Raw genomic sequence first — 140,355 nt, forward strand, 5'->3', positions numbered from 1 at the left:
CCACCCCCTGAACCATCCAGCTCCACCCCCTGATCCAGCCACATAGCTCCACCCCCTGAACCATCCAGCTCCACCCCTGAATCCAGCCAATAGCTCCACCCCCTGATCCAGCCACATAGCTCCACCCCCTGAACCAATCCAGCTCCACCCCTGATCCAGCCACATAGCTCCACCCCCTGAACCGCCAGCTCCACCCCCTCGAACCATCCAGCTCCACCCAATGAATCCAGCCACATAGCTCCACCCCCTGAACCATCCAGCTCACCACCCTGACCATCACTAGCTCCACCCCCTGAAGCACATCCGCTCCACCCCTGAACCATCCAGCTCCACCCCCTGATCCAGCCACATAGCTCCACCCCTGAACCATCCAAGCTCCACCCCCTGGATACCATGCCAGCTCCACCCCCTGATCCAGCCACATAGCTCCACCCCCGGACCCATCCAGCTCCACCCCCTGATCCAGCCACATAGCTCCACCCCTGAACCATCCAGCTCCACCCCCTGAACCATCCACCCATAGCTCCACCCACCTGATCCAGCCACATAGCTCCACCCCTGAACCATCCATGCTCCACCCCACTGATCCAGCCACATAGCTCCACCCCTGAACCATCCAGCTCCACCCCCTGATCCAGCCACATAGCTCCACCCCCTGAACCATCCAGCTCCACCCCCTGACCAGCCCATCTAAGCTCCACCCCCCTGATCCAGCCACATAGCTCCACCCCCTGAACCATCCAGCTCCACCCCCTGATCCAGCCACATAGCTCCACCCCCTGAACCTTCCAGCTCCACCCCCTGAACCATCCAGCTCCACCCCCTGATCCAGCCACATAGCTCCACCCCCTGAACCATCCAGCTCCACCCCCTGATCCAGCCACATAGCTCCACCCCCTGATCCAGCCACATAGCTCCACCCCCTGAACCATCCAGCTCCACCCCCTGATCCAGCCACATAGCTCCACCCCCTGATCCATCCAGCTCCACCCACTGATCCAGCCACATAGCTCCACCCACTGAACCAGCCACATAGCTCCACCCCCTGAACCATCCAGCTCCACCCCCTGATCCAGCCACATAGCTCCACCCCCTGATCCATCCAGCTCCACCCCCTGATCCAGCCACATAGCTCCACCCACTGAACCATCCAGCTCCACCCCCTGAACCATCCAGCTCCACCCACTGAACCAGCCACATAGCTCCACCCCCTGAACCATCCAGCTCCACCCCTGATCCAGCCACATAGCTCCACCCCCTGAACCATCCAGCTCCACCCCCTGATCCAGCCACATAGCTCCACCCACTGAACCATCCAGCTCCACCCCCTGATCCAGCCACATAGCTCCACCCCTGATCCAGCCACATAGCTCCACCCCCTGAACCATCCAGCTCCACCCCCTGATCCAGCCACATAGCTCCACCCCCTGAACCATCAGCTCCAACCACCCTGACCCGCCCACCCCTGAACCATCCAGCTCCACCCTGAACCAGCCACATAGCTCCACCCCCTGAACCATCCAGCTCCACCCCCTGAACCATCCAGCTCCACCCCCTGATCCAGCCACATAGCTCCACCCCCTGAACCATCCAGCTCCACCCCCTGAACCATCCAGCTCCACCCCCTGATCCAGCCACATAGCTCCACCCCCTGAACCATCCAGCTCCACCCCCTGATCCATCCAGCTCCACCCACTGATCCAGCCACATAGCTCCACCCCCTGAACCATCCAGCTCCACCCCCTGATCCAGCCACATAGCTCCACCCCTGAACCATCCAGCTCCACCCCCTGATCCAGCCACATAGCTCCACCCACTGAACCTTCCAGCTCCACCCCCTGAACCATCCAGCTCCACCCCCTGATCCAGCCACATAGCTCCACCCCCTGAACCATCCAGCACCCCCCTGATCCAGCCACATAGCTCCACCCCCTGAACCATCCAGCTGCCACCCACTGATCCAGCCACATAGCTCCACCCCCTGAAACCATCAGCTCTTACCCCCTGATCCAGCCACATAGCTCCACCCACTGATCCACCCCATCAGCTCCACCCCCTGAACCATCCAAGCTCCACCCTCCTGAACCATTCCAGCTCACCACCCCCTGAACCATCCAGCTCCACCCCCTGATCCATCCACATAGCTCCACCCCTGATCCATCCACATAGCTCCACCCCCTGACCCATCACAGCTCCACCCCCTGACCATCCAGCTCCACCCCTGAACCAGCCACATAGCTCCACCCCTGAACCATCCAGCTCCACCCGCCTGAACCATCCAGCTCCACCCCCTGAACCATCCAGCTCCACCCCCTGATCCAGCCACATAGCTCCACCCCCTGAACCATCCAGCTCCACCCCCTGATCCAGCCACATAGCTCCACCCCCTGATCCAGCCACATAGCTCCACCCCCTGAACCATCCAGCTCCACCCCCTGAACCATCCAGCTCCACCCACTGATCCAGCCACATAGCTCCACCCCTTGATCCAGCCACATAGCTCCACCCCCTGAACCATCCAGCTCCACCCCCTGATCCAGCCACATAGCTCCACCCCCTGAACCATCCAGCTCCACCCCTGAACCAGCCACATAGCTCCACCCCCTGAACCATCCAGCTCCACCCCCTGATCCAGCCACATAGCTCCACCCACTGAACCTTCCAGCTCCACCCCCTGATCCAGCCACATAGCTCCACCCCCTGAACCATCCAGCTCCACCCCCTGAACCATCGAGCTCCACCCACTGATCCAGCCACATAGCTCCACCCCCTGAACCATCCAGCTCCACCCCCTGAACCATCCAGCTCCACCCCCTGATCCAGCCACATAGCTCCACCCCCTGAACCATCCAGCTCCACCCACTGATCCAGCCACATAGCTCCACCCCCTGAACCATCCAGCTCCACCCCCTGATCCAGCCACATAGCTCCACCCCCTGATCCAGCCACATAGCTCCACCCCCTGAACCATCCAGCTCCACCCCCTGAACCATCCAGCTCCACCCCCTGAACCATCCAGCTCCACCCCCTGATCCAGCCACATAGCTCCACCCCCTGATCCAGCCACATAGCTCCACCCCCTGAACCATCCAGCTCCACCCCCTGAACCATCCAGCTCCACCCCCTGAACCAGCCACATAGCTCCACCCCCTGAACCATCCAGCTCCACCCCCTGAACCATCCAGCTCCACCCCCTGAACCATCCAGCTCCACCCCCTGATCCAGCCACATAGCTCCACCCCCTGAACCATCCAGCTCCACCCCCTGATCCAGCCACATAGCTCCACCCCCTGATCCAGCCACATAGCTCCACCCCCTGAACCATCCAGCTCCACCCCCTGAACCATCCAGCTCCACCCACTGATCCAGCCACATAGCTCCACCCCTTGATCCAGCCACATAGCTCCACCCCCTGAACCATCCAGCTCCACCCCCTGATCCAGCCACATAGCTCCACCCCCTGAACCATCCAGCTCCACCCCCTGAACCATCCAGCTCCACCCACTGATCCAGCCACATAGCTCCACCCCTTGATCCAGCCACATAGCTCCACCCCCTGAACCATCCAGCTCCACCCCCTGGTCCAGCCACATAGCTCCACCCCCTGAACCATCCAGCTCCACCCACTGACCCATCCATCCAATAGTATCTATCTATCTATCTATCTACAGATAAGGAGATGTCAGCACCTGCATCCAACCATACAAATATTGCAAGCTCCGTGGGGCAGGGGCCGTCTTTGCCCTGTGGCTGTACAGTGCCTATCACAGTGGGGTCCTGGCCCATGGCTGGGGTTACTAGGCCCTACAATAATACAGCTAATAATAACATTGCTTTCTCCTGCCTGTGGATTTTCCAGAATCTACTGGGGCTGCTTTTACTTCTTCCCTTGGCTCCGGATGTGGAGGAGAGGGAAGCGGGTGCAGCCGTGAAGGGGTACGTAGTGACTGCCTGGCCCTGCACCCTCCGCCCCCGACACACAGGTGACTCCCTGCTGGGGAGGGGAGGGGAGGGGACGCAGGGAACAAGGGGAAGCCTCGACCCTTCCGGACCCAGGCAGAGCCCTGTGTCCAGGCTGTCCCCAAGTGCCAGCTGGGAAGCGAGACCCCAGAGGAGCCCTGCTGGAGGGCTGGACAGCCGCTGCCTGTTTCCCACAGCAGCTACCAAGAGGGCACCCTGCTGGGAGGGGGCTGCCGCCCTGGGGGGCAGGGGCAACCTGCTCCCACTCCCCACAGGGGCACGCTGCCCTGTCTTGTCTTGTGACCCCGGTGTGAAGTAAGTCGCCCAGGGGCTTTGCAGGAGTGACCTGATTGCGCTGGCTCTGCCAATAACTAGCCAGGCCTCCATCCCCGAAGGGGGGCCACGGGGCACACGGCTGGGAGCGGCTCCCCAGAGATGGCCGCACTCCCGCAACGTGCGGTTTAATACACTCCGTGTAAACAAACAAAGACCCTCAGCCACACGTACAGGAAGGGGGCTCACTCGGGGAAGCAGCGACTCCGATAAAGATTTGGGGGGGTGGACAATCAGCTGAACAGGAGTTCCCAGTGTGACGCTGTGGCCATAAACCGGGGATCTCCAGTGGGAGCAGGGAGGTGATTTTCCCTCTGTACCTGGCACTGGTGCGGCCGCTGCTGGGATCCTGGCTCCAGGTCTGCGGCCCACAGTTCCAGAAGGACGTTGAGAAATTAGAGGGGTCAGAGAAGAGCCACGAGAATGATTAAAGGACTGGAAACCTGCCTTACAGTGGGAGACTCGCAGAGCTCAGGCTGGTTAGCTGAGCACGGAGAAGGGTCCGGGGTGACTTGATCCCCGTCTGAGCGCACCCACGTGGGGACTGTTTATTAACGAGCTCTTCAGTCTAGCCGAGGCAGGTCTCACCCCGACAGGTTCAAGCTGGAGACGAGGTGTACATTTCTGAAAGTGAGAATTACCCACTGGAGCAAGAGCGAGGGCCGTGGGGGCTTCTCCTTCGCTGGCCATTTATAGCTCGATTGGCTGGCTGGCGAAGACGGGGGTTGGCGCCGTGGCAGGGGCCTAGAGGGGTCGCAAGCTGGGCTGGCATTAGGGGAGTAGGAGGCAGGGCAATTGCCTGGGCCCACATGCCACAGCCCCATCCCCCAAGCTAATTTACGGGTTTCAGCCCCACACTGGGCTGAAGCCCCAAGCCCTGTACCCCGAGGGGGGCTGAAGGTGGTGGTGGTGGGGGGGGTCGTCACCATTTTTCTAGTGGGGGGGGCATGATTTTTCTTAAGTCCAAAGCGGGTCGCCAGCCCCAAAGGCTGTGAACACTGGGGTAGAAGCTCGGCTGAAGGGATTCTCCCGGCCAGGTCGGGGGGTGCTAGGCCGGAGGGCAGCCTGGCTGGCCACAACGGGCCGCTCTGGCCTGGGGGGTCTATGAAGCTATGACTCCAAGAGTGGGGCAGGATCCTGCCGGACAGCAAGCTCTGAAGTTCTCTGTGTGTGTGTGTGTGTGGGGGGGGGGTTAAGGCAGCCCCCCCATCCCAGCTGGGGCATGCCTTTGCACTAGCCTCCCCAGTGCACGGGGAGTGGTGTGTGTCCCACAAGAAGGGGGATGTGGAGGTCTCGGGGTGCTGGGAACGGGCCCAAGGCAGGGCCTGGGGAAGGGGGGATGCTGGGGACAGGGGGAGGTCAGAACTGGGGCTGCTTTAATGGGCTCTTCCCGTTCTTTACAGCTCGCTGTGACCGGGGGCGAGCCATGGGATCCGGGTCCACAGCTCCAGGCCCCAGCCCCTCCCCCAGATTTATACGCAGACCCGTGCGGCTGCACTTGGCCCAGCCGTCTCTATTTGCATCTCCACCGACCCTGATGAGCGCAGCTTCCGCCCCTCGGCCCACCTTGAGCCACCGTCCCGCAGCCTGAGCAACGGGGATTCTCCGGCCCGCAGCACCCCCAGGATTAAAGCACCTGACACCACAGCTCGTGCAAGGCTTCTCCGCCCGGAATCGGGCTCTGTTTCTGACCCGTCCCATGCAGGGCTTGCCTGCTGCAGTACCTGCCTGCTCCTGGAGGGGGAGGCGTTGTGCCAGGGGCATCAGCCGCTGTTCGGGTCCTTGACATTATTCTGGGTGCAGGGTAAAGCGCCCCGTCTCTGGGCCGATACCCCGCTGCCCACGGGGCTTGCTCAGGTCTCTCCTCCTCTTGTCCCTTACGAAGGGGACGTTTCCAAAGCGCCCTGACCGTATATATACCAGGAGAGTCCGTGCCCCTCTCACCTGCGTGCCGGGGGAGTTCCCCACCACAGGCTCTCTCTCTGCCAGGCCGATGGTCAGGCCTGGAGCCCGGCTGTGTTCCAGCCGCCTCCAGGGAGATGCTGTGCCCCCTGCCATCGCCGGCCCCCCTCCCACGCCCGGCCGGCTCACCCAGACACCCATCAGCCTCCGGGGCAGGAGGGGGTGTGTGTCTCACCAGTGCTGTCCTTCACAAGACAAGGATCCAGGGAGGCCCTTAGCAGCCCTGCGGGGTGGGTGGGCGTAGCACAAACTGGCTGAGCAGCTGGGCACCCATGGGAGGGCGGAGGGCACAGGTTTGTGAGGTGGAATCCCAGCGGCTGCCTAAACAGCTTAAAGCAAACCGGAGTTGGCTAAGGCCCTGGGCCAGGGCTGGTGCGGTCCTGGGCAGGGCAGAGGAATAATCCCCAGGAGCAAATGCACAATCCCTGCCCCGGTGCCGCTGTGAGCTAGCTGCCAGGGGAGGGCCGAGCTCCTGTGCATGGGAGGATGGGCGGCTGGGGGGTGTTGGCCAGAGAGGCTGTCTGGTGTGAGTCCTGCCCACGTGGCCCCGGCTCTGGGCTTCTAGTGGCCTGAGGGGATGAGCTGGGGGGGGGCTCAGCCCAGTTCTCCCCAGCGAGCCCTGCAGGTTCTCAGGAGGGTTCTTGTGCCAGTCTGCCCAGCGCGCTCACACCGGGTGCAGCTGGGAGCTGACACCTGGGAGCTGTCCCGGCTGAAAAGCTGGCCAGACCGTGCTGGGGGCAGGGCGTGCACAGGAGTCGCTGGGCAGAACCGGCCCCCTTTGGGGCTCCAGAACAGCTTGCCGAACCGTCCGACCCAGGTGTTCGTGGCGCATCCCAAACCAAGAGCACGGACCTCGGCTCTGAGATGCCCAGTTCAGGGGCAGAGTCTCAGCTGGCCCAAAGTGGCACGCCTCTGTCGTGCTTGGAGCCAGGCGGCCCACCCCAGCGCCGAGCAGCCCATGCGCTGCGGGCGGGTGCTGTGTACGGCACGGCTGCACGAGATCGTTCCTCCCCCGGGCTGAGGGCTGCTTTCACTTTGCAGCGCTGCCAGGCGGGCGCCCCGTGTGCCAGACTCCGCGGGGGTCCCATTGGGCCACTGCCTGCTGCCAAGCCCTTTCCGTCACAGCCATATAGCACTGTAAAAAACGTACACGTGGCTCAGGCAGACGGGGGCTGGTGGGCCTCACGCTACGTGTTTATAAGCCAAGCAGCTTGGCCTCCAGGAAGGGGTGTCAGGCTCCAAGCCAGCACCAGCTGCATGGAAACAAGGCTCAGCTGCTGGTGTTTGAGCAGGGGCCAGCATGGCTACTAGGGTGGAGTTGCAGCACCCCCAGGTGTGCCCGGGGCTCTACAGAGCCTTCAAAGCCAAGGCCCCGGCCCTGGAGAACTGGCAGGCTGGAGCATGGCCGTGCCATGAGTGAGGGGGATAAACACGAGCTGGGGGGAATGTGCCCCAGCCAGGACCTGCCTCTCATGGTGCAGGTGTGGGGAGCATATCGGCCGGAGGGCCGTGGCTGCGGAGGGGGTTTAGGGAGGGTTTCCACACATGCGGGGGGCATGGCTGGTGATGGGGCGGCCAAGGGAGCACTGAGGGAGGAGGCACCAGCAGCCCGGGGGGCAGGAGGAAAGGCCAGCGCTGTGGGGCAGGCTCTGGGCACATGACTTCGCCCTGCCTGAGCCCATGAGAGCTGGTCTCGCCTTACAGCTCGCCGGCCGAGCTCTGTGCATGGGTAGGGAGGGCCCCGCCCTGCGCCCGCTGGAGTCAGCAGCCCGCGCCAGCCCAGCCCGCCGCCCCGGCCTGGCGGGAGCAGGAATTCGCACGTGGAGGCAGCCTGCTGGGTGTTCTGGAGCCCGCGCCAAGGCCCCGCACGTGTGCACACCAACGTCCCCAGCCTCACAGCACGTGCACGGCAGAGGGCGCTGGCTGCACAAAGCCTGGCTGCAGCCACGTGGCATGTGGCTCCCCCCTAAGACCTGCAGCCTTTAAAGGACGGAGTCAATCCTAGTGCGAGAGCACGGCCTGGCCCCCATGTGCTGTAACACGCACGCGTGCACACACACGGGACAGACTCCCCACCTCCCGCCCAAGGGGACTGTTAGGGGTGCAAAGGGCCCCTGGCTCAGTGTCCCCCGGCCCCTGACCGAGAAGCACTGGCCCCAGCCCAGGGAGGGCCCCGCTGAGCCCTGCTTTGGAAGAAGCCCTGTTGAAGTGCTTGGCTGGGGCTGGCCACAGGCCCGTCAGCTGTCGCTCTGTTGGGTCCCAGCTGGGCCTGCCTTGGTCTGCGCCCCCCAGGCCACTCCGCAGGGCACCGGCTGGGCTAAGGTGAACGGCCCAAGCGATGCTCTTCATACGCCAGCCTCATCCCTCCAGGTGCCCCTTAGTCCCCTCCCCCAGTTCTCCTAGCGCTGCCCTTTGGGGCTCCAGGACCAGCTCCCCTGTTGAGTGGCTCTGACTTGCCACCTCTCGCGTCACCAGGTCCAGTCACTGGCTTACCCGGGCTTTGCCCCCTGCCCAGAAGGCGGCAGGCCCCTGTGCCAGTCACTGCTCCCCTCTGAGCGCCCCCAGCTTGGCGAGGGCCCTCTGGCACCCAGCCCCAGGTGACGCCCCATTGCCGGGGGCTGCCCCCAGGGCTCCCTCTAACTTTTCCCACCCCTGGGCGGAATGAATGTTACGTGCAGCAACACGGAGGGGAGGTGTGACCCGACCCTGCATGACCCATCCCCTCCCTATGCATGGGGTTGGGCCGAGGGATTTGGAGGGGCGGAGGGGGCTCAGGGCTGGGGCAGAGGTTTGGGGTGCAGGGCTCTGAGGGCTCCGGGATGGGGATGAGGGGCTCCGGGCAGGGCCAGAAGATTGGGGTGCAGGGAGTGAGGGGTGCTGGCTCTGGGGTGGGGCCAGGGATGCGGGGTTTGGGGTGCAGGCTGCCCCAGGGCTCCGGCGGGGAGAAAGGATCTCCCTCAGCCCTCTCTCGCTGCAGCAGCCCTGGACCGAGGAGGGAGAGGAGCATCTCCCCGCTGCAGCACCTCTCCCCCGGCTGTGGTGGAACCAGGGCTAGGGGAGAGGAGTCTCTCTGGGCCGCAGCCCTGAGCGCCTGCGGGGCACTGAATAGGCTTCTGCGTGGCGGCATGGCCACGCAGCTTAGAGGGCACTTAGGGTGCCCCGACTGTGAGCGCTGAGCCGGCAGCCCAGGGCCAGCTGGGTGCTGGAGGGCATTGCCCGGGCTTTGCCCTGGGAGGACGACCCTGTGGGTGGCACTCCTGGCGCTCCGGTGAGCAGATGCCCCAGCCGCCCTGCGTGCAGAGGGACCCAGCCAGGGGCTCATATTCGAGTGACAAGCGAGAGCCCAGGAGCCAGCCTGCTGGGGACGTGGTCCTGGATCCACACCCATCAGCATGGCACTGAGGGATGGCACACCTGCTGGTACGGGCTGCCCTGGCCTGCTCAGCGGCCCCACCACGGGACTCAGAGCCCCGTTTGTTCAGGCAAGAGGCAGCAAGCTGCTGGCTTGGAGCTGTGGGCTGGCAGTCTGGGCCCCTGGGAGCCCCTCCCACCCCAGCACCACTGCTGGGTACTCTGGGCACTTTCTGCCCAGTGGGTGCAGTCGCTCGGTGCCACCCACTAGCAGGAGACCTTTATGAACATCGCCAGGGGGCCGAGGGACGGAGTGCGTGAGCCCTCGTGCAGGGGGTGTCTCTGCCCCTGCCCTGCCCCCAGAGCCAGGGCTAGCCCGTGCAAATGCTGGTGCCGGCTGGGGAAGGCGTTTGCGCAGGGCTTTGCATGCCTGGGGAGAAGGCACCGAGGGAAGGGAGAGCGGCTGTTGGTTCACTGCTCGCACTGAAGGATTTTCTCTTAGCACAATTCTTCCTCAGCGTCGGGGGCCTCACACACGGAGCTCGCTAGTGCTCTGGAGATCTAAGGAACTCTTCTCTAATGCAGCTACACCCCTGGGAAGTGAGGCAGGGCTGTAAGCCCCATGGTACAGATGGGGAAACTGAGGCACAGAGCGACTATGTCCCGGATCCTCAAAGGGAGTCAGGTGCCGTCACCTGCCAGACACTCACGGGGCTGAACTGGCGCCGGGAACAGGACGAGGTTGTTTTCCATTCCCAGCAGCCTGGGTGCCCCCTGCCCTGCCAGGGCTGTAACAGGGCGTGGCTCCGCCTGGTCACAGGCAGGCCAGCCCTGCAAGCGGCCAAGGGGGCACTCCCCTGGTATCCGGGCGCCTGCCAAGGAAAGGCCGGAGAGCTCAGAGCCGAGGCAATGGCTCAGGCAAGGTCTAAGTGCCCCATCACCACCCGTCTGACCCCAGCCGCTCTGTCCCGCTGGCCCCTTCCCCACCCCACGCCAGCAGCCGCAGGCACCCAGAGCTGGTCCCTGTATTCACACATGGGGTGTGCAGAGCTGCAGCCTGCGCTAGCTCGGACATCGGCTCACTGCCCCCCCGGGCACCAGGCTGACGCCCAGTGGCTACCAGAGCCGGGGCGTCTCCAACCAGGACCAGAGACCCCCAAGCTTCGAGGGAACAGCCCGAGATTCCCACTCCCAGCACCCCGTGGGGCTGGGGCACTGGGCCAGGCTGCACGAGGGCGATGCAGCATCCAGCAGAGAGGGCAGCGCAGCCTTGGATGGGGCGTTGTGGGGAGCAGGGGGCACGTGGCACTGCAGAGCCGGGCCCCCGGGGGGCTGGGCTGGCCAGGCACAAGGGGTGACTTGGGGTGTCGTGCTCAGAGCTGGCGCCCAGCTGCTGGCTGAGAGGGGCCCCGGGGAGCTCTCCAAGGAGCCATTGGCACCTGAGAGCACCTCCATGCGTGCCCCAGCCGATGCCCATGCCCATTGCTTCTCTGCTCAGCGCTTCCTTGGCTGCAGCGAGGCGAGGGGCCTAGACGAGCCCCCCAGTGAGGCAGGGCAGAGGCGGCCTGGGGAACAGTCAGCACTGGGACCCCTGCCCGTGAGCATTCAAGGGGCTCTAAGGTTGACCCAGCAGCATGGAGCAGAGTCCTGCCCTTCCCCACCAAACGCACCTGGATGCCCTGCACTCACAGAAGATCAGGGGAGGAAGGGACCTCAGGAGCTACCTAGTCCCACCCCCTGCTCCAAGCAGGACCAACCCCAACTATATCATCCCCGCCAGGGCTTTGTCAGGACCGACCCTTGGGGCACTCTGCTTGATACCAGCTGCCAACTAGACGTGGAGCCCTTGATCACTACCCGTTGAGCCCGACGATCATTCATCCAGCCCAGACTTCTTTAACTTGCTGGCAAGAATACTGTGGGAGACCGTGTCAAAAGCTTTGCTAAAGTCAAGGAATAAGTCAAGGAAAGTCCACTGCTTTCCCCTCATCCACAGAGCCAGTTATCTCGTCATAGAAGGCGATTAGATTCGTCAGGCATGACTTGCCCTTGGTGAATCCATGCTGACTGTTCCTGATCACTTTCCTCTCCCTTAAGTGCTTCAGAATTGATTCCTTGAGGACCTGCTCCATGATTTTTCCAGGGACTGAGGTGAGGCTGACTGGCCTCTAGTTCCCCGGATCCTCCTCCTTCCCTTTTTTAAAGATGGGCACTACATTAGCCTTTTTCCAGTCATCCGGGACTTCCCCCGATCGCCATGAGTGTTCAAAGATAATGGCCAATGGCTCTGCAGTCACATCCGCCAATTCCTTTAGCACTCTCGGATGCAGTGTATCCGGCCCCATGGACTTGTGCTCGTCCAGCTTTTCTAAATAGCCCCAAACCACTTCTTTCTCCACAGAGGGCTGGTCACCTCCTCCCCATGCTGTGCTGCCCAGTGCAGCAGTCTGGGAGCTGACCTTGTCTGAGAAGCCAGGGCTGCCCACTTGTGAGCCAGGGCTTCTGCAGTTCCCTGTCCCCAGTGCCCCCTGCCAGGTGCCCGTGGTAGGCCCTGCCTGTAACATGACAGCAAAGCAGCCTCCTGGAGCCAGGGCCTGCAGCAGAGACCCCTGCCCCAGCCCCTCCTCCCGGAGGGGTGGCAATCTGGGTGCAGCTCCGGAGCCTGGCCAGAGCCTGTGCCCGCGGTGGGATGGGGAGAGCAGGGAGGCCAGCTTTCGGGATAGCCATGGCCTGCATCCCTCGCCCGGCTGGGGCAGCGGGCACGCGGCCAGGACCGTGTTAGCCTGTGAAATGCCACCGCAGAGCCATCGGGGGAGCCAGCATGCTGGCTCTGGTCCTGGCTTTGCCCCAATTAGCTGGGGTGTGTTAACGAGTTGTAGAGCCTGAGGGTGCCCAACCCAAGGTGGCACCTAGGCACAGAGTCCCTTTAAGCACCGTGCGGATACCCTCCAGCAGTGCTGCATGCCCACTCCCAGGGTGTGCCCCAGGACGCCTCCCTGAGCATACACCCCGGCCTTCCTGGGGCGCCCACCCGCCCTGCCAGGCACTGCACCCAGCCCAGTCCTCTGGTCTCAGCAGGGCCGGGCAGCCCGGACCTCTTCCAAGCTCAGCAGGTGCTGGGCCAGCCAGAAACTGTGCCCAGAGCCCGCACCAGGGCCCCCCCGTACCCCTGAGCAGAGGGGCCCCCGAATGTGGCTTGGCACCTGGAGCGGCTGCCACCACGCACAGGGCGCGAGGCGTTGCCAGACCCACATTGGGCCTACGCTGAGGCAGAGGAGCCAGGGGCTTGGGCCGGGGGGATTCAGGAGCCCCCATGTCCCCCTTCCTGCCCCCCAGGATAACCCCACTGGAGCCCCACAATCCACAGCTCCCTCCCACCCCTTCCTCCTGTCTGCCTCAGGCCTCGCTGGGGTGACCCTGCCCCACCCCTGGTCCCGCTGCCTGGATGGATCTGTTTATGGCTGCCAGCTGCCTCTGCCCCACCTCCCCCTCAGCTCCCCCCAGCCCAGGGCCACCGCCTCCTCCTCCCTCCCCCCCAGCCCAGGGCCAGCGCCCCTCCCGCTTCACCCCCCAGCCCAGGGCCAGCGCCCCCTCCCCCAGCTCCCCCCAGCCCAGGGCCACTGCCTCCTCCTCCCTCCCCCCCAGCCCAGGGCCAGCGACCCTCACCCCTGCTGCCCCCCTGCCCTGAGCCCCTCTGGCTGGCAAGGGCAGCCCCATCAAACCTCCCCTGGAGGGGCCCCTGGGCTGCTCCCACTGTGCCGGGGCCCAGCTGTCAGGGCAAAGCAACCCCCCATGGCGCCAGGGACTCAGAGCCCCCCTCAGCCCCATGGCACCTGGAACAAGCAGAGGCAGGGCTGGCGGGGGGGCCTGAAAGCTGGCGGCCCCCCCTCAGGCCTCTCTTCCGGGGGGTGAGCAATAACCAGCCCATCCCCCACTGGCTCTGACCCCCAGCGGAGCTGCCCCCTGGCGCTGTGCAGAGAGAGCCGGCCTGGACCCTGCTGTCACAACCCCCTTTATTGGGATCCCAGGGCACTGCCCCGAGGGGCCGGAGAAGCCCCAGGGGAGGGGGGGGCGGGAGAGTCCTCCCAGCCACTGGAGGGGGGGTTCAGGGTGGGGAGGGGTCAGTGTCACCCTCACACGCCCACCGGCACCCCCAGCCCGGCCTCCCAATGTCCACGGATCCGCCAGGACCCCGGCCACGCGCCTGGGTTGGGGTCCCCGGGTCCCCTGTCCATGAGCCCGGGCTCCTCAGCTCTGCGGACGCCCCAGGGATGCCCCCGCCTCGCCCCCCTTGGGCGCGGATCCGGCTCAGGTCCACACGCTGGCGCCAACGGCAGGACCCGGGCGCAGGGCCGGACCATGGCACCGACCCCGTCGCCTGCCCCTGCTGCTGCCGGGGAGCTGGCAGTGCCCGCCGAGAGCCGGGCCCGTCTCCCTCGGGCGCCCGCGAGAGTCTGTCCTGGGGTCCGGGTGAAGCGCTGGCGGGGCAGGCCGCACAGTCCTGGGCGGGTGGTGTCTGCAGGTCCTGCTACAAGATCTGGGCCTCTGCGGAGAGGGAGAGAGAGCAGGTTGCAGGGGGAGGGGCTCAGGGACCCCCCCACCCACTGGTCAGCATTGCCCCACGCCCATTGTCAGCCAGAACCGCCCTGCCCACGGGGCAGTGCCCGGCCGCTCGTCCCCCATCTCAGTGCAGACGCTGCCCCCCGGCCTCGCCCCAGCTCTTATCCACCAACCCGCTGCCCCCCGGCCGTCTGAGCCGTCGCGGGGGGTGGCCCCACAGCCTCCCTCTCGGCCCTGTCTCCCTGCCCTCCCGTTCCATCCCCCGTGCCACCGCATGCCCTCCTCACCCGCACCGTCCTGACGTCCCGCACCCGGCCGTACAGGGCCCACATACTGCCCTGTCCCCATGGCCTGGTAGCCCATTGCCACCCTCTGCTAGCCTGTGCCAGTCCATGCCATGGCACGCAGCGCCAATCCGTACCCACGCCCTGAGCCGTGGGGTCCCATAGCACCCCGTGCAGCCCCACGCCACGCCAGCCAGTACGCTGCCCCACACCCTCCCCTTGTGCAGCCCTACGTCAGCCAGCACGCTGCCTCACGCTGCCCCCCTCCTCCCCGGACCCCAGGTCACTCACTGGGCAGGGCCCTCATGTGCACGGCAGCTGCCAGGAAGTCGTGCTTCTTGGTCTCATCTTTGCTGGGTTTTCTCAGACGGAGCCTGGGGGCAGAGCAGAGGGTTTGGTGGTGCTCTGCAGTCTCCACGCGTTGGTCATAGCTTCAGCCAGTTCCCCCACAGCCCGGCAGGACAGATCCCCAGAGGGGACCCGGCCAGCTGGTGCAGCCCCTTACACCATAACCTCTTAGCAAAGATTGGTACTTGGTGCCCGGGAACGTCCCAGCTCCCCCCAGGCCCTGGGATCACTAATGAATCCAGGCCCCCCCCACCCCTGGGAGTTGGGTCTAGGTGACTCTGGGGCATGGGATGACCCTGCGGCAAATGTGGGGGGTTCCCTTGCATGTGGGGTGACTCTGGGTGTGGGATGACTCTGAGGCACATGGGGGGAGGGTTCCCTGGTGTGTGGGGTGAACTTGGGGCATGGGAGGGTTTCCCTGGGGTGTGGGGTGACTCTGGGGCATGTGGGGGGTTCCCTGCGGTGTGGGGCAACCCTAGGTTGAGGGGTGACTAGCAAGCAGGGGTGGCTGGAAGGAGGAGAACAGCCAGATCCCCGGGCGGGGGCTGCACAGGCAGAGCCATGGGACCCTGGGGCAGAGGGGTCCCACAGCCTGGACGGGATCCAGACCCATTGCCAGCTCTCATTGCGGCCCGGAGACAATTCTCCCGGCCAGGCCCTGCTCTACTCACTCCAGGCTTGGCCCTGCCGAGCGCAGCAGGCCGGGGGAACGGCAGGACCCAGGCTGGGGGCGCCAGGATGCAGCCGGCTGGCAGTGGGGTGGCGACAGACATGCCCACGGGATGACTGGGAAATGGGTGCCAGGAGCGCGGCTGGGCAGTGCCAGCTCAGGCTGCGTCCCCGTGATGCCTGGCAGGCTCTGGCTTGAGGGGTTCCTTAGCGGTGCCGCCCTCCCTTGCCATATGCCCGGGGCCTGGCATGAGTCAGTGCAAAGCCGAGAGCTCCAGCCGGAGCCCTCTGTCCGCAGCCAGCATCCTGCGCCCGGTTCCCACATGAGGTGACTGACTGAGCTCAGAGGGTGAGCCCAGCACCCCGGCCCTTGCCCGCCCTGTGCTGCCAAAGGGCCTGTCCCAGCCGCGGGCGTGGGGCACCTACCAGACTGCGATGGTGATGCCCAGAACCACAGCCAGGATGAAGAAAGAGAAGATCCCGAGTGAGATCAGGATGGCGACCTTCTCCATGGGGTCGCTGCGATCTGCGGGGACGGACAGACGGATGTCACTGCCAGGGGATGCCCACAGCTCTCAGGGCACCCCCCCGGCTCCACCACACCACGCAGTGAGGACTAGGCAGGTAGGTTAGTGCCACCCCCTCCTGCCCCTGACATGTTCATCAGAGACCCCGGAGCACCCAGTTGCCTGGCCTTTGGTAAAGGGGCAGGTGCCCCATTCATGGGGACAGCGTCTGGGCAGCTCTTTCCGTGCCGTGCTGACTGGCATTCATTCCTCCAAGCCCAGCTTCCCCATTGCAAACCTCGCCTCCTCGCAGCTCCCCCTGCTCTGGGCAGCTCCTCACCCAGAGAAGGGGGCCAGTCTGTACGTTGACTCGCTGGGCCCGGGCACCTCAATCCGTGCGGGTTGGGTGTGGGCACGGTGCCCGGCCAGGCACAGGGAGGCCTTGCTCCCACCCACCAGGTGCTGCCTGCTGCACTGGCTAGGCCAGGACCTCGCCCTCGCAGCCCCCCGCCTCCACCACGGGCCCCAGTCGCCCTCCCTGGCTCCCCTGCCAGTGCTACGAAGGGGCCGCTCACCGATGGGCTCAGGGTTGGGGGCCAGCGAGGGCATCTCGGCCGGGCTCTCCAGGCCGGCGTCAGTGGTGGCTTCGTCGCCTGGCGTCACGGTCAGGCCTGCAATCGACGGCAGGAGAGAGGCTGGTTACTTGGGGCAGGGGCCACATCCAGTGCCACAGGGCGGGGGCTGTGCCAGGCCACGGGAGAGCCGGGCGGGGCCCGTGCCAGGCCCAGGGGAGAGCCGGGCAGGAGTCATAGAATCATAGACTATCAGGGTTGGAAGAGACCTCAGGAGGTCACCTCGTCCAACCCCCTGCTCAAAGCAGGACCGACCCCAACGCAATCATCCCAGGGTAAATCATCCCGCACCAGGCTGGGGGGAGAGCAGGGCGGGGGTTGCAAAACCTTCACAGTGAGAAGCGCTGGCCCAGGAGACGCTCAGGAGACTGACCCCCGGCAGAGTCCCCAGAGATGCCTTCCTGCCCCGTCCCCACAGCCCTGGCCCTGGGCGCCCCGGCTGCCCCTCCTCACCTGGCCCGGGCGTGGCCCGCGCCTCGGCACTCCACTCGCTCCAGTTGCCGGCGTCCAGGAAGTCCTTGGCGCCAACCTGCACCACGTGCTCCAGGCCGGAGAAGGCGTCGGTGATGACTTCAGAGAGGTTCACGGTCTCCACCATGGACCAGGAGCCGTGCGCGACGGGCCGGTACTGGAGCCGGAACTTCAGCTGGAAGTGCGGCTGCTTGGGCCAGGAGGCCGGGTACTGCCAGCGAACCCGCAGCCGCCGCGGGGCCGACGGGACCGGCTCCACCACCAGGCCTTCCGGAGGATCCGGCTTAACTGGATGGGGACAGACATGGGCAGCACCGTGAGCCCACCCCGCTGGGCCGCTGCCTCCCAAGGGCTCCCCTGGGGGCTCTACCCAGGGTGGGGAGCGGCTCAGCCGTAGGGCAGGGGAGGACCCCAGAGCCCTCAGCCCGGTTCGCCACAGCCCCCAGGCTTGGCCTGAATTGGCCCCTTGCTGGCAGCCGCAGCCCAGGGCTGGCTGGGCCATGGGGAAGGAGCGGCCTGCCCGTGGGGGCCGCCTGCCAGGCAGGGCCCTGCTCGGTGCCCATGCGGTGGGGGCTGGCACTCACTGATGGCCTGCATGGTGACATCGAGCAGCCGGAAGCTGGAGCCCAGCGGGTTCACCTCGGTGACGTTCAGCCGGTAGGAGCTCCAGAACTCACACTTGTGCACGCTGCAGGTGTGCGGGTGCCCGGGGTCCTGCACGCACGGCCCCACCTGGCTGGGCTGGGTCCTGCTGACGAGAGCACAGGGCAGTCGGTGCCAGGCTGCCGAGCCACAGCTGTTTTGCGGGCTGAAAAGCTCTCGCCCACACAGCAAACACAGCCGGGGCGGGGCGCCAAGGCACCTGACCCATGGCCCCCAAGTGCCACGCAGCTGCGACCTTGGCCAGGCCGGTCCTTCAGCGCAGGCTGGGACAGGGTCTGAACGGCAAACCAGGAAAGCTGGGGGTGTCTGTGTCCCAACTGCCCCCAAAGAGCGGGCACAGGGGGCCCCTTTGTACTAAAGCACTGTGCCAGCCAGTCTAGATGGGCATGCGCCAGGTAACCCCCTGCCCTGCCCTGCCATGCCCTGCTACACACACAGACTTTTGCTCACCATGTGATCCCCAAGCCCCTCGTGCAAAGCCGTGCTGGGAGTCACGCAGGCACCCGGGTGCGGGCGCACCCCTGTGAGGGGCTGGCCCGTGCATGCAGGCCCGTGCATTGCACACTCACAGGCAGGTCTGTGCAAATCCTGCGTCAGGCCCCGCATGCATACGGCCCGTGCACTGGCAGCCGCAGCCTGGGCATGGTCTAGGGCCCGAATACACCAGCCCTGCGGAGCAGCTGGCCCGGGAGCTGCAGCTGGTGAGGAGCAGCAAAGGGAAGGCAGGGTGCCGAGGCCATGGGATGGGGCAGGGGCCATGGCGCGGAGAGCCCCGGGGCAGCGGGGAGCCTCTGGGCTGGCGCCAGGCCCCTTTTCTTCCTGTGGCAGGAAGATGGGGCGCCAGGGCCGGGTGGGGATTCCCCACGGCGTTGTTCTCGCACGCTGGCACGACAGGAAACGGGCCAGGATGTTTATCGGGCTGGAAACTCCTGCGGGGGCTGCAGGATGACGCGTGGGGGCCAGATCGGGGGCACTGGGCCTTGGGCAGCGTGCGTACGGGCTCCGGCTGTAAGGCAGGAACCCGGCTCCGCAGGCTGGACACGACGGGCCGGGGGTGAGCGGCTGGGGCGGGGCTGGCTCAATGCCTGGGAGAGGCTGTCGGCTGTGGGCAGAGCCGGGGCCCCTGGCAAGGGGCTGGCCAGGCTGCCATGGGTCCAGGACTGGGGGCAGGTCTCGGAGTCCCTGGCCAGGGGCTGGGGCGGAGGGGAGGGGGAAACTGGCCCCGGTAGGTGCTGCTCGGACAGCTCCGGAGACTCCAGCCACTTCTCCCCCCAGAGTGGGCAGTGCCAGGCAAGCTCCCCCGCCCAGCCACGTGCCTCGCCTGCCCCTGCGGGACGGGGGTTCGGGCCCGGCCTCACTGCGGACCAGCCGGCTAATTCTGCTTGTGCCATGCCAGGCTGGGCACTGGGCATCACGGGTACGGTGGGTGCTGTGAGGTGGATTCTGGGGGCCCCGGCACAGTGCCAGCCATCCCGGGGCCCGGGCACCCTCGGGCAGGCAGGGTCCGGGACTGGGCTGTAGCGGGTAGGGGAGGAGCTGAGTCCTACCTCCATTTCTCACCGTCCATCAGCAATTTCTTCCTGGTCGTGGAGAGAAACGGGAAGGCAGCCAGTGAGTCTCGGGGCCCAGGACGGGGCTTTGGAAACGTGCCAGCAAACCCGGCCGGGGGGCCGGGCCCGGGGGCAGAGGCGGGGAGGGGGAGGGCACGCTGGCTCCCCGGCACGCTTCCAAACCCAGCTTGAGAGACACGTTGGGGGTCGCAGGCAGGGGCTGGAGAGACGCCCCGGGCACTGCAGGGAGGCCGAATGGATTCAGCAGGGGGCGCTCCCCGCTCGGAGCCAACGCAGGTGCCCGCGCCGCAGTGCGGCACTAGGGGGCGCTGTGCCGCTGGCCGCATCCCTCGCACGCCCGGGGGGCGAGCGCAGCGCATCACGCGATTTACGAAGTGCCGGGCCGTCGGGTCTGTGCCAGGGTTAGGCCGCAGGTTCCTCGGGCAGGGCCGCAGCAGCAATTCGAGCACGGGGGGCAGAGCTGTCAGCCCCAGGATCCCAGGCGGGACCCAGCGGGGGGAGAGGATCCCGCTCGGTCTCTCGTCCGTTCCTGGGAACAGGCCGCAGTTTGTCACTTCCTGGCCTAACCGGCGGCGTGGAGCTGCCCCGTGCTGACAACAGCGGCTGTGCTCCACCCCAGAGGTGGCTGCATGCCTGTGCTGAGGGAAGCACACAGGTGACACTTTGCAAAGTGCCCGGGCGTGAAGAGGAACGACTGTCCCAAACGCAGCCAGCTGGCGCCTCCTCGCCCCCTCGTCAGCCGACAGCCCTGCCCCGGCCCCAACCCAGAGTCACGTAACACGTCCACACGCCCCGGTGCAAGTCTGGGAATCCTGGGAGCGTCCCCACCGGGGGTAGACCCTGCCGTGCATGGCCCCCGTGCAGTGCACTGGCCCGGGCTGTCTGGCTGCTAGGGGTGGCGGCTGGTGACGTCCCACGAAGGGTCTAACAGGGGCTTGTGCTTCCCAGGGTGAGCCCCGGCCATGCTCCGTGTCCGTCTGCAGCCTACAGAAGTCAGCCTGCAGGATCCGCCCCCCGAGGGGGATTCTGCCCCTGCCTGGGGATGGGGTTGGGTGATTTCACCTTCCTCTGGGCGCCCGTGGAACCCCCTCTCCGCCCGGAGCTAGGCACTGACCCTGTGCCCAAAGGGGGGCCTGGAGGGGAGAGGGAGGGGCCGGATTCCTGCACCAGCTCTCCCCAGCTTCAAAGGGACCCGCAGCTTCCTTCCTCCCGCGGCAGCATGGGGAGCCGAGCCCAGCCTCGCTTCCGAGGGCAAATCCTCCCTCCCAGAGCACTGGACACGGCCCTGGGGCAGGAGCAGCTGGAAGATCCGGCTGGGAGACTCTTCCCATCACAGGCCGCCCACAGGGAAGGACGGGACGGCAGCTTCCCCAGCCAGGCGGCTCGGACACCGGGTCCAGCTCTCCTCTCTGTGGTGGGGATCGGCTCCCCCGGGGCGGAATCAGGCCCCTGCAGCAGCGTGGGGACAAGGGCCCTGATTTTGCTCTGGGGTAACTTGAGAGCCGCTCCCCTGACCCCAGTGCCGGGCCCCTGTCGAGCCCCCGAATTCTCTGTCCCTACTGGGCCCCAACACCTCCCCACAGAGGCGACAGGCCCCTGGCTGAGGCAGCCGCTCTATTCCCCTGGGGGCTCAGCTGTGTCCCTCACACAGCCCGGAGGATCTCCCCACCCCGGCTGAGACCCTGCTCCCGGCCTCCCAGGGCGGCTGCTCTTCGGGAACCTGCCCGGGGCCCTGTTCCTCCCTCAATCTGCTCCGGGGCGGCATTTCCCGCCCCCGCCAGGTGTGGGAGCAAACGGCTCCGAGCCGGTCCCCAGCCCCCGGATACACACACAGCATCCTGCTCTCCTGCGCCCTGCCTCGCATTACATACCCTGGGCGGGTCAGCGGACAGGGGTTCTAGTCCTGCTCTGCCTCCAACACCCTGTGCCACCCAGTGTGCCTCAGTTTCCCCCTCCGCAGAATGGGGCTAATGCGCTCGACCTTCCTGTGGCCAGTGCATTGAAAATGAGGGAGGGATGCACGCGGCGGGAGGGATGCACGCTGCGGGAGGGAAGCACTGCGACCATTCACTCCCCTTCTCGCGCTGCCTGGAGCGGGGCCCTGCTCGCCTTGGCCCCTGAGTGCAGAGCCAGGCCCACGAGGAAAGCGATCAGCACGACTGCACTGCGCAGGCCCCCGAAGGCCCCAGGCAGGATCGGGCCCTGGCTGTGCTGGGGGCTGCCCGTAGCCAAGGCTCAGCCCGGCCCCGGGGAGCTCCCACCCTGCGGGTGGCTACGCGGTGAGCTGGGGGCAGTTCCCAGGCGAGCAGATGTATCCCTGCTAAATCTGACTGGGCCAGGGCGCTAATCACATGGCATGGCTGCACAGCCAGGGTGCTGGGCGGGGGCGAGGTGCCCCCAATACGTGCCCCTCGGAGGCTCTAGGCACACGCCCGGCGGTGGGGCAAGCAATGTGCTTAGTGCCCTGGCCCACTCTCGGCTAGCGCGGGTACGGCTCCTCGAGCCAGGGACCTCCCACCCCGCTCACAGCACGACGGAGCGTCCCTGGGCAGGCGGGGCCGGAGGAGGCCGGGAACCGACCCCACAAGTCAGTGACTCCAGGCCAGAGGCAGGCCGAAGCTCACTGGTGGGTGCAGAGAGACGGGCTCCGAACACGGGGGGCCTGGCAGCCGAACATGGACACCAATCAACGGCTGGGCACGTTCTCTGTTCCAGAAACAGACGCCGGGTCCCCACGTCTTACAGGGGGGCAGGAAGGTGCCCCAGACAGCAACAGGTAATCACCCGGGAAAACGGCCTCCCCCATTTCTGCACAGCTCTGCTAGGGACTCCTCAGGGCTTATGTCCCACACAGACCCATCTCTCCAGCCCTCCATCCACCCCCCAACTCTCTCCATCCATCTCTCCACCCATCCATCCCGACACACGCCCATCTACCTAGCTATCCATCCATCCATCCACCATCCCATCTCTCTCCACCCACACAGTCACCCACCCGTCCCCAGCCACACCCATCTATCTACAGTGGACGAGAAGCTGGATATGAGTCGGCAGGGTGCCCTTGTTGCCAAGAAGGCTAATGGCATTTTGGGATGTATAAGTCAAGGGACGTGATCGTTCCCCTCTATTCGACATTGGTGAGGCTTCACCTGGAGTACTGTGTCCAGTTTTGGGCTCCACACTACTGGGGCTGGGACACATGACTTACAAGGAGAGGCTGAGGGAACTGGGATTGTTTAGTCTGCAGAAGAGAAGAGTGAGGGGGATTTGATAGCTGCTTTCAACTACCTGAAGGGGGGTTCCAAAGAGGATGGATCTAGGCTGTTCTCAGTGGCAGCAGATGACAAAACAAGGAGCAATGGTCTCAGGTTGCAGTGGGGGAGGTCTAGGTTGGATATTAGGAAAAACTTTTTCACTAGGAGGGTGGTGAAGCACTGGAATGGGTTCCCTAGGGAGGTGGTGGAATCTCCTTCCCTAAAAGTTTTTAAGGTCCGGCTTGACAAAGCCCTGGCTGGGATGATTTAGTTGGGGATTGGTCCTGCTCTGGGCAGGGGGTTGGACAAGATACCTCCTGAGGGCCCTTCCAACCTTTATATTCTATGATTCTATCTGATCCGTTTCTATCGAATGACTTCATTCTCACACGAGCAGACAGAGGCACTCGGCCACTCCCTGGCAGCTGGCTTTGCCTTTTCCAACACTCCTGGTGCTTTCCATCCTCGCTTCCAAACCGATCCCTGTGCAGATTTCACCCCCGCCCCCGGCGGTTTGCCCGGGGAGTGCGCTGCTCGCCCGGCCAGCATTCCATGGGGTGGGGTGATGGCGCTGGGCCGTGGACAGGGCCTTCCCAGCTCCGACTTCCACCGCCGCCAGCAGCCGCCCCAGGCCGGATTTCTGCCTCGTTAAAGCCGGGCTCCGGGCACGGGACTGAAGCGGCTCCAGGGCACCTGGCCACGAACCCCCAGCTCTGGGGTTGTTTTAACTGAAGGAAAACGGGTTCCTCAAGCATGCGCCCCGCAGCAAGCCAGCGGCAGCCCCCAGAAAACGCCGCTCGGCCTGTTTTAATAAGCAGGGCTGGGTTCAAAGACCCACTGTCGGATAACTGAGAGCTCTGTGATAATGAAAAACACGGTTCTCTTATTTCTCCAATGCCTTTCATCCGAGCAGACCCCAAAGCGCTTCCTGAGGCTGCGACAGGCAGCAAACTTCAGTCACTCTGATCCCCGCCCACCTGCAAACCCAGCCCACCCTCCCGGGGATGAGAAGCCTCCAGCCAAACCCAGAGTCATTCATCAACAGTACTTTTATGGCCCCATCTCATTTTCATAAACAAGGTTGGACTCTCCATCTCCCCTGAAATGCAGCCAAGTCTGGGGTGGAACGCAGTGCGTAGGAATGCTACGCAGCGCTTGAGGCCAGGACGTGACAGGGAATCCCGTCTGCAGGGAGAACCGAAGGTGTTCCCCGAGCTGAGGCCACCGTGGCTAACACCCCAACGTGAGTGGCATCCCCCCCCGCACACATGGCCAAGCCCTACCGGTAGGTGGTGATGTATCTGGTGGGGAGGAACGTCTCCACGCTGGGTGTCCAGGAACAGGAGAAATTCTCGTAGTCAGAAGCTCGGCAGGTGACGGACGGGATCCCGGGCAGGTCTGGTGCCGGAAGGGAGGAGATGTTTAGGGGACTCTCCAGGGGCCCCCAGCAAACCAGAGCCTCCCGCCCCGACACCCTGGGCTTTCGGCTGCTAGGGGGCACTGGGCTGGGTACCAAAGTCCCCGATGGAGCCACGGGCACCCATGGGGGGCTGTGTGAAGGGATGGGGGGGGCTGCCCGCTGAGGCCTATCCCCTGGCTAGCCCACGCCCGGCACAGCTGGCCTCCCGGCAGCGTGGAAAGCAGCACGTTCACCCCAGTGACAAGCGGGTCCAGTCAGGTCCCAGAAGGGGCATCCCCGTGCCCAGCCTGGCCCCCCGGCGCCCCGCGTGGGAGCTGACTTACAGCCCAGCCGGAGGGAGACGGAGCGGAGGAGCTGCCCGGTCCCGTCATGGCAGCTGTAGTCTCCTCCCGCAGCAAGCTCGGCCTCTGGCAGCAGCAGGTCGCCGTCCCGCAGGATGCAGCCCTCCGGGAGCGCGGCCGCCCCGTCCCGCCGCCACTCCACCCCCGAGCTGGGGACAAGAGGCCGGGCACTCGGTTAGCAGAGAGAGAGGGCCTGGCTCCTGGCACTGCCACGTCCAGACCCAGCACGGGGGGTGTGTGAGCACAGGAATAGCAGGGGCTGCGGGTCAGGAGTGAGGGGCACCGGCAGAGCTGTGGGGCGGGGACCCAGGGCTGGGACAGCAGGGGGCTGCGGGTCGGGAGTGAGGGGCAGCGCAGGGCTGTGGGGTGGGGACCGAGGGCTGGCAGGGGGCTGCGGGTCAGGAGTGAGGGGCACCGGCAGAGCTGTGGGGGTGGGGGCCCAGTGCTGGGACAGCAGGGGGCTGCGGGTTGGGAGTGAGGGGCACTAGCAGAGCTGTGGGGGTGGGGGGCCCAGTGCTGGGTTCGCAGGGGGCTGGGGGTCGGGAGTGAGGGGCACTAGCAGAGCTGTGGGGGTGGGGGGCCCAGTGCTGGGGTCGCAGGGGGCTGCGGGTCAGGAGTGAGGGGCAGCGCAGGGCTGTGGGGTGGGGATCCAGGGCTGGGGCAGCAGGGGGCTGCAGGTCGGGAGTGAGGGGCAGCGCAGGGCTGTGGGGCAGGGACAACAGGGGGCTGCGGGTCGGGAGTGAGGGGCACCAGCAGAGCTGTGGGGGTGGGGGGCCCAGTGCTGGGGTCGCAGGGGGCTGCGGGTCAGGAGTGAGGGGCAGCGCAGGGCTGTGGGGTGGGGATCCAGGGCTGGGGCAGCAGGGGGCTGCAGGTCGGGAGTGAGGGGCAGCGCAGGGCTGTGGGGTGGGGACGGGACCCAGGGCGGGCTAGCAGGGGGCTGCAGGTCGGGAGTGAGGGGCACTGGCAGAGCTGTGGGGTCGGGGTCTCCCCCTCCATCCCTCCTGCTCGGAGCTGGGTCCGTTCCAGCCCTGGTGTGAGCAGAACCAGAACCGAAACCGGGCACCCTCCCCCGCCCAGTGGGGACCTACCGTCCGGGGGCGCCGGCGCACGACAGGACGACGTCCGCTCCCACCTGGCCGTACTGCACTCCTGGAACGGGCACAGAGCAGGCGCGTGAGCAGGTGCCGCGGGGGCAGGGGCTTCGGTTCCTGGGGCTGAGCACCGCAAAGGGCCCGCGGACACGGGGTCCAGGCCCAGCATCCGGCATCTCCGGGGTACCCGGGAGCAGCCCCCTGGGTGTGTGACCCGCCGGGGTGAGCAGGGGGCCCAGCAGGGACGACACCCTGGAGACCAGGGCCGCGGGGCCTCCAGAGCCTGTGCTGGGCACGGGGAGCCCCAGGGCAGCCAGGGTTCTCTTTGCCCCCGGCACAGGGCACGGGAGGAGCCGGGGGTGGGGGTTTGCTCCAAACCTTTGGAGCTGCCCCCAGGATCCCTTCCCAACCCCCCCGCCCCCGCTCAGAGCACAGCTCCCCACCTGGGGATCCCCTGCCCCAGGAACCCTTCACAGCCCCCCCAGAGCACAGTCCCCTGCCTGGGCATCCCCTGCCCCGGGACAGGTCTCCTCTCCCACAGCCCACCCCCACCCCAACACGGCTACTTACAAACGTGGAAGTGAAGGGGCCCCAAAAGCAAATGACACCGGCCAGAGCTGGCAGCCTCCGCGGGAGGGGCCTGGCCCAGGAGAGCCAAGCAGGGGGGCTGGGGATCAGCGGAGCTGGGTGGGGAGAGGGACTGTGCTTGGAACAGCAGGGGCTGCGGGTCGGGATTGAGGGGCACCGGCAGAGCTGGGACAGAAGAGTCGGGTTATTTAACCTGAAAACAGGATCAGGCTGCGCCCCCCGGCGCTGGGAGGTTCACAAGGGTGGATGCCCTGAGTAGATTTCTCATCCTGGCTCTGATCCTGACTCGTTCCAGAGCCGGGGGGAAATGCACCGTGCCTCAGTTTCCCCACGTGTAAACTGGGGATGGTCCTACTGAGCCCCCACCCAGGGGGCTGGGAGGGCCAGTGCCGTGCTGTGCTTGGCTTGCATGGCTGGTACAAGCCACAGGGTGGCGCGGGGCCGGGCACGCGGGGCCCAGCGGCTGAGCCTTCCTCCCCTCACCTTCCTCGGGCCAGCCTTCCCCCGCAGCGACAGAGGCGGACGCCAGGGCTGCAGCCAGAAGCACCATCACCCTTCTGAGGCCTGGGATGGGAGGGCACATCTGGGGGGAGAGAAAACACCCCGTTACCCCCCCGCGCAGAGTCCCCTGTGCCCAGCCACTCCCACGCTGGGCTCCAGCAATCACTGGCCAAGAACGGGGCTGGGCTGGCCAAGGCTGCCTTGCCCAGAGCCCCCTCCCCGCAGGAAACATAGCCCCATGCTGAGCCAGGGGCCCCGGGGCTTCCCTGTGTATCAGATCAGTCCTGGGGAAATCAAACAGAGGGCAGCAGGCAGAGATGGGCGCGCACACACACACACAACGCAACGCAACACACACACACACACACCCCCGAGCCAGCCAGGACGGCTCCCTCACCAGTGGCTGGCCAGGCCCGGCTGGCTCCGAGTGGCAGGGTCGCCCCTTGTGCCTGCCCCATGCTGGCCGGGGCTCCAGGGGCAGGGGGCAGAGCAGGAGCCGGGGCGACAAGGGGGGCCGACCGGCAGAGTGGCCAGCAAGTCGCAAGGCAGGCATGCCGGGGAGGAGGAGACGCTGGAGAGGGCTGTGGCTGAAGCAGGCACGTGGATAACGGGTCCCCCACATCTCTCCATCAGCCCCCCGAGGGAGCTGGCTTATGGAGCCGCGACTGGAAAGGGTAACGACAGGTCTCTGGGCTGGCACCCTTGGTGCCCCCATCCCTGGCGGGACACTGCGCCGGTCCCAGCAAGGGTCCCGCAGGCAGAGGCGGGGAGGGTGACACGGCACCAGGGGGTGCCTGAGCCGGTGGGGATGGGGACACGGTCCTGAAGGATGCCGGGGAGAGGAGAGTGGGGGGGTGGGCCCGGCACGGGGGCCGTGCTCATGCCCTGCCTTCCTGCACTCTGGAGTCACCCCGCCACCGGGGCTGGGTCCAACACACTTGGGCCACCAAGAAGCAGCCGGCCCTGAGCTCAGCCTCTGCCCCGGACAGGGGCCTGAGGAGGGGAGACTTACTGCCCGGCCGTGGGACCTTGCGGGAGTCGCTCCTGAGGCGAGGGTCCCGTCACCAGCCCGCGGCTCGCTCCAGGGAAGGGGTCGGTGCGAGGGGTCCCGGTTCCCTACAGAGCCGCGATGGAGGGACAGAGCGAGCGGGGCCTCCGGCTCCCGCAGGCGGGGGATGGACTGAGCCACGCAGAGCCCTGGCCACTTGCCCCTCCCTGCCCAGCCGAGCACGGGGAACGCGGCCAGCCGGGCGCCACGGTGGGAGAGCCCTGCAGAGAGGTGCCGTATCTGGGGCCAGAGCAGCCCGGGCACAGACGCCATGGCCGTCCCTGCTGCCTGGCTTCCTCCCGTGCCCCTGTGCCGCACCCCCAGCCAGGAGCGCGGCATGCCACAGACTCCCACCGTGGCTCTGGCCAATGCCACCCATGTGCCATGGAGCCACTCGGCTCGCGGCCCGGCCCCCCGCCAGCCCCTCTTTCAGGACACAGTATCTCTGCGGAGCACTGGGGGGGGGGGGGAAACAGGGCTCGGGGAGGCCCCCCGTCTCCCTGGGGAGGGGACTGAGCTATCTGGGTCAGCTCAGCTCCAGGGACAAGCCACCCAGCATGGGCCTTCTTGGCACCGTGTCTGAGGACAAGGAGGTGCCGCCCAGCTCCTAACTCCCTTGGGCTTCAGGGACAGTTTGGAGCCTAAACCCCTCTGAGGATCCAGGCCTGAGTGTCCAGCTGCTGTGGGCAATATAGACAATAGGGGCCCAGCCATGGAAATGCCCCCAGCCTGGGGTTAGTCTGGCCCAGCTCCCCAAGGCAGAGCTCATGGCTCCCCGCCCCAAGGGACAGAGCACCCAGCTGCCTCCTCCGCAGCCGGTCGCCTCTCCCCCCAGTCTCCTGGGTGAACCCCCCCGCAGAGGGCCGGGACAAGCCCCCCCCGCAGCACACATCCTGTGCCGCGGCCCCTTGCCCCGGGAAGAATTCCCCCGGTGCCACCTGCATGCCAGGGCCAAACCCCGGGACAGGCACATCGGGGCAGATGCCGGGGGCACGTGGTCAGGCTGGCAGCGGAGACCCTATGAGACCAAAGCGGCCCCTGGGCCGGGGCCCGTAAGGACGTTGTTCGGTAACCATGTGAAATAACCGGCGGAGGTGCCCGTCTCGCCACAGGCCGGGGCCTGGAGGGTGCTGGCACCCGGCAGGGGCGCTGCACCTGGCCCGGAGAAGAGGGTCTAGTTCACACGGCCGGGCAAGGAGATGTGACTCCGACCACAAAGGCCACGGCCACAACGCCAGGCCTGTGCTAGGATCCCGAGCCCAGAAACCGAAGACCCAAACCTGGTGCATTGGGAACCAGGCCTAATGGGGGACCAAACTAACGGCACCCCCCACGCCCCTCGGGGTCCTCGAAAAGAGATGGGCGGAGCCGGCTGAAAGACGAGAGAAGGGGTAGGAGCGAGGTTCACCATCCCAGCTCCCACCCCAGCTGTCTCAGGGACCAGGCCCCTTCTTCGCCCTAGTTGTGACCGGAGCGGGCCAGAGCAAGGGACCCAGCGCCATCCCCACCTCCGGCTAAATCCAACGTGCGCCCTCTCCTTGTGTGTCCATTCTTCCCCCCCTCATTTCTTGCTCCGATCCCTGGTCTGCCTTGGGCTAACGAGTGTCTGGCTTAGCCGGCCACGGCTGTGTCGGTGAACCAGTGAGCAGAGAGGCCACCGAAGGCCAGGCCCTAGGCAGGCTGTGCCGGTACGCGTTGCCGGGTCTCGGTGTGGCTCGTCAGACCGTGCGCTGGGCCCGTGTCCAGCAGTGGGGTCACAAGGCCAGAGATGGACGCTGCAGGCTCTCTCTGGGCTGTTCTTTTCTCTCCCCTTTTGGGTGTGTTTGTCTGGGTCCAGAAAACGGGATCCAGCCCATCTCAACTAACTTCTCCATTGCCCTGAAGGGCAGCTAGCACCATCAGATACCAGCCAAGCACCGGCCAGACCAGGGGCTTTCCTGCTACATGCCCTCCAGCTAGAGGGAAATTAGAGGGAAATTAGAGGGAAATTACGGCTGTTAGAACGAAAGCCAGACTCAATCCTTTACAATTCAGATGCTGTCCCTGCTTTTCCCTCTCTCTGGGAAAAGGTTCAAACAGCGCCTCTCAGACCTCAGGGGTTCAGGAGCCAAATTAGTGATCAGCATTCCCCAAAGCCAGCCTAGCGTGAATTCACTGTTTCATTTCCTCCAGGGCTATAGATTCAGAGTCCCACCGCAAGGTGGGGAAAAGAGAGATTATTCTCACTGCACATAAGGAAGCTAATAACGTAACTGGTTAATAACACAGTACCAGCTTCCTGATCGGCTAATAGCTCAGCTCGGTTAATAATGAAATCGCCCAGCGTTTTAACATCACGTGCTGCAAAGAGCCGCAGGAGACACACTGAAGAGCCACTGGCAGCTCGTGGGCCGCGGCTGGAGCCTCGCCGGGGTAAGCGGCTGTTTCGGGGCGTTTGCCAGGGTGCTCAGCAGGCCGAGCTGGGTTTTCCAAGCCCTGGGCCATGTCTGACACGGTTTGATCCCGGACAGTTTCAGGGTCACGTTACCCCTTTTGACTCTCTGGGCCCACCGACCCCCTACCGCACTAACGGGCCAGCGTCTCCGAGGGCACCGCGATCCAGAGGCTAGCCATCCGCAGCCGGCTGGGCCCTGCCTGACCCACGCGGGGCTGCCGAGGGGAAGTGGTTGGAGCCCCAGGCGGCGGAGGGCTCGGAAGAGACCCTGGCTCGGCTCTGGCCCTGTATGGGTTTCTGGCTCTCCTTGCCACCCGGGCAAGGGCAGAAGGGGAGCAAGGAGCCATGCAGCAATTGGCAGCTCAAGTGTCTTTCCTGGCCCAGCCCCCATCTGCCACGCGTGGAGAGCAGCCCAAATGCATCCCTGTTCACCACACACGGAACATGTGTGTTGGGAATATGTTGTCACGTGAGTTAATCCAAGCCAGGCGAGATGTCCCCGCTTCCCACCGCGAGCCAGGCTGTATGGGGGCTTCTGGCTGCCTCTCCCCCCGCGGGGCGGCTGGGGCTCATGGAGAGGCTCCAGGCAGACACAGCAATGAGCTCCCCACACGGGAGCTGGCTCGGAAGGATGCCTAGTGGGCAGAGCACTGTCCTGGGCGTCAGGAGACTTGGGCTCCATACCTCAGACCTGTCCCCGCCCCCGGGCCTCTGATTGCCCTCCCGCCCTGTCTCTGTCACGTCTGTTTAGACCGGGAGCTGAGCAGGGACTTTCTCGCTCTGTTTCTGTGCCGCACCCAGGCCCGGCTTTCAGCTCCATAATATACAAATATTGCTCCCGCGCCGATCAGCTCAGGGGCGGGAGGAGAGGGCTCCTGGGACACACTGTGCTCCGGTACGGTGAGAAAGTCTGTTTATTGTCAGAGCTGGCGCCGGGGGCAATCCGGCGGGCTGCGAGTTCCCTGCCAGGCCACTCCGGGGTGTGCAAGGGGCAAAGGTCGGTCACCGGGAGGGAGGAGCCGGAGGCTGCCCAGGGTTGGCAAAAGCTGCACTGAATTAAAGTCTCTCTCTGGAACTTGGCCGGCTGCCCTGGCTGGCTGTAACTCCCGGGCCATGAACAATGCAAGCGGCGCAGGGCCCGTGACTCAGGCCGGGAGCCCAGGGAATTGGTGTGCCGGCTGAGTGCAGGAGACACAGCTGACTGTGCATAGGCCACGCCACAGCGCTTACGGGGAAACAGGACCCGTGCGCCAGGAGCCCCGGCTGCCATTAACCCTTTGGCCAGGCCGTTACACAGAAGCGTCTGCGATCCGGGGAGGGAGAGGGCGTTCCCTGAAGCGCGTACAGGACGGGGGGATCTTTTCGGGCAAGAGGGGAGTGCAGATGACACTTCAGTTATGGGGTCTGTAGTTTATTATGGGTGGTGTGGTCCTGCCCTGGACCGCCAGCCACGGACCGGGACCCCAGGGTGCCAGGCGTTGTGCACAGACCAGTATCTAGAACGGTTTGTTCTTACAAGTTGTGCCTTTTGATCCGGGCACCCATCCTGTGCCAGGCAGACAGGCCTGGAGTTCTCAGTGTTAATACGTCCCCTGCAATAGCGGCCAGAGGCGCCGATCTGCCCAAACTCCTCCCTCGGTGCAGGATCCGGACTGGGGCCACCGAAAGGCGGCAACGTGCAAACAGGACTGGAGGACGCAATCCCGCTAGGACCTTGCTCTGCAGTCCTGGCACAGCAGGTTGGCGGGGGCAGCCGGGGGGGGGGGAGGGGAGGGGGAATTAAAAAAAGATGTGACTGGCGTGTTTTGCACTAGTGCGGTTTTGTTTCTCTGGCATCTGTTCTTGCCTGGCTCGTCTGTTTCAGTTTTGAGCTGTGGGGGAAGGGGGGAGGATGGCTGTGTGTTCGTAGGGCGTCTGGCTTGTGTGTATTGTGTGTTTGTACAACACCTGGCTTCACGCCCCATGGGGGCCGATGACTGCGAGGGCAGTACAAGGAATGAGCGTTATAATTAGACAGTCAGGGTCATTTCACGACACTCACACACCTCCTGCGTGCAATGACAGCATTTGTACACAGGAGCAGCTCTGAGCGAAATCAGCCTCCCCACGTGCTAGCGGCTGTACACACACGTAACAGTCCGAACAGTCAAAGGGTGGGAAGAGAAACTGAGGCACGAGTGGGGAAGTGACTCCCAGCATTCGGCGGGATCCCCCCGCAACACAGAGAGCCTCACACTACAGCTGGGCGCAACGCAAGGGTTCCGGCCCACAGGAAATCCCCACCTTTCGGCCCAACTCGGAACGAAACGGGGACATTTCCAAACACAATTCAATTCAGAAACACCAGCCTTGTCCAAGCACATCCACGCGACCGAACGGCCACTGTACGTTCACGTCCCCACTGCCTTCTGCGAAAGTCGTAGACCGCAGAGAAACACGAAGTGTGTTGATCATTTCCCTTCGAAATGCTCCAGAATCGATACCCTCTTGGGGAACATTTCAGTGCTGTCAGATCAGCGCTCGCCGCGGGAAACCCGTGGTGTGGGAAAACTTCCGACTGGTTCCGGTCCCCGCCCGGAGCAGGGAGCAAGCAGCGAGGTCGTGCTCCCTTTGGCCGGCTCCAGCTGGGCGCAGGGCAGAGCACCGAGATGTCTGAAAGAGTTTGACATGGAAAAAGCAACAGGCAGCTCCCATACCAAGGCCAGGAGTGTTTGTTTACACACAGATTCCTGGGCTCAGTGCACGGGGGGGATGGATGGCAGCAGGCAAGCCAGGATCCAGGCACCGGGCACCGAAACATGACTCAGGACCCACATGAAATCCACGATGCCGTTGGCTGGTGGGTCTGACACTTGCCGTCTCAAAGAGGCCAGGGAGGGTGGTGGTGGGAGATTCAGATTTACTTAACGTTGGTGTAAATCCAGAGCAACACCACATGCCTTTTAAAGAGCGCCCCTCTCCCCCCTCACTGGTGGGACCTCGCCTGCACTGTGCGTCCGAGATCATGCTGGTGGGGGTCGGTCACGCCGGCAAGGGCAGGCCCAGGTGACTCCCAGAAGTACCCAAATGGCCGGGAATGTGCGAGCGACCGCCCCATACAGGTCAGCATACGTACAGCCCTCGGCCTGACATCTGCCACAACCTGGAGCCATGCAGAATCACAGAATCTCAGGGTTGGAAGGGACCTCAGGAGGTATCTAGTCCAACCCCCTGCTCAAAGCAGGACCAATCCCCAATTTTTGCCCCAGATCCCAAATGGCCCCCTCAGGGATTGAACTCACAACCCTGGGTTTAGCAGGCCAATGCTCAAACCACTGAGCTATCCCTCCCCCCCCAGGCCTGGCCTGAGTGCCCCTGGATTTACCCCTCCGCCACCGGAGCAGGATCTCGGCGCCAGACACGCCTGGTTTCGAGTTACACCCTGGGGAGCTCGCAGGGACGCGGTGAGAACGGCCTCTGAACCCAGGTCCAGCACCGCGCTAATGGCTCTGGCAGCCAGGATCCCTCCAGGCACACCAGTCCCCGGCTCCGCGCTGGAGGCTTGATCAGGCCAGAGTCTCCTGCAGAAAATCACGCGGCTGGCTCTGCTGTGCCCGTTGGCCCCCTGGCATGGCAGTGCTGGGCTGCTCCCACCCTGGAGCGCAGCAAGGGGCCCCGGGGGCTCAGCTCAGGGCCGAGGTTTACTCGACACTGTTTATTAGAGGCTTGTTTGTTTATTGTCCGCCAAGGCCAGGGTTTTATTTTTCCACATCCTGCTGTGGGATTTATTTGGACAAGCGGTAACCAGCGATGTTTGGATTTCTTTCTCCTAGGGCAGCACCCAGCGTCCTTGACAGTTACAGATTAAACCTGCCTTTGATGCCATGTTTCCACTGTCCAAAGGCCGGACGCTGGGCAAATTCAGAGGGCCTGGAAACCGGGGACTGCTTTAGGTGGAGGAGGCGCCACCAAGTCCGTGTGCACCCGGCTCCAAGATTAGTGTCAAGCGGCATCCCAGCCCCAAGACCTTCCACTCTAGCCCCAGGGTTTTCACTTGCTCTGAACTGCCTAAGAAAGCCATCCCTACCCGGCGCTGCGAAGCTCCCCAGAAGCAATGACACGTCCCTCCGGCTCCTAGCGGAGGCTCTGCCAAGGGGGTTCTGCGCACTGTTCCCACCCTGAGCGCCAGCTCCGCAGCTCCCATTGGCTGGGAACTGTGGCCAATGGGAGCTGTGGGAGCAGTGCCTGTAGGCGTGGGCAGTGTGCAGACCCCCCGGCCACCCCTCCACCTAGGAGCCAAGGGACATGTCACTGCTTCCGGGGAGCCCCCTGAGGTAAGCACCACCTGGAGCCCATTCCCCGAACCCCTCCTGCACCCCAACCCTCTGCCCCAGCCCTGAGCTCACTCTCGCACCCTGACTCCCTCCCAAAGCCCACACCCTGCACCCCAAGCCCCTGCCCCAGCACTGAGCCCCCTCCCGCACCCAACTCCCTCCCAGAGCCCTCACCCCACATCCACTCCCACACCCCAACTCCCTGTCCCAGCCCCGTCCCAGACCCTGCACCAAACTCCCTCCCGGAGCTCACATCCTGCACCCCCTCCCGTGCCCCAACCCCCTATCTCAGCCCAGAGCCCCCTCCTCCACCCCAGAGCCAGCACCCCGAGCTGGAGCCTTCACCCCTCCTGCACCCCAACTCCCTGCCTCAGCCGGGAGCTCCCTCCCGCACCCTGAACCCCTCATTTCTGGCCCCACCTCAAACCCTCACCCCTCCTGCACCCCAATCCTCTGCCCAAGCCTGGTGAAAATGAGCAAGTGAGTGAGGGTGGGGGAGAGCGAGCGACAGAGGGAGGGGGCTGGAGTGAGCAAGGGGTGGGGCCTCGGAGAAGGAGCGGGGCAGGAGCAGGGCCGTGGGGAAGGGCTGGGGCAGGGGACGGGGCTAGGAGGTTCGGTTTTGTATGATTAGAAAGTTAGCAACCCTGCACACGTGGGATCTTCATTTTGCACAGCTCCGCCGCCCACGCAAGGGGCAGGACACGGAGATCTGGCAGGAGAAGGGCCCTGGCTGACTGAGAACTGCCTGGAAAACTCTAGTGAAAACAGCTTTGGATTTGGGTGAATGGCAAGCCTGGAAAAACATACTGCAGGCTTGCGCGGCCATGTGTTAAAGACGGCAGAGTGGCCATTAGAGGCTGGCTGGCCCAGCTCACGCTGTTCGTGTAGTGACAGAGTGAGAAGTGTTTGCAAGTTCAAAAAAGTCTGACTTTCTCCAGCGAGGTTCCCAGACGGCCCTGGCCGCTGGACGTTTCCCCACACAGACCAGAAACGAAAACCCCGGAAAAGCCAAAAACCCCAGATAAAGAAATTAGATCCTCTTTATCAGCTCAGACAAAACCTCCAGCACTTAAAGGCAAAGGCCTGGCTGGGTGGCTGCGGGCATAGACCTTCTCCTGTGCAGATGATAATCATAAACCTGTTATTCCTGCCGCCGCACCGCAGTGCCCATGTCCCCAAACCGCCCAGCGCGTCAGCCGAGATGCTATGCTTCCCTCACTCGCCTCACAGTATACGTGCAACACAAATCCCTCTGCAGCCTCCAGTGCAGGCTCCACGCGTAAAGAATTCGCCTGTAACGCTGGAGACTGGCCCGAGCTTTCCCTGTTAAACCACACGTCCAAACACGCTTCTCTAGGCACAGCAGTTACCAGACCTCGGCCAGAAGCGCTCCAGCGACAGCTGACATGGCAACGGGCGCCAGTTCGCTCAATGAAACAGTTAGATACTGAAATGGGGATTTAAACCCAACAGGACCAGCCCCGAGGCCAGAGCTAAGGTTATTGTGTTGTGACAAAATGGGCATTTGTAGAGTGGTTAAGCACAGGGTGTTTCCTTGGGCAGTATAAAACATAGGATGTCTGGAGCTATTCGTTCTGCTGCCGAGTGCCTGGCTTTTGTAAATGATGTGATGGGAACACACCCGGCTCTCGCGCAGCGAGCCAAGGCGCTTTGCTTTGGGGATAGTCTGTGCATGCACACAGCCTACTGATGGAGTTTTCACCCTCTTCTTAATCCCCTTCCACTGCTCCCTAAGCACCTTGCAGGCCAGTTCAGCAGGGGATTTATGCAGAGAGCTCAGAAGCAGTGTAGCCTGGCTGAGCTCGGAGATTACCTAACTGAGTGAAACCACAATTGCTGGATGGTATTGCTGTGGTTACCCGCCTTAGCAAGAGCTCCACTAAAGGTTAAGATAAAGAAAAACCCTCACGTTAACTCCTTGGTGGCCGAAGGCACTCGCAGCTCCCAGGGGACAGACACAGCAGAAGAGATCACGGGCCCATTCGCCGGACAGCAGCGGGTGCAGGGGGCAGCACCCAAGGTGGGGTTTGCCCCATTACTGGCCTGTCATGTCTCGCTGAGACAGCTAGTTCAGGTCCCCGAGGCAGGCCCAGGCTGGCACTGCTTTGATGGTGCTGGGGTTGTGTGGCAGGAAATATTTTTCATGTGTTTTTGCATGTCACTGGGTGCCAAGGGGCCCTTGGCTTCACCACAAAAGACACTGAAACTTCCCCAGAACCCCGCCCCTGTGGGCCCACCCCCGGCTGGAGACGTGCCATTTTCAGCACAACACAATGTGTGGGTGTGGGTGCAAAAAACAACCCCACTCAGAACTCCGATACAAGGTGAAAGCTACACATAGAAACACATCAGCAAGTCAGAGATTCGACGCGCAGCTGGGACCATTAGATCATCTAGTCTGACCTCCTGCCTAGCCCAGGTCCTCACATTTCACCCAGTTACCCCTGTACTGAGCCCAACCACTTGGGTTTGGCTAAAGCACCCTCCAGAAAAGCCTCCAGCTGGGTCCGAAGCCATCAAGAGCTGGAGAATCTGCCACGCCCCTTGGCAGTCTGTTCCAATAGTTAGTCACCCGCCCAGTTACACATTTGTGCCTTATTTCTAATTTGTCTGGCTTCTGCTTCCAGCCGTTGCTTCTTGTCCAGCCATTCTCTGCGAGATCCGAGTGCCTTCGGTCCCTGGGATTTTCCTCTGGTGAAGGCAGTCATGCACTGACCGAGTCCCATCTCAATCTACTCGTTGATAAACTAGACGAGGTTTAACTCCGCATGGCTGTATTAAACCCCGCTTCGCTTTTCACAGGCCCGGCTTACGCAGCAACCCCGATCACTCGGTGTGGCCTTGTCACTGTTTATAGCTCCGCCAGTCTGTGTGCCCGCCGCACGTTTTACCAGCAGGGATTTTATATTTACTGCCCGAATCGGGGCGGGGGAGATGTTGAAAAGCGTCAGGCCCAGGACGGAGCCCGGCGGCCTCCTGCTAGGACCCCATTCGATGAGGATTCCCCTTTCGAGAGCTCCCGTAGCCAGCCCTGAACCGGCTCCCGTGGGCTCTCGTGATATTGCAGAGCGCTCGCTTTCACTCTCCACGTCTCCGTTCCCGTCTGTCTCCCATCCTCGGGCTGGGCTGGCTGTGGAGACCAGGAGCTCTCGGAGGCAGGGACCGGCTGGGTCTGGGCAGCGCCTGGTGGGACCTGATCAGAGGTGGGGCCTTTGCGAAGGGAACATCCCCATTCCAAGCCCCAGACAAATGCTGAGCCTGCAGAGTCTAGCAGGGAAATCCCACAGGGCAAGGATCTGCGGAGGTGACCCTGACCCCTGCTAGGAGCCAGCCCAGAGAGCGAGGGATCGAAAGAGGCTGCCTGAGAGAGGGATAAAGGGCCTGGGATGGAGCCTGCGGCTAATGCCCGAGCACAGCCAGCCAGCAGAGCGTTCTTGCCAGGAGGAGCCCAGAGAGGGGGGCAGAGAGACGGAGCGTGGGAAGCCTTGGGCCGGCATCTGAGCGCGGCGCCCTGCCCTGCTGTCTGCATGCCAGCCGCTCTGCCCCTGTCGCTGCGGAAAGGGGGGAGGGCTTCTTTCTCCTCTTTCAGTCCCCCCCCCCCCCCCCAGCGGGCAGCGGAGTGGAGCGGCTAAGGGCTGGCAAACGCCATGGGACAGGCAGCCCCGGTGCCAGCGCATACTTAGCCGGGCACGGCTGTGAAAGCCTGGAGTGCGGGCCCACATGCGGAGCCAGAGCGGCTCAGAACAGCCAGCGCTCTGTGCTCTGTGCCCCGCCCGGCTCCTCGGCACGGCCCGGCAGCGAGGGGGGAGAGGGCTTTGTGCTCCCATCCCCCTGGAGAGCCCTGGGGAGGGGCCGAAGGGCAGGGCGGCCGCAGAGGGGCCTGCGTGAAATGAGTTGGTGGGGTCTCAGTGCCGTGCCCTAGGCGCCCAGACCATGGAAACGAAGCCAAAAGGCACCTGTCCTGGTACCGGCCTGAAGCGCCCGACATCACCAGCGTTCGCCAGGCGTCGGGACACCGCACGATTCCAGGCACCCGCAGGGAAGGGAGCGGGGCAGAGACGGAAGCGAATGCTACAACCCGACGTAGCTCTGCGCAGCGCCCCCATCAGACAGCCCAGGGCAGCTGCTGCCAGCTCAGAACAGGCTGCCACCCTCGAGGCAGCGCCCGGCCCTGGGGCCCTGCTCACAGGTCACGAGGCCGAGAGCTGCTGGATCGAAAAGATCTTGCCCCGCTGCAAGGACGGGAGCCCAGAGCTCACCAGGAGCTGGACGCGGCAACACACTGGCACTGGCTGCGCTGCACCTTCACCCCGAGAGCCTGCAGGGCCAGGGCTGACCGAGGGCTCCGCGCAGACGCGGCAGGCAGCTCTAAACCCGGCTGAATGGCCGCGTGACCCAGGCAAGGACACCCAGCTTCTCTGACAGAGGCTCGTTGTCACGGAGTCCCCGGGCGATGGTGTGGAACTGCTCCCTGCAAAGCCAGGCAGGACTCTGGGGCAGTCTCCTTTCTGGGAGCAGCCTGTCTGCAGGACACACAGCTCACACAGCTTCCACCTTCCTGGGTCTGACCTCGGAGCATTCAGCCTCCTCTGCCCCTCCGTGCGCTTCCCACAGCGAGTCCACCCAGGCGGGGTCCTGGGGCAGCCAGAGGGTCCTGCCCCCCAACTCCGCAGTCAGACGGGACTCTCAGCCAGCCAGTAAAACAGAGGTTTATTAGACGACAGGAACATGGTCTAACACAGAGCTTGCAGGTGCAGAGAACAGGACCCCTCAGCTGGGTCCATTTTGGGGGGCAGTGAGCCAGACAACCACGTCTGCACTTCACTCCATGTCCCAGCCAGCCCCAAACTGAAACTCCCTCCAGCCCCTCCTCCTCTGGGCTTTGTCCCTTTCCCAGGCCAGGAGGTCACCTGAGTCCTTTGTTCTCCAACCCTTTAGCTCTCACCTTGCAGCGGGGAAGGGCCCAGGCCATCAGTTGCCAGGAAACAGGGTGTCGGCCATTCTCTGTGTCCAGACCCCTGCACACACCTGCCCTCTAGGGCTCTACAATGAGCATACACCCTTATCCCACCCCCTAGATACTTAAGAACTGCCTAGGGGAAACTGAGGCACCCCCACACTATTCAGAGGAAACATTAAGAACAGCCCCACTTCGTCACACTTGCCCTCTGGCTTCTCACAGAGCTTTGCCAGGGAGGTCAGCGCTGTAAGCCTGCATCCCAGGGGGCTCCCAGCCTGGGCGAGACACCCTACCTATCTCTGGTACGGATGAGCCCTACCCAATACTTTGAACCCTACGGACGAGCACCCAGGGCCTGCCCACGCAGAGCCTTCCTGCAGAGCAGGGACTGGGAGGAGCGGGCAGGTGCCTTCTGGTCTATCCCGCGTCTGGGGGACCAGGCAAATCATTAGAATGAAGACACAGTTAACGCCATTCATTACAAATAACTGGCATAAAATGCCACCCGCGAGGCTGCACAAAACTTGGCAGCCACGAATCTACATACAAACGACTTCATCAACTCTCCCCGAACGCCCCCCACAATTCCAACACCCCGTCCACCAGCCAAAGGAACATCGGTGAGCAAAGCAAAACCCACAAGCCTTCCCCAGGCAGAATCACTCCCCAAAAGAGGAGAAAGACAGACCCCCACTGGAGCTCACAAGGGATCCACTGTGGAGTTTAATGTGGATGGTGCCTAGATACTATGGTGATGGGTGGCAGGATAAAACAGACTAGATAGACAGAGAGAGCTCCACAGAGCAGAGCTGGGGCAGCAGAGGGGGGTCTGGAGAGAGGAAGCCGGCAGGAGACAGACGCCCCCCTTCTATATTTGCTCCAGCGATGACCTAAGCCCCAGCACAGGGAGTCCCCAGCCCGGCAGCCGCAGAGCCAGGCCTCAGCAGGGGAAACAATGGGACACTTTCTTCCTCCGCTCGGTGGATTCCTCTGCTGCTAATTACAGAGCAAGAGCGTCTGCTGCCCACGGCCTGGTGCAGCCGGGGACCTCTCCAGGCCATGACCGGCCTCACCCCAGCCCAGCCCGGCAGGCGGGGCTGGCTCGGAGCTGAAATGCAGCAGCCGCTTCCAGCCCTCCCAGGCCATGGGAAGCCGAGCTCAGCTGCGCACTCGGAATCAACGTGGTGCCTTGGGAGGGTCAGAGGAGGGGGGTCCCCATCTTCCATCACACGGCGCCGGGGTGGTGGCCTGAGCCAGCTGCCCCTCCCATCCCAACACCCTCCATGCAGCAGGAGTCTGGCGCCCGTCCAAGGAGCTTCCTCCCCCCTCCCCCCGCAATCCAGCCAGCCAAGGGGTGGCCTTGGGACCCCAGCCGGGGCAAGCCGCCAGGCTGCTGCTGGCCAGGGGCGACTGGAGCCTCGAGGCACCAGCCTATCCGGTCCTTCTGCCCCCCACTGCTCCGCGGCCCCTTGCTTTGCTCTGAAGGAAGGACTGGGTGCAGACAGGGCCACCTGGCCCTTGGCGGGGGCCCGCCCTGGCAAAGCCCAGCGTTAGCACAGAGCTCTGGTGAGCAGGGTGGCCATTACCTCTAGCCCTGCCGGATGATGCAGGCGAAATCTGGGCTGATCAAGACGCAAGCAGCAGCCCTGGCCGCCAGCTGCCTGCTCGGATCTGCGCTGCTCGTGGCGACAACACTCCTGCGTGCAGACATCTGCCGGGTGCCGGCTGGGCAGCAGATGCGGTGCGAAAGGCCAGCCAGCAGGGAGCTGGAGAAGGCAAAAGAGCCCAGGCTTGCTGGAGAAAAGGGGGGTGGGAGTTGCCCAAAGCGCCCAGCGTTGGCCAAGCTCCTCCGAGTTTTACTGCTCACTTCAGCGAGAGCTGGGCCAGGCCGACGCTGAGCGCGGTCCAGATCAGCGCGGCTCGCTCGCGGTTTTCTCACAAGCCTCGTAGCGTGGGGCGGTTCTCGTACAGCCCCACCTCCCGGAGTCCTGGGATTCGAGGGGAATCTTGGCTGGCATTAAGCAAAGCAGCACGTTTCCAGCCCTCCTGGCTGCAGGGAGAAGCTAGGAAACGTGACCCCTACGCCTCGAAGCCCAGAGGATGACTGACCAGACCCCAAGCGGGTTACTTAAAAAACCAAAAACCTCATGATCTTTCAAGCCAATCTCATGATTTCTGTGGAGGGCCAACTCATGATTTTGGAAGGTTTGACGCTGGAAACACAGTGCTGATCCCAGCTGATCCGAGGGGTGGGAGGGGACCTGCTAACACAGCCCTCCACAAGAACCATCCCCTTTCAAACTACGTGAGCCCAAATGTCCCAGCTTATTCCCGACGGCACCCCCTGCAGGCCATCGAACGGCCGTGCACTCGGACACAAGTTAGCTGCGTCACCCCATCGGGAAGCTCCCGCTGGCTGAACGAGCCCGAGAACCAGGGAATGGAACCCAGCAGCTCTCGGTTTGTAAATTAACCCTTCCAGATGGCGCGCCTGTGATTTCCCAGCCTCCGTTGACCTATCTAAATGCAGATCTGATCCCCAAGCGCCTCTGGGGGCCTTGAACCAGCCAGCACCCCAAAACGCCCAGCAGTTATGGGCAGGACCTGCTCCCTGCATGTGGCCCTTGGCATGGCCCGTCGGCACCCGCTGTCCTGCTCTGCCCCCATCCACTGACAAGAATCTCTGCTGGGTTTGCTACTTGTTTTGTTTGCTGCTGAGGATGACGAAACACACACGCGTGCGCGCACAGAGACACACGCGTGCGCGCACAGAGACATACACACACTCGTTCTATGCCATGCCCCGCAGTGGCCTGGCAAGGAGATGGCCGGGATTCCTGGGGGAGGCACCAGGGTTGGGCCAACTTTCCACTGCACTGAGTGCTCTGTGCTTGGGGTTTTTTTGCTTCATTTGATGTCACTCTTCAAAGCGAAAGGGAGACGCGGGCAGAGATTGGGGGAGGGGGGGGGAGACGCTCAGGGACTGGGGTGGGGACAGAGGCCCCTGCCAACCAGGCTGAGGCGCCATGGGGGCCTCCGAAGCTCCCCACTGCCAATCCTCCCCGAGGGTGGTCTAGGGCAGTCCCAGTGAAGTGGTGGCACAAGGAGCCAAGTGGGCTTGGCAGCGTCTCCCCCTGCATGCTTGGTGCCAGCTTGCTGCCTCCAGGGTCACCCGCCTGCAAACAGCGTCAGCCACCCTGGGTGCTGGGCGACATCTCGCCCACGGCACCCTCGCCATGGCAGAGGGATCCAGGCTGGGCTGGGTGCCACGTGCCGGGCGACTAGAACCCACGCTCTAACGTGCCTGGATGGGGCCTCCAGTCCTGGGGGGCATCCTGGTGAAACGGACCCGGGCACCGTGTGGCTGCAGCTGCAGGCGAGAAACCAACGGGCCTCCAGCCCGACCGGCTTGTGAGAGCCCTTCTGTGCCAGCCCAGGACACGAGGCCCCAAGCGACTCGCGCTCAGGAGACTGATCCAACACCGTGCCTCAGTCTGGGCAACGCCGGGAACATTCGCACAGCCGCTTCTGTCTCTGAGCTGTCTGGGGAAAGAGCCCTGGCCCCAAGGGCCCCTCCATCTCTCCCCCCAGCACCGCGAGAAGAGGGCACTTGGCCCGGGACGAAGGAGGTCAGACAGCCCCAAAGCGCCTTGAGAATAAGCTAGAACCATATTCTGGGCTTGCCTATCCCGACAGCGGCAAAGTGCTTCCCAACCCGGGGGGCCGCCCCCTCCATTGACTCCCCCCAGGCTCTGCACCGGAGCCGGGGATCTGCCCCTCCAGCCCTGGCTCCTAAGGGACGAGCCGTCCCTGCAAGTGAACAGTGCAAATCAAACAGCCTGACCAGGCACTTCCCTGGCTGTGGATCCCAAAGATAAACCAAGCAGGGGCTGGGCACGGGGTGTCCTTTAAAGAGACTCTCAGGCCCTGGGGCTCATGGACACAATCCTGGAAACGGCCCTGTCCGAGAGCGGGGATACGAACACGCCTTCTGCCAGCGGGGCGCCTTGCCCTGCATTGCGGCAGGGGGCGCGCACTGTCCTGCCTACACAACCCCGACTGCCTGTGCACAGAGCCCGGGCTTGTGGGGGCAGTGAGCGCATGTCACCCCACTGAGCTTCCCAAAGGGCTCGCTGCCTGCGGGTCCACCAGCCTGGGGCTGCAGTCGGGCCTGAACCAGGCCTGAGGCCACGAGGACTTGCACCAGGGGAGGGGCTGGCCCAGGACTTTGAAGGGGCAACTCCAATTCGCCCTCCCAGCTGCAGAGCTCCAGCGGCAGGTGGTTGGGGCTAAGCCTGATCCCCCCCAAACCCCACGTTCTCCTCAGCACTCCTGGGAAGGACCCAGGCCCAGAGCCCCAGCAGGGCCCAGGGAGCCTTAACGCCTCTCCAGAGGAGGGACGCTCCTTCCACCGGCTCAGTCACGGCCAGGATGAAACATGTGTCGGACTGCGCCCGTCAGCCCCCCAGCGATACCCCTATGGCCCGGCAAACCTCGCTCCTGTTGCTTTCTCCCTGGACACCAACCCCAAACGTCGGGGGGGGGAGGGGGGCGGACTCCTCCCCGCCTCGGCACTCCCTTTGCATGGCCCGTCTTTAACGCTCTCCCAGTTACTGGCCCTAGAAGGGAAAAGGTTTCCCCCCATGAAGATGCCAATTAAACCAAGAAAAACTCTGCAAACGCTGCCCTTGCTCCGAGCGCCACGGCAGAGCCCTGGAGCCCCACACGAGCTCGGAGCCCAGGTACGCCCACATGGGCTGCAGCCAAGTGACCCCAGAGGAGCCTGGCACCGAGCGTGTCCCTGGCGCCTGCCCGCCAAGCCAGGGCCAGTTCTGCAGCGGGTGTGAATGTGCTGGAGCTGACAGAGCAGTGCCCACGTGCCCGCTGCAGACCTAGCCCCAGTCCCTCTCCCACCAAAGCTTAGCGCTTCTCTCAGGAATATCCCCACCCTCGCCCTGCCCCTCCCTGCTAGCCCCCATGCGGATCTGCCAGCCCTGCACCAGCGTTTCGGACGGCGAGGAACAGCCCCTTCCTTGCCTGCTTCCGCAGTGGGGTTCTCCTGGGTGCTGGGGCCAGAAGGGACCAAGGCGACCGCTGGGCTGACCCACGTAACACAGGCTGGGGCATTTGGGCAGCCCCCACCAGCCATGCAGCTCCTGAGCCCTCCCGGCCCAGTGGGCCCGGCACACAGAGGCTCAGAACAGACGCAGCAGTGCTGGGGTGCAAAAGGTGGACTTGGCCCCAGCCAGGAGCCTGCTGCCACGAACCCAGAGCAATGCTGCTGGCTTCGGTCTGTTTACACTGGAGTCACTGGGGGCAGAAACCCCGATCCCGAGCTGGTGTAAATCAGCAGAGAACTGATTTAAAGTCCATGGAATGACACCGAATTACCCATGCGTGCGGCCATGCTCAGAGCAAACCCAGCTGTGGGCTGTGTCTAGGGACCGGGGAGCCCGCGGGGGTTCGGAACGACAGGAAAGCACTAGAATGGCTTCCGTTTGTTTGAGGAACTCGTTTGTGTCCCCAGAGACGGTTCTGAACCGACCGAGAAATTCAATCCCCCTCCATTGCAACAAGCGCAGGGCCTGCTGTGCACACGAGGAGTCAAGGCGGACAGTCGCCCCTGCCTGGCTTTTGGGATCAGAGCTGCACCCCCAGCCTTGCCTCTGACTAGGATCAAACGGAGACAGCGTCTCTGGTGCCCCAGCTCCCCTCAAACCGTAGGGCCCTGAATGGGCTGAGCCCGGCCGGTGAGGAGACCAACACTGCCAGAACGAGAGACAGCCGCAAATCTCACCTGCCCCCCCACCCTTCGTACGGACTCGTGTCTCACTCGTGAGAGCACCCCCCAACACTTGCTTTCTTGCTGCCACTCCGGAGCACCCAGGCTGGGCAGCGCGGGCATGTCCTGTCCTATAGGCAGGAGCCAGCAGCCACCCCCCTGAAATCGTGACATCCAGCGACCGAGTGCCTGGCTCCGACACCAGCTTGGGCGTAACGCTGATTGTAAACCGACTTGCCGAGTGGCGCTGCCCAGCTGCCCGCAGCGTGTGCCTGCGCGTGGAACCGGCCGGAGAAGGACGCCGCTGGGATGGCAGGTTGTGCCATTCCCCGGTGCGGTGCCCTGGTGACACGAACCAGCAGAGCGCTGTGACTGCACCAGCTGTTCTGGTCTCCCCAGGGAGAGAGCGGGGAGGTGGCAGAGGGGTGCCAGTCCCTCCTCTCCCCAGCCAGGCGCATCCAGCAGAGCTCAGCCTGAGACGGTCGGCAGAGCACACCCCAAGCTCCCTCAAGCCATCCACTACCCCCGTGCAGCAATCGCACAGGGCCGGAGCCTCACCTCACGTCAAGCAGCCCAGCTCCACTGGACCTGCTGGAGCGGGGCCGATTCACACCAGCTAAGGACCTGGCCCCACACATTATTGGGTCGAGTGGAAAACCCATGATGGGGACAAGGTTCACGAAAGCTCATGCTCAAATAAACTGGTTAGTCTCTAAGGTGCCACAAGTACTCCTTTTCTTTTTACGAATACAGACTAACACGGCTGTTACTCTGAAAAAAGGTTCATACAGTCACCATCAGGACAGGACCGGGGGCCAGGTTCCCATCTCAGCTACTCCACCGAAGTCAGCTGAAGTACACCGGCACTAAACCAGAGTGACTCCGGATTGGCACCGGGCGCGAGCAGGACGTCCCTCGGCAATCCCCTCTCTGCCTCAGGGCTCCCCCAGAAGCGTGACACTCCCTCGGACGGGATGAAAGGGCTGTGTTTGTTGTGAACACTAGCAAAGGCCTCCATCCGGCCGGCTCCGAGCACAGACAAAAATAGAAGACAATAGTCATAAGCAGCCAACAAATGTTAACGCAGACAGATTAACGAGCTCCCAAGGCAGCTGGGGAAATCTGAATGAGCCCGAGGCTGGCCAGACCCCCGGTGGCACCGGGAGAGGGCGCTGGTGTGGATTCTGAGGGAAGGCAGAGCAGGAGAGCCTGGCGGGAGGCTGGCGCGGGCAAGACCACAGCCAAGCCGTGTGCGCAGCCAGACTGGCGTTTACACTGTGCTGCTGGGTCCCGCTTCCCCCCCCCAATTCACTCACAGGAGCCGCCCGGCCCCTGCTGCCCCCTTCCCCATCACACTGAGCTGCAGAGAGTGGCTGCTTCTCACCTGGGGGTGCCCTGCCCCCCTCACACGGCGTGGGGCGGCCAGCCAGGGACGGAGCGTGACCCTTAGCAGCAGAGACAGACCCCCATCCCTCTCAGTGGGGCAGGCCACTGACAGTGACACTCACCAGGGGACGGCCGGAGTCACGCCATGGACTCAGCCAGGGCAAACCTGGAGCACCCCCCTCCCTCCCCAGCCAACCCTTGTCCGGTCACCCTGGGGCAAACCTGGAACACCCCTCCAGCCCGACCCTGTTCCAATCACCCCGGGGGCAAACCCAGAGCAAGCCCCCAAGCCTGGTTCCGGTCACCCTGGGATAAATCAGCTTTACCCCCATTCCAATCAGACCCAACACGCCCACGGGCTGCCTGGCTGGGCAGCGCCATCTGGGCAGCCCCAGCCCACAAGCACCAGCCGAGTGGCCTGATGCCCCGATATTATCCGGACTACCCTGATATTAGGGGCTTTGTCTTATATACACAACTATCCTCCCCCCTCCCCTCCCAGCAGCCTCCTCCGGGAAGGGCGCCCCTGGCCCAGCACAAACCAGCCCGGCCCCGAACCCGTGTGCCGGAGCGGCTCCCCATCCCTCCATCCTACCTTCAGAGCCGGCTGCCACGGCCGCAGGTCCCCATGCTGGCCCGGCTGCCCCGACCCGCGCTCGGCTGCGGAGAAAAGGGGGGATTCTCCCCCCTGGCCTGCAGCGGGAGGCTCGACAGCGCACACCAGAAAACCCACTCGCGCTGGCCCGCCCCCTGCGGCGCGCCCCCCCCGGCCCCACTGCAGGGAACCAGAGCCTCTCGCTTCCCAGCGGTAACCCGAGGCGCTGGCAGAGCCGAAAACCAGGGCACTGAGAGCAGCCGGCAGCCAAGCCCGGAGTCGCTGCCAGCTGGGAATAGTTTTTATTGCAAAAAAAAAAAAAAACCTTCTTCCCGCCCCCACCCCCGCCCCCGCCCGGGCCGCCCCTCGGCCCCCAGCCACGCCGACCGCACGCTCCAGAAATTCCTAAAAATAACCTCCCAGCAAAGTAACAGCTCAGCGGCTGGGGGAGCGGGGCGATTTCAGCCCCCAGGCAGCCGCAGGTCGCCAGGCGGATGGGGCAGGCCGGGTTCCAGGCCGGGGGGGCTCTGCAGCCAGACGGGGGGCCCAGAGCTGCAAAGAGCAGGGCAAGGCGCTGGTCCAGCAGCGAGCCCCCTCTCGCTCCCCGCAGGTTAAACAAGTGTGGTATAGCCCGCCGGGTCTCTGGGGGTGGGTCGGGTCCCTCTGGGCCTCTCCCCTCACTAACCTCTGGGACCCCGGGACAGATGCTCCTCCAGCCCCCCTCCCGGGAGGGGGAGGGGAATGTCCCACCAACAGGGGAAGGGAGAGCTGCAGGCCTGGGAACCCCAACAAGAGACGGTTCCAAAATGGATCTGAACCAGGCCCCCAAACCCTGCCAGGAGGGGGTGTCAGTACCCGGCCTGGCCATTGTCAGCCCTCAGTACATGAAGAGTTTGCCAGCCCGGGTGCAGACGGGCCTGGGGAGGAGGGTTCCGGCGCTCCTGGAGGCTGAGAGCGGGCGCTGCCCGGGCATGGCAAATTGGCCTGCCTCACGACAAACGGGGGCACCCCAGCTCAGTCGCCAGAAGGCTGGTGAGTGCCCGGAGCAGCCCTGGGGCTGTGACGGGGCTCACGACCCAGCCAGGCCACGTTCGCAGCCCGAGCAGGGTGCCCGGGCAGGAGGAATCCCAAACCGCAGCATGTCCCTGTGCCCAGCGTGTGCCAGCCACTGGTTCACACCAGTGCCAATTCCTTGGCCCTCACTGAGCTGCCTCCGTAGGCGCAATGAGCTCTAAATGAATCCCACTACAAAACTACCTTCCACTTTGCCCCGGTGGCACGCCCGGGACCCAGTTGCTGGGGAATGCCCTCTGTCCCTCGCCTTGTCCCCAGCCAGCCCCACGGCACTTCCCCCACCAGTGGGCAGGGGAGAGGGAGCTGTGCTCCGGGCTGGGAAGCTTTCTGGCCTCCGCTCCCTTCCAAGCACGAAGGCTCCCGGGTCAGCCAAACACTGGAGCTCGGCAGCTCCAACCCAAACAGCCACCGTTCCTGCTGGCCTCCGGCGCTGGGGCACAGGGGAGCCTGCAGCTGGCCATGTGCTGTCCCTCCCTTTCAAAACAAAGCCCCTTTGGGCACCCAGCGGTGCCAGGTGAAATACACGCCCTCCCCCACATGCACACAGGGTCACTGGGGGCTCCTGGGGACCAACCCTGCCAGCCAGGACCCATTAGCTCCTTGGCACCTGCAGCAACCTGGGCTGGGCGTCAGGCCGCGGCCGCTCACAGCACAGATGGAACGACACAGGGCTGCTGCACCCCTGTCCCCAAACCCCTCCTGGGGACGGACCCAGCGCAGTGGGCAGACAGGTGCCGAGCACCTTTGTCTCCTGCTAAAGTCCACGGGCTCAGGGCTGCACGGGCTCAGCCAGGGCTCCCCAGGCTGTAGGGGCGGGAGACAAAGGGGTCCTTGTTGCTCAGTCCACCCCCACCTGGGATGCAGGGCCAGTGCCCTCTTGGAAGCGACACCCCCCCAGGGCAGGGTGGGGAGGGAACAGGTCTGCACCGCTGAGACCACGCACCCGAGACACTGCCTCCTCCATGGCCTTCAGCACTGGCCTGGTCCCAGAGAACCGCAGCTGCCCCAGCCACTCAGCTCTCGCCCTCCACGTCGCCCAGCAGCCGCCTTGCTGAGCTGGCAGTGCCCACGCCAGGAGCCAAGAGTGGGCAGATGCTGCCCGCGGCCGCCTGCCGTGATCTCAACGTCAGCCGGAAGGAGAGGTGGGAGGGGCACGGACAGCAGCAGGCTCTGCCTCCAGCCCTGCCCCGCCCGGTCTCCATCAGCCCGGCAGCACTGTGCAGCCCCTCAGGGGTCCCTCGACTTCATTTATCCTCGGTGACTTTACTGGCATGACAAAGAAGGGGGGCAATTGCTGCCAGAGCTAATCCACCCGCACCACTTCCTCGTAGGACACCTCCCGCTCAGCAGAGTCCCTGCCCAAGCCGGCAGCCACGGAGCGAGGCACAGGACGGTGTGACGGGAAGCAGGTGCCCCGGCCTTGGGGCTCAAGAATCACCCTGCGCCTGGGGGCCTCTCGGTCAGAAAAGCTCCGACGGGTCCCCTTCCTGTCGCCAACGCAGCCGCGTCCAAACCCAAACGGTTCCGCAAAACAGAAAACAAGGCCGGTGTCCCATTTCTGTCTGCAGGGTGAGTGGCCCCAGGATATCGGAGAGACAAGGGGGCTGAGGTGAGATGTTTTACCGCCAAACAAGCTGTCGCGCTCCACAGAGCTCTTCTTCGGCCCTGGGACCCGCGGAAAGGGGGCAGCGCCTTGCATTGCCGCTCAATGCAGTGCAGCGCCGCTCAGTGCAAGGGGGACCGGACTGCTCAGCGCGCCTAGCTAACCCCGATCGCAAGAGACACTCCAGGTGCAGTGGCCAGCGAACAGCTCAATGCCCAGCCCCGAGGACGAGCTCTGCGTAGGCCGAAAAGCTTGGCTCTCTCCCGAACACAGGTTGGTCCAATCAAAAGATTTTCCCTCCCCCACCTTGTCTCTACCGTCCCGTTTCCACCTTTGCAGAATGAAACATTCCCACTGCTCGATCTGAAATGGCTGATTTTACACGACGGCGCGTCTCAGCACACGGAGCGGAGCCACAAAAAGGAAACATTTCAATCGACCAAAACTTTTTTTTTTTTTTTAAATTTCCCTTTGTTTTGCTCCGATTCAAAATGAAGCCAAAGTTTCAAAATCTCCAAATCCTCCATGAGACGGAATTTCTGGTCTCTGCCCCGCTCTAGCTTTGGACATCAAAAATCCGGGCCCGTATGCTGGGAACAACGGGCACGAGGGCTACAGAAACCTCCTCGCACACGAGGGCAGTGGGGCGGAAACCTGCTCTCAGCGTTGCTGGAAACAAAGGCCTCTAGCACTTGAGCTAAGGGAGCATACCTATAGCTAGCAGGAGTAGTAGCTCCTTTATCTTCCACTCGTGTCTTTCACACACACTCTGGCCCATCAACTGCAGCCGACTGTAGTGTTGTGTAACGGCACAAACGCTGCAGGAAGGACGCAGGCATTTTGTAGCTCCAGCCCCCCCTTGACCCCAAGCGTCTCTGGCTTCCCCATGGGAGCTGCAGGCTCCAGTCCGAGAATGTCCCCAGGCCGTCAGACAGGCTGAGCGAGAGCAGGACAGAGGTGAACGACCTTCTGTTTTGAAAGTTGTACCGAGTTAACATTCGGCCAGCTAGAAGAGTGAACCTGGCCCCATGGGAGGGGGCACGCGCCACTTTCCACAGCGGGCACACAGCCAGCGCAGGAGCGGACATGCATATGATGGGGCAGGAGACACGCGCGCCCAGTAGGGGGCAGCGCTGCATGGGCAAACCATGGCCCCAATCCTGCAATCAGACCTGCGTGAGCAGAGCTGCTCGGTTACCCCGACCCCTGGGCTATGTTCCCTGTGCACACGTCTCCTCGCTCCCGGCAGGGGCAGGATGTGCTGCTTGGCAGGCAGTGCTCCCCGGGGTTCCTGCCAAATCCCACACACCCAGGGGGGTCAGGGAGTTGATCTGCAGAGCGTCCTGATCAGCAGCCAACACCTCGGAGGCTGAGTCAAGCCAGGCCAGGCCACGCTACGCTCTCTGCAGGTTCACTCAGCACTACCTTCCGCCCCCAATGTGTGGGGAGAGTATCCAGCAGCAAACAATGCTCCCTCATTGCCACAGGCCGCGCACAGCTGTCCGTGAGGAGCTGAGATGTGGCCACTCCCCCAGAGGCTGCCGCAGCTTGCATGGTGCTAGGAGAGATGCCTCCCCCTTCCTCGGGCCTCCAAGGCGTTCGCAAACCTGAATGCATCTAGTCAGCCAGTCACTCTGCAAGCAGGGTCAGGGGAACTATGCTCAAGGCACAGATGGGGAAACCGAGGCACAGGGCAACTAAGTGACTTGCCCACAGTGAGCCACAGACAGAGCTGGCAATTACTCATTAATAACAATAAGAAGAAATGACTCGCTAAGCCCCAAATGTGCTCTGCGCCGTAACAGACATGGCAGGAGATTAGGCAGGGACCCTGCCCCAGCAAGCTCAGCCTGAGTGAGCATTTGGTGATGGAAACCAGACCTCTGGCTCCCAGGCCCCTGGCTCATTACACAGCCCCCTTTCCTGCCTAGGTGGGGTGGAGGGTTTGCGGGGCCCAGATTCCTGTCTGGGCTGCAAGGGGCCACGTTTTCAATAGCAGTTCCCCACCCTATATGTGCGCTCAGCTGGGTTAGCCTATAAAACCCCAGATAGCAGGAGAGCCGACGCTGCCCAGCACGGAGGTACCTAGCACCTGTGTGCAGACAGCAGGAGAATTGCCCCTTGCACCCGGGTGAGAGCGGGTGAGCCCACGGACATTCCAGCCGCTCTCGCACCGAGCCCTGCGACAGCCTGGGGGGACGGATCAGGCCGATGTGAAAACCAGAGCCAGGCCGTGGCTCTGTTCTCAGCTCTGTCCCGTCTCCGGAACGACCCACACTCGCCCATTGGCGGTGGCTCTGCACCCTCCTGGCACGTGCCCAGACGCAGCCCAGCCATGCCCATCTGCCCCCGCCTCTCGCCTCCCTCACACAGACAGCCCTTCATGGGACGCACACAGCTGCTATGGCGCCGGGAGCAGCCCCCCCGATCGGCACGGCCGGCCCCCGGCCCCGGCCCCTCGAGAAGAGGCCAGATGCTGAGCTGGTGTTTGGGAGGGGAGCGGGAGCCTGCGGATGGAGATTGTAAAGCAAGCCTCCCTCAGGTGCATTTGCCTTGGCTCCGGCTCAAGCCAAGCCAATTAGGGCTACAGAAAACAGCTATTAAAAATCAAGGAGAAAAATAACTTTCTCCCCCGCTGGGCCCCGGGGCTGGGCTGAGGTTCCTTGTCAGGCTGAGCCCTGGCGCTATCAGGCCCAGCTGGCAGCGGGGCGGGAGGGGTCTGTAAAAGGGCAGCCTTGTTTCGGAGTGAGTCTCTGCGGCACTTCCATCTCCCAGCATGCCCAGCACCTGGGCTAGGGGGGCACGGGCTGGGAGGATGGGCTGGGCCCGACATTTTCAGCAGCTCCTCTTGAGAACAATGGAGACCCCCTCCCTGTCCCCCAACTCCCCCACTCCCCAGAAACCGCTGGGAGCCAAAGGCACATGGCTCTGGGGGAAAACTGGCCCCAAGGGCATGTTGCTGGGGAGGGGATATGGGAGCGGGGGCGGGGAAGGAAGGCGATCCAGTTCATACCTGCAAACAGGACAGAAAGAGTGAGCTCGCCCCCTGCCGAAGAGGGATTGCTCCCGTCCCACCCTCCGGCACTCCTTGGGCAGGTTAAAAACTAGAACACAACCATGGCACACAGGAAATGGATTAAAAGCCGGTTAACGGCTCCTTCCCCAAACGTAGCTGTAAAGGGGGAAACCTCATCCAGTGGGGTTTCCAATGGGGTCCCGCTGGGATCGGTTCTCGGCCCTGTGCTATTCATATCAGCGACCCGGCAGACAACATCAGATCCTCACTGATAAAGTTTACAGATGCCACGCGGGTTAGGGGAGGGGTGAATACGGAAGAGGGCAGGTCACTGATACCGAGCGATCTGGTCACTTGGTAAGCAACATAATACGCATTTTAATACGGCTAAATGTAAACGTATATACACCTGGGAACCAAGACTGCAGGCCAGACTTACAGTCTGGGGGCCCTCTCCTGGGAAGCAGGATAAAGATCTGGGGGGCAGGATGGGGAATCAGCAGAACAGGAGCTCCCAGTGGCCCAAAGGGCTCGTGCGATCCTGGGATGCATCAACCGAGGAATCTCCAGTAGGAGCAAGGGGGTTGTTTCCCTGTGTTTAGCACTGGTGCGACTGTGGCTGGATTCCTGTGTCCAGTTTTGGGGCCCACAGTTCATTGTAGCGGGTTCAGGGAGGAGCCGCGAGAATGAGGAAAGGATTCGAAAAGCCGCCTTAGAGTGAGAGACTCACGGAGCTCAGTCTCTCTAGCTGAACAAAGAGAAGGCTAAGGGGTGACGATCGATAGGACCCTACATGGGGAACAAGAAAGGGCTCTTCCATCCAGCAGAGGAAGGTCTGACAGGATCCAATGGCCGGAAGTTGAAGCGAGACAAACCCGGGCTGGAGATAAGGCCTACATTGTTAACGAGGGTCATTAACCATTGGAACAAGGAGGGTAGGGAGGGATTCTCCATCCCTGACCACTGCTAATTCAACAGTGGCTGTTTTGCTGAGATCTGCTCTGGGGAGTCCTGGGGGCAGGCCTCTGGCCCGCGTTCTCCAGCAGGTCGGACTCGATGGACACATTGGTCCCTTCTGGCCGTGGACTCGACGACTGCAGGAGCCTGGCGCGGGCACAGACAGACGCTCTCCCTCGCGCCGCATGCGGGAGGAGATGGTGGCAGGGGAGTCTCGCTGGCTGGGCACAGGCTGAATTGCCCCCTCCACACCCGGCCCTGGCCAAGAGCAGAAAGTAAAACAGCCTCCCACCTCCCGGGGGACGGGGCTTAGCCAGAGCCAGATGGGTCCAGGCCCAGCTGCGCTGGTGCAGGCCGGATCACCAGGAGAGGCAGCCAGAATAGCCCCTGCTCAGGGGCGACCAGTGTGGCCAGCCGGAGCGGGATCTCTAGGCCCCCTCCAAAAGCTGGGGGTCCACAGGCTGCCCCGGGCTGACGCGGCAGGAGTAACAAGCCCCAGGGCTGCAGGCAACACACCGTGGCTAGTAAAGCCGTCCAGCTGGGACTGCGGCCAGCTGAGCCCAGGGGGATCCCCTCGAGGGGGTAGGAGGAGCAGGTGCCGTGTCTTGTCCCTGAGCCCAGCCACCAGAGGGCAATCTCGCTGCCCCACAGGGCAGGGCAGCAATGCATTCTCCCCTCTCCCCGGGCCAGCAACATTCCCCCAAGGCGCCCGCCCAGAGCAGGGCTCTCCAAGCAGAGATGGGCCTTATGCCCGAGGCTGCCCGTGTGCCCCCGCCCTGCTTGCATGCGGGAGGGGGGGGGCTTGCATTCCCCCCCCCCACACTCCTGCTGGCGGGGCTCATAAAACCTCCTCACCCCAGGGACACCTGAAGAGAAGGGGGGGTGCTGCTGGCAGAGTGATCTGGGCATCCAGCTCAGGCACTAATGTCTACCGGTGCAGAACAGCCCAGGCTCTCAGGGCGCCGTACAGAGAGCAGACAACCCACCCAGCCCCCGGGGAGTCGGGCGACATCTCCCCCCTCTGACAGCAGAGAGAACGGAGATGACTTGCCCAAAGTCATAGAGAGAGTCAGTGGCACAGGTACAAACAGAACCCAGGAGTCCTGGCTCCCTGCTCTAACCACTGCACTACGCTCCCCGCCCAGAGGTGGGACTAGAACCCAGGAGTCCTGGCGCCCAGTCCCTCTGCTCTGACCTCTAGGCCCAGACACAAAGTAAGTGGCTCTCTCCTTCCCCCTAGCCCCGCCGATCCCTGCCGTGGCAGCGGCCGTGCCCGGGACGGAGCAGGGTGCTGGTGGTGGCCAGAACCCAGCTTCCCCAGCTCAGTGTCCCGCTGACAAAGGCGGAGGATGGAAAGGGAGCCACTTTCAGCACCCCCTTTTGCCAACTCTGTGTTGTGCTTGGCCCCGGGTTCAGGTCTCGCCCGCGTTCGGGTCTCTCAGGGAGCAACACAGCCTGCCAGCCGGGCGCTGCCAGCCAGGAGGCCAAGTGCAGGGGTCCGGGGGGAGGCGCGTGGACCCCAATGACAGCCAGCACGGGCGGTAATGCAAAACGGTGAGACACAGATGGGTGTAACTCCAGGGCTGTCCATGACATTACACCAGGGCTGCGTTTGCCCCACAGCGCCCTGTCCCTTTAAACCAGGCCGGGAGGGAGGATTCAGGGGGCAGGGGCCCTTCACTGGTGGCGTTTGAAACCTAAGAGACTGCCACAGGACAGGAGCTCAGACCAGCCCGTGCTGGCACCGTCACCCTCCAACAGCCCTGATGGAGCCAGGACTCCTGGGTTCTCTTTGAAGCTCGGTGGCCGTGGCAGGTCCGTTTCTCCGGCTGCGGCCCCCGGGAGCTCTAGCTGCCGGCTGCAAGGCCCCGTGGCGGGATGCCCGGCTGGGTACGTCTGCAGTAAGGTGCGTTAAGGAAAAGTCATTGTTCTGAGCACAGGAGCGTTGCTAGACGCAGGCCAGGCACGTCGCAGTCCCGGCCTGGCGAGCCAGGGGCCCCGGCTTGAACATCTGGCCCCGCTCAGAGCTGACCCAGCCCGGCGTGCCAGGGGGCTCAGAGCTGACCCAGCCCGGCGTGCCAGGGGGCTCAGAGCTGACCCAGACGCTTGACGGAGCCAGGCGGGGGCGTTACTCTTTCCAAATCTAACCGGCCAAGCTGAGAAACACAACACAACATTTGCGTGTGGCCCCCAGTAAGGGGGTTCAGCGTTCCCCCTGCTTGCCGGGCCGTGGCAGTGACCAGAGAGAGGCTGCACCCCGGACCTGCCTTCGCTCTGCAGTTGGCACAAAGTCCCGTGGCTTTCCCAGAGGAGAGGGGCATTTTTAAGGCAGAGCGGTTGGAAGATGGGGCTGGGGCGGTGGGTGCGGCTCTGCTCAGCTCAGCGCCAGCTGGGCGGTGGGGCATGGCGGTTGGGGCTGGGGGCCATGGTCCATGTGACGGCAGAGCTAGCCTGCAGGCAGGGAGGGGAGGTTACTCTGAGCCCCCAGGGACCCAATGGACCCAGGACCCACCCTGTAACTGGAGTCCCCGGCGCAGGTCCCTGGCTGCCAGTGCCGTTACCCAGGGCTGGCCTGGGCTCTCAGCTGCAATGTTTTAAGGAAAACTCCAGTGAGCCCCTCCCTGCCCTGCCGTTGCCCGATGCTGAGGCGGGGCACGTTGGGCTAAGAGGCAGGGGAGCCACACGCCCCCCTCCAGTCGGGACCCCCCGCCCCGACAGGGGCTCTCTGTGCAATGGACTTTCTGCGTGCTCTGCAAACAGCCAGCGAGGAGTTCCACACATGCTCCCTTGTGTTTGCCCTCGCTCTCGGGACCCCACAGGCAGGGAGGCCCCATGCGGGCCCAGGGGGCCCAGAGAAGGGGCGGGGGGCCTGGGCTCCAGGCAAACACCAACCAGCGTAGGGAGTCCAGGGCAGACTCCTGGGGCTGCTCAGGTTTTGGGATGAGGGACCGGTGGCACGATGGCCGAACCCTGCCCCTAGCCCGGGTTCAATTGGATTCATAGCATCCACCGGGGCATCTGTAAGAGTTGAACTGCATCACTTTGAAGTCTCGTCTTAAGTAAAGCCAGTTCCCATCACCCCCCCACCCCCGCCCCGGTGTGTCCTCTTTTCCCTCTCCCCTCTCTGCCCCCCCTCCTGTCCGCCCTCCCCCCATTCCCCCGCAGTGAGCATGTTAACGGCTCTGGCTCTGCCCACCCCCTCCAGCCCAGGTGTTTGGACACAGCTGGGATTTGCACCACGGCTATTTCTTCCACGCGTGCGGCCTCAGCGCCAGGCAGAACAAGCCTGCCAGTGTTCAGCGGGCGCTTAAAATTAGCGCTGGGGACCTGACACCAGAGGGGCCGACCCGAGGGGCTGGCCCCATGGCTCTGCCCCCATCCTGACCCCCTGACAGCTGCGGTCTTAGCCCCTCTGGGCCTGCCGCCGCCAGCCTGCCCCTCTCCGCAGCACCTCCTGGAGGCCAGGGGCTGCTACGGCACAGTACCGGGCACCGCGGTCCCGCACGGGGCTGTCGCCGGAAGCTGGTGCACCAGGAGGCGCAGGGCTGCTGTGGGGCTCGGGGGGCTATGGCTGGGCTGGGGGCACAGGGATCAGAGAGGGAGAAGTTAGCACGGTAGCAGGCGGAGGGGGTTGGGCTTTAAGGTCCCTCAGTTTCCCTCCTGTGGTGTAAAGGGGTCCTGCCCCCCAGACGGAGGGGTGAGGCCAGAGATGGGGGCTGACCCGTCCTGTTCTCAAGGAGGAAGCGCAGCGTAGCGGGGGTCAGGGGAGCCGGGGAAGTGCTTAGAGCAGAGGGCTGGGCTCCAGGAGACCTGCACTGGGCGGCGCCAGCTGTCTAAGGGTACAACCCCAAAACATCCTGGCCCCACCCCCGCTCACTCCAGCCCCCCTCCCTCCATCGTTCGCTCCCCCCCACCTCACTCACTTTCACCGGGCTGGGGCAGGGGGTTGAGGTGCGGGAGGGGGTGCGGGTTCTAGCCTGGGGCCGAGGGGTTCGGAGTGTAGGAAGTGGCTCTGGGCTGAGCCTGAGGCAGGGGGTTGGGGTGCCGGAGGGGGTGCAGGCTCTGGGAGGGAGTTTGGGGTGCACGATGGGGTGAGGGGTTGGGCTCCGAGCTGGGGCAGGGGGTTGTGGTGCGGGAGGGGGTGAGTGGAGCGGTGCTTACCTCCAGCGGCTCCCAAAAGCAACGGGCACACCCTTGGTGGGGGGGGGGGGAGCACCGGGGCGTCTCTGCGCACTCCCGTTCCCACAGGAACCACCCCCGCAGCTCCCATTGGCCGCAGTTCCTGGCCAATGGGAGCTGCAGAGCCGGTGCTCAGGGCAGGGACAGCACATGGAGACCCTCTGCCCACAGGGATGGTGCCGGCCGCTTATGGGAGCGGCCCAGGGCCAGGGCAGGCAGGCAGCCGCCCTGGTCCTGCTGCGATGCCAGATGGTTAGCACCCCAAATCTCCCAGTTTGCCTCAGGTAGACAGGGCCTGATTCTGGGAGAGGGTCCAGCCTCCCAGGGATGGGTGCGTGGGGCGTCCCTGCCCGTGGGGTCCAGAGAGCGAGCAGAGGGCGGCCAGGGGCCGTGGAGCACGAGCTAGCCAGGGGGGACAAGGGACTAGGAAAGTCCAGTTGAAAAGGGGAGCCGGCCGTGTCCAGTCAGATCTACTGACTGGACACCCAATGTCTGCTTGCTTTGGGCGGGGAGGCGTCGGGTCATCACCTGCACCAGCCCCTACGTAGCCAGGGCTGCCTCCGACCTGTATTGGGTGGCTGCCACTCCCAGCCCCGGCTCTGCAGGGGAGTCCCTCCTGACCCAAGGGGGGGAAGCAGTGAGCGACACGGGGGGGGGGGGGGGGCGGGGGGGGGGACTGGATGGGGCAGAGCCTTCGGGGGGGGCGGGGGTAGGGACAGGGCAGGGGAGGTCCCTGCACTCCTGCTGGATTGTCCGGTTTCGAAATATTATCAAGTTGGCCCCATACGAGGGGCCCTGGATTTTTAGCCTCTTGCTAGCACGGGGGGCCGGCTGCTGGCCAGACCCCAGCACTGGGCCTCTGCAGGCGACTGACCAGGGCGGCACGTCCCGTCCCGCAGGGCTGAGCGAAACGGGCACCAACAGCGTGGAGCTGTGGCCTGGCTGGCACTTCCCTGATTTTGTTCCGGACCGGCCAGCACCCCTCCCTCCCTCGGAGCCCTGAACTTCCCCCAGGCCTCGCTTTTCTGCAGCCAGCCGCCCCCCCACCGCCCTGCAGCCAGGAGTGTCGCACGCAACCGGCCCTGGAAAGCCAGGCGGGGGGGGGGGGGGGGCCGGGAGCTCTGGCAAGGTGCCCCCTGCCTGGCCCCCACTGCTCAGCGAGGAGTCCAGCTGGCAGCAGCTGCCGGCCTCTCAGCACGGTCCTTGCCCTTTCCTGCTTGGCAAGCGGTGCTTGAGGCACAAGGCAGGGGCCCCGGGCTCCGGACCCCAGAGCCCCCCCAGGCTGGCACGTCCCCTTCCCATGCGAATGGGGGAGCCTCGGCTGCTGGCCTGGGATGAAGCTGGGGGGAGGACATGGCTGGATGGGAGCCAGTGGGTCCCGGGTGGGAGAACGGAGCCCCGAGCCTGCGGAACTGGGACAGGGCCCGTGGCACGGTGCTGCCCCCCTCCATTCCCCCTTGGCTCTCTGGTGCCCGGGGCGTCCCCCTCACCCCCATTCCAGAGGCTCGGTTACCCCCACCACACACAGGTGGGCACCTCCCCCTCCGCTCCTGGGCTGGCTCTGGTGCCTGCTTCAGAGGGGGGCTCCCTGCCCACACGCTCTAGCACTGGCTGGGGTGGCAGGGTGGCCAGGCCCTCTCTCCCCACCCCGGGTCAAGGATGCCACGGACTGGGGGCCCCCAGCTCAGTCCCGGGACCCTGCTCCCCTCTGCACCGTGAGCACCCGCCGGCCCAGACCGTGTCCACGTTAGGAGCTTAGGCAGGAGGATTAACTCTCTGCCAGCGAGCGGGTGGCCCCTGGGGCGAGCGGGGTCCTGCCGCTGGCTGCACTCCCATGGGTGGGCAAAGTCACGTCTGGGGAAGGCTCTGAGCCCCCCTGCTCCTAGCACGGAGACTCCCTCCCTGCCCGCCTGGCTCCTGAGGGGAGGGTGCCAGGGCCCAGGCTGGGTGGTGGTCAGCAGGAGGCCAGCCAGCTGCTGCATGGGCACCACCCAACACCTTCACCCAAGGGGGTGCGGTAGCCTGACTCCCTCCGAGCCCTGGGCCATGCTGGCACGGGGGAGTCCTCAGCCCACAAGCCAAGGGGGGAGGGTGCTTTGTGCCCACGTGCTGGGCTCTCAGGAGCACCCCCTGCCAGCTTCCCTAGCAGAGCTGGGGGCTGCAGGGGAATCTCGCAGGCTGCAGCTGGGGGTCCCCCAAACTCTCCCTCTCATCCTCTCTCCCCCTCTGCCCTGCCTTTCTCCGTCTCCCCAATGCACCCCCGCTCTGCTCGCTCCCTGGAGCCTGCCAAGCCCGCGCTCGCCACCTAGCCGCTGGGGATGCTGTGAGGGGCCCCCCCAGAGGGCCTCGCTTCCCAGGGCCGTGCAGGGTGCGAGGCAGGGAGCACTCGAAGGGCAGACGAGGGGGGGCTTCCTGGCCTGATGGGAACTGTGCAGGGCTGATAGAGGGTTCCTGTGGGAGCGGAAACTGACAGGGAGGCCGCACCCCAGCGCACGCTCGTAAACTGCTCTGCGCCAGGGAGCGGAGACCTCTGGCCGCCCGGTGACCTCTCTGGAGCAGCGCAGCCCCAGGGGACCGTGGGGCGCTGCTAATGCCCTGCTCCACCGTTCCCTGCAAGGGGGAGCAACTCGGGCTCAGCAGCGCAGGCTAAGGGGTGGGACAACTGATGGGAAGTCTGGATGCCTGGGCTCTATTCTTGGGTCTGCCAGCAACTCACTGCATCACCCTGAGCAGTCACTGCCCCCCTGCCCCCCGTCAGCTCGGTGCCTCAGTTTCCCCCATGTGAAATGGATACATAACCCGCTCGACGAAGCACTTTGCGACCTAGGGCTGGCGAGATGGTAAAGTATCATAACCACGGCTGAGAAGGTAATGGCTCCCCCTGCCCTCTGTGCAGCCTCCGAAATGAGCCTTGGAAACGCAGCAAAGGGAGGTGGGGTTTAACGAGGCTGGTTCTGGCGGGACCCAACCGAGAGTGCCAATTCAGGACAAACTGCTTCAAGCAGGGCAGTTACAGCCCCAGGCTGGGGTTTCTGTGCACACCAAGGCAAACCGAACCAGCCAGACAGAGAGGACTTTGGTTTTACCCCACTGGCTAACCGCAGGTCACACAAGCAATTCCCTTAGACACCCCAGTTTCCCAGTATCCCCACCAGGGCCACTCGTTATGGGGACAAATGGTTATGAAAACCAATACCCCTGTAAAAGAACAAAGGTTCTCTCGATCCCAAAGGACCAAGCCCCAGACCCAGGTCAATAAACAAATCAGATCTTACCCACAAATCAGGCTGTTGCCCATCCTTTAGAATCTAAAATCTAAAGGTTTATTCATAAAAGGAAAAAGATACAGATGAGAGCTGAATTACATACAGTAATGGCAAAGTTCTTGGTTCAGGCTTGCAGCAGTGATGGAATAAACGGCAGGTTCAAATTCAGTCTCTGGAGAACATCCCCAGCTGGGATGGGTCTTTCAATCCTTGGTTCAAAGCTTCAGGGTAGCGAAGTCCCTCCAGAGGTAAGAAGCAGGACTGAAGACAAGATGGAGGAGCTGCAGCGGCTCTTTACAGTCTCTTGCCATGTGGTCTTTCTTTCTTTGCCCCAAAGACAAGCTGCCCATCCCATGGCCTGGAAAAACCTCAGAGTTCTGTCCATAGGGAGGTCCCTGCACACCTTGCTGAGTCCCAAGGCGTGTCTGCCTTCTCTCAGTGGGCCAGGTGTGTAGCTGATGGTCCTTAATGGGCCATCCAGCAGGCTAGGCAGAGCTGACACCAACTTGTCTGGGGTGTCCCCCAGAAGCACAGCACAAGTTTGAACTACAGACAGTCTAGAGCCAATACTTATATCTTTAACTACAAAAATGATACATGCAAACAGACAGCATAATCCTAACCAGCAAACCATAACCTTGTCTTAGACACTAAGGGAGGGATAGCTCAGTGGCTTAAGCATTGGCGTGCTAAACCCAGGGTTGTGAGTTCAATCCTTGAGGAGGCCATTTAGGGATCTGGGGCAAAAATTGGGGATTGGTCCTGCTTTGAGCAGGGGGTTGGACTAGATGACCTCCTGAGGCCCCTTCCAACCCTGATAGTCTATGATTTGACCCCCTTTATACAAGATTTGGTGCCACTACAGGACCTTGGTTGCAACAATGTTCTATACGGTCCCAGTTCATGTCAATAACGTCACACCCCCAACACAAAACTGAGGCAGGAAGGGATGACACAAACATCACTGACTGCATCCCAAGAGCTCCCCATCCTGGGTTCTGCCTTACTACAGCTAGTGTTGGGTTAGAAGCCATATCAGTGTAGAACAGAAATGGTTCATCAAAGTCATGTTCAATAACCTGATTGAATTTCTTTACAAACTCAAGGCAAAACTTGGTTAGAACAACAGTGGATTGGATCTGCTCTTGCAGCATGGTTCCTGTAGGTCTCATGGGATCTTGCCAAGGGCTAAAGAACGTAGCTACCTTACCCATACAAGCTCTGGCAAATGTTTGAACCCAATTAACATCAAGTCAATGTAGATATTAATGTTGTCCATAGTACAGGAATCTTGGCATTTAGCCATGAAAGTAATACGGTAGTGTGCCTCAGTTTCCCCTTTCATACAGCACATCAGGTCTGGAATGTCTTTTCCCCTGTGAAAAGTTTCAATACTGTTTACAGGCATTAACTGTGCAACATCAGTGTAACAAGGCCTTTTAACATAAAGTGTGTTCTCATGTAATCCTTTTAACATGTTCAAGGGATTTTCCAAAAGATTAGGCACATTGTACATTTTTACAGTTTTTGGTAATAGCAACATATTAGTCACAAAAATTACCATGAGCAATAACAACAAATTCATTTCAGAGTAACAGCCGTGTTAGTCTGTATTCGCGAAAAGAAAAGGAGGACTTGTGGCACCTTAGAGACTAACCAATTTATTTGAGCATGAGCTTTCGTGAGCTACAGCTTGCATCCGATGAAGTGAGCTGCAGCTCACGAAAGCTCATGCTCAAATAAATTGGTTAGTCTCTAAGGTGCCACAAGTCCTCCTTTTCTTTTAACAAATTCATTGCAAGTGTCTATTTACAATCACTTCTGTCATGCAACAGCTTTGGCTCAACACCATTGGGGTTTGGGCCTTTTAGGGTCAGCCTGTGGCTTCCCTTTGCAAAATTAAGGTCTCATTTTCCTCCTTGTCCTGCAGGATCAAACCCTGATTTCTCTTGCTTAACAGAATTCACTGGCTGATCGGGTGTGCTCTCTGTGCTAACCGCTATTAGCAAGTCCTTCTTCTCCCTGCCAGCCAAGTAATTTGCATTCAGACAGACAGGAGCCAGTTCACCAGTGTTCAGATCCTTCACTGCTACCAATCCCAAGGCTGGACTCTGTCTTAAAGAGAAACCGTCCATTTTCACTAACAAAATAGACTCCAAGTTCTGTTGTCCTTCCCTTACCGACCTCTGCTTCACATGGAATCAGATGTTAAGTTCACTGAGAGACTACAAGTCATATCCAAAGTGTCTAGAGATGAGAAAAGGAGTACTTGTGGCACCTTAGAGACTAACCAGTTTATTTGAGCATGAGCTTTCGTGAGCTACAGCTCACTGCATCGGATGCATAGCATATCGTGGAAACTGCAGAAGACATTATATACACACAGAGACCATGAAACAAAACTTCCTCCCACCCCACTCTCCTGCTGGTAACAGCTTATTTCGAGATGAGAGTTTACCTGCCACCCCCTGCATTCTCCAGAGACTAACTACACAGCTGTTCTGCTCTGCAGACTCAGCTCCCCAGTCTTCCCTCTGGACCTGAGACACAGACGGTTCACTCACAGAATCAGCATGGAGACATTCCTCTCTCAACAACCTTGTCTCCCCAACAAGCTGGCCAAACCCAGCCACTTGGTTATAGGACTGTTCAACTTTCTTACCAGCTGTCACTCCATCTGAGACCTTCTCAAAGCTTTCCACACTGGATCTTTCAACAGGAAAGTCAGTGGATCCATTCACAACAGAAAATTTCTGGCTGTTAGGAACTGAAACTTTCTTGATTAAATCACCTTCACACCCTTCAGTTGCATTAAACTGCTTGCACAGACTCCATGAGGATTCCTTTCCCTAGGGCGTTTCTATGCAACAATTCACCCTTCACAGAAATTCTGCTCTTACCCTCTTTACCTAGGGCTTGCTCTAGAGGAACACTTTCCTGAGCAACAACAGACTCTTTCTGGGTCTCCCTTACATCCAGAATCACCTCTGGCCAATCAGGCGGATTCCTACACAATCCCCCTTCAGGTAAACTTCTAGACTTCCTAGATAAAAGGTTAGAAGCATTCTCCTTCCCTTGGCCACACACAAGCTCAGGAATCTTTTCCTTCTTGCTACAGGTTTCCACACCCTCAGTGGAAATCACCTTTCTACTCTCCTTGTGCCCTGGTTAGGGTATTACCCTGATCAGACAGAGTTGCTACACCCCTTCCCAGCCACACACTAGCAACAGGCAAAATACAAGCACCAGAATTGTCTGGGCTCTGGGATTTTGCAGAGACACTAACTGGATGCGACCTAGTTACAGGGCCATTCTCCCGAGCAGACACAAACTTAGGACCGGTTTCAGAGTAACAGCCGTGTTAGTCTGTATTTGCAAAAGAAAAGGAGTACTTGTGGCACCTTAGAGACTAACCAATTTATTTGAGCATAAACTTTCGTGAGCTACAGCTCACTTCATCGGATGCATATTCATCAGTATGCATCCGATGAAGTGAGCTGTAGCTCACGAAAGTTTAAGCTCAAATAAATTGGTTAGTCTCTAAGGTGCCACAAGTACTCCTTTTCTTTTTGCAAACTTAGGACCATTCGCCTCCTGGGCTTTAGCTGAATCCAGAACAAACTCTGAGACAATTGCACTACCCTCAACCATCACAGGCTGAAAGGCCCCTTCTGTCTGCTCCACAGACAAAGAAGAGCCGGACACACTTTCTCCTTTCCCAGACACGCAGCTTGGGATCTCATTCCCCTGGTCCCAGCACACAGGGCTGTTCACAGACAACTGCTTGGAGACCGGGGTAGCTCCCTCCACAGGCAAGTCAATACCCCTGACAGACACAGGCATGTTTCCTTCACTGTCACACTTCTCCACACAGCTAACAGGTAAGGTCCAGGGACACTCATCTTCCACTCTCCTCGCCTTCCCACACTGCTGACTAGACACAGCCACAGCTCACAAGGCTGCCTAGGCTCATCCAAAATCTCCTTCCCAGGCACACTGCCATTCCCCACAGATAAACTGCTGTTCTTTTCACTACACTGAGTTACTTCCAACAAATCACCATTACCCTTTTCCAGGTTCACTTTTACAAGCTGTACTAGCCCACAATCCATCACCCATCAAAAATCTACCCTTTCCTTTCTCAGGTAGGGCTTCCACCTGACCATCCACTTTAATCTGCTCCTGAGAAACTTTGTCCTGACCAATGAGTTCTTTCTGTGCTTGATCTAATTCCAGCTTCACTTCTGAGACATTAGACAGACAGTCAGAAACTTCATTCACAGACAAACTTCTTTTTTGCTCAGACAAACACTTGGAGAAACCCTCCCCAGGCAAATCATTGCCCATAATAGACACAGGTTTAAGATCATTTCTTTCCTGCGACTGGCTGCCTGGACTGAATAAAGCTTTGACATTTCCCCCAATCTAAAGATCCTTAGGCAATAACCTCCTTACAGCAGCTGTAACTTCATGCTTAGTACCAGCCCATTCAAGGTGGATTCTGGCTAAAGGCACGCTTACAGTAAACTCATAGAGGACTATAGTGTTCACACTCTGATCTAGTAAGTAATCTTCCTCTTTGACCAGATTTGCTTTAACAAGAGTGATGTTAGAAGCCATAATTTGCCCTAAACAGCTTTTACCATTGACTTTTACACTCTCTGAATTTTTCATTACCAGTCCCATACAGAGCATTGGCACAATTTATGGAGTCACCTCCCACTGAACTTACAGAAACAGCATTTACATAAAAGGTGGCAGTGTTGGGGTACATTTGGTTACACCCAGACAACATGCCAACATTGTTATAAACTGGACTTTCAAGAGGATACAATTTCAGCTGTTCTTCCATTGCTTTTTTGACTTGGAGCTAAAGTCTGGCAGTTTCTTGTTGCATCTGGCGAACCCCCTCCTAAGCAGCCAGCTGCCCCTTACGAGCCCTTTCCTTCCTCTCATCAGCCTCCTTTTCCAGCTGGGCCAAGGCTTGCTTCTCTCTCATTCGAATTTCTGCCAGTTTTTGTTCATGTTCCAACTGCAGGCCGACTCTCAGGGCTTGCAGTTTCTTTGCTTCTGCAGTATCAGGTAAGGGCTGTGCTGGCCATTAATAGATCTCTCAGTTCTTGATTTGTAGCTTTCTTTCTGACGCTTATCCCCTTTTCTGACCACAAACCTTTCAGGGCTTTTTTGTAAAGGCCCTCATAGGCTCTTTGCTCACCCATTGCAACGGCTTTTTAACCAACCAAACTCTCAATACCAAAATTCAGATTTGGATAGCGTGGGGTTCTGACCCAAAGTTTAATTGACCTGGTTCTATGGATCCAAGCACGACTATGCCATTGTAACGAGGCTGGCTCTGGCGGGACCCAACTGAGAGTGACAATTCAGGACAAATTGCTTCAAGCAGGGCAGTTACAGCCCCAGGCTGGGGTTTCTGTGCACACCAAGGCAAACCCAACCAGCCAGCCAGAGAGGACTTTGGTCTCACCCCACTGGCTAACCACAAGTCACACAAGCAATTCCCTTAGACACCCCAGTTTCCCAGTATCCCCACCAGCGCCACTCGTTATGAGGACAAATGGTTATGAAAACCAATATCCCAGCAAAAGAAAAAAGGTTCTCTCGATCTCAAAGGCCCAAGCCCCAGACCCAGGTCAATATACAAATCAGATCTTACCCACAAATCACGCTGTTGCCAATCCTTTAGAATCTAAAATCTAAAGGTTTATTCATAAAAGGAACAAAATAGAGATGAGAGCTAGAATTGGTTAACTTGTCTGGGGTGTCCCCCAGAAGCACAGCACAAGTTTGAAATACAGACAGTCTAGAGCCAATACTTTAAATACAAAAAGGATTCATGCAAACAGACAGCATAATCATAACCAGCAAACCATAACCTCGTCTTAGACACCTCATTTGACCCCCTTTATACAAGATTTGGTGCCACTACAGGACCTTGGTTGCAACAATGTTCTATACGGTCCCAGTTCAAGTCAAGAACGTCACAGGGGTGACCATGGATTTTCTCATCAGCCCTTCGGGGGGGGGGGGGGGCCTCCCAGCTGTTTGGACCAGGGAGGCTGCATTGCGGCCTCCACGTCTCCACCCTGAGGGTTGCCCTGGCCCTCCCTTCTCTGCGCTGGATTTGTGTCTCACTAAATGCCAAGCCCTCAGAGCCGACCCACTGCACATGGGGGGAGGAGGACGGGACACACAACAAGAAGGGCTGATGATCCGTGGGGAACAGCACATGCACGTGCGCTCACACCCACGCGCGCTCACACCCACGCGCGCTCACACCCACCACTGCATCTGCTCAAGGGCACGTTGGATGGCAAAGCCTTTGTTTGCACATGCAGCCATAGTCCAGGCAGGCACAGCCATGGGAACTGCACGCACAGGGCCTACCCCAGGGGGAATTTGGCCCTGGGCTCCATAGACGCTGCGTCTCCCGGCGCGTTTTAGAACTAGTCCAGACAGAATCCAAACCCCATGCAGGTGCCTGCAGCTGCTCACGGCTGGATTCTGCACGTGACATTCACAAGGATTTGCACGGGCCCCGGGTGCGGGTGGAAATATTCACCAGCCCCCACGTTTTCACATCAACAGATTGTTCTGCTACAAACCTCCATGGGAAAGCACGCTAATCGATATGAGACGGGGCGTGTGCGCAACCAGGGAGCAGAAACCTGCCCCCACGCACCACAAATAGCGAACAGCCCGGGGTGGAAACAGCCCGTCCCAACTCCTTGCCGTGCATTCACCAGCAACGCACCAGCCAGCCCGGCACCTGAGCAGCCCAGCAGCCCTGCCCTCTAACCAGCCCTCCGCCCGCGGGGACGGTGGCCACGCATTGGCCGGACAGCAGACAAGCAGAGGAAAGCTGGCGTTAGCCGTGTGATTCACTCTGCTCTCTCAGTGCCCCTCCAGGCACCGGAGCGTGTGTTCGTGAAGGTTTAATTAGCTTCCTTTCTCTGGTCTCTGCGGCTGCGGCTCTCCTCTGCCCACGAGGCCACAGGAACCACGGGGAGTGTCCCAACCCAGGGCTCTCGGCTGAGCAGACCCATACGAGGGACCTGCCTGGGAATTTCACAGAGTTACAGCTCAGATCTTAAAAAGGCAAATGCTGCAGTTAGCAGCCCCATGGAAGGCGGGCACGGGGTGAGTCAGCAATTAACGCAAGAGCCTGACCCTCCTGGAGACCTGTGTTCGAATCCTGCCTCTGCCACTCCCAAACAAAGGGGACTGCCTGCTCCCATCCCTTCCTCAGGTTGTTCACAGCCAGGTCAGAGCCAGCAGGATCAGTGCTGCTTGCTCGAGAATGGCCCAGGATTGGAATAACAGGGTGGCTGTGGGTCGGGACTGAGGGGCATTGGCAGAGCTGGATATACAGAGCTCAGGACTGGAATAGCGGGGTGTGGGGCTGAGGGGCCCCAGGAGAGCTGCGGTAAGCAGTCCCGGGCTGGAATGACTGGGAGCTGATATCCCGTGGCAAAGCCGGAGGGAAGGGGCAGGTCTGGATTAGCCGTGTTTGCTGCTGGCCGCCTTTGGGGGCACTGCCTGAGGGATGCTGGCACAGCGGCTGCCCACACTAAGCCTGGCTCTACCCCACAGTCCCAGCTCGATGGCACGCGCCTGCACCCCCAAGCTCACATCAGAGCCAAGTCAGGAACGTGGCGACTCTCTGAGGGCAGCCCTGCCGTGTGCTGCGGCAAACCGGCAGGAGGCACTGCTACGCCATGCCACGGCTGCAAGTGCCCATCTCGAGCGTGGCTACCATTCTCCCGTGCCACCCGCCAGCGTGAGCAGAGAGAGGCTGCATGACAGTGCAGTGCTGCCTGCCAGGCCCCTGTGGCTCTCCCAGCAGCAGCCAGCCCTTTCCAGGCGTCCACACCAGCTCGTCTGGTGCAGGGGTTACGCGTGCACAGATGCATGGCTAGCGGGTGGGCAACGTCCCTGCAGCCAAGCTCCCAGCCCTGCCCCTGTCTGTTTGCAATGGGCTTTGGAGCGATGACACTTGGCATCAGAGCAACTGCAGGAACTCACGTCCAGCATCCCACGCGCCAAGGGCACGCTGGGCACTGGTGGGCATGCTGCCGGTTTTCTGGGGTGCGTCCGCCTAGCTCCATTAAGCACCATCACGGCAACCCTGCACCAGTCACAATCTGGGGGTGAGGAGAGGGGCCCTGTCTCTTTAAACCTGGAGCAGGAAGCGAGCTGGAGTGGGGCTAGCGCCGAGGAAGAGAGACACAAAAGGGCTCCCCTTGGTCTAGGAACCTGCCTTGTTTGGGAAGAAATCGCCCGCTTTGAGGGGAGGGGTTTTGTTAACGTCACCTGACCTGGGGTCTGAGGACAATTTATTTGGAACCAGAACAAGAGTAAAAGACAATTGCCGAAGTTCACCCGTTCCCATGGACCTGCCCGCAGGGAAAGAGCCTGGCACCAGCTTCCAACCCCACCCTCCCCACCCCATGTACGTGTACACCCCCCATATATGTACCCTCACGCGTACACCCCCCTGGGCGCACACACCTGCTCCCTGACAGATGCCACAACCACCAATGCACTCAGCCCCCAGCTTCCCTCACCTCCCCTTCACCCCCATTCACACTAGCGCCTCCAAACACTCTTGCCTGTCCCTGCCCCCCCCCCCCAGCGCCGACACTAACCTACCCCAAAGGACGGCTGTGCTGGAGCTCCAGAAGCAGCAGCCGCTCCTCGGAGCCGAATCCCAGCGCCCTGCCCTGGTCACACGCACGCCGCTCTCCAGAGGACGCGGCCCCTGGGAACACAAGGCTGGTAATTGTGTCCGGCATCGTCAAGCTCAGCTGGTTGAATGAGAGACCCAGAGCTGGAGCAGGACGGGGCCAGGTGCTTTGGGGCAGAGCAACCCAGACAGCGGGGGGGGAGGGAGGGGCTACGCAGTTATGAATGTAAAAAAAAAACTAAAAACCCCAACACGAGCATGGAGGGACAAAATGAGAAAAGCCGAGGCCCGAAGTGAGATTAAACTGGCTAGGGGCATGGAGGATGACGCGCGACCATTTTTCAAGTACATGAGAAGCCAGAGGCTGCCCACGCACAGGGCAGGCCCAGCACACAGCGAGGGGGGAAGCCAATGACAGGGAAACTCAGCGGTGGCCGAACAGTTGGACGCCGGGTTTTTTCCGCTTTCACCAGAAAAGGACAGCAGCGACCGGCCAGCTACCATAGTGACCATCGGTGCACGTGGGGTAGGATCTGAGGCAAGGACAGGAAAAGAACAAGCTCAGAACTACTGGGACAAGTTATTCGTCTTCGGGTCCGTCTACACAGTCACTAGCCTCCCGCGGCTGGCCTGTGCTAGCCGACTCACTGCTGTGTAGATTTCCGGGTTCGCGTTGGAGCCCGGGCTCTAGGACCCTGCGGGGCTGGAGACATTTCTAACACACCCTGGAATAAATGAAGAACTGGCTGGAGATCTCTGAGCCAGTAGCGATTAACTTTGAGAACTCGGGGCAGACAGGAGAGATCCCGGATGACTGGAAAAGGCACACGGAAACCGTGGGATCAGCCCAGGTCTGTCGCTGGGGGGTCCAGCCGGGAGGGGGTCCCTTGGCCCTTCGGTCAGCTGTTTGGTGATACTGCTAGACCCGCACGTTGCACTGGTCCCCGGGCGCAGAGAGAAGATGCGATAGATGCCCCAGGCTCAGGACAGAGGGAGGTGCCCTCTCGGGCGGTATTGGACAGGAGAGAACAGGCCTCTCCCTGTGAAAGCTGGGCAGATCCGGGTCCCTGCTCCCAGCCCATCCCTCCCGGCAGGTGGGAGAGCGTCCCGCTGGCCAGTGAGCTGCTGGCAATGAGGGAGCAGAGGCAGCTGACCCTGCTCCCACCAAGCCCTCTCTCTTCTGAGGGCGACGCTCGGAAGGGGGCAAACGTGGGGGGAACTTGGGACAGAGCAGGAAACCGGCTAAGGGCCTGATTCTGCTCTCTGGCACTGGTGTAAATCCGGAGTGACTCCCCTCCGGTCAGCAGATTCACACGCGTGCGAAGGCAGGATCCCACCCAAACGCTGCTGCTTTGAACCTTCTGTTTAGATTTCTCTGGGATGAGGTCACCACTCCGGTATTTTTTTTCCCACCAGGAACTCAGTTACATTGTCCTCCCCGCACCGCCCTGGCCCCCACCGAGGCCGGAGCCTGCACATGCCAGCACACGGGCGGCTGCTCCGCACGCTGCTGCCCTTTGCCTGCTAACGGCCGCCTGTCAACTGAAAAGCATCTGGCGGGTCACCCAGGGTTCATTAGCTGCCGTGAAGACGGGAGACGTTCGAGATGCCAGGAATCTTCCAGCTGATAACCATGGACCCCCGTGCCTGCAGCTTTCATGACGTGATCTCGGGTCCCTGGCCCGGGCTATGCAGGAGGGTCTGGCCCCGAAGTCTCCTCACCTCACAGAGAAAAAGTGACCAATGGATTCTTCCAGGCTCGGGATGAGGGACTCTCTGGTGACTGAGGAGGATTTGGGGCTTTTCCAGGGTGCCCAGCACGGTCATGAACGACTGGGCACCTCCAGGCGCTGGAAGGGGCTTGACACACGGTCACCCAGGCAGCCAGCTGGGTCCCTCGGGGCTGTGACTTTTCGCACGCACAGCTAAAAATTTCAGAGGAGCAGCCGTGTTAGCCTGTATCCGCAAAAAGAAAAGGAGGACTTGTGGCACCTTAGAGACTAACAAATTTGTTAGTCTCTAAGGTGCCACAAGTCCTCCTTTTCTTTTAGAGCTACAAATGTTATTGGCCAGGGGAAACGATTGTGCTCCTTTAAAGGTCCAGCACCTGCGTGTACCTCCCACCACACCTGCCATGCGAGAAGGGCCAGCCCGGGTCGGCCCAGAAGCCTGGATGTTGCTTCCCCTGCCAAGTGCTGGGCAGTTTCTGTTCTATGGAGGCTTTACAACTATCTGCCAGTTTAAACCATTCGTCTGAGCTGCAGCGAGGCCCTGGCTGAAGTTCCTGAGCAGAGTCTGGGGAGGAATCTGGGGAATTCAGTGACTGGAGCTGGGCTCTTCAAAGCATGTTCAGAGCCAACTAACGTGAGGTCGAAGGCCCATGCTCTGGGGTCACTTATCTCAGGCGGGGGAGATTTTACAGCTGCGTCCATGAGACACTGCTACAATCTTCTCCTGAGGCTAGACTGGACTTCACACCCGGCCAGCCACGTGTGCACAGCAAACCCAGGAATCAAAATCACAGGGCAGCCGAGACCAGGCCTGAGATACAGCGTTGGGTGGGGACCCTGGGGATATGGACAAACCAGAGGGAGTTCAGAGCAGAGGCAAACGGAGCTGAGAGGAGACGGGGCTAGGCAAGGCTCAGGGGTCAGGGTAACGCTGGGTAAACACTCAGAGGACACGGTAACAGGTAAAGCTCGCCACAGAGGGAGGGAACTGAGACAGGGAACCTGAAGCTAACTAGGTGTGGCAAGCCTCTGGCTGGGGGCTGCCTCGGGCCATCAGTTATTCAGCTGAACTGCCCCCAGAAATCAAAGCCGATGGCACGGGATGGCCCAGTGAGGCTGCGGACTGGGGCACGGTGGGAGCCCCATCACCTAGGAGCCCTGACACAAGACAGGGCGAAGCCCTGGAGAACACACAAAGGCCACGCTCCAGCCCCAGGAGACAGCCTGAGTGAGAGCAGGTCAAGCCCATCCACAGTGTCTCAGATCAGGGGCTGGATCCAAAACCCATGGGCATCGCTGGAAAGACTCCCACTGACTCAGTGGGCCCGAGAGCCCCACACACAGCTCAGGGCAGACCCAGGGCTTTTATGGGTAAATGCCGAGATGCCCCAACTGGACCAGCCTGGGAGGAGCGTGACGGGAACGTTCTGCGCTGCATCCTCTGCCTGGGAACGTGCCCACCCGGGCCCCCCGGCCCTGCTGGTCACTCAGAACAGCGCTGTTCTCCCCATCTGCCACCCCTCAGCGGCGGGCTCGCCACGTCCCCAGCTTGGCGTCCAAGTCCTTTTGCTCTTGCTAATTGTGCAGAAAACACAACTCGTCTCAATTGCTCTTTTTTAAAAGCAGAAAAAAGTATAACTGGGTTTGAAAGAGAACTAGACAAGTTCCTGGAGGACAGGTCCTATGAGCCAAGATGGTCAGGGACACAACCCTGTGCCCTGGGTGTCCCTACACCTCTGACTGCCAGACCTTGCCAGAAGCTGGGAGTGGACGACAGGGGATGGATCACTTGATGATTACCGGTTCTGTTCATTCCCTCTGGGGCACCTGGCACTGGTCACTGTCGGCAGACAGGACACCGGGCTGGATGGACCTTTGGTCTGACCCAGTCTGGCCCTTCTTGTTTCTATTCTCTTCCCCCCCCTCACAGGACAGGGACTTAAATAACTTTTTAAATAACATCTGAACTGAGACAACCTGTGTGGGGAGTTTGAGCCCCAGAGCTGCAGAAAGCTCTGGGTGAGTCAAAGCAGGGGTTACCTGAACACAGGAATACCATTCCATGGACTTCAGTGGGAGCCGGCCAGGCCTGTACCCAGTCCCCTCTCCCACCAGTGCCCCACTTAGGAGGAATATGGCATACTCCTAGAACTGACCACATGCGATACATGCGTACAGGGGACATTTCTGTCTAACCCAGTCAGGCGGTTGTAGGTTTGTACCCTAAGCTATAGATTTGGTACCCCTGACACACGTCACTATCCTCACTATTCAGGGTTTGAGTCCCTCTAATCTCTTGGCAGGAGCGATATCTTGTGGCAGTGAGTTCCATGGGTTCATCACAAGTTACTTAGAAACACATTGTCCTGGGCCGGTTTTGAATTTGTTGCTTTTCAGTTTTGCTGAAAGTTGCCTTGTGCCCGTGTTACAAGACAGGGTAGAAAGAAACGCTCAGTGACTCGCTCCTCCCTTCACACTCTGTACCCATCCACAGCACTCCTTGCTCAGTGTGATAGCCCGGATCTTTGCCAGCTCTCCTCTTACAGCAGTCTCTCCAGGCCTGCAATCATTTTTACTAGCCTGTTTCTATTTCTGCTCTATCCTGTCTGAGAGGAGGGGACCAGAACTGAACACGCTCTCCCATGTAAGGGCATCCCACTGCTTTATAGGGTAGGGCCACCATAGTTTCAGCTTCATTCTCCAGCCCTCTCTTAGTGGGGCCTCACAACTTGCCAGCGTTTTTGCCCACTGCTGCACACATCACCGAGCGGCCCACAACGATGCCTGGATGTTTCTCCCGAGCAGGTACAGTCAATGGAACCCAGGACTGTGTGCGATCGCTTGAAAACGCCCTTCCAACCGGTCTCCTAGCACTTGCCCACGCTTAGCTTAACCAGCCGTCACACTGCCCAGGCACCTCTCAAGCTCCCCACGCAGCCTTGTCTAGAGCCGACCTCACTGCAGTTCCCGCTGCGGTCAACGGGCGCCTTTCGGCTGCCGGCAGCGACGGCTAGGCCAGGCCACCAGCGAAACAACGGTCCGACATGGGCACATTTTCCCACTTTCGTGAGTGCCGGGGGGGGAAGAGACGGAAACGTGGCTGGGGGGGTCAGAGCTTCGGTGAGTGAGAACCTGGGCTCACCACGTCAATGACAAGGGCAAAGGCGGGAGTGCTGCAGCTCTTCCCACAGAAGCGCTGGTAAAACTCGATTCCTTTTATTATTTGGAGCATCGCAGTCACACGAGGCGCTGTACAAAGGCAGAAGAAAGAGACGGCCCCTGCCCCAAGGAGCTTGTGTGTCGCGCTGCGGAGAAAAGAGGTTTCAGAGCCCATCTCAGAGTGGTCACACTGTTTGGAGGGGAAGGGGGCCAATTTTTGCATCCCTCTTCCCGTGTCCCCTGTTCACCTCGGAGCAGGCTGCTTGGAAAACAGGGAGTGTTCCCCACAGCAATATTCTGAAGAAACCAACCGTTTTCTTTGAAAACCAAACACCGCCGGGCTTTTAACAATGGAACGAGCTTTGGTTTTGCATCAAAAAAATGAAAGTTACAAATGAAATGAAAATTTTCACCAAAAGGGTTTTTTTGGGTGGTTGATTTTACAAACAACACAAAAACAGATGGAAAATGTTCAAACTATTGTCACTCTCATTACGAAAACATCACAACTTTGAAAACTCTCTAAAACCAGCCCAGCAATCCCCTGGAGAGCATGGAGCCACTATGTATTTCTGGGTTTGGGCAGAGACGCCAGCCGGCTCATGGCCCGTTGTACTAGGTGTTTGGGGCAGTCCCTGTCTACACCCCAATTCCTGGCCCATGTCTCTGGAATGGACAGAGCCCAAACCCTGAGATCCAGACATGCCCCGAATCCACACCCAGCTCAGACACCTCTCTGGAAAAAAAAAAAGAAAAGAAAAAGGGAAGCACCAAGCTGGGGCAGATGGAAACAAGGGAATTTCCTGTCCCATGAGTGCAGTCTCTAGCCAGCCAGTTCCCCTGAGAGGGATTTTCCTTTAGTGGAACAGAACACGGGGGAAATCACTGCAGGGGGGAGGGCTAATGCATGTGCACCCCCACGTGGGTCCAGGTCCGTGCGTGCTCACGGGCGTACACCCCCCGACCTGGGTCCGTGCATTCGCACATGTGTACACCACGATTAGACTTTAGACAAGTTTCTGATGTGACATTTATAAACAGCTACTCTCAATCCAAGCAGCCTTCATCCCAACCAAGGCCCAATGCCCCCCAGGCCCCATCACACCAGCGTGGGCCCCCCCGTCTTGCCAGCGCTGTACATAACGTGGTTCTGTCGGGTCGCTGAGGGGGCTGCCTTGAGAACCGCGTCACGAAATGATTGAGCCGGTGTAGCCAACACCTGGGCTCATTCAGAGCTGCCACCTACTCCGCAGGCCCCAGCCAGAGCACAACACACGTCCTCGCCCCCACAGCCCCGAGCTCACACCGCACCCCGTCCACTGCTTGGGACACCCAGCCACCAGCTGGGGACAGGGACAGCGCACTTATGAGTCAGAGCCACCGGCAGCTCCCTCCGTGGGTCTGCGTCTCCTGCCGTGACGTGGGAGCCATTCCCCACTGCAGCGCTTCCCCGCGGGGATGGAAGGCTAGGGGGTGGGGCACTAAACTGGCACCCTAACAAACCTGGATTCAGTTCCCTGCTTCGCCGCAGACTTCCTGCCTGACCCTGGGCAAGTCACTTAATCTGCTGTGTGCCTCGGCTCCCGTCCGTACAACGGGGGCACTGCCCTGCCTGTGGGTCAATACACCAGCGACAGGGAGGCGGTCAGACGCTCTAGCGACTAGGGCTGCACGGGTATGCGGAGAGAGGCGCATCCATCACACGAGCAGCGTAACCATCCACGTGCACAGAGAGACGCGGCAGCTGTCAGCCAGCTGCATACGGGCACCCATGGGGAAGGGATCCGGGGCGTCCTGCCCCATTGAGAGAGATGGGGGCCCGCACCGATGCACTCAGGGAGATGGGAGCGTGCCCCTACCCGGCGGGCGCGCACACAGAGGTGGCTATGAGCGCCCTGTATCACAGTGCCGCTGATCCATTCCTCCTGTAGGGGGCAGTCCCACCCCACACACTCACCAGGCACTAGGCCGAAGACTCCCATTCTAGTGCCCGTGACTAATGCCCAGGGACATTCAGGTTTGGGCAGGGTCTAGGGAGGGGGAGCCCCCAGGCTCCAACGTACCTGACGTCTCCCAGTGGGAACCCAGGAGCTGGGCTCAGTTACAGTGGACGCCTAGGCTAGGCAGCCGGCCTGGCTGGGCCCTTTGCTCCGCAGCCCTGCGACGCTCTGGGGGACCCGTTCCCCACGCAGCCGGGCTCTCTGCCTGGGCCGGGCACAGACAGCGGAGCTGCCAGGCACGGCTGGGCCCCGGGATGTCCTGCAGCAGAAGGGCCACGGAGGCTGTAAACTGAGCCCAGGGGCTTCCGATAAGCCCGGCAGCAGCAACGGGGAACCGGGGCTGGTCCAAGTTTCTCGGAGCTCGGAGTCTCCATCGGCATGAGTCACTCGCTCATCTCACCCAGCCAGCGCCGTGCAGGCCAAACGCCCTTCCCCCGTGCCCGCACTGAGCCCAGGGACTTCACCCGCCAGGGAAAAAGCGGCTTATCAGAGCTCATCTGCACGTCAGGTTTTCCCCCTTTGGTGTCTGCAAGAGTGAAGAGCTGGGGCCAGCTGGGCAGAGCGGGCAAAGGTGGAGGAAGGGCTGGGTCTGCTTCCCACCCCTGGCTGTGCCAATGTCCCTCAATGCTGAGCCACGACCCCCTACTATTCCAGTGCCAGGCTCCCCACCACCACAGAGCTCCACCAGTGCCCCCCAAATCCCGACCCAGCCCCCTTCCCTGCCATTCCAGTGCCAGGCTCCCCCCCCCCCCACAGAGCTTCTCCAGTGCCCCCCAAATCCCGACCCGGCCCCCTTCCCCTGCTATTTCAGTGCCAGGCTCCCCCCCCCCCCCACAGAGCTCCACCAGTACCCCCCAAATCCTGATCCCAGTCCCCTTCCCCTGCTATTCCAGTGCCAGGCTCCCCCCCCCACAGAGCTTCTCCAGTGCCCCCCAAATCCCGACCCGGCCCCCTTCCCCTGCTATTCCAGGGCCAGGCTCCCCCCCCTCCCCACAGAGCTCCACGAGTGCCCCCCACTCCGCCGGCTCCCGTTTGAGATGACCCCCAGCCCTGCGGGGTTCAGGGTGCACTGCAGAGACCCTGCCCCCCTCGCCCTGGTCCCGGCCTGACCCCCCTCAAGGTAGCCACCTCGCAACGGCAGGTGGGCCAAAGCAAAGGGCTGGCTGGAGTGTCCCTCTGCACCCAGCGGCCCCCACTCCAGGGCGGATCGGCGCCGGCCAGCCCTGCAGTGACCTGCGCTCGCATCGACCCACGCTGGGTGCAGACACGGAGCGGGGCCAGCCCCGTCCAGAGCCCAGCCCGGTCCCCGCCAGCCCGCGGTGCAGTAGCCAGCTGGCCAGCAAGGAGGCGGCCCCGAGCACTGGATCCACTGGCCCCTGGGCTTCCCACTGCACCCAGCAGCGACCGGGACAAGCCCCCAGGCACCGAGTGAAGGAGTCTGGTGTCTACGAACCCTTCGAGAGCGAAACTCGACCCCAGCCCCCATCGCGAGCCGCAGGCGGCCCTGACCCCAAACACTGGGGCCGGGCAGGGCCGGGTCAGCTCCAGACCCACAAGCGGCACCTTGCAGGCTTGTCCCTGGGACGGGTCTGACCAGCCCGGAGCCGCGGGGAGCCTGGCTGCCAGACCGCCCCAGGGACCGGCTGCCCGGCCCCCCCGGCGCTGTCCGGGCAGCCGGCACCGCTAGGGCAATGGCCGCGGGGAGGCCGGAATGCCCCGGCCAGCAGGGGCAGGCGCTGCACGCAGGGACCGGAGGGGCACAGAGCGAGCTGGGGCCGGGCCGGGGGCTTCTCAGCCGGTGCATCGCTCGTGTCCCCAACGGGCCCGTCCGTCTGTCCAGAGCCGCCAGGGGACCCCCGGCCAGACGCGCACGGACCGCGCTGGGGGTTGGGGGACACGCTGGGGCCGGTTGTCCCGGGGAGGACGAGTGGGGGAGCCCCGCACCCCGCTCCAGCCCCCACCGCAAACGGGCCGGGAGAGGGGGGGTGGGATCCGGCAGCGCACGGTCCCTGGTGGCTGCTCCCCGCAGAGCTCCCCGCAGGAGCCCCGCTCTGCGCCCATCCCGGCGGCGTCTGGGCTCCCCGCTCTCTCTTACCTTCCCCGCTGTTACCGGGCTGCGAGCTGCATGGTGGCCGGCCGGCCCTCGGGCGCGCCCTGCTCCCCGCTCCGCTCCGCGGCTCTCACTGGGCGCAGCGACCCTCCGCCGAGCCCCGGCGCGCTGCGCCCCTCGCCATGGCGCGGCCCCAGCCGGGCTGCCCGAGCCTCCCGCCCGGCACGTCGGAGCAGGCGCTGGCCGGCGGCGGGGGCTCCCGCGGCCCAATTGGAGAATCCCCCTGCCAATCCGGGGCCAGGGCTCCCGGGCGCTTCCTGTCTGGGCGGCGGGGCCGGGCCCTGCGGGGGGCCGGCCGGGAGGAGGCTTTGCGCTCTCGGGAGCGCACGGCGTGGGCAGGGCGCCGGGCTCCCCCTGCCTGCCCCCGGGACCCGCCTGGCGCCGGCCCCCGGACCTGCCCCCTCACGCTGCCCCACAACCACGGGGGCGGCCAGCGCCGGCCCCCAAACGCCCGGCCTCACCCCGACTGCGGGGTCACCGCCCCCCTAGGGTCTGCGCAGCGGGCAGGGCAGGAGGGCAGGCCCGGGGCCGCCTCTCCCCGGAGGAGCGATGCGGAAGGGACTGGCTCTGTACTGAGCCCGCCCGGGGACCTGAGGCGAGTCCCCTGCTCCGTGCCTCAGTTTCCCCACCCGTGCCCCATGGGCAGAGTGTTCCTGACGGGAGCTGCTGGGAAGAAGCAAAATCAATATGGTTTTTCAGAATAAAGTTTTTTCTTTTTCTTTGAAAAGTTTCGCCAAAACTTTCACAACTTCCCCCTGCCCCCATTTTCCTTTTGTTGGGCAAAATCCCACTTTTCCTCTCCTTTTGTCAAACTTTAAAAACTTTCCACAGGAAAAGGTGCGGGGAACACACGCAAGATGAGTGTTCCACCACATTTTAAAACCGGGCGCGGGGGTGTTGGCTGGTTTTGGTTTGGTTGGAAATTACAAGGGAAATGATTTGTTTGACGTGAAAAAAAATCCAGTTATCAAATCCCCATTTTCCAATTAAAAAAATATTCAACAAAAAAGTTTTGAGCAGTGACGCCCCGAGCCACGTCCCAGCGACGCCCCGAGCCACGTCCCAGCCACGTCCGAGCGACACCCCGAGCCACATCCCAGCGACGCCCTGAGCCACGTCCCAGCCACATCCCAGCGACACCCCGAGCCATGTCCCATGTTGAACACAGGGCCCAGGAGTGGGTGTGCCCCTGTGCTGGCCCACCAGGGCGGCCCTACAATAACAACCCCGGGGGTGCCCCTGTGCCAGCCCACCAGGGCGGCCCTACAATAACAACCCCGGGGGTGCCCCTGTGCCAGCCCACCAGGGCAGCCCTACAGTAACAACCCCAGGTGTGCCCCTGTGCCAGCCCTCCAGGGCAGCCCTACAGTAACAACCCCGGGGGTGCCCCTGTGCCAACCTATGAGGTCGGCCCTACAGTAACAACCCCAGGTGTGCCCCTGTGCCAGCCCACCAGGGCAGCCCTACAGTAACAACCCCGGGGGTGCCCCTGTGCCGGCCCACCAGGGCGGCCCTACAGTAACAACCCCCGGGGTGCCCCTGTGCCAGCCCACCAGGGCGGCCCTACAATAACAACCCCGGGGGTGCCCCTGTGCTGGCCCACCAGGGCGGCCCTACAATAACAACCCCGGGGGTGCCCCTGTGCCAGCCCACCAGGGCGGCCCTACAATAACAACCCGGGGGTGCCCCTGTGCCAGCCCACCAGGGCGGCCCTACAGTAACAACCCCGGGGGTGCCCCTGTGCCGGCCCACCAGGGCAGCCCTACAGTAACAACCCCAGGTGTGCCCCTGTGCCAGCCCTCCAGGGCAGCCCTACAGTAACAACCCCGGGGGTGCCCCTGTGCCAACCTACGAGGTCGGCCCTACAGTAACAACCCCAGGTGTGCCCCTGTGCCAGCCCACCAGGGCAGCCCTACAGTAACAACCCCGGGGGTGCCCCTGTGCCGGCCCACCAGGGCGGCCCTACAGTAACAACCCCAGGGGTGCCCCTGTGCCGGCCCACCAGGGCGGCCCTACAATAACAACCCCGGGGGTGCCCCTGTGCCGGCCCACCAGGGCAGCCCTACAATAACAACCCCGGGGGTGCCCCTGTGCCGGCCCACCAGGGCAGCCTACAGTAACAACCCCAGGGGTGCCCCTGTGCCGGCCCACCAGGGCGGCCCTACAATAACAACCCCGGGGGTGCCCCTGTGCCGGCCCACCAGGGCGGCCCTACAATAACAACCCCGGGGGTGCCCCTGTGCCGGCCCACCAGGGCAGCCCTACAATAACAACCCCGGGGGTGCCCCTGTGCCAGCCCACCAGGGCAGCCCTACAGTAACAACCCCAGGGGTGCCCCTGTGCCGGCCCACCAGGGCAGCCCTACAATAACAACCCCGGGCGTGCCCCTGTGCCAGCCCACCAGGGCGGCCCTACAGTAACAACCCCGGGGGTGCCTCTGTGCCGGCCCACCAGGGCGGCCCTACAGTAACAACCCCGGGGGTGCCCCTGTGCCAGCCCACCGGGGCGGCCCCATAATAACAAACCAGCGTGCAGAGAGCAGCACTAACGAGGAATTGTGCAATAACCAGCCATCCCTGCAGCCGTACAATCCCAAGCGGCGTGGGTGTCTCTGGGTACGTGTGCGCTGTGATAAAACACCCGCCGCTGGCCCCGTGCCCAGCCCCACAGCACCAGCGCTGGTCAGGTCTGCGTGTTACGGTGTAACAGTCCCTGCCAGCCTGCCTGGGATCAGCCTCCCGCCCGGGGGAGGGGAGCTGCGTTCGGCTGCGGAGGTCACGGAGGAGTGCTGAAGTGTGGGGGCGGGGACGAGAGGCTGCAGCTCTGCCAAGGGCCCTGGCAGCAGGCGAGTTGATGTCTGCCAGACGCCTCGCTGGAGCAGGGATCCACTGGGTGCAAATGGCTCGATGTACCTGCCACCCCCAGGAGGGGCCTATTCACCCGCCGCAGCCCGGCTGGAGGAGACGGTGTTAAACCCAGCAAGGCCGGACACCAGCAGAGCCCACTCCCTCCCGGTGCCATGACCAAGGGGGGATCCGAACCGGTGCCCCGATGGCACTGGCAGCAGGTCCTCCGTGAGGGGCCCTCGGCCCGGCACTTGCCAGCCTCACGGAGGAGTTCCCAGACACGCTCCAGGGCCATTGGGGCAGGGGAGGGACCGCACAGGGGGTAGTGGGGCGATGGGGTGGGAGTGAGCTGTGCTGGTCTGAGTCGTTAGCGTCACCGGTAATTACTGTGCTGGGGGGATCCGGGGGTTGGGGCGGGCGCACCTCACATCACCAAACACAACAGGCTTCAACTCCCCCTTTCACGCCCTCCCAAGACACAGAAACCCGGAGGCCAGGAGCCTTCCTGGGAAGCGGCTGCCGAGCGAAGGAGGCTGGGGAAGGGGCTGCGGCTCCCCCTGCTCTGTGGGCCCCCCAGCGTGCCAGGCTGCCAGTGACGAGCAGGTGGGGAGTAGACACAGCTGGGGCCACACCACAGCGCGCTGGGCACGGCCGGGCTTCCTCTGTGCTGACGAGCCGGGCACGCGGAACGGGAATCCAGAACTGCAGCGGTTCTAGCCCCGGGGGCTTTACCCCCCACATGGAAGAGGAGAGAGACAGCAGGGTTAGGGCACATGAAACTGAGGGGGGCTATTAGCTAGAGCTAGGCATGACAGGCACGGGCAAGCTTCCCTCCCCCAGCTCTGCTAGTGCCCCTCAATCCCGACCCGCAGCCCCCTGCGACCCCAGCACTGGGCCCCCCACCCCCCCAGCTCTGCTAGTGCCCCTCACTCCCGACCTCCAGCCCCCGGCGACCCCAGCACTGGGCCCCCCACCCCCACAGCTCTGCTACTGCCCCTCAATCCCGACCCGCAGCCCCCTGCGACCCCAGCACTGGGCCCCCCACCCCCCCAGCTCTGCTAGTGCCCCTCACTCCCGACCCGCAGCCCCCTGCGACCCCAGCACTGGGCCCCCCACCCCCACAGCTCTGCTACTGCCCCTCACACCCGACCCGCAGCCCCCGGCGACCCCAGCACTGGGCCCCCACCCCCACAGCTCTGCTAGTGCCCCTCACTCCCGACCTCCAGCCCCCGGCGACCCCAGCACTGGGCCCCCCACCCCCACAGCTCTGCTAGTGCCCCTCAATCCCGACCCGCAGCCCCCTGCGACCCCAGCACTGGGCCCCCCCCCCCCCCCAGCTCTGCTAGTGCCCCTCACTCCCGACCCGCAGCCCCCTGCGACCCCAGCACTGGGCCCCCACCCCCACAGCTCTGCGCTGCCCCTCACTCCCGACCCGCCGCCCCCGGCGACCCCAGCACTGGGCCCCCCACCCCCACAGCTCTGCTAGTGCCCCTCACTCCCGACCTCCAGCCCCCGGCGACCCCAACACTGGGCCCCCCACCCCCACAGCTCTGCGCTGCCCCTCAATCCCGACCCGCAGCCCCCTGCGACCCCAGCACTGGGCCCCCCACCCCCACAGCTCTGCTAGTGCCCCTCACTCCCGACCCGCAGCCCCCTGCGACCCCAGCACTGGGCCCCCCACCCCCACAGCTCTGCTAGTGCCCCTCACTCCCGACCCGCAGCCCCCTGCGACCCCAGCACTGGGCCCCCACCCCCACAGCTCTGCGCTGCCCCTCACTCCCGACCCGCCGCCCCCGGCGACCCCAGCACTGGGCCCCCCACCCCCACAGCTCTGCTACTGCCCCTCACTCCCGACCTCCAGCCCCCGGCGACCCCAGCACTGGGCCCCCCACCCCCCCCAGCTCTGCTAGTGCCCCTCACTCCCGACCCACAGCCCCCGGCGACCCCAGCACTGGGCCCCCCACCCCCACAGCTCTGCTAGTGCCCCTCACTCCCGACCCACAGCCCCCTGCGACCCCAGCACTGGGCCCCCCACCCCCACAGCTCTGCTACTGCCCCTCACTCCCGACCCACAGCCCCCTGCGACCCCAGCACTGGGCCCCCCACCCCCACAGCTCTGCTAGTGCCCCTCACTCCCGACGCGCAGCCCCCGGCGACCCCAGCACTGGGCCCCCCACCCCCACAGCTCTGCTAGTGCCCCTCACTCCCGACCCACAGCCCCCTGCGACCCCAGCACTGGGCCCCCACCCCCACAGCTCTGCTACTGCCCCTCACTCCCGACCCACAGCCCCCTGCGACCCCAGCACTGGGCCCCCCACCCCCCCAGCTCTGCTAGTGCCCCTCACTCCCGACCCACAGCCCCCGGCGACCCCAGCACTGGGCCCCCCACCCCCACAGCTCTGCTACTGCCCCTCACTCCCGACCTCCAGCCCCCGGCGACCCCAGCACTGGGCCCCCCACCCCCACAGCTCTGCTACTGCCCCTCACTCCCGACCTCCAGCCCCCGGCGACCCCAGCACTGGGCCCCCCACCCCCCCAGCTCTGCTAGTGCCCCTCACTCCCGACCCACAGCCCCCGGCGACCCCAGCACTGGGCCCCCCACCCCCACAGCTCTGCTAGTGCCCCTCACTCCCGACCCACAGCCCCCTGCGACCCCAGCACTGGGCCCCCCACCCCCACAGCTCTGCTACTGCCCCTCACTCCTGACCCACAGCCCCCTGCGACCCCAGCACTGGGCCCCCCACCCCCCCAGCTCTGCTAGTGCCCCTCACTCCCGACGCGCAGCCCCCGGCGACCCCAGCACTGGGCCCCCCACCCCCACAGCTCTGCTAGTGCCCCTCACTCCCGACCCGCAGCCCCCGGCAACCCCAGCCCTGGCCTTCCCCCTACCCAAGCTCTGCTGGTGCCCCTCAGTCCTTGAAGTCAGTGGGAGTTGAGGGCTCAGCATTATGCAGGGTCAGGCCCCCTGAGAGGAAAGGAGCCCCAGATCACTGCAGTGAGAGGTGGCAGAGGGTGGGCGGGGGCTGGCTGGCAGCCCCAGCGGCCCTGGGCACAGCAATGACTCCACCTCCCGCAGCTGGCCCTGGCTGGCAAACAGCTCCCATGTTCGGGTCGGGCGGTTTCCGCAGCGCGTTAGGAGGCACCTGCTGGGTGAGCCCAGCAGAGAGGGGGGAGCGGGAGTGCAAGGCAGCTGCCTCAGGAGAGGATCTGCAGGAGCCCAGTCCCCTTGGCGGAGAAGGGGCAGACCTAGGCCCACAAAACCTCCCAGTTGCCCCAGCCTCCTCTGGCCCTGCTCCTGGAAGGGGCCAGAGCCCCAGGTTGGGAAACTGCTACCAGCCGGATAAGAACCACGGTGCTCAGGGCAGGGTACCCTCCGGCAGTGCAGGAGCGGAGCAAAGCGGATCGAGAGAGATGCCTCTGTCGGCAGGCTGGGCCAGGGGAAGGGCTGCCCGGGAGCAGAGCCAGCTGCCCCCTGGGACTGGGGTCTGGAGTGGTGAAGGTGCCAGGGAGGCAGTACTTGTAGGTGATACATTCGAGGACGGGCCAGCTGCAGAGTGTACGGAGGTAAATGGGTGGCTGAGACGAAGGCAGGGACCCACTGAGGCCAACACTCGCAGGTCACACACAGGTGCTGGGGGTCTGCCGGGCGTCCTGCAGGAGGCGCTCTGAAGCTCAGAGGCATGGATGTATTAGGGTGCCAAGCTTGCGGCATGAAATTGCCAGGGACTGACAGGGCATCGGGGCAGGATCGCTGGGACCCCCCAGGACAAATCCCAAGAGGCACAGACCTTGGGCTGGCGTTGGGGCCAGCGGTGGGACTTGGTCGGAGCAGGGCTGGGAGCTACAGGCTGCGGAGGAAGGGCATGCCCAGAGCAGGAGAGCTGAGCAATAGCCATGCCAGGCCCTCGGGGGGTGGGAGAGGCAGCAAGGACAATTTATTTGAGCATAAGCTTTCGTGAGCTGCAGCTCACTTCAGCGGATGCATACTGTGGAAAGTGTAGAAGATCTTTTTATATACACACACTGTGTATATATATATATATATATATATATATATATATATGTAGCTCACGAAAGCTTATGCTCAAATAAATTGGTTAGTCTCTAAGGTGCCACAAGTACTCCTTTTCTTTTTGCGAATACAGACTAACACGGCTGTTACTCTGAAACCTGTCATTATGCAAGGCACTGCAAATAGCCGTATGGAGTGGAAATCTATCAACTGCATAAGTGAGCTGTAGCTCACGAAAGCTTATGCTCAAATAAATTGGTTAGTCTCTAAGATGCCACAAGTCCTCCTTTTCTTTTTGCGAATACAGACTAACATGGCTGTTACTCTGAAAGCAGCAAGGACAGCGCACGGGGAGGGAAGAGGGTCAGATGGGATGGGTGGGGGAGGGGTGCCCAGGGCCCAGAGTGGATTCAGCACAAATGCTGGGGCCAGGGGCTCCCTGGGCATGGGACGCAGCTGCTTGCGGGGCTGGAGAAGTCAGGGGGATGGGCAGGGGAGACGAGGGAGGGTGGGTGGGTATGAGAACAGCCTGGGGTGGCTGCACCTACTCAGGCAGAGGCTGCTCCTGACCCTGTTTCCACTGGCTGCAGGGTCCCTGCGCGGCCGGTCCTGGCCCACCCGCCAGCAGCTCCCTGGCTCTGCTCAGTCTCATCCAGCTGCTGCCTTAGGGGCCCCGACTCGGCCCAGAAGCCTTTGCTTCTGTGGGATAGAACACCAGCTAGCAGCATGAGAGGGGTCAGGTTAAGGACTACCCTGGGGGGGGTGTAGGTGTGTGAAAATTAAATGATTGCTTTTTTATTTTATTTTTTATTAAAGTTTCAAGCTACGCAGGGCTGAGATGGGACAATATTTGCATCTGAGACTTCCAGGAAGACCTCTTTGTCCAGTGGGATTAATCAGTTAGTGCCACTTGACACAGTTAAGTGTCACATTGGTTAATCAGTAAGGGTACAGCTACACTGCAAAAAACAAACCAAGCTGCCACCCCAAACCCACAGCAGAAAGTCTCAACTGACTGGGTCTCTTGCTCCTGGGCTGAAAAGAGTAGGATAGCCCTTATGGCTCAGGCGCTGAAACCCAATGGGAAGGGTGGCTCAGAGCCTGAGATCCAGCCCCAGCGGGAACGTCTACACTGCTGGTTTTAGCCCTGTAGCATGCGCTAAGTCAGCTGACCCAGTGCGACCCCGTACCCCAGAGCAACACCCTGGCACTCCCACATTTACCTTGGTGATATGCTTATGAGAGGTTTTGTACAAAGTAGGCCTCGTGGGGTATCAATCTAAAAGTCTGCATCTGTTGAACACGAATAGCCTATTAGAGCGTATGTGTTGTCAGTGTATGTGTGCGTCACCAAACTATGTTGTGAAGTTAGAAACACCCCATACCAATCTTTCAGGTACAATAATGGAGAAGCTAGACACTGATAATGACCCCATTAAAGGGAACCCACACGCCCAGGGACTATGGAGGCTTCTCAGAGGGAGCACGTAGGCAATGGAGGATGCTGGACCGGGGAGCAGCTCAGTGTGAAAGGAAGTCCAGATCGATGGGACAGAGGGCTCAGTGGTACTTCAGTTCTAGGTTGTATCTCGGGGAACTTGTCACACCCAGGCTCTGAGATTCACTGTAGTTTTTGTTTTGTTTTTCAGTGCAGATGTACCTCTCTGATTCAGCACTGATCCACTCTCCCTTGCTGATGCTATACTGCTGGGAGGTGCTGTCTTTTGGACAAGACGTTAAACCATTTGTGGTCTCTGAAGATCCTAAAGTATTTCTTGTGTGGGTAGTTATCCATCCTCCAGTGGCCTAGTGAAATTTCAGTGCAGGTAATTATATCCTTCCTCCTCCCTTGCTGCTGCAGTTTCAGCTGAGCTACCCAAACCCTCTTGGATAGTGGTGTTGTGTGATGATGCAAAACAGCTTCTGCTTCCACGTAACAGGTAGCTTATGTTGTCTTCTAAAAAGGAAGTTGAGGCTTAATTAGCTTAAAACAACACAGAATCCAAGGGCACCTTAAAGACTAACAGATTTATTGGGGCATAAGCTTTCGTGGGTAAAAAAAACCAGTTCTTCTGCTGCATAGGGTGAAAATTAGAGATGCAGGCACTATTATACTGACACATGAAGAGAAGGGAGTTACCTCCCCAATTAGCTGTTATTTGTAAAGCACTTTGAGGTACTCAGACACAAAGTACTATAGAAATGTGTAGTGATAAAATTACCACCGCAGCTGAAAAACTTCCTTAAGCTGGTGCAGGGTTGTTAGAGAAGAGGCCTGATAGCTTTGTATGTTCTGTTTACAAGCAAGTCTCTCTTCTGGAATTTTCCCACTGTAGAATTCCAGTTGAAAAAGTTAAGGGCAGATACTCAGATACAGGCTCTGGCTCACTGGCACTTTACAGCGCTGCAAGATTCTCGCCCAGGGGTGTGAAAACACCCCCCTGAGCGCAGCAAGTTACAGTGCTGTAACATGCCAGTGTAAACAATGTCCCCCGGGGAGGTGGAGTACCAGGAGCCCTCTCTCCCAGCACTGGCGTGTGACCACACTCACACTTCAAAGCACTGCCGCAGGAGCACTCCCATGGCAGAGCTTTGACCTTTCGAGTGTAGCCATGCCCACAGCAAAACCCTTTGGGGCACAAGTTACATTGCCCAGAGGGAGAGATTGCCTTGGAGATGTGCTGAACTGTAACCTAAGCCTGAGGGAGAATGAGTCTGTAGTCTAGTGGTTAGGGAGTCTACCTGGGAGGCGAGAGACCTGGGTGTGACACTGTGTAATAAGATGACCATTTATATCATTGATATTCATAGAATCATAGACTATCAGGGTTGGAAGGGACCTCAGGAGGTCATCTAGTCCAACCCCCTGCTCAATTTTGCCTCAAATCTTCTACAAAGTAGGGCACGTAAGGTGTCAGTGGAAAAATTCTGATTTGCTAAGTCTGATGATCCTGTTTATACGCATGTATCATTTTTGTATCAGAAGTTATGAATATTGGCTATGCACTGGCAACATACATACGTATTTCAGAGTAGCAGCCATGTTAGTCTGTATTCGCAAAAAGAAAAAGGAGGACTTGTGGCACCTTAGTGACTAACAAATTTATTTGAGCATAAGCTTTCATGAGCTAAAGCTCATTTCATCGGCTGCATCGTATTCCTAGGTAACACCCACCAGGTAAAATAGACATTAAGGCCAGACAGCTATCTATTGATGGCACATCAAGGACACTTAGCTCTCACAATGGGACACAGAAGAAACTCACTCCACCCAGATAGCTCTTCCTGTGGACACCTCAGCAAGAATATGGGCAATGGCTACCCCGAGAGTCATCAAGCTATGTAAGGACATGTGATATGCTCATGTAACCCTGGACTCCATCTTAGGCCAGTACCTTTCCCCAAGTAGAGACAGTACATTTCCAGGCATGTGGCAAAGGGTATAAAAGACCCTGGAGCTATCTCCATTTTGCCTCTTTCCTGCCCTGATTCTCTGGACTGGATTTACAACTAAAAGGAGCATTTTGAACTATGGACTGAAGACCTTCCAATTTTTTGGACGTTACCAGAGAGACTTTCCAAGCCAGCAGTCTATTCCATCACTGCTGCAAACCTGATATAAGGACTTGTTAATGGTTAATAAATCATATACATACAAATAATTGCCAACTTTCTTCTTCTTTTATGATTAAACTTTAGTTTTTAGTTACTCAAGGACTGGAATCAGTGTGATTATGGGTAAGATCTGAGGTATATATTGACCAGGCTAAGTGGCTGATCTATTGAGATTAGAAGGACCCTATGTTTGATTAAACTGGTCTTCAGTAACCACTCATCATAGAATCCAGTATCTGGGTGGTGAGACAAGGGCTGGAGTGTCTGAGGACACTGCATTTTTGACTTCTTGTTGACCAGTGTGGCGAGACAGAAGAAGTTTACTTTTGTTACTGGTTTGGCATGCTCCAATAAGAGAGAGCCACCACCAGTTTGGGGTGAGCCTGCCCTATTTCACAGGGGTTTGTCTGGAATTTGGCACTGTCAGCTGTGACCCACTGAGGCACAGGGACACTGGGTCCAGTCCTCCACTCCAATGACTCATTTAGCCAGAGCAGTTTATCAAAATGCATATTCTCCATACCTGGCTGCCCCTTGACCCACCCTTAATTCGTGGGCTAACACTGTAGGTCCATCACTGGAGAACTGGTTCTTGAGAAGGTTTTTGAATGAGGGCATTTGAAAGCAGTGCAAGAGAATCTACAGAGTGGACAGATGCGCTCTACCTGTGAAATAGTAGCTGGAAAGTTTGCAAAAGAAAAGAACGATGGTCTCCAGTGACGGTCTCCCCTCTGTTCTGCCAAGTTCATATGTCTGTGACATTTCGCCAGAATCACTGGTGGCACCTGCAATTAACATATGAGCAGATTAACAGAGGCCAGACCGACAATAAGCAGTGTCTTACAAGGCATTTCTAATGTTACAGATAGACTACCAGTCTATCCATCCTATGTTCCTCATGGTGGTATGAGTGCCTAGGTGTCAAAAAAAAAAAAAACAGTGGATACAATATCTTATGGCTGAATTCATCTCACAATATGATGTAGAGAACATCCCATGAAGAGCTCATGCGGACATTAGCATGGTATAAACAATGGATAAAAATACAGAATGGGTTGATATCACACTCTTGTTAGGAAAAAATCAATATCTCATCATTCACCTTTGGTCAAGGGCATCAAACAGTGCAGAGGAAAAGATACTTCTCTGATACTTCTTAAAAAGTTCATAACAACATTACCGAAGACAGCATGGTGTAGCAGTCGGGTAGAGGACAGGGATTCTGCTGACTCAGGTTATATCCCTGACTCTACCACTGACATCCTGTTTGAACAGAGTCAGTAAGGAGGAGTAACTATACTGATATTTGTAAAGGTACTATGTAAGAGCAGAATGCTATTAGTATCCTTACCAATGCGCCCTCTAATGTTTTACATCCATGTGCAGAATGAATTTTGTTATGTGCACCAATATGGAGGGGATGTGGGGCGGGGATGGGGCCGAGGGGTTTGGAATGCAGGAGAGGGCTCAGGGCTGGGGCAGAGGGTTGGGGTGCAGGGTGTGAGGGCTCCAGCTGGGGCTGTGGGCTCTGGCGTGAAGCCAGAGATGAGGGGCTGGGGTGCAGGCTGCCCCAGGGCTGTGGTGGGGAGTGAAGCGCCTGTCCTCACCGCAGCCCCGCCCCCTACCTCTGTCCTCTCCAAGCCCTTGTGGCTGTGCCCCTGCGCAGCCTTTGATAGCCTGCTGCATGGCCATGCAGCTTAGGGGAAGCTTAGCTTGTAGCCTATTTTCAAAGCTGCAAAAAGACGTGTACACAGCAAGGTTTATAGGGTTTTGTACCTCTAGCTGCAGTTTAATTGTAACTACTATTGCCACTTTTTACCAGCACAAAGAGTATGTGTCATTTAAATGACTGCGTCGGATACCAAAAGTTTTCAACTATAAGAAACAATATCAAACAGTGCGAGCACAAAAGTGTGTGCTACCTTCAATTTGGCTGGGAATGCACTCCGTCTTAAAGATGTCGATCAAATAATCAAGCAAAATTCCGTATATCACCACAGACCAAATGCATGCAAGCCTGTAAAAAACATTGGGGGTGCGGGGGGGGGGGGGGGGAGAGGAGGAGGAGGAGGAGGAGGAAGAGAGAGAAAGAAATTGAGACTCTCTATAATTTTATTCCTATTTGTCAACATTTCAAGGAAAAAAGGCTTTCCAAATTTCCAAATGTGAAAATTGACTATCTGTAGTAAGAACCTATTGCCGGTAATTTAGCTCCCTCTGCTGTCCCTGAGCACATCCTGACATCAAAAGTATGAATGCCCAATCAAGCAAGCTGTTAACAGAGCAACTTTGACAAAATGCAGCTTCATTAGGAAGAGCAGGTGATAGCACACAGCTGAGTTTCCAAAAAGAAAAAGATTTGGCAGGATAAGCTAGTTTAAACTAGTTTCAGAGTAGCAGCCGTGTTAGTCTGTATCCACAAAAAGAAAAAGGAGGACTTGTGGCACCTTAGAGACAAACAAATTTATTTGAGCATAAATTTGTTAGTCTCTAAGGTGCCACAAGAATTCCTTTTCTAGTTTAAAAGAACAGCAAATATTATAAACTTCTATACAGATATCGTTAAAGACATAAAAAGCAAACACCAGCGTTGTTGTGTGGCTTATTTATTTATTTTAAATAATCAGGTTCAGTGGAGGAGGTATGACAAAGTTCTTTTCAAATTACAATTGATTCCATTACTCCCATTTGTGTTAGTAAACCTGCATTTGAGGAAGGATTAAAGTTTCTGGGTAAGATTTCCAGAAACACTTGGTGTTTGCTTATCTCCCCTTCACTGAAGTCAATGGGAGAACTTCAGCAGGAACAGAGTTAAGCCAATGCTGACTGCTTTTGAAAAATATCCCACTCTGCATGTGAGGTGCTGAGTCGCACACCTTGGCTATGTAAACCACTTGAATTCAAGTGGTAGGGCCTACACACCAACCCTCAGCCGCAGCCCTGAGCCTCCTCCCACATTCTGAACTCCTCGGCCTCACCCCCACCACACATCACCTCCATATTGGTTCACATAACAAAATTAATTCTGCACATGGATGGAAAAAATTAGAGGGAACATTGGTCTTTCAAGGCTAAAGAATCTAAATATCAAGTTTCCATGATGGGAAGAGAAGGTTAAGTTTAAAAACAAAATCCCACTAACTTGTAGTATTTTAAGATGTACTTATACAGTGTTTCCATCCAAGGATTTCCAAGCACTTGATAAAGAAAGCGAAATATTGTCATCTCAGTTGTACAAATGGAACAATAAATGCATAAAGAGGTTAAGTGACATACCCATGGTCACAAAGCAAGTCAGTGGCAGGGTCGGGGATATAACCCAGCTTTCCTGACTCTCAGTCCAATGCCTTATTCACTACACCACACTGCCTCTGTAATTATGTTTGCTATCCTGTAAGGGACATCTCAGGCCTCTAGATGCCATCTGGGACCAACTGTTGCAGGACTTTGGAACTCCAGATTATACATTTCCAGGAACAAGTAAAAACCTAAACAATTTCCTTGGTATAGTGCCCTCCATCTGGTAATGTTAAGAGTGTTCAGATACTGTCAGGGCACAGCAGTGAGCAAGCTCCTAGGGTGAGATTTTCAGAAGTGCTCCACACTGGCATAACTCTGACCACAGACTTCACTGGGAGCAATCTCCCACTGGACTTCAATGGCAGCAGTGTCAGGTCAGCGCTGACAGCTTTTGAAAATCCCATCCCTAAAGGCCCTAGCAAGCATGAACAAGATCTCATTGGCTCGCAAGGGTATAGTGGGAAGCAGCGTAAGGGAATGGGGAGAGCTACAGAAAGGTCTAATACACAATTCCAGCCTCTTACATCTCTCCTGGGGTGTAGCTCTTCTCCATGATTTCTTTAGCTGTGTGGAGCATGCCGTCAAACATGGTCCTGATGTCTGCGTGTAGATGTTGATACATCCGGTGTTCCATTATCTTGGACTTGTTGCTTGTAATAAACTCTGACTGCCTTGAAAACGTGGAAAAAAAACAACAGATATTAGACACCATTCAGCATCCAAAGAGAACAGGAGACTGCAAATACGCCCGTGCCTCTCTCTTCTTTGTTTGGATAGACAATCTTGCCCCATCATCCCCGTTTGAGTTTTCCTTGGTACCAGTTGTCAGGCTGCCTCTGGTGTGTCTGGGACCTCTGCTGCAATAATGCACTGGGAGTGCGGTGGTTAACCTGAGGCTGTATGTGTGTGGACACCTCTGTCATCACTAGGGATGGAACCCAGGACCTTCAGCTGCAAGAGCCCCTGTACTGCTTCAGTAAAAGAAGTTAACTCTATTAGCTGAGTAAGCTAGCTCGAATCCTCCAAGTGGACTAGCTACTAGAAGGAGTCAATCATGCACATTTAGCCAGAGAGTTGCAGTGACAATTCCACTGAAGTAGGAAATCAATTCATCATCAAGAAATCCTTCTTACCTCAGTGACTTTGGAACAGCTCTGTCAGAGAAAAGCAACCAAATATACTAACCACTAACACAGCCTCAGTGAAGACTTCTCAAGGAAGGCAGGGCAAACGCTCCTTCCTCTCCTTGGAATCAGATACAATATGCTCAATGGATTAGGCCTTGAGGCAGACACTTTACCTAGTGCTGTAAACTGAGCTGCTTATTTTATTTTAACTGATGTTCATATTCCCACCCACCTGAACTGGGAAGGGGACTGTAGTTGGGTGGTGGTCATCTCTCCCTCTCTGCGTCGGAAGGAGGCCACACTGCCTCACTATGCCATCGGGATCTCGGCCTAGTATTGGGGGTAATTAGCAGTTAGACATTAGTATCCCCACTGGAGTTTTTAAAAAAAGCCACCCAAAGCTATTTGTACACTGAGATGTTCCTGAGCAGAGATCTCGTGTGACTCCTAGCAAATTCCATGATTTGGACAAACTGAAAACAATGTAATGGAAAGAAAAAATACTGATAATCTTAACTAGAATGGCTCTAGTCTGTGCTACTAATTACCCCATCCTTGCCCACGAATTACCTACGGTTAACAAAAGGCCCCCATCCCTGCCCATTGAAGATTAACCATGATAAGTATTCACGCTACCTGCTGCTGTATGTGGATTTGAGCAAGTCGCTGCAGTTTGGCAGCATGGTCAGGAGCAGCTGCAAAGCACACAGAACAAAAGAACAAAAACTACTTAGTTTTTACATCCAGGAAATTGCAGTTACCAAAGTAGAGACGACCGTGTAAGAGCATATTTAAAGTGTTTCTATTGGGATTAATTTAATACACTTCTTTGTCAGAGGAAGCACATTACAGCTCAGAATGCCCTGAAGAGAAATACTGCTGGCCACCATATCACCACTGGTTACTGCCACTTTACTGCAAAGTAAGTGAAATGCCAACATTTTAGTTGTTTGTGTACACGCTGATCAGAACCAACTGAAAACAACTTTCCAAAGTCACCCCTCTGCTGCTTCTGGGGCCGTGAGATATGGGTCCCAAGCTGAGGATTAGATGCCCAAGAGACTTGTATGAAGCATGCAACTGGATTACTATCTGTGAATATTACTGATAAGCAACTGCATGGAGACTAGAGAGACCTCACCGTGCAAGGGGCAGGGATGCTCAGTGAACAGGAAGCTACCCCTCAGAATGGAGACTTTCTACTGAGTTTTTCCCTATAAGATTCTAAGGATTCTCTAAAGCGTGTATCTGTTGGCCTCCATTTTCCCTCATAATTACACTGGCTCACTGGACCAGCATCTCAGGAATATTTAACAGTCCTGCCAGTATAACATGGCTCTGGGGTCACTGAAATTCATTCTTCCTGTACAGTGGGAGTATTGTACCCAGGAGAATACATTCAAGCCCATGTTGCTGAAGAGGACAGCCATGCCACATTCTGCATTTGTTCTGCATGCTGCTGCACCGCTTTAGCCTTCTTAGACTGCTCTTCAGAGCTGGAAACTCTTACAATGGTTTCCGGTTAGTTGAGGCAGGCAGCTAGAGAACTTTTAAAAACAGCATTTCCACACTCTTCTCAGCACGAAGGGTAACGAAAGAGAGGCCACTGGTCTTTACCTTTTCATAGCTGCTGTCTTGATGTTAGCAGTTTGCAGATGAGCATGTTTTACCTTTGATGTGGCAGGCGACCAGCTTGGCTTAACAGTGAAATCCTTGCTGATCTTAAACACAAAAAAGGAGCTTACAAGAAGTGGAAGATTGGACAAATGACCAGGGAAGAGTATAAAAATATTGCTCGGGCATGCAGGAGTGAAATCCAGAAGGCCAAATCACACCTGGAGGTGCAGCTAGCAAGAGATGTTAAGAGTAACAAGAAGGGTTTCTTCAAGTATGTTAGCAACAAGAAGAAAATCAAGGAAAGTGTGGGCCCCTTACTGAATGAGGGAGGCAACCGTGTGACAGAGGATGTGGAAAAAGCTAATGTACCCAATGCTTTTTTTGCCTCTGTCTTCGCGAACAAGGTCAGCTCTCAGACTGCTGCACTGGGCAGCACAGCATGGGGAGGAGGTGACCAGCCCTCTGTGGAGAAAGAAGTGGTTAGGGACTATTTAGAAAAGCTGGACGAGCACAAGTCCATGGGGCTGGATGTGCTGCATCCGAGAGTGTTACAGAAATTGGCGGATATGACTGCAGAGCCATTGGCCATTATCTTTGAAAACTCATGGTGATCGGGGGAGGTCCCGGACGACTAGAAAAAGGCTAATGTAGTGCCCATCTTTAAAAAAGGGAAGAAGGAGGATCCTGGGAACTACAGGCCAGTCAGCCTCACCTCAGTCCCTGGAAAAATCATGGAGCAGGTCCTCAAGGAATCAATTCTGAAGCACTTTGAGGAGAGGAAAGTGATCAGGAACAGTCAGCATGGATTCACCAAGAGCAAGTCATGCCTGACTAATCTAATTGCCTTCTATGATGAGATAACTGGCTCTGTGGATGAGGGGAAAGCAGTGGACCTGTTGTTCCTTGACTTTAGTAAAGCTTTTGACACAGTCTCCCACAGTATTCTTGCCAGTAAGTTAAAGTAGTATGGGCTGGATGGACTATAAGGTGGATAGAAAGTTGGCTAGATTGTCGGGCTCAACAGGTAGTGATCAATGGCTCCATGTCTAGTTGGCAGCCGATATCAAGTGGAGTGCCCCAAGGGTCGGTCCTGGGGCCGGTTTTGTTCAATATCTTCATAAATGATCTGGAGGATGGTGTGGATTGCACCCTCAGCAAGTTTGCAGATGACACTAAACTAGGAGGAGAGGTAGATACGGTGCCAGGTGGGGATAGGATACAGAGGGACCTAGACAAATTGGAGGATTGGGCCAAAAGAAATCTGATGAGGTTCAACAAGGACAAGTGCAGAGTCCTGCACTTAGGACGGAAGAATCTCATGCACCTCTACAGACTAGGGATTGAATGGCTAGGCAGCAGTTCGGCAGAAAAGGACTTAGGGGTTACAGTGGATGAGAAGCTGGATATGAGTCAACCGTGTGCCATTGAAATGATTAGGGGTCTGGAACACATGACTTATGAGGAGAGGCTGAGGGAACTGGGATTGTTTAGTCTGCAGAAGAGAAGAATGAGGGGGGATTTGATAGCTGCTTTCAACTACCTGAAAGGGGGTTCCAAAGAGGATGGATCTAGACTGTTCTCAGTGGCAGCAGATGACAGAACAAGGAGTAATGGTCTCAAGTTGCAGTGGGGGAGGTTTAGGTTGGATATTAGGAAAAACTTGTTCACTAGGAGGGTGATGAAACACTGGAATGCGTTACCTAGGGAGATGGTGGAATCTCCTTCCTTAGAAGTTTTTAAGGTCAGGCTTGACAAAGTCCTGGCTGGGATGATTTAGTTGGGGATTGGTCCTGCTTTGAGCAGGGGGTTGGACTAGATGATCTCCTGAGGTCCCTTCCAACCCTGATATTCTATGATGATTCTATGTGTGCACTGTCCAAGAATGGCTGGAGGTTGTTCACCTGTTCCAGAAGGGCAGCTTGGGAAAGAATAAACTGCTCCTCTGGTTTAAAAGACAGAGAAGGAGAAGTTTAAGTCAAACACTATTTCAGCTTTCCACAGATGAGAAAAAACAACAGGTTTCAGAGTAACAGCCGTGTTAGTCTGTATTCGCAAAAAGAAAAGGAGTACTTGTGGCACCTTAGAGACTAACCAATTTATTTGAGCATAAGCTTTCGTGAGCTACAGCTCACTTCATCGGATCCGATCCATCCGATGAAGTGAGCTGTAGCTCACGAAAGCTTATGCTCAAATAAATTGGTTAGTCTCTAAGGTGCCACAAGTACTCCTTTTCTTTCTGAGAAAAAATAAGTTGATTAATTGGGCTGGTTCAGCTTCCCCTTCTCATAAGGCAATCAAACCTACATGCAGCAGAAAAACTTTACCACAATGATACTGTGGGTTACTATCGCACCTTCCAACCAACCAAGGATCTCTGTGCCTTTCGCAAACATCCCCCACCCTTTTCTGGGGTAGGTATTATCAGATAGGGAAACAGAAGCTCAAAGGCAGCACATAGTACATAAAGGGAAGAACCATTTGCAGAAGCCAGGATGTGCCTCACTGAGCTAGCAAGGGAAAAAGCATGTTTTTTGCTCTTTCATTGGCTCAGTTGTTGAGCCCCATTAAAAGTCAACCTCGTGGCTCCGACCCTCCCTCACTTACACCAATAAGAATCGGGGACAACGCCACTGGAGACAATGGATTTACACATGCCTACCACAGGAGAGGGGCGACTCAGGTCCCCTGTCAGAGAGCAGAGCAGGGTTAGAAGTTCAATACTTAAACATCACAATATATACACTTCAGTGTTCATAAGAGCAGTTTTGTTACCATAACAGTTGCTAGACATGGGGTGTGTGGAATTGTTGCCCTTTCTCCACCCTCCCCGCCCCCAAAGCTTCTGACCAAAGGCTAGACAGACTCAGAGAGAGTCAAGGTCCATTACTCATTCAGGGAAGGCCTTTGGTAGCAAGAAAAGCACTCCTCATGCAGGAACTAGCTCCGCAGTGCCAGTTGCATTCCAAGTGCTTGCCAGGGAGCCAGAGACTGGGGACCGAACCAGGCTTGTTCTTCCCTGTACAATTCATACTGTAGTTTCTCCAGTTCTGATCTTTTACTGAAGCATTGGCCAGTTTACAGGGAAAGACGAGAAGCCAAATGAGGCATTTCTGTCCTAAGCCCATGATTAAAAGAGAGATGGAGAGGTGCATTCAGTTATGATCTCCCTCACCCTGCTTGTCTTGAGAGCTTTTGGGGAATGAGCATACTCCTTTCATTTCATGACGTGCCTGCTAAGATGAACTGCAGTTTCATGGCATCGAGAACAGCCATTCGATCAATGTACTGAGGATCCAGCTATTTTATTAAATCTTCAACTAAGATCAGAAGTAGGTTACAGGGAGGGAGAGAGAAGTGATTAGTTCTGGAAGTACTGCCAGTCGCAACTTTCTTCTTAGCAAAATCTTGTAAGTAGGATCAGCAGCTATAGTATTTCTACAGTACCATGAACTTTCACAGCATTTTATAGACCACCTGAATGACATACTCTGCCTCAAAGAGCTTACAAATCTGAGCTGACTAACTAGTTTAGACAACAATCCGGATGTACAAAGATGCAGAGGCATCCTCAGTGGGGGATCGGAGAGGAATGGCTGTTGACTCAACGGTACAAAGTCGCTGCTGCACCAAGCCTGTAAGTTTCCTCGTTTGATTTTATTTTAAAGAAGTGTGTACACACATGGCCCAACGCCAATAGGCACCCATTATTTACACAAGGTCCACTAACCTGCTAAGTATCACATTAGCCAATTTTAAATTCAACTGCAGAGGTCACAGTTCATTCTTTAAAGGGAAGGCACAGAGTGCTCCCTTTCCATCATGTGGCCTGCTACTTCTCCTGCCCTCTGAAATGTCTTTCCTTTACACACGCAAGTCTTGCTTTCTGAAGCTGGCCGAGGGTGTGCTGAAGTGGCACCACTACGTCCTTTCCAGGCACAGCATGCCGTTTCTGCGACATCTCTCCTCTGATATAAAAATCCCAAGGTTGCTTGCAATCGGAGTTGTCCTTGATAGACGCAGCGGGGAGTAATAAGCTCCAATACCAGTGAGAAGTCAAAGCCCATGATTTTCTGCAGGTAGACATACACTGAACATGTACTACCCCTTGCTGATGACACCAGGCCTGATGGGCTGCAGATTTCTAGGGGGATCTGATCACAGTGGGTAGAATGCACAATCCTAGGGAAGGAATAAAGCTGAAACTTTAGGTTTTAGATCTCTGATAATGGAACAGAAACCAAAGTAGATGCCTTACGCTCACAAGGCACACCCCACTCAAGAGAGATGCAAGCTTGTCTACTCAGTCATAATTAGCTCCTTGGGAGGCAAAGGAAGGTTGTTTTTAAACCCACTGCAAAACACACCTCAAATGATCTCAGACAGGCCACCCAACAAGACCACCACATAAAATACAACTTGGATCTAAATCCTGGGGGTAAAAAAACCACAACACACAAATGCTGGATGAATACTTACTTTTCTTATACAAAATTTTAATCCTCTCTCTTTTGCTTGCAATGTTCCCCAAAGCCACCTGAACTTTCACCAAACCATCTGCTGCCTAGAAGGTAAGAGATGGTATAAACCAAACAGGGATTAAGTACACTTCTATGATCCCACAACTAAACTGTCAGGAACAGACCAGCAGTGACAGGAGAGAAAATGTCTATTTAAAACGGATGAATGCATCCGATGAAGTGAGTTGTAGCTCACGAAAGCTTATGCTCATATAAATTGGTTAGTCTCTAAGGTGCCACAAGTCCTCCTGTTCTTTTTGCGAACACAGACTAACACGGCTGCTGCTCTGAAACCTATTTAAAACGGTTTCAGCTACTAACATTCACAGGCAGCATATTTCAACGAGCTGCCCGAATGGTCACGTGACGTTAGGAGGGGCTGCTAAACAGAGCCCGTGTGGTACCCCAGAGGGGGCTGCAATTCAGAAGTAAATGAAGCAGCCCCGAGCCAGGCAGCCCGTCGGGGCACTGGGACAAAAGGCCCCGCACTAGTCCTGCCCCCCCGGCCCGGGAGCGCTCTGCCGGCCGGGGAGCATCGCTCGGGGCAGGAGTGGAGCGAGCAAGGCCAATGGAGAAGAACCCGCAGCCGGGGAGGGGTTGGGGGGGTGTCATGGCCGCGCTGCTGAAGGAACCAGCAGCCAAAGCTTGGCGCCCCCCCCCCCCCCGGGCCCAATCCCCGCCCCCCACGAGCCTCCCCCCCAGGGCCAATCCCCGCCCCCCACGAGCCCCCAGCGCTGCTGCCGGGCAATGCGGAGGCCGGAGCCACCTGCCCCTGGAGCGGCGCAAGGCCCCGAGCCGCAGGGTCCGCGCGGGCCCAGCCCAGGGGCCCTGGATGGTCCCCCGGTGGGGGGGAGCCGCCCCCGCCTGGGCCCCGCTGCGGGGGTCACACACAGGCCGGGGGGCGGGTGCTGAGGGCCCCCCCCCGGGCCGCCCCGGCCCCGAACACCCGCCGCTCCAGCGCCTCCACCCGGTCCTGCAGCGCCCCGACCTCCGCCATCTTGTCCACACCCGGCCGGCCGGAAGCGGGGGCGGGACTCCTCCGTGACAGGAGCCAATCGAAGGCGGCCTCTCCAGAATTGACAGGCCAAGGCGGGGGCGGTTAAATCCGATGATCTCTCCCAGCATGCCCTGCTCCCCCAGCTCCGAGTGTTGCCATGGAGATGATCAGTCCCAGCATGCCCTGCTCCCAGTGTTGCCATGGCGACAGCGTCCCGGGCCTGCCCTGCGCTGTCGACCGGGCTCCCCTGCGGCGCTGAGCTCCGCGCCCCGGGGCTGTGCTGGGCCCGGGCGGGGCGCGCTCCTGTCAGCCCAGCGCCTGTGGGGCCCAGGGCTCCCCCGTCCCGGGGCTGAGCTCCTCGGGGCTCCCCGCGAGCGGCCCGGCGGCGCGTCGGCTCGTGGCCCCGCCGCAGGCCCCGGAGCCGGGGAAGGAGGCGCGGAGTCGAACGAAGTCGGAGCCTTCGCGGAGCCAAAGCGAAGCGCAGACGCGGCGGGGCCAGGAATTCCGGCCGCGACCAGGCGTCGGGATCCGTCACCGGCCGCGTGCGGGCCCGGCGGGGGCCAGGGGCTGCGAAAGGCTCCGGGAGCTGGGAGACGCCGTTGCGATAAGACCCTGGCTGGCGGCGGGGGGATTTCCGCTCTCCCCGCCTTGCCTGGGCGCAGGTCACCTCAGGACGGGCTGCAGCAGCAGAAGTTGCTCCTTGGCGCAGCTAGTCCCGGGGCCCGCCAGAGGAGAGGCAGTGCCTGACTGCCTCCTAAGCGGAGCACAGGGTCCGGTCCAAGAGGCGGCTACAGCTGGACCGCTTGGTAATAGTGACCATAACGTAACATCCCCGTGGCGGGGAAAACACCGCAGCGGCCCGCCACGGTGGCATTTACTTTGAGAAAGGGGGACGACACAAAAATGAGGTAGTGACTTAAAAAGAAATTAAAAAGGTACAGGGCAAAAAGTGAAATCCCTGCAAGCTGCGTGGAAACTTTTTAAAGACACCGTAATAGAGGCTCAACTTAAATGGGTAGCCCAAATGAAAAAACAACATAATAAGAGAACCAAAAGAGTGTCACCGTGGCTAAACAAAGTAAAAGAAGCAGTGAGAGGCAAAAAGGCATCCTTTAGAAAGTGGAAGTTAAATCCTAGTGAGCAAAATAGAAAGGAGCATAAACTCTGGCAAGTGAAATGTAAAAATACAACTAGGAAGGCCAAAAAAGAATTTGAAGAACAGCTAGCCAAAGACTCAGAAAGTTATAGCAATTTTTTTTTAAGTACATCAGAAGCAGGAAGCCTCCTAAACAACCAGTGGACGATCAAGATGCTAAAGGAGCAATCAAGGATGATAAGGCCATTGTGGAGAAACTAAATAAATTCTCTGCATTGGTCTTCACAGCTGAGGATGTGATGGAGATTCCCAAACCTGAGCCATTTTTCTTAGGTGACAGATCTGAGGAACTATCCCAGATTGAGGTGTCATTAGAGGTGGTTTTGAACAAATTGATTAAACAGTAATAAGTCACCAGGACCAGATGGTATCATCCAAGAGTTCTGAAGGAACTCAAATGTGAAATTGCAGAATTACTAACTATAGTTTATAACCTATCATTTAAATCAGCTTCTGTACCAAATGGATGAAGGACAACTAACGTGATGCCAATTTTTAAAAAGGGCTCCAGAGGTGATCCCGGAAATTACAGACTGGGTAAACCTGACATCAGAACTGGGCAAACTGGTAGAAACTATAGTAAAGAATAAAATTGTCAGACATATAGATGAACATAATTTGTTGGGGAAGTGTCATCATGTTTTTTATAAAGGGGAAATCATGCTTCACCAATCTATTAGAATTCTTTGAGGGGGTCAACAAACATGTGGACAAGGGGGATCCAGTGGATGTAGTGTACTTAGATTTTCAGAAAGCCTGTGACAAGGTCTCTCACCAAGGGCCCTTAAGCAAAGTAAGCTGTCATGGTATAAGAGGAAAGGTCCTCTCATGGATCAGTAACTGGTTAAAAGATAGGAAACAAAGGGTAGGAATAAATGGTCAATTTTCAGAATGGAGGGAGGTAAGTAGTGGTGTCTCCCAGGGGTCTGTACTGGGACCAGTCCTATTCAACATATTCATAAATGATCTGGAAAAGGGGTAAACAGTGAGGTGGCAAAATTTGCAGATGATACAAAACTACTCAAGATAGTTAAGTCCCAAGCAGACTGCGAAGAACTACAAAAGGATCTCACAAAACTGCGTGACTGGTCAACAAAATGGCAGATGAAATTCAGTGTTAATAAATGCAAAGTAATGTACACTGGAAAACATAATCCCAACTATACATATAAAATGATGGGGTCTAAATTAGCTGTTACCACTCAAGAAAGATCTTGGAGTCATTGTGGATAGTTCTCTGAAAACATTGACTCAAATGTGCAGCGGCAGTAAAAAAAAGTGAACAGAATGTTGGGAATCATTAAGAAAGGGTTAGATAATAAGACAGAAAATATCATATTGCCTCTATATAAATCCATGGTACGTCCACATCTTGAATAGTGCGTGCAGATGTGGTTGCCCCATCTCAGAAAAGGTATATTGGAATTGGAAAAGGTTCGGAAAAGGGCAACAAAAATGATTAGGGGTATGGAACGGCTGCCATATGAGGAGAGATTAATAAGACTGGGACTTTTCAGCATGGAAAAGAGATGACAAAGGGGGGATATGATAGAGGGCTATAAAATCATGACTGGTGTGGAGAAAGTAAATAAGGAAGTGTTATTTACTCCTTTTCATATCACAAGAATTAGGGGTCACTAAATGAAATTAATAGGCAGCTGGTTTAAAACAAAAGGAAGTATGTTTTCATACAACGCACAGTCAACCTGTGGAACTCGTTGCTAGAGGATGTTGTGAAGGCCAAGACCATAACAGGTTCAAAAAAGAACTAGATACGTTCATGGAGGATAGGTCTATCAGTGGCTATTAGCCAGGATGGGCAGGGATGGTGTCCTTAGCCTCTGTTTGCCAGAAGCTGGGAATGGGCAACAGGGGATGGATCACTTGATGATTACCGTTCTGTTCATTCCCTCTGGGGTACCTGGCATTGGCCACTGTCAGAAGACAGGATACTGGGCTAGATAGACCTTTGGTCTGACCCAGTATGGCTGTTCTTTTGTTCTTATGTTCTAAAAAGAATCCTCTCCACAGGGTGGTTCGCCCTCATATAGGGTCCTGGCACTATCCTGAATATTGATATCCGTGCCCAACCTTCCATGCCCAATCTAATTTCCTCACCCAGATAAATCTTAGGATAGAATTTACTTACTCTATAGGATATATTCTTACATATTGATACTGATTATCTCATTCTCATAACCGCTACCTTTGATCTGAGCTGTTACTTCCATGTTCTTGCTCTGTACCCTGTGGTTACCAGTATGTTCCAGAATTCTGTTAAACACATTCAGTTCCCCAAAGTTAAAAAGGGGTAATTGGTAGGCCATTTATCGGTGCCAAAGATTACAAACACTCATGGTAATTTGCTCTTGCTAATTATACAGGATATAGGCCTGTAATTTCCTTGCATTACAGCCAAATAAAATGAGGTAATATTTACTGAAATTATTCAGCACAAAAACATCAGTCAAAACAATATAATCAATCAAACCAATAAAGAAAAAGGGATGATATAATATAGCAGGCTAGCCCCGTGGACTACAAGGTGCAGGGAGCTGCTGTCTTTGGAGGCCACTTGGCTTCGGGTGCAGGATGGCATGCTAGAATTCTTCACCCCCATGGTGCGAGACACAGAGCATCGCGTGTTGGGAGCTGTGGTCTCACCGATGTCATGGAGCAAAGCATGCTATCTAACCTGTCAATGAATAAACTGCCCCCAGGCTCCATGACTTCTGCCCTTTGAACTGTCATCTGAGGGCTTCCATCATGAGGAATCATGGCACTGTGATGCCTCTAACCAAAGGAGCAACAGGTTCTGCTTGAACTGCACATGGTCGCCGGTGCACTGTCGACCTTTAGGACTTGTCCCCTGGAACAACAAAGTCTTTGGATCAGGATGCTGATGTCGTGTCGTCCCTGGCTAAAGATGCAAATAAAAGCACAGTGAATAGATGGAATTAACAGTCCCACTGTCAGAGCTAAGCACTGGGAAAGCTCAGAGATGACCACACAGCATTCTCAGACAAGGCTTGTAATATGCATAGAACATGTCAGAGGTTCTCAACCGGGGTACATGTACCCCTCGGGGGTGCAGAGGTCTTCCAGTTGGCAAGTTAACTCATCTACATTAGTGTTTCTCAACCTGGGGGTCGTGACCCGCGGGGTCGCGGGACGGGTTTAGGGGGTCGCAAGTGCAGGGCCAGTGTTCAGGGGTGGCAAGTAGGGCAATTGCCCAGGGCTCCACACCACAGGGGGGCCTGCAAAACTAGTTACATGCTTCAGCCCCAGACAGGGTGGCTCGGGCCCAACCCCAAGTGGCAGGGCTCAGGCTTCAGCCTCCTCAAAGGGGTACAGGAGTCTGAAAGGTTGAGAACCGCAGCAATAAGTCCAGCATTTAGGGAACCACCCACCCCGAATATCACTGGAGAGTCCTGACTTTGGTAGGGCTGCCTTGATTCACATCCAGAATTGCTTTGGAGATGAGGTCCTGTCCTCATAGGGGATTGTAAGCACAACAGTATGTCAGGGTAGCGTATTGAGCTGAAGACTGTGTCATGACACAATGCAATGTTATCACGGTGTCATGTAACACAACGCCATGGGACACAATGATTTTGTCCTGAAAAACAGCCTTAAAGGTGGTAACCCCACCTGAACTCACAGTGCAGAATTCAAAAGGAAAGTAAATACAGGTGCCCTGCAGAGTGGAGCTTCCCAGAGCGGCCTGTGCAAACTAGTTTTAGAAGGGCTATCCAGGAGATGGTGTATTTGGAACCCCATCTGTTATAATACAATTAATAATAACACTGAGCATGTTACAGCATCAAAGTGTTATACAATTAATTAATTAACCCCCTAGCCACAGTACAACTTCTGTGAGATTCCCGTAAGGCCCCTGCCCAGTCCTTGATTAGTCCCTCTTAAAGACCCATTCCTGCCACGCTCCTTATACTGACTCAAGCTGATTGCATAAAAAAATCCCTATTTATTGTTCTCCTTCCCCAACCTCTGTCCCCTTGTCAGTCTGTCCTGCGATTGTGAGCTCCCTGGGCAAGGGTCATGGTCGCTTTTTGAATGGCTGGAAATTGTCTCCCACAGGCTCTGCTATAAATAAATTCCAAATAAACAAATTGTAAAGGAATAAATAATGATTCTATAACAACCATCAGTCACAATGACATGGGGAATATTAGGTTTCAGAGTAGCAGCCGTGTTAGTCTGTATTCGCAAAAAGAAAAGGAGTACTTGTGGCACCTTAGAGACTAACAAATTTATTTGAGCATAAGCTTTCGTGAGCTACAGCTCACTTCATGAGCCAGTGCCACAAGTACTCCTTTTCTTTATGGGGAATATTATAACACAGAATCACACAAATGTCGGGCTGGAAGGGACCTCGAGAGCTTATCTAGTCCCGCCCCCTGCCCTTAGGCAGGGTCAAGTAAACCTAGACCAGCCCTGACAGGGGCTCGTCCAGCCTGGTCTTAAAAACCTTCAATGACAGAGATTCCACCACCTCCCTTGGACAACTGTTCCAGAGTTTTAACTATCCTTAATTAGAAGCTTTTTGTTATATCTAACCTAAATCACCCTTGCTGCAGATTAAGCCCATTGCTTCTTGTCTTACCTTCAGAGGACATGGAGAACAACTGATCACCATCCTCTGTACAGCAGCCTTTCACATACCTGCAGACTCTTATCTGGTCCCCGCTCAGTCTTCTTTTCTCAAGACTAAACATCCAGATTTTTTAACCTTTCCTCAGCAGTCAGGTTTTCTAAATCTTTTATGTTTTCTAAATCATTTATGTTGCTCTCCTCTGGCCTCTCTCCAATTTGTCATAGAATCATAGAATATCAGGGTTGGAAGGGACCTCAGGAGGTCATCTAGTCCAACCCCCTGCTCAAAGCAGGACCAATCCCCAACTAAATCATCCCAGCCAGGGCTTTGTCAAGCCTGACCTTAAAAACTTCTAAGGAAGGATATTCTACCACCTCCCTAGGTAACGCATTCCAGTGTTTCACCACCCTCCTAGTGAAAAAGTTTTTCCTAATATCCAACCTAAACCTCCCCCGCTGCAACTTGAGACCATTACTCCTTGTCCTGTCATCTTCTACCACTGAGAATAGTCTAGAACCATCCTCTTTGGAACCACCTCTCAGTTAGTTGAAAGCAGCTATCAAATCCCCCCTCATTCTTCTCTTCTGCAGACTAAACAATCCCAGTTCCCTCAGCCTCTCCTCATAAGTCATGTGTTCCAGTCCCCTAATCATTTTTGTTGCCCTTCGCTGGACTCTCTCCAATTTTTCCACATCCTTCTTGTAGTGTGGAGCCCAAAACTGGACACAGTACTCCAGATGAGGCCTCATCAATGTCGAATAGAGGGGAACGATCACGTCCCTCGATCTGCTGGCTATGCCCCTACTTATACACCCCAAAATGCCATTGGCCTTCTTGCAACAAGGGCACACTGTTGACTCATATCCAGCTTCTCGTCCACTGTCACCCCTAGGTCCTTTTCCGCAGAACTGCTGCCGAGCCATTCGGTCCCTAGTCTGTAGCGGTGCATTGGATTCTTCCGTCCTAAGTGCAGGACCCTGCACTTATCCTTGTTGAACCTCATCAGATTTCTTTTGGCCCAATCCTCCAATTTGTCTAGGGCCCTCTATATCCTATCCCTACCTGGCACCGTATCTACCACTCCTCCTAGTTTAGTATCATCCGCAAATTTGCTGAGAGTGCAATCCACACCATCCTCCAGACCATTTATGAAGATATTGAACAAAACCGGCCCCAGGACCGACCCCTGGGACACTCCACTTGACACTGGCTGCCAACTAGACATGGAGCCATTGATCACTACCCGTTGAGCCCAACAATCTAGCCAACTTTCTACCCACCTTATAGTGCATTCATCCAGCCCATACTTCTTTAAACTTGCTGACAAGAATACTGTGGGAGACCGTGTCAAAAGCTTTGCTAAAGTCAAGAAACAATACATCCACTGCTTTCCCTTCATCCACAGAACCAGTAATCTCATCATAGAAGGCGATTAGATTAGTCAGGCATGACCTTCCCTTGGTGAATCCATGCTGACTGTTCCTGATCACTTCCCTCTCCTCTAAGTGCTTCAGAATTGATTCCTTGAGGACCCGCTCCATGATTTTTCCAGGGACTGAGGTGAGACTGACTGGCCTGTAGTTCCCAGGATCCTCCTTCTTCCCTGTTTTAAAGATGGGCACTACATTAGCCTTCTTCGAGTCGTCCAGGACTTCCCCCGATCGCCATGAGTCTTCAAAGATAATGGCCAATGGCTCTGCAATCACAGCCGCCAACTCCTTTAGCACTCTCGGATGCAACGCATCCGGCCCCATGGACTTGTGCACGTCCAACTTTTCTAAATAGTCCCTAACCACTTCTTTCTCCACAGAGGGCTGGCCACCTACTCCCCATGCTGTGTTGCCCCGCGCAGCAGTCTGGGAGCTGACCTTGTTTGTGAAGACAGAGGCAAAAAAAGCATTGAGTACATTAGCTTTTTCCACATCCTCTGTCACACGGTTGCCTCCCTCATTCAGTAAGGGGCCCACACTTTCCTTGGCTTTCTTCTTGTTGCCAACATACCTGAAGAAACCCTTCTTGTTACTCTTAACATCGCTTGCTAGCTGCAGCTCCAGGTGCGATTTGGCCCTCCTGATTTCATTCCTACATGCCCGAGCAACATTTTTATACTCTTCCCTGGTCATTTGTCCAATCTTCCACTTCTTGTAAGCTTCTTTTTTATATTTAAGATCCGCAAGGATGTCACTGTTAAGCCAAGCTGGTCGCCTGCCATATTTACTATTCTTTCGACACATTGGGATGGTTTGTCCCTGTAACCTCAATAGGGATTCTCTGAAATACAGCCAGGTCTCCTGGACTCCTTTCCCCCTCATGTTATTCCCCCAGGGGATCCTACCCATCAGTTCCCTGAGGGAGTCGAAGTCTGCTTTCCTGAAGTCCACGGTCCGTATTCTGCTGCTTACCTTTCTTCCCTGTGTCAGGATCCTGAACTCGACCAACTCATGGTCACTGCCTCCCAGATTCCCATCCACTTTTGCTTCCCCTACTAATTCTTCCCGGTTTGTGAGCAGCAGGTCAAGAAAAGCTCTCCCCCTAGTTGGTTCCTCCAGCACTTGCACCAGGAAATTGTCCCCTACATTTTCCAAAAACTTCCTGGATTGTCTGTGCACCGCTGTATTGCTCTCCCAGCAGATATCAGGATGATTAAAGTCGCCCATGAGAACCAGGGCGTGCGATCTAGTAGCTTCTGCGAGTTGCCGGAAGAAAGCCTCATCCACCTCATCCCCCTGGTCCGGTGGTCTATAGCAGACTCCCACCACTACATCACTCTTGTTGCTCACACTTCTAAACTTAATCCAGAGACACTCAGATTTTTCTGTAGTTTCATACCGGAGCTCTGAGCAGTCATACTGCTCCCTTACATACAGTGCTACTCCCCCACCTTTTCTGCCCTGCCTGTCCTTCCTGAGCAGTTTATATCCATCCATGACAATACTTCAGTCACGTGAGTTATCCCACCAAGTCTCTGTTATTCCACGTCATAATTCCTTGCCTTCACCAGGACCTCCAGTTCTCCCTGCTTGTTTCCAAGGCTTTGTGCATTTGTATATAGGCACTTGAGATAACCTGCTGATCGCCCCTTATTCTCAGTATGAAGTAGGAGCCCTCCCCTCACAGACGTTCCTGCCTGTGCTTCCTCCCAGTATCCTGCTTGCCCACTTACCTCAGAGCTTTGGTCTCCTTCCCCCGGTGAACCTAGTTTAAAGCCCCCCTCACTAGGTTAGCCAGCCTGCTCGCAAAGATGCTCTTCCCTCTCTTCGTTAGGTGGAGCCCGTCTCTGCCCAGCACTCCTCCTTCATGGAACACCATCCCATGGTCAAAGAATCCAAAGCCTTCTCTCCAACACCACCTGTGTAGCCATTCGTTGACTTCCACGATTCGACGGTCCCTACTCCGGCCTTTTCCTTCCACGGGGAGGATGGACAAGAACACCACTTGTGCCTCAAACTCCTTTATCCTTCTTCCCAGAGCCACGTACTCTGCAGTGATCCGCTCAAGGTCATTCTTGGCAGTATCATTGGTGCCGACGTGGAGAAGCAGGAAGGGGTAGCGGTCCGAGGGCTTGATGAGTCTCGGCAGTCTCTCCATCACATCGCGAATCTTAGCCCCTGGCAAGCAGCAGACTTCTCTGTTTTCCTGGTCAGGGCGGCAGATAGATGACTCAGTCCCCCTGAGGAGAGAGTCCCCGACCACCACCACCCGCCTCCTTCTCTTGGGAGTGGTGGTCGTGGAACCCCCAACCTCAGGACAGCACATCTCATGCCTTCCAACCAGCGGAGCCTCCTTCTGCTTTCTCCCCCCAGACGTATCATCTGGTCCACTCTCCGCAATGGTACCTGTGGAGAGAACATGAAAACGGTTACTTACCTGTGTCTGGGTTGCTGGTACCTGGACATTCCCCCTTCTTCTTCTGGAGGTCACATGTTGCCAAGCTTCTTCACTGGCCTCTTGGCTCCGCTGTGCAACCTGCTCTAAATCTAAATTTGTCCACAACTTTCTTAAAGTGCGGCACCCAGAATTGGACACAGTACTCCAGCTGGGGCCTCGCCAGTGCCGAGCAGAGCAGAACAATTACCTCCTGAGTCTTACATACGACACTCTTTGTCAAGGCTGATTCCCCACTCTGGCACTTCGAGTGCAGAAGGTGGGGGCCCGCAAGGATTCTAGCAATTAATAGTGGCCATTCCAGGCTTGTATTAAACTCCCAAGGTTACAGCTTTTCTCTGACCTTGGATGGGTAGATGCTGCCACCACCCAAGTGCAAAAAACCGTATGGGATCCAGGAAGGTGCACTTGGGAATTCCTTCCTGTGGGGTACCCACATGCCCTTTCACACCCCCTCCGGGGAATAGCTGAGAAAAGAAACAAAGGAAATCAGCTGTTGCCAACAGCTAATTAAATAACATATGCACAAACCTCTTAGGACACAAAAAACCCAATCCTGTTCTTAAAAAAGGTAAATTTTATTTAAAAGAAAAAGAAAGAAAATACATCTGGAACTTAGGCTTTTTGCTACATTTAAAAAGAACCACTTATAAGGATTAAGCATCAAAATAACTTTCCTGAGGTCCACTTTAAAGGTTAGCACAGAGGAGTCCACAAGCCAATAAGAAATAAACAGAGATAAACCTAATTGCATCTTTCTAGACACTTCCTGATCTACTTACATATCTGGGGTTTCAAATAAGTAGTTCTAGGTATGATCTGATGATTTTTCACACCTGGCTTAAAGCTTCTTATAGCATTGCTGCTCTGTGTCTCCTCTCTCCAGAGCACAACCACAGACAGACAAAGGGAAAGTTTTTTCCCAATTTTAAAAAGTTCTAGCCCTCCCATTGGCTCTTTTGGTCAGGTGCCCACTCCCTTCCTTTTACCTGTGGACTTGTTAACCCTTTTCAGGTAAAGCAAGTAGAGAACAACTACCAAGAGGGATTCTATAGCTAACTGGCTGGCTGGGTGTCTACAAAAGGGAGCTACCCCTCCCCCTCTCATTTATCACACTCCTGTTAACACACGCCAGAATAATATAGGCCTTTTGATTTATATTCAATTTGTGATCCACTATAACCCCCAGATCCTTTCCAGCAGTACCTCCACCAAGCTAGTTATTCCCCATCCTGTAGCTGTGCATTTGATTTTTTCCTTCCTAAGTGTAGTACTTTACACTTGTCATTACTGAATTTAATCTAGTTGATTTCAGACCAATTCTCCAATTTGTCAAGGTCATTTTGAATCCTAATCCTGTTCTCCAAAATTCTTGCAGTCCTAGTCTGGTGTCAGCCACAAACTTTATGAGCATACTCTCCATGCCATTATCCACGTCATTACTGAAAATGTCGCACAGTACCAGACCCAGGACATATTATGGTCGTCTAGGAAATGTCTGATTGTCAATGTGGCCACTCAGAGCTTCGCAGAAACTGCAAGCAGAAAATGCTCCAAATACTCAGGCCCCTATCAACTGAGCTGGAGCAGAATGTTCTGTATCTCGGGAGAAGATTTTCAGAAGCACGAGTTGAACAGTCTGACTTCATCTACTGCAGGCCAGTGCTCGACTTGCAAACCAAGACTGTTGTTCTTTATCCCCTCAGTGGCTGGTCCACATAAGAGATTTACACTCTGAATACACACTAGTCTGATCATGACATTCTTATTAATTCTTATTCTTATTCTTATTATTACCATGTTATGGCTGAGGACAGGGAGAGGTTGAATAACACATTCAAGGCCACAGAGTTGAGTCAGTGGCAAAGCTGCAATTGGGACTTCGGATTTCCTGGCTCCTAGCCCCATGCTTACTAGTCTATATTGTCTCTCCAATACCAAGAGATCCCATCTCATACCAACCGAGAGAAGCTCAGCACCCTATCTAAGAAGTATTAAAATGGAGGCTTTTAAAATCTTCCTCTGTAACATGGAATCCTCCCCCGTCATAGTCCAATACAATTGTATTTACTGGGGTGATTTTTATATAAATAGTATCCCAAAACGCTCTATGGACTTCAATTGTATGTAAGACACTGTACCATATAAATGGCAGAGAACAAATTAAAGTGTGGCTCTCAAGCCCAAGAGCAGAAAGGGAGAAAAATGTAGAGGCATAAAGAGAGGGAGCAGTATGCAATGTGTATGTTCACGATTGCCCTCTGTGGGGTGGAATCAGAGATGCTCAACTGTGTGCTATAGACCCTATACTGCTACCAGCTAATGAAGATTCTCCTGTAGCTTTAGGGATAGAGGCCTTTAGGAGTAGGAAGGTTTTTCCATGCAGCAGAAAAGGAAGTTCCTAGATGCCCATGTATTTATATAATGCATGTCATCCAGTACTTAACAAACTTTACCAGGCTACACACATCAGCTACTTTGCCCACTGCAGATGTGCAGACATCTCTGGGGTGAAGCACAGCAGTAGAACAGTGCACAGCAACACTGCACAACAGAACAGCCTCTGTTTTCAAACCCCAGGACTTGAAACTTCCGCATCGATGGTGCCTCCGTGTCTGCCTGTGTTTGAACTGCCAATGTGGCTTCCAGAGCTGACTGAATTACAACTCCTCAGGTCAGGGGCTTGACTCCTTCTCTGTCTGCAAAGTGGCCTGTGCACTCTGTAAATGATAATTACTCCGCATCACAGATGTGTTGCTTCCAGCCTAGACCCTGATCCTGCAACCTGGACTATGCTGGACAGAGGGACAGGGATGGCTCTTAGAGATGTTACAGAGGACGAAGTCGCAAGATCTGGAGAGGGGCTAGCAGTGTGGCGCGAGGGAAGAGGAGCTGGGCCCCAGGCGACCGGCCAGGGTGACGTCAATCACCTGTTATTATTCTACCTGTTTTACAGGTGGATAAGCTGGGGCCCAGGCAGGTTGCTGAAGATCACACAGCAAGTGAGTGGCAGAAGTGGGAACAGGACCTGTGAGTCCTGTCTGCTGGGCTCTTGCACTGACCACTAAGCTATGCTATAACCACAGTTAAGCCTCATGAGAGCATGGGCCCAGCTCTTGCCAAGTCAATGGAGCTCAGTCGCATCACAGCTGCTGAGGGTCCGACCCTCACAGGAGGGCTCTGCTTTTGCAGCCTGAAAGTTCTTAGACTTTCATTTTGAAGGGCACATTCGTCCTCTATGACAGCCAGGTGCTAAGCTAAACTCCAGCTCACGCGGCTCCCCCCTCAGAAGAGGCTTAGTGAGGTCCGGACTACGGCATGGTGGTGGCAAAATACATGAGGGCAGGTCATGGAAATTGGCTTTCTGGAACCGAGCGGGAGATGTGAAGCCGATCTCAAAGCCAAACACAAAAAGTTAAAGCAAATCAATGCTGATTTGCACTGTAGAAAGAGGCGCCTTCCCGTGCAAAGCTTTCACACCGCCTGGTCGATCGATACCCACTTCATCCATCCCAGCGTCTCAGGAAAGAGTCACTCAAATGTCAAATTAAAAATTCCAAATTAAAAATCACAGGGAAAAACGCAGCAAGTGCTCTACTAGAAACCCAGACGTCATTGCTAAAACGACTAGCAACTACTTACTGATAAATATTTTTGAGTATTTGCTATTAAAATGTAAATTAAATAGCACAATGCCCTGCATCTGCACCGTGCTAGCAAAGCAAAATGATGAAGTGCTAAGAGTAATAAGAGTAATAAAAAAAAGTGCAACCCTGGGGAGATTTGGTAAGATCAAGGCATTCCCAGAGCAATCCGTGTTTCTGTGTCAGAGCCTGTATGGACCTGCCTGGTCACCCGGCCCAACGCCCACCGTAGGCCAGGAAAGACTCTCAGAGACAAGGGGGCTAACTGGCGGAATAAATGGGCACACCGGGGCACTGCCGGTCACTGCAAACTAGAGAGCTGGGAAACAATTGTGCAAGTTTGAAGTGGAATGTAAACAATACTTGTGGTGCGAGGGCAGATGCTTGTTTCTTCCCAGCAGGGAAAGATTCCCAGGGGGCCCTTCTGCAGCGCTGCTCTTGCAGCCTGAAACCTCCACAGCTGGATAACTATCCCTGCCCTGAATGTGCTGGGGGCAGCAGCCTCGAAGCCTTGTCCCGACCTGCCCCCCGGGCGCTCTCAGTGGGGCAGCGCCTGGGATGAGCGGCATGTGCTGCCCAGGCACACGAGGGGGGACACCCACCCCATCCTCAGCACCGGCCTGGTTCTGCCTAGATTAGGAGTCTCCAGGCCCCGAGCAGCTGCAGCCAGCGCGGCTCCAGGGTGGGGGGCGCAGGGGCAGCACAACCGCCATGCACGCTGCAAACGTCACCCAAGGCGGGCGGGTGGGGGGGTCAGACCCTGACAGCCGGGTCTCAGCAGGGCAGGGCTCAGGGCAGATCAGGAGGCTCCTTCCCCTTCAGCAGATGTTAATGAGCATGCTCAGTACAACCTAAGCTGCAAATTCATTCTGTCAGGGACTGGGAGCTGGGTCTGACACTAATCTGTGACCAGTGACAGCCTGTCACCTCAGTACCATACATGCACCTGAATTACGCATAGAGCAAAGATCACAGGACTGGCACCTGGGCTCTGGGGTGGGCGGTGGTTGCGTGTAGGGGCTAAACTGTGCCTACCTCGAATAGGTCTGTGAAGAGGAAGTAAGACTCCCATCCCATTCCCATGTTGTAGCTTCCCTGCATGTCTAGTCCAGGGGTGGGGAGGAAGAGCAGGTTCCAAAGAGCTGTCCTCTGCATGCTCGCAGGTATGGCAGGGAGGATTTGGATAGGGGCAAGGGGTAGCCAAGCCTTGATTCTGCACCCTCTGAGGCAATTTCTCTCAACCTTTCCAGACTATGGTTGACACATAATAAGCTGAAACAAACACATAATAAGCTAAAATACATAAAGAAATATAGTACAGGCAGTCCTCGGACTTACAACACAAATGGTTCCTGGGCATTGCTGATCTTGTCATTTGATTTGTAGGTTAAGCAACCTACTGAAGGAATGAAGAAGGAAATGGGACACCTTCTTCTGAGCTCATGGGTGGGTCTAATTGGGTGAGGTTTTCAGGGGGTTTTGAGGTGATTTGGAAGGACTTTAAGAAAGTGCCCAAGGAAGTTTGGACAGATGTATTCCTCCGTTCCTTGTAAATTTCTCTGTAGCAGCTGTACATGTTGGATATGCTCCTATTTACAGATGTACTGCGCTCAATGGTGGGGTCATGTTCCTCAAACAGGGACATGGCAGCTTCCAAATGTTGAAATGCCTCAGCCATCACTTTTGTTGTCAAGACTTTACGAGGAGGAGTCTCTTCAACAGTGGGTGCATCTTCTTCTTCCTCTGCCACTTTTTGCTGTTCCAGATCAATGAGGTCCTCATTAATTAATTTTTCAGAATGTGATGCCAGCAACTCATCAACATCCTTGGGTGCAACATGTAAGTTGAGTTCTTTGCCCATTTCAGCAATAGTCTTAGTCACCTCCTCAATAGTGTCTGTAAAGCCTTGGAAGTCAGACACAAAATCAGGAGACAATTTTCTCCAGACACCATTCAGATTTGATTGTTTGACTTCATTCCATGCCTCACCATTGTTCTTAACTACATGGTAAATGTTGAAGCCCTTCCAGAATTCCTTCAGAGTTGGTCCACCTTCCTCTCAGTTGCCCTGATGAGCTGTGCAAATGTGTTCCTAAGATAGTGGGCCTTGAAGGATGCAATTACCCTCTGGTTCATGGGTTGCAACAATGAGGTGGTGTTGGGGGGGAGAAACACCACTTTGATGTTAGGATGCATGTCATGAAGGATGATTGGATGACCAGGAGCATTGTTGAGGATTAACAATGCTTTAAATGCAAGACTGTTTTTGCTGCAATAATCCTTGACGCTTGGCACAAAATGATGATTAAATCAATCCTCAAAAATGTTCTTATTGACCCACGTCTTCTGACTGGATTTCCATATCACTGGGAGAAATGCCTTGGAATATCCCTTGAAAGCCCTGGGGTTTTCGGAATGGTACACAAGCAAAGGTTTAAGTTTAAAGTCACCTGCAGCATTTGCACCGAGGAAAAGAGTGAGCCTATCTTTAGCAGCTTTGTACCCTGGCATGGATTTCTCCTCTTTGGCAATGTCGGTTCTTGACAGCATTTCTTTCCAAAAGAGCCCAGTTTCATCAACATTCAAAATTTGCTGAGCACAATTCCCCCCCACCCCCCAATGATCTCAGCCAATATCTCTGGAAAAACACGAGCTGCCTCCTCATCAGCACTGGCCGGTTCACCGGAGCCCTTGATGTTATGCAAATTGGCCCTGGCTTTAAAAGGCATAAACCAGCCTCTACTGGCATTAAAAGGCTCAGCGTTAGAACTCTCCCCCTGTTGTTTCCTTAGATCATCATAAAGACTCCTGGCTTTGTCCTGAATTCTGCCTAAACTCAAAGGAGCATGGCATCGATTTTGATCCTCCAGCCAAACAATTAACAGTTTCTCAACCTGGGCGATAAGTCCAACATACTGCTTAGTTATCACAGTGGCTTGCATAGGAGCTGAGCCCTTAACACGTTCCTGAATTCCTACCTTGTCTTTCAGGATGGTCATGATAGTCTTTCGGGGGAAATCCAAAGCTTTGGCCTCTCACCTTTCTCGGACCTCTTAATTATTTCCATTTTTCTTTCCATAGTAACTGTTCTACGTTTCTTAGAAGAAGAAACATCACTTGCACCAGATTTTCCCTTTTCTGCCTTTATTATGTGCAAAGAAACACTAACTTTTAAGAAAAAGTTTGGAAGCACAAAGATTCAACATGTAAAAATGGTGTTGGAACAGCTACTGAGCATCTTGAGTCAGGGAGATGGGCGGCGCAGAACATCGATGCGCATATGAACTTCTTCGCTGGCATGGCGTTGTGTCAGGTCAAGTGTCGTAAAGTCGAAATCGGCATTGGAAAATCAAAACAGGGTGTCCATTTATAAACGGCGTAAGTGCCGTTTGTCATACCTTGAACGTCGTAAAGTTGAGGACTGCCTGTATTCATAACCAATGCTGGTTTTAAATGAACCATTCAGGAAAAAGGCCTAGGTATCGTCCTGCACAGCTGTTTAAAAGCCTCTTTATTTACAGAAGCAGTCAAAAGTCAGCAGGTAAATGGCAGATGACTGTTTAAAACGGGGTGGGCATACTACTGGCAGAGGGCTGGATCCGGCCTGCCAGCCATTTTAATCCTGCCCTTGAGCTCCCACTGGGGAGCGGGCTCTGGGGTTTGCCCTGCTCCAGCACTCCAGCCAGGGAGCGGGGCCGGGGGCCGCTCCGCGCGGCTCCCAGAAGCAGCAGCATGTCCCCCCTCCGGCTCCTACACGTAGGGCTGGCCAGGGGGCTCTGCTCCGCACGCTGCCCCCGCCCCAAGCGCCACCCCCGCAGCTCCCATTGGCCAGGAACTGCAGCCAATGGGAACTTCAGGGGCGGCGCCTGCGGGTGGGGCAGCACACAGCAGAGCTGTTTGGCCGCGCCTCCGTGTAGAAGCTGGAAGGGGAATATGCCGCTGCTTCTGGGAGCTGCTAGAGGTAAGCGCTGCGTGGAGCCTGCACCCCTGAGCCACCCTCCCACGCCCCAAGCCCCTGCCCCAGCCCAGATCGCCCTCCCACCCTCCGAACCCCTCAGTCCCAGCCTGGAGCACCCTCCTGCACCCCAAACCCCTCATCCCCAGACCCACCCCACAGCCCGCACCCTCAGCCGGAGCCCTCCCCCACATCCCACCCCACCTGCCTCAGCCTGGAGCCCCTTCCCGCATCCTGAACTCCTAATTTCTGGTCCCATCCCGGAGCCCGCACCCCCAGCAAGAACCCTCACCCCCTCCTGCACCTCAACCCCAATTTCGTGAGCATTCATGGCCCACCAAACAATTTCTATACCCAGATATGGCCCTCGGGCCAAAAAGTTTGCCCACCCCTCATTCAAAGATCACCAGCGGTAAAGGAGGAATGGTCCATTGGGTCTGTTTTCAAACAACGCTGTATCTTTGCAGAACCTGTAAAACTATTTGGGTCACATATGGCGGCTGCACAAGTCTCTTTGCATTTGGTATGAAACTTATTGTTGAATGTATGCAGTCAGAAAAAGACTGAAAAGCCATTTTCTAGCATGCACAGTATTACTGATTAAGGCCAGGACCAGGCTCTCCCTGACGAGCCATAAAGGTTCTAGTCAAGAGGTTTGACTGATGTCATTTTTCGAGCAAAAGCTGAGCCGTGAATGCAGAGGATGTCAATCAGCCTCTCACTCTGAGATCAGCTTTTGATTGTCGTACTGTGGAACAATATACGGAACGTGGGGGTAAATCTTCTTAAAAACAAGAGAGAGCAAGTGATGGGATGCAGAAGGGGGAAGAAAGTGAATGGTACAAAATTCAGTTAGGGGCTAATTTGTGCCAAAACACTGAATTAGTTGGCATAGAAGGTGGTCTTAACCCATGTCTAAAATAGGGAGATATCTCTTTAAGAGACCCACGGGAAGGGGAGAAGGAGTGAGTTGTGTCTGGGTCACTGTTGCTAGGCAGATTGACCACTCCACATCCAGAAGCTTCTGGAATTGGGTGTGGTCGTTTGGAGTCTGCTCCATTAGGTTCCCTGTTGCTGGGGTCAGACGCCATGCGGGCGAGCAGTCAGGGCAGCTGCTTTGCAGGGGGCCATGTGCCACGTGTGAGGGGGAGAAGCTGAGCCCAGGAGCGGACAGCAGGCCGTTTGCCCAAACTCTGGAGCATCTTGCAGCAGGGTTTTAAAATCTGTGTGTACTTAACTGAGTGGCTGGTTCATAAGTAAGCTGGCTGGCTAGCAGTGATGTCCTCAGAGGAAGAGGAAGTGTCTGTAGAATGCTTGTGAAAGTGAAAGCTTGCACTAGTGGAAACATACATCTTTGATATCCACAGGCAGTTGCAAGCTTCACCAGAGCCCCTTTTTCATCACTATCTCTGAGGTCTGAGAGAATGGTGCAGGGGCAGCAGGGTTGGTGGAAGGGAAGGAGATTTTCTTTTTTGAATAACATGCTTTTGGCCTTTTGTCTTAATTAACTAGTGTTTGAACACATAGAACTTTTATTGAAGGGAGGCCCTTAGATTAGACTTCAAGGATAATTTTAAGGGCAAATATCTAGTGCTGTATTAAGTAAACCAAGTCATACTGAAGTCACTCTTAAAGGGGGTGTCCCTTACATCCCTTTCATTCCATCCCATTGTTACAGTCTGGTCTGAGCTCATAAGCCTGCCTTTTAATAAGTAAGCAGGATGGAATTCTCCCTGGGAATCTCCATCCTTAGAGGTTCTTAAGGCCCGGCTTGACAAAGCCCTGGCTGGGATGATTTAGTTGGGGATTGGTCCTGCTTTGAGCAGGGGGTTGGACTAGATGCCCTCCTGAGGTCCCTTTCAACCCTGATATTCTATGATTCTGTGATTCAAAAGCCAGTAGGGCACCTGAGACACCTGAGACGTTTCCGTTTTGGTTCTCAGAAATTCTCCACTTTCCCCTGGTGCCCACTCAGAAGTTATTGTGAGCAAATCTCCCTCAGGGTAGAGATTGACTTTTTTGGAGAAAATGCCACTTATAAGAGAAATTGTCTGTTCTCTTAAATAAAACAAGCTTGAAAAGAGATGCCCAATTATTTAACACCAAATCAAAAGCGGTAATTGACCATGTCCCTGTTGCCGGCACCCAGTCCGAGAGGCTAAAAAACAGCAGGGGTTGGTTCGCTACCCGGTGTGCGTCACCCAATCATCACAACGGGGTGGAGAAGCAGAAAAGTTTATTTGCAGCTGCGAAAAGGTCCAGGGAGAACAGAATCTCAAATCCTGCACCCAGAGCAGGAAGTTACACAGGCTTTTATACATTTTTTTTTTAGCATACTTATTTAATAGCAAGCTGCCCTAAGTATTCATATAGCCAGCCAATCCAGTCCCCAGCTAGTTTCCTTGTGGAAAGGAACCCACCAAGGAACAGCTGATTGCCCAGTTGGAGGAGAGGGATCGCTTGGATGACCCGATCCCTGTCCCGGAGGGAAGCCGCCCGGTGGGTGCAGTGTGGGCCCTGGGGCCTGACCGGGCTGGGATGGGTCAGACTGCTGCCGAGGACATCCTGAGACCCTTCCTACCTACATCTGGGGGAGGGGTTGGGGGAAGCCCAGCGAATACTGAGGGCACCCTGATCCCGGCAGCCAGCAGGGGATCCTCCCGGCGGAGCTCCCCATCCCTGGAGCGGATGAGGCTGGAATGGGAGAGGGAGATGAAAATGAGGGAGCTGGAGGATCATGAAAAGCAGCGTAAGCATGAGCAGGAGGAGAAGGAGAGGGAGCGTCAGGAGAAGGAGAAACAAAGACAGCATGAACTGGAGCTGGCCAGGCTGAGGAGCAGTGGGGCCCCGGCTGCGGTGAGTGAGGGGGGACCCAAGACTGCAAGGAGCTTTGATAAGTGCTTCCTGGCCCAGCGGAAGAAGGGGGAGGACATAGATAGCTTCCTGACGGCCTTTGAGCATGCCTGCAAGATGCACAGGGTTGACTCTGCAGACAGGCTCCAGTTTCTCACCCCCTTACCGGAAAACGTTCCGGAGTCAGCGTAAAACGCCTGAGGTCACCTACCTACAACTGGTCAACCGGATGCAGGGATATGCCCGCAAGTGGACAGCTGGGGCCTATGCTAAAGAGGACCTGCTTGACCTGATCGTACTGGAGCAACTGTATGAACAGTGCCCTTCCGACCTGAGGCTGTGGCTGGTGGACAAAAAGCTCGCGAACCCCCAGCACGCGGGGCAGCTGGCCGACGAGTTTGTGAACAGTCGGTCAGGGGGTAGCTGGGAGGAGTCCCAAAAGAACAGCCCCCCCCCTCCCCGATGCAGAGAGAGAGTCACCATGGGGCCTCCCAGCGGGGAAATGTGGAGAACCCCCTCCCAAGGGAAATGCTTGGCGTCGGGACCCTCCGACCTGCTCGAGGGGACCCACGTGACCTGAGCTGCTATCACTGTGGCCAGAGAGGCCATGTACGGACCCAGTACCCCAGGCTCAGGGACAGACTGAACAGACCCAACCTACTCAGGGTTAACTGGGTAGGGACCCAGCTGGACGAGGGGCAGACGACCCAGGCAAGGGGGGCTGCCAGCTTACCACCTGCTCAGGAGGGAAGAGTACCCCAGGCCAGCCCCGCCAGAGGGCTGGATGCTCGGGACTCAGGGTGCTCGGTTTACAGGGTGGGCGCGGGGTTGTCCCTCCGGAGAGAGTGCCTTGTTCCCCTGGAGGTGGATGGGAGGAAGGTCAATGGATACTGGGATATGGGCGCGGAGGTGACGCTGGCCCGGCCCGAGGTGGTGGCCCCAGATCAGGTGGTGCCCAACACCTACGTGACCCTGACGGGGGTGGGCGGGACCCCATTCAAGGTGCCCGTGGCAAGGATACACCTGAAATGGGGGGCCAAGGAGGACTGGCCAAGCAACCCCCAGACCGCCCTGGTTGTGACCTGTAACCAGAGCCGGTGAGGGGCACTGCGCCCTGACCTTGGGGAGGGTACCACACCGGAGGCGCGGGACCCTGCCCTGGTGGGGAGGGAGCGCCAAGGGGTACGGCTCAGAGAGGCTGTGGCCTCAGACCCAGCCAGCAAGAGGGAACCGGGCCCCATCCCTTCCCCAGCCGCTGAGTTCCAGGCTGAGTTGAGGGAAGATCCCTCCTTGCGGAAGCTCAGGGACCTGGCCGACCTCAGTGTGGGACGGACCATGAGGAGAGGCTGCCAGGAGAGGTTCCTGTGGGAGAAGGGGTTCCTGTTCCGAGAATGGGCTCCCCCAGGGGAAGTGGAGTCCTGTGGGATCAGGAGGCAGCTGGTGGTCCCCCAGAAGTATCGCCGCAAGCTCCTGTATGTGGCCCATGACATCCCCCTCGCAAGGCACCAGGGAATCCGGCGCACCCGGCAGAGGTTGCTACAGAACTTTTACTGGCCCGGGGTCGTTACCACGGTCCGGCAGTACTGCCGATCCTGTGACCCCTGTCAGAGGGTGGGGAAGGCCTGGAACAAGGGGAAAGCGCCTTTGGGATCTTTGCCCATCATAGAGGAGCCTTTCCAGAAGGTGGCCATGGACATAGTGGGGCCTCTCAGCAAGATGACCCGGCCGGGGAAGAAATACATTCTGGGGTGGTAGATTTTGCCACCCGCTATCCCGAGGCAGTACCCTTAGCTGGATGAATGGACTATAAGGTGGATAGAAAGCTGGCAAGATCATTGGGCTCAATGGGTAGTGATCAAGGGCTTCATGTCTAATTGGCAGTTGGTATCAAGCGGAGTGCCCCAAGGGTCGGTCGTGGGGCCGGTTTTGTTCAATATCTTCATTAATGATGTGGAGAGTGGCGCGGATTGCACCCTCAGCAAGTTTGCAGATGACACTAAACTGGGAGGAGAGGTAGATACGCTGGAGGGTAGAGATAGGATACAGAGGGACCAAGACAAATTGGAGGATTGGGCCAAAAGAAATCTGATGAGGTTCAACAAGGACAAGTGCAGAGTCCTGCACTTAGGACGGAAGAATCCCATGCACTGCTACAGACTGGGGACCGAGTGGCTAGGGAGCAGTTCTGCAGAAAAGGATCTAGGGGTTACAGTGGACTAGAAGCTGGATATGAGTCAACAGTGTGCCCTTGTTGCCAAGAAGGCTAACAGCATTTTGGGATGTATAAGTAGGGGCATTGCCAGCAGATCGAGGGACGTGATCGTTCCCCTCTATTCGACATTGGTGAGGTCTCATCTGAAGTACTGTGTCCAGTTTTGGGCCCCACTCTACAAGAAGGATGTGAATGATAAGGGGTCTGGAACACATGACTTATGAAGAGAGGCTGAGGGAACTGGGATTGTTTAGTCTGCAGAAGAGAAGAATGAGGGGGGATTTGATAGCTGCTTTCAACTACCTGAGAGGTGGTTCCAGAGAGGATGGCTCTAGACTGTTCTCAGCGGTAGCAGATGACAGAACAAGGAGTAATGGTCTCAAGTTGCAGTGGGGGAGGTTTAGGTTGGATATTCGGAAAAACTTTTTCACTAGGAGGGTGGTGAAGCACTGGAATGCGTTACCTAAGGAGGTGGTGAAATCTCCTTCCTTTGAGGTTTTTAAGGTCAGGCTTGACAAAGCCCTGGCTGGGATGATTTAGTTGGGGATTGGTCCTGCTTTGAGCAGGGGGTTGGGGGGACCGCCTGAGGTTCCTTCCAACCCTGATATTCTATGATTCTATGACAAATTTGTTCTTTACAATAGTTTCAACCAATTTGCCCAGTACTGAAGTGAGGCTTACTGGCCGGTAGTTGTCAGGGTCACCTCTGGAGCCCTCTTTAAAAATTGGATGACCAATGAACGCAGGCCACTGTCACCCGTACAAAATTGTCTGTTACTCACACACTCTAGGGGACACCCACTTTTACCCAGGTCCTAGGGCTCAGAGCATACTCTTTGCGGATCTGCAGGACCTTTTACCAGTGAAAGAGCCTTTCCCAGTAATATCCTTATCCTGTATTTATTAACAATTACCAAGGAGAATACACATGCTAAACATACAATGCTATGATCACCAATCCTGATCAGGCAGGCGCACTTTCCCCGTTGGCCAGGCAAGGTCAGTCTCGTCTGGATTCTGGTTGCTGAATGTCACAGTCGTGCAGAGGATTCTTAGCAGCTCTGATCTCAGGCTGTGCCTTAGAGGTGAGTTCTTCTTCTTCTTCCAGGTCTTTCCTTCTTATTCTTCTGCTCCTTCTCTGCTGGTCTCCTTTTTGGACCCCAGTTTATATAGTGAAACTGGAGTCCTGCTTGGCTATACCGTAACCAATCATTGTACTAAAATTTTACTAACCAATCCTAACATATTGTAACAAAATCCTCTAATCTAATCATACACCATGTTAGAGAAAAGGACAGAAAGACAAAGAAATACATGTGGGCCTGTGCTTCCTATTTCCTTAGATTCGACCCTCCCTGGCCAGCATCTATCAACTGGTAGGTTTGATTTGCCCATAAACGGTCCCTCCCACCTTGAATGATGAGGAGTCAGTTGGGATAAGGTGAAAAACAAATAAAGTGTATTGAAGAATTGGTGTACAATGAATAGGGAAAAGAAAACGAGGGAGTAAACACTAAAATTATGCAATACAGTGATTCCCCAAAATAAACCCTATAAACAGGTAAGTAAACCCCTCCATAGAAACCTTCTTCTATAGATTAAGCTTCGATTGTTGCCTGGGACCTCAATCCTACGGCTAGCTGAAAGCCATCGGAGAGGAGCTCCAGGGAGTCCCTTGATGTTCCTCTGGGTCTGAAGAAGAGTAGATGGTACGTCAGGGGACAGCAGCTGAAGATGGATGATGGTAAGTGGGATGTGGCTGTCTGTCCTTCTCTTCTTCTTGCAGGTGATGGCAAATGCACATCCAATGGAGGCGGAGCTGTGAAAAGAAAACCCTAGCCCCCTCTACCGCTAGGATGAGTAGGTAAGTGCAAGTCAGACCCGTGACAGTCCCTTGCTGTCACTCAGATGGACAGCTCCTGAGCAGTGCTCCAGAAAGACTTATCTAACCTTGCCTGGGAAACTCCGTAGAAGGAGCAGAAAACCCCTGTGGGAAACCCAGTGGAAAAGGCGGTAGAAAAACAGTTCTATCCAGAAGTTGTTTACCACATCTGAGGAGAAATAAAAGGCAGGAAAGCTGGGTCACATGGGCACAACCTCCATTTTGGGAACCAATATGGGTTCCTGAAATTATACAAAACATACAAAATGGACATAACCCAACACCCACCACCTCAATTAATTTACACCTAGCAAAATTAATTATGTAACAGACAGAAACAATCAAAGAACCAGACAGAGACCAGACAGATAAACAATAGGGAAGTGGGGACCATAATGACAAAACAATAAAGAAATGAGGGTTTCACAACCACAACTATTGATAAGTGATTTCTTGCCAGACAGGATGCTATCAAACTCAGTTTTCTTTAACCATCTTAAGATCTGTTTCTTGATCTGGTGATAGTGGGTGCCATTAGGACAGGGTCTCCTTAAGAGCCTGATATTACATTGTTTTAATGAAGTCCGAAGTGCTGTCATTTACAAATTTTTGATTAAAACCTTCCAACCTCAGTTTCCACCCTTCTGTTCTGCAATCTGATCCTGTTGTGATCTCGGTCTTGATCTTGACTGCAACTGTTTACCGGGGTGTCGCGACCCCTGTATTTGGATCTGATGGCCTGAACTGTTCAGCCAATCAGTTCTACCCGTTTAGCATGCTGGACCTGTTTGAGAATCCTCCGTCTACCTGACTGTCACCACTTTCGTTATGCTGATGGGGTAGGTGAAATTTAACTGATGTTTTTCTCCCTCTGTCTGCTTCCAGCTGTGTGGCTGAGTGCTCTCCTTGGTGCTGCTGCTGCTTTTCTTACACAGGACACTCCCTCCGAGACCCCTCTTTATACACGAGTTGTGTAGTGCCCCTCCGAGGTAGCTAGTTACTGCTCCTCTGACGTGGATAGTTACCACCCTTTACCTTCTACATGTTGGTTCAATCGAAACATCTCTCTCCATCACACTGTCATCCGACCTTATCTTTAAGTGTGTGTGTGTGGCGGGGAGGGGGGGCTGTCAGCATATCCTTGTATCATCTTCAGGGAGTGTGTTCATACCATACTTGGTGTCAGGGGTCTCACTCTATTCCTGCTAAGGGCCTCAACTGTTTTGTCCTCTTCCCATACACTGGGAGTCGATAAGCCCAAGTGTATTCTACGTTGCTGCTTTTGCTTAGTGCTGTCAGTTGTTTGGCTGTGTGTGTTCTCTCTGCACGCTGTCCCAGCTCTGCGCAGACTGCTGGCAGAGCAGACCTCGATAGAAACGCCCAATGACTACAAGATCCGTTAAGGGACGAAGGCACTTGGTCAGGTTTATTGTCAACAAAGCATGATATTGGTACCTTGACTTGCTACAAGTACACTCAGTGCATGTATGCCCATGACAAAGGACAGCTCAATTAGTGGCAGGACTTTCCACTATCCCCTAGGCTGGCCAATATGTATTGCCCCTCTGATGTATCTAGGTGCCACCCTCTGACATATCTAGGTGCCACCTTTTACATGTTGGTTCCATCAAAACCTCTCTCTCCATCATGCTGTCATCCTGACCTTATCTTTAAGATGGGTCAGCATGTTCCTGTTCTCTTTGGGGAATGTCTTGATATCGAGACGTTCTGGTACCATCCTTCTGGAATGTGTTTGTGTGTTCTTGTGCCTAGAACTGCTTAGGAATGTGTGGTTCTGCAATATCAGCCCTATTCTTGCCAGGTTCTGCGAGCAGGCCCGGCCTCTTGATTTTGCTTTATTTTAGCAAAGCTTTGACCACTACTTTAGCCCAGGCCTCTGATACAAGGGCTTATGTTTCAGGCCCTCTTCCTTCCGCAGGTGTTGGTCTCAGTTGCCAAGTTGGACATTGATACCTCACCTGTGAAAGAGGCACCATGTCATTAGGTAGGCAACTCGTCCCAGCATCTATGCACCATTTCTATTCACTCCAACCACGCAGGTGGCGTCTAAGTGCTGCTGGGATCTAAAATTTGTTTTCTCTGTGTCTCCCCTTCCATTTGCTCTCCTCTCATTCTCTTTCTGCAGTTAGTGATGAGTAGAGGTGACCAACAAAATGCCTTGAGACTAGACCGTCTGTTCTCACACGGGGCTGCCCAGATGGCTCACAGCCTATAGAGCAGAGCTTGCTGTCTCGAGAGCATTAGCTGGTCACTTAGTGTTGGCTCCTCCTTCACTGAAGAGCCTGGGCAACTGAAGAAGAAGCTGTAAAGGGGGAAGGTTATAGTATAGCAGGCTTCTCCAGTAGCTGAGGCAGCCATACGAGGAGGAATGAAAGGAACCCATAATTCAGTGAAAAAGTATTAGCCAGTGGAATCAAAACCATCAGAGCAACCAGAGCCACAAACTTGCCCAGGGAGGTCTCCGTCCTGCAAAGAATTTAAGCAGGTGAGTAATTTTGTTTATGTTAAACAATGTCAGTGTAGTCACCCCCAGGCCATTACCTGGGAATCCCCAGCACCTTGGTACCAGGTGCCGAGAAGTCAACTGGACTCACAACTACTCAGCACTTCTAAGCATTGGGCCGTAGGTGTGGAAATGTCCATCTGCAGAACTCTTGCCTTTCTGCCTTTGACAGGTTTTTAAAAAACAGCTGGCTTGCCAACCTTTAGCACAAATTATCATATTTTACAATTTCATTCCCAAAGTAGCTCAGAGCGCTTTACAAAAGGAAACAGAGATCTGTTTTTTAGTTGGACTTACTCTCATCTCACTGGCCCTTCTCACTTGGATTTGAAGACCCTTCTCTAGAAGTCGAGTCACTCTTTGGCACTTTGTGATGGGGTTCACTCTCCTCTCATGAGTACCCCCTTTGGCCGATTTCACACTCCTGCACTCCCTCGGTTTCTTCCTTCTCCAGGATAGAGCAGTGTCACAGGGCTCCCTCCCTCCTGGGGCTTCCTTGCTACAGCCAGGGCCGGATTAACCTTTCGTGGGCCCGGTGCCAAACTTATTTGTAGGTCTCCATGGGAGCAGTGGAGCGTGGCGCAGGGAGGTCAGTCCCCAGAGCGAGGGGCCAGCCAGGGGTAATGGGGCATGGTCAGTCCCCTGCTCCGCCCAGCCCAGTGCGAGGGCACTATTCACAAACCGGCAGTTGCCAGACACACAGTGGCCTGCCCAGCCAGCGTGCCCTTCCCCTCAGGGGGCAGGCCCAGGCCACGCCACACAGCCCGCTCCACCCAACATCCTCCCGACTCCCTATGGCCAGAGCTCTCCAGCCCCACTATGTCCAGCACCCCCCCCAACCCCCTCCCCACAAATGCATAGCACTCTGCCTAACACCACCCCTCCCCTGCCCAGCACCCCCCTGCCCTCAGCCACACCACAACTGCCCAGCACCCCCCACAGAACCCAACTCCCTAGTGCCCAACATACACATCTTCCCTGCCCCCTCACAGCCCAGAAACCCCCCCCCCCCCCCGCCAAGAAACCCTCTCCCCCACACCCTGCCTCCCGGCCGCGCTCACTGGCCCTGCTGGGAGGCAACTGTGTCTGCTGGGCTGAAGGGTCTTGGGGCGCAGGGCAAGCTGAGCAGGCCGGGGCCCCTTCTGAGCATGGGCCCCGCTCCATGGAGCCACTGTAAACCTGGGACTGGCTACAGCTCTCTAGCTGGGCCACTGTGCTTCAGCTCCCGCTCTGGGGTGCCTCAGTGTCCAGGCCACTTCCCCCCAGTGGCTAATAGGGTTGGGAGCCTGCCCACTACTCTGGGTCCTGGCCCAGGGACCCTGCAGAGAGAAGCTATCTGCTGTGTCCATTCATTTAATGCTGCTCTAATTCCCTGGGCCACTTCCCCATGGCCCTGCGCCGTCTTTGCCCTTACCTCAGGGCTTTGTCCCAGCAACCAGCTCAGGGCTCCTTCTCGTTCTCTCTGGACCTGACCCATGGCTGAACTTTAAAGACTGGTTAGGAAGAGATGGAAATGAACAGAGCTTTGAAATGCAGGTCTGCATTGTTAGAGGTAGAAGGATAGAGGTTTGCTCAGGTCTTGTGATGTAAGCAAACAAGTCTTGGCTATGGCTATAGCTTTGATTCAAAGATCAAAAAAGGAATATTAACATTTAGGAAGACATTTGAGTGCAATAGTATTGTCTATGTCTCACTGAAGGTTGTGATAACCTGTGTCTGAACTGTTTAATGGATAAATGATCCTAATTGCCAGATGTTTGGAAGAAGGAAAATTAAGCCTATTGTTTTCTCAGGCCAAATGGCAGCAGGAAACATATAGGGATACGATCCTTCTTCATCTCAGATCTGCTTTGGGTTTCAAGAGTGGGAACCTTAAACCACAAGGACTGAGATCCCCAGTCACTGACTGGAGTCACCCTGAACATGGACATTGGACTATAACCTCTGGACTATTTCTAAAAGGACTTTTGGCCACTACAAACTCATCTCTGCTCTGTATCTGAACCTCAAGAATTGAATTCAAGTCTGTCTGTATATTGATCTTTTAACCAACACTCTTTCCTTTTTTAATACATTTTAGTTTAGTTAATAAGAATTGACTGTAAGCGTGTATTTTGGGTAAGATCTGAGTTATCATTTGACCTGGGTCTGGGGCTTGGTCCTTTGGGGTCAGGGGAACCTTTTCTTTTATATGATGAAATAAGATTTTCAGAGTTTATCATCCTCTGTTTGACATGTGTGTCTGGATGGAGGCCTGAGGCTGGATCACTTTAAGGGAACTGCATTGTGTGGACGTCTGAGTACCCAGGGAGATGCTAGAGAAGCTGTTTTGGGCTGGCTGGGTAAATCTCAGTCTTGGAATATCCCCCAGCGTTTGGGGTTTGTCTGCCCCACTCTGTTTGCAGATCACCCTGATTGAGTGACCTCAGCTGGCTCCCACAGGCAGCACCATCACAACACCCTGTCGGGACGGGACGGGACCTAGCCTGTCTGCCTGCCACCATCCACACTCCTACAGCTCCAGCAAGGAACTGAACTGCCTCTGGCCCAGCAGCTCTCTTTATACCAGCTTGCTGGGTCCTGATTGGCTGCTTCTCATACATCTGCTCCAGGGAGCTTGGAGGACTTCTCTACTGCTCTTTTCTGGGGCGGGGTGTGGCAGGGCCACAAAGCCTCCAGCAGGGGTCCTCGGGGCCTAGTCCACCCCGTCACACATTGTCTCTGACTGTAAGTGCCTATTGAGAGAAAGAAGGGGGTAAATTACCCACCATTTCCATTATTTAACTGGGCAAGGAAGAGCAGCCAGAATTTTAGGTTACAGAGGAAACATCTGCAACAACAACAAAAGATGCAGAAAAGGTGCCACCACCCACTCCCCCGTGTCCCAGAGGCGACCTGCTGGTCTGTCCCACCACGTCTCGGCATTTGACAAGGGGCAGTCACCCAACTTTAGCAGCAACGTCACAGTCCCTTTGATTAAAGGTTGCAGAATGAGGCTCTATACTGGGATTATCCCACAAAATGTGGGTTTTGTGGGTCCCAAAAGTTGGTGATCGTTTTATTCACTTCTAGTTTTCGCTATGACTTCCCCAACTGAATTGTATTCATATGAATGGTGTTATTTAACTAATAGCACTCCAGAAAAAAACCCAATCCCCTCTATACCTATTTGTCTGGAATCCTGACTTTGTCCACGCCCCCTTGAATTATCACCCGTGTCAGTATCAGTTTCCTTCTCTTGAGAGGCTGTTGGCAACAGTCTTGGACTTCTCCACCGATTCTTTTTTCCATTCTTTACTGTGAAAGTGAAGCAAGAACTAGATGCATAAATGAATCTACTGCCCTCTACTTCACCAGCTAGGGAAGGGAAATAAAGCTTTTAAAGAGCATTCCTCTGGGCTTGTTCTATTATCCACAAAACAAAAAGTAAATCAACTGAAAAACCCTGGGGAATAATCCTCAGAGCACGCACCCTTCCCCTAGAGAGTTCTCTTTTGACCCAGCTTCTCCTTCCTTTTTATATCCTCCTCTTTGTGCACCCAGGTCCTGGAACCCTTCTCAGACTGCCATGCCTTTACCTTGTCACAAGGTGCTCTATCAGAAATGGTACCAAGTACCAGGGGGTAGCCATGTTAGTCTGTATCCACAAAAACAACAAGGAGTCCGGGGGCACCTTAAAGATTGCACCTGAAGAAGTGGGTTTTTTACCCACGAAAGCTTATGCCCAAATAAATCTGTTAGTCTTTAAGGACTCCTGGTTGTTTCTGTCAGAAATGGCATTTTTAAAATGCACTCAGTTTAAAAAAAAAATCAAGTTACAGCTGTCCCTTTGATTTTCTCATGAGCGACTGTGCTAATGTACAGAATATTACAGCTCCATTGTCAATTTAAATATCGTACGCGTAACATGAGCAGCCTGATTCTCAAGAATGCTCATACAGTTTCTGTGACTTTGTACGCGCAGGGACATGTTGTAGCCACAGGTAAATTACAACATCCTATATACTGTCCTGACATACATTTTGCAGTGATCAGCATGACCAGTGGGATACAGGCTCTTGGTAGCTACTCTTTGGAGAACGAACACACACATATCTGACCCAGGGGATCCCTGTACAAGCCTGTGCTACCCCTGTTTCTTCTTCCCGTTGGCATTAAGAGGTCCCTGGTCACAGGCCCCTGGGTCTCCCACCTTCCGGGTGGATGCCCTAACCACCAGGCTATCATCGTTCTCTCTCTCTGTCGGCTTAATGAGAAGAGAAAGAATAGAAGGGGGCCAGCCCACAAGAGCAGGCAGGGAGAGGGGAAGCTTGGAAGTTGCCTGCAGACCATGGGAGGCAGAAGGGTGGCCCAGAGGTAGATGGACCATCTCTGAGACACCCCCCACCCCCACGGGGACAGAAGAGGTGGGATGCTCCCTGGGTCCTGAAGTTCACAACAACTCTTCAAGCCCAAAGGCAAAGGTGATGGCTCCCCAACCTTCTCCCCTTAGACAGGCATTCGCCCACCCCCCCAACCCCAAGGGCAGCTCCTCCCTCCAGTTGCCCCAGTTGAGGTAGGGCTTATGCTACAAACTCCCTTTCCCACTGAAGCCATCTGCAGGGCCACTCCCACCTACCTCTCGCCCCCGAGGGCACAGTCTGATAGCCACCTGCAAGCCCCCCCCCCCCAGCTGGTCTTTCTCTTCACCCGTCCTGGCTGGCTATGGCGGAGTCAGAGACAAGTTCTGCTGCGGAAGAGTGTATTCCTGGGGGTGCCGCCGGCCCAGCCCTGCCGCCGCAGTGAGCAGCCAGCACAGCCTGCCTGAGCGACTCTTGGGGCTCAGGGATTTCTGCCAGGATGTGAAGTGTCGGGGGCAGCCGGGTCAGTCTGTATCCACAAAAACAACCAGGAGGCCGGTGGCACCTTAAAGACTAACAGATTTATTTGGGCATAAGCTTCCATGGGTAAAAAAACCCACTTCTTCAGATGCCAGGACGTGACCAGCTCAAGCCATGAGCTTCACCGGACAGAAGGAGAACGGAGGGCCGCTGAAGGCGTCGCAATTGCACTGAAGACTGATAAAGTGACAGCCAGGATTCTTCAACAGGAATGAAAATGGCTTCACTGCTTTCACTCGTCTTTGTGCCTTTCTGTTCCTACTTCCCTTGCCCCAAATAAGCAAACAGAAAAGAACAAACCGGTAACGCTTTGACTGCTATCAGCCACCACACTTCAAATCTCTGCACCAGTGTATACTGTGACGGGATCCCCGCTGTACAGCCGGGAACTGGGGTACCGCGGTGCCCCTAACGCTCCAGCCTGGGCTGTCTCTCACAATGCTTTGCTAGTGGCAAGCAGCAAACCCCTCAGGGAGCTGTTATCACTCAGCACAACAGCAGGTGGAGCCCCCCACCCAGCTAGATCACATGAAGGCACCCAAAGCCTCTCCTGAATCACAGAGAAAGGCACCAGCCGATTCCCCCCAGCTTCCGAGCCTACGACCCCAGAGCTGTAGCATCTTGTCCTGCGCAGAAGCCTGACCAGTGTAATTTTATTACCCAGTCCGCCCCTCCCTCAATGTGGAGAGGACACACGTTAGCCTTTGTAAACTGAGCAGAGGTTTTCCAAACACTTCAAGCAAAATACCCTGTGTTAGGTAAAATATAAAACAGATTTATTAACTACAGAAAGATTGATTGTAAATGATTATAAGTGGGAGGCCTAAAAGGACAGATATGTTACCAAAGAAATTACACTAGGCAGTATTTAGATCAAGCAATGTTCTCACCCCCCTGGATGTTACAGTCCTTAATGCACAGGCTTCCCCCCCGAAGCCTGGTCCAGCCTCCTCCGATGATCTTCTTGGCATTGCAGTTGTTTCCAGTGCAGGTGGGGGGAAGAGAAAGGGCCCCTTGTGCTGCAACTGTTCCTTATTTTGTACCCTGAGCCCGTGTGCCTGGCAGACACTAGCCCAGGCATGTCCTGTGGGCTTTGCTGCGTCCCAGTGAACAAAGTCACAATGAGCGATCTGTTCCCATTGTGAGGTGCTTGCGGGGATCATTGAGTCACTCAGTTGATTAATGGGCGGTCAGCACCCACCTGAGCAGGGATCCTTTGTATGCCACTTGCCAACATTTCCGTAACAATCTCATGACTTCATACACACTTCAGCAGACTTACCTGGCACGCTTTGTACGCAACCGATCCTAACCATATGGCATTGGTGAATATGGGGGTTCCAGGGCGCTGCTTTGAGGCACAGAGTGCCACACCCACCCTGCTGCCATTCCCAGCCCTGCCCACCCTCCTGGCACCCCCGATCCCACAGCCCCGCGGCGCTCAGAGGCTACTCCCCGGACGGTGGGCCCTGGCCCAAGGAGCCGCAGTGCAGTGTCCCAGCATCGATTTCTCCCCTCACGGTATCGACGGCACAGAAGAAAGGAGTTGCTGGCAGCCTGGCCCCTGGGATTAGCGAGGGGATGGGGCTTGGGACCGCCGCAGCCTCAAGTGGAAGAGTTAATGAGCAAAGGAAATCAATGGCCCTTAATCTGTGTCTCATCAGCACGCGCTGCTCAGCCTGCAGCGGTGGGGGCTGCTGCTGGGAGGGACAGAAGGATGGGGGGGTTGTTATTCTCTGGCCCCCCGATAAGCTGCATGGGCCAGATCTTGCCCCCCCCATGGACACCCCCTTCCCTAGGCTCTCGCCGGGGGCACAGAGTGGGGCACATTCCCCGCTGGGCTGGGTTTCTTCAGGGCGAGACTGAAATGGAATTGGGGCTAGTTGGGCAAGGTGCCTGGGGCAGCGAGGGCGTGGCTGGGGGCGCGGGCTGAGACACGGGGAGCTGCCAGGGCAGGGCTGAGCTGGGGAGCTGGGGCCCCTTGAGCCTGGCCAGGGGGCACAGCCCCCAGCCGGCCCTGTGTGAGGCACAGCCTCTGTGGCTGTCCTGCATCTCCCCCGCAGTGACGGGGCACACGGGGCTAGATCCCTCTGCCTGTTCCGGACCCCGGGGCGAGTGGCATGTGAACTCCCAAGTCTGCACGGCAGCACTGTCCCCCGCAGGGCCCTGCCCAGGGAGATCAGGGCCCTGCTCCCTTTAAACAGGCTTAGCCACGTGCTCCTTGGCTCTGCTCAGGTTCAACAGCCGCCTGCTGCCGGCGCTGTGCTGGACGGCGATGCCAGGGGATGCGGGATCCGGCCTGGAGTGACCGGCTCCTCCTGCCCCCATTAGCCCATGCAGCAGGCAGGCCTGAGCGGAAATCCCAGCAGGGCGTGACTGCGGCACAAACTCAGCCTGGAGCCAGGTAACGGAAAGGAAGGGGGAGCATTCAGCTGCATGCGGCCAGCGCGGTGATAGCAAAGGTGGGGTCCTGTTCCTGCCCGCAGCTCTGCTGATGCCGCTCAATCCTGGCCTGCAGCCCCCCGCTATCCCAGCCTGGGTCTCCCCCGGGTGCTAAGCTGGGGAGCCGCGCAATGTGGGTGTCACGCAGCTACAGGACCGGTGCTACGCCCCCAGGTTTGCAACAGTCTCTGGGAGGTAATGTGCCAGACCCCCGGGGGTCTCACTCTGCCTCCAGGGTAAGCCACTGAACCTCGGGGCTCCTACTGCCCCCCGTGAGCTCTGCGCAGCCCTGGCAGAGACTTGCCCCCAGCCAGTATTTGCGGGGAGTGGTACAGTCAGGCAGCATTTTGCAAACAGTCGGGTTTATTAGTCGTCTGGTCACAGCCTGAGAAGGCCTTAGGTTAGCACAGAGAGATGAAAGTTAAAGCATCCTCCATTGTGGTCAGCCCAGCGCCCAGCCATGCTGCCGTGACTCCATGTTCCGGCTCTCGGTCTCTCTCTACGACCTCCTTCCTTAGTCAGTTCCCAGGTGAGAGAGTCGAGACTTATCCCTCACCTCCCACCTTCCCCGTCCTTTGTTCTCGAGCTGCGGTCTCTGCTCTGCTTCCCTGCTGAGCGTGTCGATCCAGGAGTCCCTGGAGCTGGCGTTATCTCTCTGGATCCTTTGTTGATCTGGGTCGATTTCAGCCAATTCTTTAATCCCTCTATTCAATCCACCCAGACGCTGAGGTGACACTCACACACCTATGTCTCCTTTCTTCCTCTGAGAGCAAACTTAATCCTCCCCCTACCCCTGTGCCCCGGGTAGCCATGCAAAGTAGAGGGGGAAACTGAGGCACACATAAGCTACAGAAAACTACTACAGAAAATTCCCAATTCGTCACAATGGGTGCAAGTCCATGAAATACCACCCGCTTCCTGTGTTCAGTGCAAATTGTGCACCCCCCGCAGAAAGGGAAAGTCCGGGTAAAAGGGGGGGTTCATCTTCACAGCAGCAGGGTGCAGCCTCGGGCATCTCAGACCCAGGCCAAGCAGGCTGGGCCTGTTGCAATAGAAGGATAAACTGAACATAAACTGAACATAAACATAAACTGAACGCCTGGGCAGCAACACCCCCTACTGAGCCGTATCTGGCTCTTCTAACTTCACAGATCCTACGGCCAGGAGGGACCATTGCACTCACAGTCTGGCCTCCTGCATAGCCCAGGCCAGAGATCTGCCCCACAGTAATTCCTAGAGGCGATTTTTTGGAAAAACTTCCCATCTTGATTTAAAAATGGCCCGTGCTGGAGAATCCACCACAACCCTGGCTGTCTTGTTCCACCGGTTAATGACGCTCACCCAGGGGCGGCTCTACCAATTTTGCCGCCCCCCAAGCAGTCACCACCGAATTGCCGCCGCGGGACACGGACGGCCTTCCCATTCCCAATGCCGCTCCAAGCACCTGCTTGGAAAGCTGGGGCCTGGAGCTGGCCCTGCGCTCACCGTTAAAAATGTATGCCGTGTTCAAATGACACCTTACTTCCAGTCTGGCCACTGCCCTGTTGTGGGTCACTGACGCTGGTGGGTGGAAGCACCATCCTTCACGTAGGACGGCTGCCCGAAACAAAGACACACGTGAGACCACTTAGGCACCTGCACTAGCTGGGAGAAAGGCTTGGGTGGGTATTGTTTCAGCAGAGCCGTGAGCTTTTGTGGGTGAAAGAGAGGGGGGAACAGGAGAAACACCACAGAGACAGAAAGAGACGGAGCAGAAAGCCAGTGGCAGACTGAACAAGCAGTGAGAGCATGGCCACGAGAAAGAGAGTTTTTGGGCACAGCGCTGTTCTATAAAGGGGCAAAGACACTGTGAGCAAAGACACTGTCTCCTGCTGTTTGATTCCTGCTGCGTTCAGGAGAACAGGACTCTGTACATTCTCGGTAAATAAACAGGGTTGCATCAAACACCTGCTTCCCGCATCAATTTCTCCTCCTAGCACAAACAGCTCGTAAGGCCCCCAATACTGCGTAACTGCTTGAGTGCAAAGGGGGAACTGTCCCTCTGAGATCTGCATTGCTCGGGTGGATTTCTTCCCGGCTCGGGCAGACCCACTCCCACCTCTGCACACTTACTGTCCCCTCCTCGTCTGTGGTTGCTGCTGGAGCAATCGAAGCTCGGGTTAAAACCAGTGATGAGCTGCCAAAATCTTAACAACGGGTTCCCTCCTCACCCCACGAGGGGGTCATTGCCCACCCCCGCCCCCCGGGACTCCTGCCCCATCCAATCCCCCCGCGTTCCTTGACGCCCCCTCCCCAGGACCCCTGCCCCATCCACCCTGTCCCCTGACTGCCCCCAGAACTGGGCAGGAGGGTCTCGTGGGCCACCATAGTGGGTGCCCACCCCACCCCCAAGAGCCAGAGGGAGCTGCCGGGGAGCGAGGTGGGGAGTCCCGGTGGTGCTTACCTGGGGCAGCTCCCAGGAAGCATCCGGCAGGTCCCTCTGGCTCCTAGGGGCGGGGAAGCGTAGCTGGGGGGAGCAGGGGGAGCGGCCGCTCCCCCCACGGATCACGTCAAAAGTGGCGCCTTAGGCACCGACTCCCTGGGTGCTCCGGGGCTGGAGCCCCCACGGGGAAAATTGGAGGGTGCAGAGCACCCACCGGCAGCTCCCCGCCCCACGCCCGGTCCCAGCTCACCTCCGCTCCGCCTCCGCCTCCTCCCCTGAACGCACCGCCCGGCTCTGCTTCTCCGCGCCCCCCCCCCCGCCGGCTTCCCACGAATCGGCTGTTCGGCGGGAAGCTGGGGAGGGCAGAGAAGCAGGCCGCAGCTCCCCACTCAGGCCGAGGGAGGCGGAGGTGAGCTGGGGCGGGGAGCGGTTCCCCTGCAGCCCCCCTCCCCGGGTTACCTGCTGCGGCGCGGGCGGCCCTCCTCGCACCCCCCCTCCCCGCCGAGCTCACCTCCGCCTCTGAGGGCCTGAGCGCGAAGCTGCGGCCTGCTTCTCAGCCCCCCCCTTCCCGCCGAACAGCTGATTCACGAGGAGCCGGGGGGGGGGCGGAGAAGCCGAGCAGGGCGGCGTGTTCAGGGGAGGAGCCGGAGGGGAGGTGATCTGGGGCCGGGGGCGGGGCGGGGAGCTGCCGGTGGGGGCTCTGCACCCACCGGATTTTCCCCGTGGGGGCTCCAGGGCTGGAGCACCCGTGGAGTCGGCCCCTAAGGCGCCACTTTGGGCCGGTTCCATTTAGAAGCCCTGTTAGAGCCGGTTCTCCCTCGCGGGACCACCGGCTCTACACGGGCTTCTAAACGTAACCACCGGCTCCAGCTCCCCACTGGGTAAGACAAAGCCGGTCCCTGCGCGGTGCATGCTGCCCAGGGGCGACACTCGCCAGGGCTTAGCGCTCCTGTCACCCAGCTGGGCTTCCTCCTCCGCCCCACCCACAGCTCCGATGAAACCTGCCCATGGTCCGCTGGCCCCCGAATCAATCAGGTCACCGGGACAGCAGCCTCGGGGGGAGGCCAGAGGTCACCTGGGGGCGGCCGTGCCACGGGGCTTGGGGCAAGGGTCAGGGCAGCTTCGGGGGAGTGAAGTGCGGCCGCCTGTGAAATTAGCTAAAGCAGAGAAACAGCGTGTGCCGGGTGCCGTGGTCCCACGGCGGTACTCTGCACGGGCTTCCCAGCCGCACCAGCGTGGTGGGGTGCCTACAGGCAGACCAGGAGGCAGCCGAGCTGCGGGAGCAGGGCCAATCCCTGTGGCGGGGCCCCAGAGGAGACAGGAGCCCCGGGGGCCGGGAAAGGCGGAAGGCCAGTGGACGTGGTACTTGGACTCCCAGCTGGGAGAGGCCGGGAGGTGTCAGTCCCCTGCCAAGGTGGAGGAACCGAAGGGGAGCCCAGGAGGGCGAAGGACCGTTCGGTTTAGAGCCGAACCCCGGACGGGACTGAACTGTTGCGGCCACCGCGGACCCAGAGAAGCCCCCAGAGAGGTGTGAGGCAAAGCCCCCGGCAATGGCCTGTCCGGGCAGGAGGGGGTGCCCTGGAGGGGAGACAGGTGCCGCACCGATGGCCATAAAGTGACTATCCAGCCAGACCTTCTCACCCACCGTCCCACAGCTCGACCCGCCAGGAGGCCACGTCCCCGGGGATTTGTCAGGGTGACGATGGTCTGTAGGGGAGTCTGGTGAGCAGACGTCCCAGTCACCACAGCCCCCCCTGCAGCGCAGTGACGAGCCGGGGACCCCGTGATGCAATTGCTGAACCCCAGTGGGCAGCTCTGCCGGTGCCCCTCACTCCCGACCCGCAGCCCCCTGCTAGCCCAGCCCTGCACTCCCCACACCCAGCTCTGCCGGTGCCCCTCACTCCCGACCCACAGCCCCCTGCTAGCCCAGCCCTGGGCTCCCCCGACCCAGCTCTGCCAGTGCCCCTCACTCCTGACCCACAGCCCCCTGCTAGCCCAGCCCTGCACTCCCCCGACCCAGCTCTGCCAGTGCCCCTAACTCCCGACCCGCAGCCCCCTGCTAGCCCAGCCCTGCACTCCCCCCCCAGCTCTGCCGGTGCCCCTCACTCCCAACCCGCAGCCCCCCGCTAGCCCAGCCCTGCACTCCCCCGACCCAGCTCTGCCGCTGCCCCTCACTCCCAACCCGCAGCCCCCTGCTAGCCCAGCCCTGCACTCCCCCCCCAGCTCTGCCGGTGCCCCTCACTCCCGACCCGCAGCCCCCTGCTAGCCCAGCCCTGCACTCCCCCCCCACCTCTGCCGGTGCCCCTCACTCCCGACCCGCAGCCCCCTGCTAGCCCAGCCCTGCACTCCCCCCCCAGCTCTGCCGGTGCCCCTCACTCCCAACCCGCAGCCCCCTGCTAGCCCAGCCCTGCACTCCCCCCCCAGCTCTGCCGGTGCCCCTCACTCCCGACCCGCAGCCCCCTGCTAGCCCAGCCCTGCACTCCCCCCCCAGCTCTGCCAGTGCCCCTCACTCCCGACCCGCAGCCCCCTGCTAGCCCAGCCCTGCACTCCCCCCCCAGCTCTGCCGGTGCCCCTCACTCCCGACCCGCAGCCCCCTGCTAGCCCAGCCCTGCCCTCCCCACACCCAGCTCTGCCGGTGCCCCTCACTCCCAACCCGCAGCCCCCTGCTAGCCCAGCCCTGCACTCCCCCCCCAGCTCTGCCGGTGCCCCTCACTCCCAACCCGCAGCCCCCTGCTAGCCCAGCCCTGCACTCCCCCCCCAGCTCTGCCGGTGCCCCTCACTCCCGACCCGCAGCCCCCTGCTAGCCCAGCCCTGCACTCCCCCCCCCAGCTCTGCCAGTGCCCCTCACTCCCGACCCGCAGCCCCCTGCTAGCCCAGCCCTGCACTCCCCCGACCCAGCTCTGCCAGTGCCCCTCACTCCCAACCCGCAGCCCCCTGCTAGCCCAGCCCTGCACTCCCCCCCCAGCTCTGCCGGTGCCCCTCACTCCCGACCCGCAGCCCCCTGCTAGCCCA

General features: G+C 57.9%; 2 protein-coding genes across 16 annotated transcripts; both read right to left on the minus strand.

Annotated features, from left to right (window-relative positions):
• Positions 1–13,597: 13,597 nt before the first annotated feature.
• On the minus strand, positions 13,598–79,135 carry IL11RA (interleukin 11 receptor subunit alpha). 9 transcript variants are annotated; one of them, XM_037902723.2, is made up of 12 exons: positions 78,828–79,135; positions 26,488–26,587; positions 25,414–25,474; positions 24,308–24,474; positions 23,848–23,962; positions 19,287–19,319; positions 17,661–17,827; positions 17,059–17,364; positions 16,549–16,644; positions 15,894–15,993; positions 14,742–14,824; positions 13,598–14,151 (listed from the first exon to the last, which is right to left on the minus strand). In XM_037902723.2, exons 2-12 carry the CDS (start codon positions 26,585–26,587, stop codon positions 14,135–14,137), a joined length of 1,245 nt encoding a protein of 414 aa, XP_037758651.1. In that variant the 5' UTR covers positions 78,828–79,135; the 3' UTR covers positions 13,598–14,134. The 9 variants fall into 9 exon arrangements, with proteins under 9 accessions (XP_037758651.1, XP_037758645.1, XP_043402586.1 ...); XM_037902717.2 differs by having other exon boundaries at positions 17,661–17,824; positions 78,828–79,134; XM_043546651.1 differs by lacking the exon at positions 78,828–79,135 and adding an exon at positions 47,045–47,314 and having other exon boundaries at positions 17,661–17,824.
• Positions 79,136–86,487: 7,352 nt separating this feature from the next.
• DCTN3 (dynactin subunit 3) lies at positions 86,488–100,888 on the minus strand. 7 transcript variants are annotated; one of them, XR_006290908.1, is made up of 9 exons: positions 99,836–100,553; positions 99,087–99,538; positions 98,532–98,676; positions 97,964–98,044; positions 97,060–97,301; positions 94,379–94,437; positions 93,975–94,072; positions 93,140–93,286; positions 87,710–90,100 (listed from the first exon to the last, which is right to left on the minus strand). XR_006290908.1 is itself a non-coding variant. In XM_043546654.1 (7 exons), the coding sequence occupies exons 1-7, from the start codon at positions 100,871–100,873 to the stop codon at positions 87,518–87,520; spliced, it is 690 nt and encodes a 229-aa protein (XP_043402589.1). In that variant the 5' UTR covers positions 100,874–100,888; the 3' UTR covers positions 86,488–87,517. The 7 variants fall into 7 exon arrangements, 1 of the variants encoding a protein (XP_043402589.1); XR_006290905.1 differs by having other exon boundaries at positions 97,964–98,676; positions 99,836–100,556; XR_006290909.1 differs by lacking the exon at positions 98,532–98,676 and having other exon boundaries at positions 99,836–100,551.
• Between the last annotated feature and the right edge of the window lie 39,467 nt (positions 100,889–140,355).

This window comes from Chelonia mydas, chromosome 5 (genome assembly GCF_015237465.2).
Source record: "Chelonia mydas isolate rCheMyd1 chromosome 5, rCheMyd1.pri.v2, whole genome shotgun sequence".
NCBI classification, from domain to species: Eukaryota; Metazoa; Chordata; order Testudines; family Cheloniidae; genus Chelonia; species Chelonia mydas.

Bases quoted from the DNA above. Each gene is read 5' to 3' on its own strand.
- DCTN3 (XM_043546654.1), bottom strand. The intron at 93,283-93,974 runs GTGGGTGGGAAT...TTTTCAAGGCAG, and splicing joins CAGTCCCCTTCCCAGTTCAG to TCAGAGTTTATTACAAGCAA. The intron at 87,658-89,980 runs GTAGAGCGCATC...CTTCCTTTTTAG, and splicing joins TTCCAGCTACTATTTCACAG to AAGACAACATAAGCTACCTG.
- IL11RA (XM_037902723.2), bottom strand. From the start codon at position 26,587: ATGTGCCCTCCCATCCCAGGCCTCAGAAGGGTGATGGTGCTTCTGGCT. The intron at 24,475-25,413 runs GTAGGTCCCCAC...TCTTGTCCCCAG, and splicing joins TGCGCCGGCGCCCCCGGACG to CTCGGGGGTGGAGTGGCGGC. The intron at 14,825-15,893 runs GTAGGTGCCCCA...CTCTGCCCCCAG, and splicing joins GGCATCACCATCGCAGTCTG to GCTCCGTCTGAGAAAACCCA.